The sequence below is a fragment of the Mixophyes fleayi genome, chromosome 5, assembly GCF_038048845.1.
Source record: "Mixophyes fleayi isolate aMixFle1 chromosome 5, aMixFle1.hap1, whole genome shotgun sequence".
Classification (NCBI taxonomy): Eukaryota; Metazoa; Chordata; class Amphibia; order Anura; family Limnodynastidae; genus Mixophyes; species Mixophyes fleayi.
In genome coordinates, this window is record NC_134406.1 from 171,982,836 (window position 1) to 172,127,014 (window position 144,179).

Here is a 144,179-nt window from a genome sequence, read left to right on the forward strand (position 1 = left end):
TTTATCTTCGTTTCTTTGGATTTAGCAGAATTATCAATGCAGTCTGCATTAAATGGACTGTTGGGATTTATTTTCTTTAAACAAACCAACTTATTGAACTGCACATGCCCTCCTATAACGTTGAGTAAATGTTTTATCAGTTGTTTACTGTTGCTCCACTGACATGCAACACAAAGCTCCTCTCTGGATTTACATTACACTATAGCTGTGGCAAGGTAACACAGTATGAACCCATAAAAGAGAAGTCAATGTAATAAAATATTGTAGCAGGGCTTGTACAATAAATTAAAGTCATCTGAAGGTGGTATACAATAGTTTTATGAAGAAGTTTTCATAGTCCCCCATTGCTGCTACAAATGTTATACCTGTGCCACTGCCAGCCAAACTCATCCACAGTTTCCACCATTTGTCTGCTCAAAAGTGCCACTGTGATTAACAACAGACCTGGGGCTATAGGAGTCTTAAACATTGCCTGCCTTTGATTCACTTATTATAGTGTCAACATTAGAAAACCCCTGCGCTTTGAAATCACAACGACACAGTGGATGGCAGACTCGCCTAGCTGTGGTGGATTCCTTTAAATAATGACTAAATACAAAAAAAAATTGATCATATTAAGGAATTAAAACACATTTTCCATCTTACCTTGCATTCCTTTCCATATTTCTCTTTGGTCTGTAAGGAAATACACCACATTAGTCAACTCACTTTACAGAAACAACCCAAAATTAAAACCTAACTAGACACACAAAAACCAACAGCACTAAAGTACAAAGCAGTATGTTCTGATCAAATTAAAGGCCTAGGAGTATATTTACTAAACTGCAAGTTTGAAAAAATGTAAATGTTGCATATAGCAACCAGATTCTAGCTTTCATTTATTTAGTCCATTCTACAAAATGATAGAATCTGGTTGGTTGCTATGGGCAACATCCCCATATTTATTTATTTTTCAAACCCACAGTTTAGTAAACATACCCCCTAGAATCACAAATGGCTTAATACAGTGTTGGCTAACCTGTGACACTCCAGGTGTTGTGAAACTACAAGTCCCAGCATAGCCTTCCAACAATAAGCTGGTATTTATTGGCAAAGCATACTGGGACTTGTAGTTTCACAACACCTGGAGTGTCACAAGTTAGCCAACACTGTATTAAGCCATTTGTGATTCTAGGGGGTATGTTTTGGCTTAATACTTTGCGATCTTTTACTCGAACTAGCACTAGTACCTCTGGGAAGTATTAGTACATAGCAATTTCACAGGTGAGGGATCCAGAGAGGCTTCAGCTGGATTCCATTGCAAAAAGCAAGTAATGCCATATTGAGATGGCGTTCCTTTGTTGTGAAGAGCTCAGTCCCAGTAGAAAACCAATAGAAGCTCGGTCTCTAACTGTCCCATTTGGGAAAACAATTTAAATCCTGAAGAGGAAGTGTAACCATTAAGTGCTGCTTTCTCCCAGGCATAAGCAATAAACAAACATTGTAGAAGTAGACTAAATCATGATTTCTTTCAGCATCACATATGCAGCAATATACAGTGCATTTAGAAATACATTTTAAGACACAGCAGTTTGTCTTCCTGTACATATACTGAATTATTGTAGACTTAAACATTTTGTACGCAATCAAATCTATCCTGCAACCTGTAACAGTTATTGACCCAAATGCAGCATGCATCAAACAATTAGCATATGTTTACACACACACATACACATATATCACATATATGATATTAGCAGTGTTACTAGTACACGTTACTGATTTGTCAAAATACAATATTTCATGAGCTTGGGATATGATGACCTCACACTAACAAATACCACACCAGTTATTAAAACACAATTTAAATAACTTCCCCAATAGCCAAGAGATTTGAGCATGTCCGAGCAACATTATATGATTCTCTCCACCCAATCAAAAAATCTCTGGCTTAGAATAATCAATAGGTCTACGGTGGGCACAAATATGCAATATATTAAATATACAAACAAATGACTGAAACCACATTCTTAAAAATCAACATTACAAACAAGTGAAAGCAAATATTTACAGTTAACTTACCATCCTGATATATGGATTTTCTCCCAAACATGTCTGACAAAGAATTGGAAAGTCCTGAAAAACATATTTCCACATTAGACTGCATCATCAGTATACTAATATAAATGACCACATATTTTTTTTTTTTTATTAGGGGTACACTCACTGGTGGGTATGCAGTGTTTGTCCCAGAAAATATGGCCAGCTAGGTGGCATTAAGAAGCAGCCGGTGGGGGTAGTTGTAGTATTTTGCAAATATAATGAAAAATGTTGAAGCTTATTGCCCACACCTGCCAGAACTGGTGGTCAGTGGTCTAACATACACTGCTGGTTGTAGTGCTCACATAGGGGCATATTTAATTCTTCCGTTCCCGCGCCGCGTAAAAACTATTACCGATATTACGGTAATAGTTAGCTGGATTTCAGCTCGCGGCTCAGGGAGCTGCGAGCTGAAATCCAGCGAGAAAATGACCGTATTAACATTACCACAGGATTTTCTGCGTTTCCGCCGAGAATTGAATATGCCCCATAGTGTCTGTTCTAATAGGAGAAAGAATGGTTGATTCTATTATAATAGGACTCTGTTGAGTTCCAAGAGCCGGGTGGTAAGTAAAAACAGCTGGGTGGAGCACCCAGGAAATAGGTGCTGAGGAGAACACTGGGTATGGCTATTGTTGGGGCACACAGGTGCATGTTGGTGTAATAGGCTAGTTTATAATTGATTTATGGCAGTGTTTCCCAAACTCAGTCCTCAGGGACCCCTAACAGTGCATGTTTTCCATATCTCCTTGCTTAAGTACAGGTGTAATCATTACTGACTGACACATTGTAATTATACCACCTGTGTTTCTGTTACAATGTGTCAGTCAGTAATGGATACACCTGTGCTTAAGCAAGGAGATATGGAAAACATGCACTGTTAGGGGTCCCTGAGGACTGAGTTTGGGAAACACTGATATGGGATAACAGACTGATGTGTAATCACTGCCAATATCTATTGGATATACCCTCCAAAAACCTGTTGCTCTTGACTCATCAGTTTATCTACAATATTGCTGGCTACTAAACTTTGGATAAATGTGTCCTGGCCTGTGAGGAGTGCCATTATACAAGAAGGTCAATGATCGGATCAGTTTAGGCAAAGACAAAGTTAATTATAAAATTACAATAGAACATTTAAAAAAAAAAAAATGCTCCAAATTAACAAAAAAATCTCTTATCCACAAAACCTCATGTCCCAACCATTCTGGGTATCAGATTACATTCTTGTATACTGAGCATTGTATAGTTGTCTACATTACCAAATAACAGATAAAGATAAAATGTTTTGTTACTATAAATTAAATTTTAGGGCTCTATTTAACAAATGGTTATCAGAGAATTCAGATATTTCTATGGCTTTTACCCCATTAACGGAGCTTGCCGCTGTCCCTGTAGACAGCAACACTAATCAATTTATTAAGCTAAGTTTTTCATAGAAAAGTAACTTCACCTCTGGATGGCATTACTTGTCTTTTGCAATGGGATCCATCTGAGGCCTCTCCGCATTCCATACCTGTGAAAGTCCTATACGCTAGCACTACCTCCATTAGCATTCAGCCAGTGAATGACAGAAAGGCTTTGTGAAAGAAGGCGGTTTTTCGCCAGGTCAAACATTCCAGTCCCAGCATGTTAAATTGTAGTGTTATTTCATGTCTGCAATACGTATTGATGGTTACTGTTCTGGGGTCTTAAATAGGCACCTATGATTCCAATATTGACAATATCAAATATTATTTTCAGTGTGTGGCGATGTCTACGTTTGGATAATTTAATACAACTTCGGAGGTAAAGATGATGGACACCAAGACAAACTTATTATAATTATTAAATATCAGATATACAGCTTCACAAGCACATAATCCATTACATATTGTGTCTCAATTTTCCCTTTTTTTGAATTTATCATTATATATTAGGGTTTAAAAGCTCTAGTTAATATCTGGATCTACTTTTTCCTGCTTGATAAATTAGACATAGAAACTCAGTGTATGTTACTTTACAAGCATTTAGAAGTGGATGTGATAAAAACAAGAGAACCCCCGGGAAACGTACAGTATGCTACTAGCAATGTTTTTACAATAACTATGGAAGATCATTATTTCTTGTTAATTGTCAGATTATCTAAAAACCAAGATGTTCGTTAAAAGATTAAATATAATAGAGTAAAAGGCAGGTTACGCACATGTCCGAACCTCCTAACAAAGAAAATGAACATGTGAATGATATAAGCACAGCTAGCTATACGGGTGAAATCACAGCTTAACCATCCATGTGCACACAGTACTCGGAGAGCAGCTGTGGCCTAGTCAGGCTTCTCATCACAGACCACCGGGCTATGCCCGTAGCCAATGGCGGGAGACGGACACTAGAGTCACCGGTCACCGACAACACTACACCCCCACAAACCAGCTACTCACCGCGTCCTCCCAGTTCTGCCGGTTGTACGTATTTGATCCCAGCGACGTTGCCATCCTGCTTCAGCCAAGTCTCCGATACTTCCCAGGCCTGTTTCCTGTACTGAGCATCTACGGGAGAATACCAACCGTACGCATGCGCGACCCCAGGAACTAGCGCATGCGCGGCACAAAGCAGTTGCTAGGTTTCGTGTTCTAGTACGGTGACGTATGAGTGACGCGTTGCTTCCTTGTCCAACGGTCTGTGAGTGCGCATACATCTAACACTGACTGTAAGCACAGTGTATGAGCTGGAGGTTTCTAAACTGGTCTCTTGTGGAGAGTTAGCTTTGACTTAGTTACCCCTGCAACTTTTTTTTTTTTCTCATACCAAAGTGTAACTAAACCCAAAAATGCAAATGTACAAAATTAATAATCATAAATTATCTTCTGCAAAATGTTTATGTTTTATTTTATTTTCCCTGCTCTAAAAAGATGTCACAGACCATTTCAAATCGCCTCGCTCATAAGTTGCGATGTTCTTTAGGGGCATATTCAAATGTCTGTTTTACTCGCAAAAGTAACGAGGCGTTAAGAGTATTATAGGTAATACGGTAATTCTAAGCTAGATTTTAGCTAGCAGCTCCCTGAAAGCCGGCGTTAAAGGTACTGTAATAACGGTAATTACACACACTTACCGTAATAATGGTAATTATACACACTATTATCGTAATAAGCCGCGTTACTTTTGTGGGGATGTACTAAACAGGTGCTATATAAATAAATGATGATAATCAGAGAAAAGGATGATCATCATCAACATTTATATAGCGCCAACATATTCTGTAGCGCTTTACAATCGGGGACAAATACAGTAATAAACAAACTGGGTAGAACAGCCAACTTGTGCAGAACGGAATTGTCGAGTTGGGAGATATTTTGAGGAAAGTGAGGATATATATGTTGGTGCAGCTTTGTTGAAGGCCTTGCAGATTAGTAAAAGTATTTTATATTGGATTCGGTAAAAAACGGAACCAGTGTAGAGACAGAGTGATTCAGCAGACGAATAGCAATTTGCAAGGAAAATTAATTTAGCCGTGCAGAGATTTGAGTCTGTTATGGGGAAGACCAGTAAGGAGGGAATTGCGGGAGATGATAAGTGCACTAACGTTTTTGCAGTGTCTTGTATAGGATATGTGTGTATTCTGGAAATGTTTTTTAGATGTATGTAACATGATTTAGATATTTAGGCCGATTCAATTCTGCCACGAATAGCGTGGCGTTAGCAGTATTACCGTTAATACGGTAAAACTGCATATAATTACCCTTAATACGGTAATTTCAACGCTGGATTTTTACTCAAGATGAAATCCAGGTTAGAATTACTGTATTAACGGTAATACTGTAAACGCCGCATTATTCGTGGCGGAATTGAATCGGCCCCATAGACTCGATGTGGGGAATAAAGGATAGTTCTGAGTCAAGGATCACACCTAAGCAAAGAACTTGAGGGGTGGGGTTTAACGTCATATTGTCAACAGAAATAGAAATGTCAGGTATGCTTTTGTTGGTGGGTGGGAATATTATTGATTCTGTTTTAGAAAGATTGAGTTTGAGTTGGCGAGAGGACATCCAGGAAAAAATAGCAAAAAGACATTCTGTAACACAGGACAAAACAGATGCAGAGAGTCTGAAAACCAGTCACGGATGCCCAGCCTATCTCAGATACAGTAATCTGAACAGCTGGCCGTGACTTGAGTTACCTTGGGGTCATTCAACATCAAATCAACAAAGGGTTTCAAACTGACCGTTTCAGATTGTAATGAAATTTAGTATAATAAATGCTGTCATAGGTGTAAGGAAAACCCCCAAATCATAAGCTGATATGTGCACTGGTTTTGAAGTTATATGCCTTTAAAGCAGCACTTTTTTAACAAAAAACTTGCTTTTAACGTTTTTTTACAATTGCATTTGTAGCTCTCCTGATTGAGCTAGAGTTGGGCAATGTCTCATTTTAAACCTCTTTTTATAGGCTTTCATATGATATATAACACAGCATCATGTTTCAATCAGAAAATGAAAAATGTAAAATTTTCAAAATCAAAAGTTTGATTTTCTCAAAACGCCATATTTTACATTTTTGAAAAACATCTCAAAAATTGTTCACACTGTTGTTAATAAATCCCCACAGTTTTATTTTGGTATCATAATGGGATCATCTCCTACAGGAGCTTTCATTTTGGACTGTTTGTTAAAATAATGAAAATGAGAACTGTCTAGGCCTGTTTATTACTTTTAATTTATCTTCTTAAACAATCCCTTTGATGTATATTATGTACAATGACACATTATGTTAAATAGTGAAATATTTAAAACATTTGCGATAATTTTATGTCTTTCACATAGTTTAAGAAAGCTTACTACAGATCATTACCATTTGGTGCTGCTGCTCTGGATGGATGGTGCTACTTGATGGGTTGGAACTGCCTGAAGGCTTCATCTGTTTTTAGTATTTCCATTTTAGAAAGGGTGTACATTTGACCTGTTGGAGTTAAGGGATTCACCTTACACATAACATTTACCATAGTGATCCATAAAACATCCGGATTCCTTGGGTATGATAAAGATGGTGATGGACCAGCTGGATTGAGAAATGTCACTCACTTCATTGATGGTTTCAGCTTTCTCCAGAATAAATGCGAGCCACCATTTCTTACCATAGACAGCAGTTACATAACCTCTGATGTCAGCAAGTGGGAGCTGATACTACATTATCTTGAGGAACTGAACAATAACCCTCTTGCTCTTTTCGAAGTGTCCCAAGTTGTTTTCTGCATCTCGCACAAACTTTTGCAACTTTTGGTATTTCAGAAAATAATTTACACATCCATTCTGAAACAGCTCTCAACCCCTTCTTATTAGAAGTATGATTAGCCTTTTTAAATGAGTTGAAACAATAAGGTACCTGTCACTTTCCTTCATCTTTCTTTTTCTTTTTTTCTCTAAACCAATTTAAACACCAACCATTGCAAACACTGCTCTAAACCAATTTAAACACCACAGCAGGCTTGGACTGGGTTGTCGGGGAGTTGGGGAAGTAATTCCCATGATACTCTGCTGAGGGGTGAGGGGCAGGGTTTCCAACTCTGAAATGAAAAAGAAGCAACCACTAAGTGAAAAACAAGCCCAAAACAATCCTAAAAAAAGCCAAAAATTAATTATTTTTTATTTATGATACAAATATCAAGATAATATTAATAGTAATGGAATCTGCAGCAGTTTCTGCAGTTACAGTAACAAAAGATGAAGATTCAGGAGTTATAGCTGCACTTTATGGGTTTGTTTTATCTGTATACTACAATAAATCCCTAGCTTTACACTATAATTACACACATCATGTTCTATCTGGTCGCATATATACTCTCCATATCTACTGCATACAACACAGACAGGCTCCCCCAAGAGGAGCCAACGCTGAAGTTTACCTGCCAATACCTGAGGTCACGCCCACGTAAGAGACCAGCAGCGTCCTTACACTGACTAAAGCGTTATTATACACAAGGCAATAAAGTTTTTTGAAAAAAAAAATAAAATGTTGTGAAGCCCAAAAACCCGCGACCACCAGAAAAACCCCGCAACTCTAAAAAAAAAACAAGCCCAATTCCGCTTGTTATAAGCGGAATTGGCAACTATGGTGAGGGGAGCATGTGCTGAGTTCTGATTGGAGGAGCCCATCACATGCTCCTCTGACCCGTGGAGATCAGCAGCAGCCTCATGGACTGTGCCTTCTCTTCTCTGCATGGCCGGGTGACTGAGTCTTCTTCTTGGTTATAGAATGTTGCTCCCAGTCTGCTGTCTCCCTCCCTCCCTCCCAGCACCCATTCTCCAAGTTGCTGTTCCTCCCAGTGAAGAGGAGCCGATAGGAGTCAAAGAAGAGAGAAGACAGAAGAAAGAAGCGGAGAAGCAGAGAAAAGAAGAAGTACAGTAATGCAGAAAAATAGGGGTAGTGGAGGAGAGGATGCCACAGAAATTGGGGGGAAGGGTGGTTGCCACAGAAATTGGGGGGAAGGGTGGTTGCCACAGAAATTAGGGGGAAAATGGGATGCAACTGAAATAGGGGGGAGAGGGGATGCCACAAAAATCGAGGGGAAGTGGGGATGCAACAGAAATGGGGGGGTGGAGAGGGGATGCCACAGAAATCAGGTGGAAGAGGAGATTCAACAGAAATAGGGGGGAGGAGAGAAATCGGGAGGAAGAGTGGATGCCCCAGAAAACGGGGCGAAGAGGGGTTGCAACAGAAATTGGGGGTGGGGGGGTGGGATGCCACAGAAACTGGATGGGGGGAGGAGATAATTCTACATAACAGCAGGGGGGAGGGAAGCATGCTACTGAAAACGATCCACAAATAATCCTCAATAACGTTTGCAAAGTTTAGCTAAAAGGTTAAAATTACTTGTACTTTTTCTGTATTTTAAGTATTTGTTGATGTTTGCCTTTGCAGTTGTTTCTCTGCTTAGTAATGTCCCAAATCAATGAATGAGGGAAATAGAAATCAAATTCGTTAGTAGTAAACTATTTAAAACCAGATACATCAAAATAATCATTTCCTGGGGAATTCATAAATTTAATATAAAAAACATTTTAACATCATTCTGGCTCTTGTAATGCCATGTTGGTTTTAATTCTAATCAGTGACTTATTAAGAAAAAAAACTAGTATATTTATGGCCAGGAAACCTAAAATACAAATAGTTTTCACAAATTTGTCTGTAAACTTTTTGGGAAAAATAACTAAATATTGTTGAGATACATTTGTGATCACAGGGAAGATTTCTTTCTCCCTATGGGTGGCAGACATGACTAGAGCTTCCTTGCGTCCTATCTAGAACAGTCCCCTCTTTCTCCCAGAACAATCCCAACTGTATTCCATACACTGTTCACCTTTGTGGCTTTGTGGACAAAGGGGTTGAGGAGTGCATGCCACAGATGTAAAGTTAATTATATTAATAGACAGCAACAGAGGAGAGCCAAGTAGTGGGCAAATACTAAAAAAATAAATGGTTGCTCAATCATTGTTTATTTCTTAAAATCTTGTAGCAGAAAGGTATGTGGGAAAAAAGCTGGTTGGCAAGGGGGCTTTTGAGATGAAAGCAGTTTGGCAGGGAAGCATCTTTTGTAAAAGCAAGTGGGCTGGGGAGGATGTGAGAAAATCTGACTTGGGGCACCTACAGCAGTGGAGAGAGATAAGCTAGTGGGCAGGGGGACATGTACAGTGTTATTATGCGGTTAGCATGTTTGACAACAGCTGATGGGCATGGGGTGGCATATGTGAGAATAGGTGGTGAGCAGATGGACATGTGTGAGAAAAGTTGGTGGGCAGCGGGGGACATGTGTAATGTGTGTGATGTCAACTTTATTTTATGTTCTGCAATCTAGTATATGGAGCCTACCCTCTAGACATCCTGTGTTTGCTCCTGGGCGCAAGGTGAAGTCTGGACAGCATTCTGCGTAAGACATCAGTACATCTGGACATCCGTGCATTTGAGCTCCAGTCTTACCAGCCAGCCAGGAGGAGATACGAGTTATTATTTTTATTTAACAAATGTCAATGTCACTCACCGGACGGTTAGTGCCTCTGGTTTGGGACATGGGTCTCTCTCTCTCTTGCCGGCGCCTGTTCTGTGCCGCGGCCGTCCGCCATCTTGACCAAGGATTGCGGATGTGCAGAAACCACGGACTGTTAAAACCTTGCTCATAGTCTCATTGGTCAATCAATCACCTCTCACTACTTAAGGCACCTGTTACTCTATTACCGTTGCCTGTTCTTGGTTCTCATTCCCTTGTGACTCAGAGGTGTTTCCGGCTTCTACTCGTGCTCTCTGTTTGCTGTGGAACATACCTGCGCCTGGACAAGGCTTCTCTCCATATCATGGTACAACTTGCCAGCCGCAGACCACTCCACTCTACCTTGTTACATACCTGCGCCTGGACAAGCCTCTCCATATCGTGGTACAACTTGCCAGCCGCAGACCACTCCACGCTACCAGGTAACATACCTGCACCTGGACAAGTCGTCTCTCCATATCGTGGTACAACTTGCCAGCCGCAGACCACTCCACGCTACCTTGTTACATACCTGCACCTGGACAAGCCTTCTCTCCATATCGTGGTACAACTTGCTAGTCGCAGACCACTCTACGCTACCTGGTAACATACCTGCACCTGGACAAGTCGTCTCTCCAAATCAGTGGTACAACTTGCTAGTCGCAGACCACTCTACGCTACCTGGTAACATACCTGCACCTGGACAAGTCATCTCTCCATATCAGTGGTACAACTTGCTAGTCGCAGACCACTCTACGCTACCTGGACAAGTCGTCTCTCCATATCAGTGGTACAACTTGCCAGCCGCAGACCACTCTACGCTACCTGGTAACATACCTGCACCTGGACAAGTCGTCTCTCCACATCAGTGGTGAGTCTTACCGGTCACAGACCGCTCCACGCTATCTAGTATCATACCAGCATCTGCACAAGTCTTTACATTTACCAGCTGGAACATTTGTCAGGAGCAGCTTACCCTACTATTTTGCATGGTACCTGTTATTAGGTCTAAAGCCTATAGTGCCTTTGAAGTATAGCTGCGAGTCGCTGACTCTCCTGCTGCATTATTGATTGGTCCTTCCATAGACTTTATCCAGTTGTCATATATTGGTCTGCTGTATGCTACCTGTGTGCTAATGCACTTTGGAACTTTCTCCTCCTATTACTGCTCATCAGTCTACCGTGTTACCATTGTTTCCATTGTTCAGAGACTCTGCATTTATATCATTGGCATTCCCTTTCCTATTCAGTTGTACAGTTCCGTATATTCACCACACTTCCCAGAGGGCCGCGACCTGCACAGTGGCAGCCGCTAAAACCATACTCCCTTGCGGGAGTTCCTGGAGAAGACCAGCCACTGTGTTAAGACTCCGCGCCTCTGGTAAAGTGAAATTCCACCTGGTGAATTCTGGGTAAAACTCCTAGTGCCCGTGACAGTCAAGTGTGTGAGCGGCTGGGAAGTGAGATTTTTTCGGGGAGGGGGGCGGCAGGCTGAAGCTTTGCCTAGTACGCCGTGCAATCTTGCACCGGCCCTGGTAATAGCTGGTCAGTGCTGAAAGGCTGGTTGACAAGTCTGATTCTGAGGCTGGAGAAGCAGGATAAACCATGGTTGTGAGGATACCGGGATAACTCAGGAGGCCTGAGGCATCGGAAGAGTTACAGGTGTCAGGACTCAGGATACTCAGGAGACACAAGGCACGGGATGAGTCACGGATGTCAGGACTCAGGAGACACGAGGAGCCGGATGAGTCAAGGATGTCGGGACTCAGGTTACTCAGGAGACATGAGGCATCGGAAGAATCACAGATGTCAGAATTCAGGTTGTTCAGGAGACACGAGGCACCAGATGAGTCACAGATGTCAGAACTCAGGTTACTCAGGTGACACGAGGTGTAACAACTGCAGACACTAGAGCCAGATAGTTGGATACTACTGGCTGCTATCGACTGTAGATGCTGGACTGCTTGGGGAGCAATACACTGTAGAAACAGTGACAGAGAAGAGTCAAACAAGCCAGGGATCCACCATGATACCAGGGAGAAGCAGGTGCGAAGTCACAACAATGCCGAATCAGGGCTCACAGGAAGCAGTGCCAAAACGGAGGGACAAGCAGAGGTCAGTACCAGGAGATCAATCAAGGATAACACACAGGAAAACCAGCAGAGGTAATGACAACAGATGAACTAGCAAAGACTGCTGGGACAGACAGTCTTTTACAGGCTAGAGACAGGTGTTAAGCATCCCATAGTAACAAGCTTAGCTCTAGCAGGTAGCAGAACAAACCAAGTATCACAGTGGCCCCTTTGGTGTAACAGTGGTACTGCAGTATGGGTACATATAGTGGTAAAGTCCAACATAGTTCTTGGCAGACAGGAGCTTCAGGAGGCAAATCGTAACAAATAGGAGTCTCCTTGCCCCCTATGCTGAAGCTAGGGGGCCCTTGACATCTTCTACCTTCAGAGCTTTACGACCCCTTAAGGGGCAAGGGTCGCAGGCCCACATCCACCGCAAAGCTCAGTGAGTCTCTTTCTCCTTGAGTTCGGCCGAAGCTTCCCATGGGGAACTAAATCTTCAGCTCCCCCCAGAACAAGTGAGTTTCATATGACTTGGGGAGAAGGCTGCCTATAAGGGTCTTGCCCAAACCACACAAAAACAAACTTGTGACACACAAAAAAACGTAAAAATATAAAAAGTGTAGGTGAAAAAATAACTTAAATTGTGCCATATAGGCCCTAGCCTTTTGAGTATAAAAAAACTGTCCTTGACCAGGCCAAAAGGCTACAGCAAAGACAAAATAGTGTTGCCTGATAAATAGAAGTGCAAATTGCATTACTCTACGCACAGGTGTCGCCCTACCACCATGTGTATTTTTGGGCACCCCTGGCTCAGGCAGCACTGGGGCCATATAGCACCGCGGGCTTCAGGCAGCTAGCCTTTTATATAAAATCTAAATTATCGATAAAATGAATCTTATATTTATTGTTACCTGCAACAATATAAAAAACATGCTGTGTTTGCTCCCCTTCTGTCTCCCCTATTTCACACTGTGCCCTCCATTATGCTGCTTTTGCTCCCCTTGTCTCCCCTATTTAACACTGTGCCCTCCTTGTTGCTTTTGGTCCCCTCTCTGTCTCCCCTATTTCACACTGTGCCCTCCATTATGCTGCTTTTGCTCCCCTTCTTCACACTGTGCCCTCCATTATGCTGCTTTTGCTCCCCTTTTGTCTCCCCTATTTCACACTGTGCCCTCCATGCTGCTTTTGCTCGTCTTCTGTCTCCCCTATTTCACACTGTGCCCTCCATTATGCTGCCTTTGCTCTACTCTACTTGCTGCCTTCTATCTCCCCTATTTAACATTGTGCCTTCCTTCATGCTACTTTTGCTCCCCTTCTGTCTCCCCTATTTCACACTGTGCCCTCCATTATGCTGCTTTTGCTCCCCTACTGTCTCCCCTATTTCACACTGTGCCCTCCATTATGCTGCTTTTGCTCCCCTTCTGTCTCCCCTATTTCACACTGTGCCCTCCATTATGCTGCTTTTGCTCCCCTTTTGTCTCCCCTATTTCACACTGTGCCCTCCATTATGCTGCTTTTGCTCCCCTTTTGTCTCCCCTATTTCAGACTGTGCCCTCCATTATGCTGCTTTTGCTCCCCTTCGGGTCTCCCCTATTTCACACTGTGCTCTCCATTATGCTGCTTTTGCTCCCCTTATGTCTCCCCCATTTTAACACTGTGCCCTCCTTGCTGCTTTTGCTCCCCTTCTGTCTCCCCTATTTCACACTGTGCCCTCCATTATGCTGCTTTTCCTCCCCTTCTGTCTCCCCTATTTCACACTGTGCCCTCCATTATGCTGCTTTTGCTCCCCTTCTGTCTCCCCTATTTCACACTGTACCCTCCATGCTGCTTTTGCTCCTCTTCTGTCTCCCCTATTTCACACTGTGCCCTCCATTATGCTGCCTTTGCTCTACTCTATTTGCTGCCTTCTATCTCCCCTATTTCACATTGTGCCTTCCTTCATGCTGCTTTTGCTCCCCTTCTGTCACCCCCATTTCACACTGTGCCCTCCATGCTACTTTTGCTCAACTTGTCTCCCCTATATCACTTTCCCCCTTCACTTACCTTTCTCTTGCCTGCTTTCTTCTGAATTCTTCTCTTCAGTATTGCTCTTCGCGGCTCCTCTCTTTGCACTCTTCAAAGAAAATGTCAGGTGTGATTTCGACATTCAGTGCGAGCACAGCAGCAAGGAGGAAGGGAGCCAGATTGTCGCCGCAAAGAGATAAGAATTTTTTTTTCTTCCGGGACTCCAGGCCCTGCCTATGGGGACCCCTATGCCCGTGGGGCCCCTGGGCAATTGCCCAGCGTGCCCATGCGGAAAGATGACCCAGGTTTTCAGACCTCCCTTCGCCACAAGGCTACGGAAGGTCCATTTTGCCCTAGGTTCCATCACTCCATTGGCACTTCATAATGAGCTTTCTTGCTGCGGGCCTAATGGATAGAGGAACAGGAGATGGCCCATTGCCAACAAGGGGGTGCCTTTAAGCCTCACTGCGTACGTGGGCATCCACACCTGATCATAGCCAGAATGCAGAGATGTTATAAAATAAGGCTAATGGCATATCTGCTTTACCTCAAAGTGAAACATAAAAAGAGAGGGTGAATTGTACTATTTTATTTTTTATCGAAGGTGGTTCTTAAACAATCATTTAGAAATCACTAAAAAAAAAAGTCAGTTCCCTAATCATTGACTTTAATAGACTGCCATTAGCAAAATAGTATTCCTGCCTGTTTTACCAGTTTTTATGTTACGACTTAAAAATGGTCAATAAAAAAGAGCAACTCTAGTTTTTTAATTTGTATATATTTAAGGGCAAGTCATGGCAAGTTATTACTTATAATACATGAACCTGTATGAAAGCATAATTTGGTGAATGGGATGCTCCCAGTACAGGAAGCACACGTGGGGAGTACTGTGCGAGACACATGCTCACAGCTGAGAGCACCAAGATGGCCGCTGATCCGGAGCAGCTGGAGAGGTGATGTAAATTATCCTAATAATCTCTATTAACCAGTTTTTACACGGGCTCTGTGTCATGTACTAGTGTGCAGCGGCACGGACTAATGCGGGATTCTATAATATGTACTGTATGTAATCTGTCTGTAATGAGACTGCTGAAAGGAATAGGCCTCAGCAGCGCTCTATAGTTATTCTGTTACCCGGAATTGTGCGTGAAAAAAGAGTAGCCCTGATTATTTCCAGCTCCACTCTGATGGATAAGCATGGATTTCCAGTACCTGCTAAATGTAAAACTTTATTTCGTTATGTGAAGGTGGCACTTTTATTAGGAGTAGTAGTCTGAGCATTATACTGTAATATGCATATATTCAAATCCATATGGACTAGTTTATTGAACAGAACCTATAGGAGGTACAATACGTGTTAATTACTCATAATACAGATACATTTTAATACCTATATATTATTGCAATCAATGTTGCAGCAAATTTATTTATGGTTTCTGAATACCATAACTAATATGCAGAGCTACTACATATAACTGTAAGATGTTTTTAGAATTAAGAAACCTGATAAAACTCCCTCAGACCATACTTTAAAAATGCTATTTATGTTCTATAGTTTGTTGTCACTACCTGTTTAACTATGATATCTGCAATTTTAAGAGTGTATTGTATAGATTGTAAGCTTGCAGTCAGGGTCCTCCTACCTCTCTGTCTGTATGTATTGTTTTATTACTGTTTACTGTTTTTGTTTCCAATTGTAAAGTGCTACTGAATTTGCTGACATATATAAATAAATGACAATGATGAGTGTAGGACTCCATGTATACTTAACTAAATTAATTTTTTTTTTTTTTTTGTGGAGTTTAAATAGGACCACATATTGGATCGTTTGATGTAATTTTACATTATTGTATAGTACCATGGAGTTGCCAACAACCAAAACAAAACAAAATGGGGTTCGCCTGGGAGAACTCACGAAATCAAGTGTCCTCCAGACATTTAACTCTAATGAAAATGCATATTAAATGTTGTTTTCATCATCATCGCCATTTATTTATATATTTACGAATGTTTTAGAGATCACTGTAGGACTCTTGATGCGAGTAGTTTTATTAAAAATGCTGATGAAACGCAAGAAAAATGCCAATAGGTATGCTAAAACTTTTTATATGTGGTAATTTAGTACAGTGAGCATCGCTCCTGGAACAGCTTCCTCTATAAGTGTTCCTACCCACCAGTGCTTTTGTCTGAGTCGGGTTGTTAAATTACAGTATGCTTGCTTGTGGGTCAGATTTCTTTATATCTTGCCAGATGGAAGCCAGCTCCAGAAATTGCATAGCCTATAAAAAGTGTGCTGGATTTAATGTTCTCCTGTGTGGAACAGGAACAGGGTGATGGGAAAGTCAATGTCTTTAGTAACTACATACTGAAATAAAGCAGTAATAATGCTATAAAGTGGTGACGTCCTCTTTAATCAAGTCATCTGTTCATGCAGTTAATTATTTCTATTTTTATAGTGAAGAACTGGAAAGTTATGAAAAGTTTATCCAGAGAAAAAAAGAGCTTACCACTCAGGAATATTGTGGAGAGGACAGTGATGAAGAGGAAGATGATGATGAAGAGGATGACTGGTACTGGGAAAATAGCAGCACAAATCTCACAAAGCATTACTCATCTACAAGAGGGAGTAACCCTCAGGTATTTAAATTGCTTGTCTTAGAATATCTATAAAGGAATATTTAATTTGGCTGCAAATCATCATATCTGTCTTTATAGGTAAGATTTGACTTCACTTAACAATTTAATGTAACGCTTTACAAACAAGATCCCTAAGGGCTTGTTTCCACAGATGGTTGTACAGCTGCCTATGGTATGTTGCCCTCATCTGTGTTCACAGAGAAGTGATTGCAGCTTAGCCGGTCCTCAACATTGTGATCTATGTATTTAATAGGTGGACCACAATGTCAGGAATCACTGTAATAATACGAGACAGACCAAAAATACTGTGTCAGGTGTCTGTTGGGTGTTTCAAAATTGGCACATTGAGTACTGACATTTCTTTTCTCGAGATAATCAATAAATCATTATATTGTGGACCAGCTACTCTGCATTCACCTACTGGAAAACCCAATACAAGTCAAAGGATGTACCTGTATCTACAAGCCCTAACAGTAAAAAATGTTAAGGTAGTTGTGAGGGTACCACCCTTAGCTGGGATGGCAGTTACTTTCTGTGGGATTCAACTCACTCAGGTAGACTACAATATATCCAAAATAAGGCTTTATTACGACCGCACAACACCACAAGACGTTCACAAGTTACAGGGTAAATGGTAGCATTTATGCTCCAGCAGCCTCTTGCAGTCAGCACTACAAAGTAATAATAGTCTCCTTGTCTTTCAGACTCATATCCTACCGATTATTGCCACTACTGATTAGCTAGACAATTACGGTGTTGCTCAGCCTGGGTTACTGGCTCACACAGACTCTGTCCTGGTAGGGTTTCCTCCAGTGACAACACGATGCCTGGCCCAGAGTCCTTTTTGCTGATGTCTTGTACACCAGGATCCTCCAAGCTAGAATAGCTTTCTTGGCATTCTCCTCCCTATATTCTTGGCTGATTACACATGGAGTAGGGTCAAATGTCTCAATCCTCCCCCTTACAGCAGGGGTCTCTCAGTGGACACATTAGATGTTAGACATACAGTCTCTGTTACCTTGATTATACAATGGAATGGCTTGACTCAATAAGCTATTTGGCTGAATACACTACTAAACAAAGGATTACAATATAACATCAAGGAATGACACTTCACGCTTGTGTGAAACAGCAAGACATTTGACACATGGTATCTGCAATTTTGCATAATCTGAGTCTGTGATATATTTTGATACAATAACATTTATATTGATACATTTTAACACATTTCCCAATGCTATTTCAGCCAGTATATTACTGTGGAGGCACAATGCATATAATCTAGAAGTTCTAACCTAATTACCTCTCAGATTACCTGTTGACCTAGCTAATTAACAAGGGCTGCCAGCTAGTTATGTCAAGATGCTTAGACATTGTTCTGATTACAAACCAGGACTACTGCACACCTCATTACAATGGGCATTTGAGACAAATGGTAATTACCTTAGCTAACACAAGCAAAATGACTTCTGCTGTCCTATTTTTTTCACACAATATGGCAATATTCTTTCTATTTCTAATACATACAATATTGCAGGTAATAGCAAGGGCAAAATGTACCTAATAACATGAAATAATACACTGATGCTGTGGTGTATATACTTAGACTGGGCCAAGGATTAAAAACGAGTGATGAATAAAAAGTTCTCAGTCCAGTAGCACCCCGTTTCCTGACAGTAGTCATGAATTATAACATCATGCACACCAGTCCACTATGTTGGAGTAAATTATGTCTATATATTTTATGGTGGTAGAATATACTAATGTAATACAAAAAGCCTTCCAGTCTCATGCCTAAACTCCCACCGGTCGGCTACCTCTCTTTCTCATCCCTTCTTCCCTTCTCCCCCTTCCTCGACTCCGTCTCCGTTTCTCCCATCTCTCCGTCTCATCCATGTGTCTGTCTGTCTTCCCCTCCCTTTAGATTGTTCGCTCCTTTGAGCAGGGCTCTCCTACCTTCTGTTTCCATCACTTTTACTGCGCTCTCCAGCTACTCAGCTCACCTCCTCTCGCTTCTCTCAGCTCCCCTCAGTGACTCTCAACCTGTCATCCGTGCCCACCCTCTTGGGCCATAGTTACCTGCCTATACTCACTTTTCCCCTCCCTCCCTCTCTTTCATGCTGTGCCTGAGCCCCCAGAGTTATAGTGCTTACTGTTACTTGTACTGTGCTGTTTCACCTTGTACTGTGCCATTGTTTGTCCTTGTACGGCGCTACGGATACTTTGTGGCGCCCTATAAATAAAAATTAATAATAATAGATACAACATTTTATACAGCTTGACTCTAATATTGCTTCACTTTCATATGTGACCTTCCTTATTTTTGTTTTTGCTCCTCTGAGAATTTTCCCATCCATCCTACTCTTCTCCAACAATTAATTAAGTTAATTAACAGTTAATATAAGCTAAAACAACTACTTTTGTAACTTTAAAAATATGTTCAAAGGCTTCAACAGAAACAAAACCTATGTCTCTTAATAGTAGAATTTTTGTGTTTCAGTCCAACAGACAGTACATGCATAACAACTCATCAAAGGCATATACTGTAACGGACAAAGTTCTACAGAAGTATGAAAATAAAATTCATTTAGGTAAGCATAAGCAGTTTTACATCAAGTTGTAGTGTTCCTTTTGTGATACTTGGGGATGACACCTCCTCATGCAATCTTTTCTGAATATACAAAAGCTCTAACCAGTAGAGCTAAGCTACTCGTGTGATAGTTACCAAAGTCAAGAAAACACTTTCTTCCGATTTGGCACTTATGATATAGGCAAAACCCGTTTGTTCACATGGCTCATTTTTAATTTATTCTGTGATATGTAAATGTTAATGAAGTAAAAATAGCTGCATATAATAGTCATGTACATATCAATATTTAACTTAACTATTTTAACTTTTATGTTGTTGGGCAGCTGCAGTTTATATGTCAAGTGTGACTTTGCCTACAATGTGTAGCGCTAACTTGGTGCACCTATACCCATCACATTATGTTTACTGGAATTGTCAACATTCACTTTAATGAATATTAGTTTGTAAAATGCAGAAAATAAGAATGGATAATGAGAATATAAATAATACAATGTTTTGTACACTTTTTAAATTTTGCTCCTTCCTCTCTATACCCCTGCCTGCTGGGATAATCAGTATTTTCTTTTTTCTTTTTTTTGAACACTTTATAAAGGAAATAGATACAAACATGAACAATAGGCTATACAATACAGATATAGGGGTATATTTACTAAATTGCAGCTTTAAAAAAGTGGAGATGTTGCCTATAGCATATAGTTATCATTTATTTAGTACATTCTACAAAATGACAGCTAGAATCTGATTGGTTGCTATTGGCAACATCTCTACTTTTTCAAACCTGCAGTTTAGTAAATATACCTTTTGTGGTTTTACACTAGAATAAAAACTGCATCTGAATTGCTACTGGTAGGCCTAAATAAAGTATTGTAAATGTTCACTTTTTAAATTTGTAACTATTAAATTATATTGTGCACACTTGAGACTGAAGGCATGTGGATGGCGGTTAGAGATGTCTGTGCTTCAGATTCGCTTTGTGCCCTACCTCTCCCACATAATGATATATATCAATTTAAAACTTTGTGAATGAAGTGGGAAATTACAATATAGTGCTGAGGAGTATTGTCACACAAAGGTGAAGGAAATTTTGAAGATTAACGGGAATACCATATTTGTTCAGCAGCTGGACCCAGAGAGCTCAGCTGTCACTGATGTTGTCATCTCTGTTCCTCCTTTGGTGGTCATTGCGGCCTAAGTGGTGCCAGCAGCTAAATTTTTCCGTGGGGGGCAAGTTTCCCGGCTCTATATGTCCAGTAGCATGCATGATAGCAAAGATTAAATACTGAACATATTGCAGCACAAGAGCCAAAGCCTTCTCTAGAAACCAGTAGAGGAAGGAGGTTCACCAGCCACTACAATGACTAGTTCACCTTTCATGTCTCCACCTTCCACTGTCTCTGCTCATTCCAGCTGTACCACACCACAGGTAGCTGCATAGGAATGATGGCTTCAATAGCTGTGGCTGATGACTTCTGCCTTACAGCAGAACCAGCAGCGACAGTTGTTACTCTGCTGCCAAGTGTATCATTTGTTCTCCACACCACACATTTCATTGATTATTCATGGCAAGTTACATACAATCATGATTCCTTTAATGTACAGTGCTCCTTAATATGTTTGTGCTTTATGAATAAAGTATAATAATTGTAACAATATAAAATATTATTTGCTCTCTAGGTAAACTTAATCTTTCGGACTCCGTTATGAATAAAGTCACTGAAAAATCAAGACAAAAGGAGGCAGACACGTCCGTATTCCAATACTTTAGTTCTATTGCTATTCTTTCTTTCTTTTTTTGCATTTGTAAATTCCATTGTTGCTTATTTTGTCATTTGCAACCATGAACATTTCATCTCTGATGTTTTATGATAGAAACCCTTAAATCGGACTTTTAGAGAAAGAGTGATAACCAAGTTTCCCTTAATATATTTTTTTTAATTACCTCCTTGCTAACAAAACACAAAAACTGTTACTGTAGTGTGTTGTCAACACATATAACGTTTTCCGTTTCCTTCTTAATGACAGGTATCGGGTTAAGGATAAATCTGACAGAGCTACTGTTGAACAGGTGAGTTTATTAACTTTTTGTGATCTTTCGAAAGCTTTCATAGAGAGGGGTGTGTTTATAATGAAGATGCAACTATGGGGACGGGGGCAAGAAAATGAAGACAAGGCAATTAAAAATATCAAATTCTAAATTGGGGTGATTTACCATTTTGGTAGATTTAATAATGCTTAGAAATTACAGTATTTGTTTCTTAACATGTATGACATGTTTATGGTAGCTGGTATAAGGGATGAGAAGGGAGCCCTTCAGTTGTTGCCTCAGACACTAGAATGTCTAGTACTCCATTTCATAACTCACAAATGTGTTGTGCCAAGATGTATAATATTGGTTTTGTTCTGCTTGTAAGGTGCTGGATCCTAGAACACGGATGATTCTCTTTAAGATGCTTACACGAGGGGTAATATCAGAAATCAACGGCTGTATCAGCACAGGCAAAGAAGTGAGTACATTATTAAATAAATTACAATATGCTGGTTCTCAATTTTAATTTCTGTTTGAAAAGGCAACTTGCTTGGAAACTTTTAGTACTTGTTGTTTAATCCCATGACTGTTTAGGGCGAGAGAGACTCTCCATCCAATTGTAAAGGACAAGTCCCACTCATCCGGCAGTTGAAGGGTTACAAGAGAACCCTACCTCATCACTGCCCGCTGTAACCAATGGGTTTTATTGAAGTGCTGCAGCTGGTCACATGCGTTACATCACTATGTGCAGCATCAATTTTTGTACGTTAAATTTCTAATAAAGAACATACCTTTAATATATACTTTCTTACTGTGATACATGTGGATGAGTTATATACATTATAGAACGAGTTAAGAGTAATTGGCTTTGCATTAACACAATAATAAATATATTTTGCTTGGTTTGGCCACATCATATCACTGTCTGTGATGAAGATGCATACAGATTTGATAAACTTTGTTGCTTTGTTTCTTAAGTATATTTGTATTCTGATGGCTTGGCTTCCTCTTTTAGGCTAATGTTTACCATGCCAGCACTTCAAATGGAGAGAGCCGAGCAATTAAAATATTCAAAACCTCAATCTTGATGTTTAAAGATCGTGATAAATACGTCAGTGGGGAATTCAGGTGAGAGAAGTGTAGAATCCATACCTGAAGCATAGAAAGTATACAGGTCCAAAAAATCATTTGCATTGCAAAATATGTTCTATGATTAACCAAGTTACCCGTATAATATTAGTATTGTCAATGACGCAGGCTGTTTTTTTAATTATTTTTTTTTATTATTTTGTTTCTGTATAATATATTGGCATACTATATTGTCAATTGAAATAAATTATAACAAAATGTGAGGATAGTGGTTTACAGCAGCTTCCTATGCCCAGTGTATATCAGACACAGGAACAGCGCATTTATCAGCTCCTATACTCTGTGATCATCTAATTGTCATTTAGGCATTGCAAGATTTGTATCTCCCCCGACCCCCCCCCCCCCCCCCTGCCCCCCCTTTTTTTTTTTTTTTTTTTTTTTTTTTTTTAATTTTATTTGTTTATCTTGTATTGTTTTGCACAAGTGTCAGTCACACAATGCAAAATACTGTTAACACCATTCCTGTCCACACTAAGGTCAGTGTTACATTGGTATACAGTGTATCTGCCACAGAAACCTGGAGTTAATCTACTCTTTACCCCCTGCACATAGAAGACACTGTTACTGTTTTATAGTGCTTTTATTCTCTGTAATCAAGTAAATGAAATATCTGCTCATAGCCCAGAGGTGCTTTAACTTCTTATTGTTTTATTAGTGTACTCCAATCGCCTCGCCTCGCAGTTTAATCAGCTGGTAACTGATTGTTCTATACCACAACCGGTGACTTTATATCAAGGCTGAGTGACATCACAAAGGCTGTTTACAATGTAAATCAGTCATGGGGTCAGCCACCTCTTCTGTTTCATCATGCTTGCATTTTACCACTGAATGTAAGGATTTACATGCAGGGAAACAAATGAATGCTTTGTAGACTTGAACCTGGGCTATTATCAGGGTGTTTCAGATTTTTCATGTCAATTGTTACCTAAAAACTACAGATTTCAACTTTACAGGTCTTCATAAAGTGGACAAAACATTTTCAGACTTCATATAGTTTACATAATATTTATTTTCTTTCTTTCTTTTTCTATTAATATTTTTTGTTTCTGTGCTTACCATTTGCTTTGAAGGTTTCGACATGGCTATTGCAAGGGGAACCCTCGAAAAATGGTGAAGACCTGGGCGGAAAAGGAAATGAGGAATTTAATTAGGTGAATTAAAAGTGCATTTTGATATGCTTATTTTGGTGATTGGTGGAAACCGCCAACAATTGAATATGCCCCTATGGGGGGGAATTCATTTCTCCCCGAAGTCCCGCCGCTCTAAAACTATTACTGTTATTACGATAGTGTGCGTAATTACCGTTATTACGGTAGTTCTAACGCAGGCTTTTTGCTCGCAGCTCCCTGAGCCGTGTTAATATTACCGTAATAACTATAATGCGGCAGTAATTTGGGGGAATTGAATTCCCCCCTATTAGTGTTCCTAGCTCTTTGGATATTACCATGTGGTATGCTCCTGTTCTATTCTCTGTGCGCTGTGCATGCAGCCAGCTTTGTTTGAGCCCGGTCAATCTGCACTGCATCCACAGAACACTAGAGCACTAAATTCTTAAAAAGCCTTGTGTGAAGCTGTATATACCAGCAACATTTCTTGAGACTTTCCCCCTTTTCTGCTGTGTTGCATTTCATTGCACCTATAGCAATGCAGCAGAGTAATTGCAATGAGAATATGTTAACTTTAATATCTACCTAATTTACCTTGTGTTTGACTCTGTCAAGGCTGAACACTGCAGCAATACCCTGCCCTGAGCCGATTATGCTGAGAAGCCATGTCCTTGTTATGGGGTTTATTGGTAAAAATGAGACGTGAGTACTTGTTTCTATATACTACATTTTTTGCAGATCCAAGGGGTAAATAGGTTTGAGTACTAAAGAGTAAAAACAAAAAAAGTTATTCAGTCCTTTTGATAATCAAGTTGCAATGCTACGTTTTCCTCTGTTCCTGCACAAAATAACTTAATTCCTTAAGTATTCTATGGGTTAAAGTTAAAAAAAAATCCAAAAACCAATGATGAGAAGTTGTAAAAAGCACTTGACCTAGGAAAAAGTCTTGTAAAATATTGCATATTAGAATTTGCAGTATGGCTTAAGTGTTTGTCGCAGAAGTTTTCTACTTTCCTACTTTGACAGAGCTTGAAATGTTTATCATTGTGTTCACGTTTATCATGCAGCTGAAAGCAAGCTATTGTATATTGGCCATTTCCAACTATATGACTACACTGCTTTACAGTAGAATTAAATATGGAAGTATAAATAAAGATTTCCTTGCTACCACATTTGCATCTAAAATATCTTCAGTTCAAGTCCTGGAAGCTTAGGTATGCTTTTGTGAATGTTATGTCGGAGCAACTTGATTTTCTCTTTTCTACCATTAGGCGACACTGCGAGACATAGGTGGTATAGTAGTGGGTGTAGGAGTCTAGGCACTAATCAACTTCTTTGATCTTCACTCTCCTTCCCTACTATGCCCCTCCTCTCCTGTGGATACCTCATTTTATTTTAAGTGCATAGGAGATAGGTCACTTCTGTATAGGCTCCTGCCTATACTTGTATTAGTTGTAGGTTTTTCATATTTTTATTTTACCTTCCTATACAGGTGCAGCGCAGGGATCAAACTCGAGACCCAGAGGAGTGACTAAGACTACAGCTCTGTTCACTCTGGGTCCAAGTGCAGGTAAGCAGCAGCCTGGTCTCCGTTACCTGGCACTTGTACTGGCAGCCTGTCCATCCCCTAGCTTAACAAGCAACAGGGGGACATAACGTAAGTCTACCATAGAGGCAGTAGTTATTGTCAGGCACCAGAGTGCACAGACACACGTTCTAAGTTGCTAGTCAGGCAGGAGTGAAGCTGTAGCAACCTCTCCTCCCCTCCCGACGGACTTGCCGGCATTCCCTTCCCCCTTAGAGAACGAGCAGCTGGGGGCACAGCTCAGCGATCACGCTCATTAAGAGAGCGTTCCGCTCGCTAACTGCACATGCAGCCTGGGCACATTTTGTTTCTGCGGTGGTGCATACAAAGCCGACATCCATACAATTGATGCGCTGATCGGCGGTTCATGAAGGCGGCCATATTAGTAGAGGCACTGGAGGCGGAACTTCCTCTCTCCCCCTTCTCAGCTTCCTGGCGCGGATGGTGCCATTCTGAATACTGCAATTGCACACTGCTTGCCAGACAAAGGAACCAGTGATTCAGGAGAGCAGCCATTTTTAGGGAGGGCTCTAGAAAGAACGTCCTCCCTTTTTCCTGGTGCGGAAGGGGCCATCTTTCATTGTGATACACGGGGATCATCGTGCTGCATGCTGCTCCTCTACTCTTCCTCTCCTCTACTGGTATCGTTGCACCTTTTTATTGTAATTGCTGACAATCGATTGCATTACTTTACTAGCTTGTTTACACTATCAGGACTATTGTTCTGTGTCTTGGGATTGGTGTATTTGCTTGGCATTGTAACCTGTCAAGATCTTTGTCTTCTTGGTAGTCAGACTTTAGCTCTCAGACTTTACAAAATGTTAATATACAGTTTTCTACAGGTATATTGTTTATATCTGTGAACATTTTAAATATGTCTGAGAAGGGGACATCCAACAACAAGGGTTCATCTGCTATGTCTGCACTGCATTATACCTGTGACAAATGTAATACTAAATTATCTGTTGGACAGATAAGGTGCTTGTTGCACAGCATGCGAGGCTGAAATCCAAGAGCGATGTGCCCCAGCGCAGGGGTCGGCAGTCATGGAAGAACCGGTCTGTGCTAAATTACTGACAACCGCTATGGCAGAGCTCACCCGGGCGTTGATGCGATCCGCAGAGGTACATGATTTTTCTGTTTCGCACAGTCCCTCACATTCACTAGTGGACGCAGGCACATCTTCACAATCCCAATCAGTGCATGAAGAAGAATGACTGCTCACAGCTTCACACAAGGCCAAGAGAATCATTACTGATGCATCTAAGGGCCTCTGTCAGGATTCTGACCATTCCTCAGAGGAGGAGGGCGAGGTAGACTTTGGTCTGCAGGAGGATGATTTACTCAGTTCAGCAGATTCCTTCCCCGCCCAAAATGTAGATAACCTTATTCTGGGTATCGGACACTTCTTAGGTTTTGTTGAACCCAAGCCCACGGCCCCTTCAGGGTTCCCCCTGTTTAAGAAGACTAAAGCGAAGGTAGCTGCTTTTCCACCATCCCCTCAGAAGATGGCGATGGTATCGGACGCATGGCAAAGGCCAAATAGGCAGTTTATGATGGCAGGTAGATTTAGATCGTTTTACCCGTTTCCGCCAGAAGATTCCATTAAATGGGAAGCTTCCCCTAGGGTGTACACCCCCGTGGCATGGTTTTCTTCCTCTTCGGCTACTCCTACTCGGGAGCAGGTTTTAGTAAGGGATCCCACTGATAAGTGTGATCAGGCCCTCCGTCCAGCTTACATTGGGGTAGGCATTATGTTTAGACCCACTATGGCGGTTGCCTGGGCTAACAAGGCTATACAGCATTGGCCCGGACTGCTGGTTAAGGGCATTTAAGATGACTTCCCACGCGCAGAAATTCTTTCCTTAGCCGAGCATGTCCTTGACACCGTTGATTATGTAAGCCAGGCAGCCATGGATGCGGTGTCTGTCAATGCCAGATTCTCTGAACTCATTGCAGCTCGTCGTACCATGGTTACGCTCTTGGACAGCGGATGCTGATTCAAAGCGAGTTTTAAAGGGTTTGCCTTTTGATGGGGTTACTCTCTTCGGTTCAGAGCTAGAGAACGTCATACAAGTGGCCACAGGAGGAAAGAGCAGCGCTCTGCCCATGGGGTCCAGTAGACCACGAAGACAGGGATGTTTTCGGTCCTTTCGTTCCTTTAACCGGGGCTGGGGCACCCCAGTGAGGGGCCAGTCTTCTGCTCCCCGTGGTGGTTACAGCAGAGGCAGGGGTGCTATTAGGCGAGGGGCCTCGAGATCGGGTAATAAGCCCGCAGCGTGACAGTCTTTCCCCACAGGAATCTGGGGCACGCCGCCTTCATTTCCAGCACCAGTGGCGGACATCCACCACAGACGTTTGGACATGAGGAATTGTGTCCCGGGGCTATGTCATAGATCTAGTTCAGTTTCCACCACGAATATTCTTTGCCACAGCTACCCCCCCCTCAGGCGCAAGGCACTTCAGGAATCAATTCTGAATTTGCTAACAGCCGGTGTCATTGTTCCTGTTCCAACACAGGAAAGAGGTCGGGGGTTTTACTCCAGTCTCTTCCTAGTACCAAAACAAGCAGGTAAGGGCTCAAAAGTTCAGAATGGAGTCCCTTCGAACTGTCACAGCGGGAATGAATCAGGGATAGTTTATAGCCTCCATAGACATCAAGGATGTCTACCTGCACGTTCCTATATAGAGGGGACACCATTGCCTCCTCCGCTTTGCGGTAGAAAAATACCATTTTCAGTTCAATGCCCTACTTTTCGGCCAACCGACAGCTCCATGAGTGTTCACCAAGATCATGGTGATCATGGCGGGACTCCTGCGGCAGAAGGGAGTTACAATAGTTCCCTATCTAGACGATCTCCTTCTGAAAAAAACGTCGGCGTCGCTCTTAACTCGACAAATCCAGATCACTATGCAAGCACTTTCCACTGATACCATGACAGTTCCATGGCACTTCTGCCTAGTGTACCTATTTCCCCCGATACCCATGCTCTCGCGGGTACTAAAAAAAGTTAAAAAAAGAGCGGGTCCCCGCCATTCTGGTAGCTTCCCATTGGCCACCAAGAACATGGTTCTCAGACGTTCTGAAACTGCCAGTGAATCCTCCCTTCCATCTGCCAATGCATCCGGACCTTCTCGTTCAAGGTCCTCTTCTCTGCAATGATTTAGATCGGCTAACTTTAACGGCGTTGCTATTGAGCCCTTAATTCTCAAGGCCAAGGGTTTTTCAGCAGAGGTTATTGGTACTATTATCAAGGCCAAGAAATTGTTCTCCTTGGCCATATATTATCGAGTCTGGAATACATACATTCTTTGGTGTGAGGCCCAGGGTTTCCACACATCCAAGTTTAATCTCCCTAGACTGCTGGCCTTCCTGCAGGCCGGCCTAGGGGCTCCGTCTGGGGTCCCTTTATGGTTCAGGTCTCGGCGTTCTCCATTTATTTTCAGCGGAAGCTGGCAGTCATCAGGGATGTTCAGACCTTCTTGCTGGGGATCCTTCATGTGCGGCCCCCCTTCGTTCATCCAGTAGAACCTTGGAACCTCAACCTGGTGCTCAATGCACTAATATATACGTCATTCAAACCTCTAGACTCGGTGGATTTACGCCATCTCACCTGGAAGATGGTATTCCTGTTAGCGATTTCGTCAGCTCGTAAAGTGTCGGAATTAGCAGCGTTCTGCTGCACCTCTTCCTTCCTGATTTTCCACAAAGATAGAACGGTCCTTTGCGCTAAAATTTCATTTGTTCCAAAGGTTGTGTCCAGGTTCCATTTAAAAAGAGATTGTGGTATTGGCTTTCTGTCCTCCACCTTCCCCTTCCTTTGCTCCCTTTTCTTCAGGGGGCGATTTAATGTCACTGGATGTGGTTCGAGCTCTTCGGAGTCATGTAGACCGCACCGCCTCGGTCCATAGAAACCAAAAAACCAAAGATCTTTTTGTTCTTTATGATGCTCAGAAGCGGGGTTGGCCAGCTTCAAAACAGTTGCTTCCCCCCCCCCCCTTCACACACACACAATACACGCACGCAGTGGTCCCTCACACACACATAATACACGCACACAGTGGCCCCACACACACACACACATAATACATGCACGCAGTGGCCCCTCACACACAATACACGCACACAGTGCCCCCACACACACACACACAGTGGCCACACACACACACACACACACACACACACACACACACACACACACACACAGGGCCCGATTAAGGGTTCTGGCAGCCCTAGGCTAATACGGCCGCAGCGCCCCCCCGAATATATATGTGTATAGGAACACTCCTGAATATGAATGTTCAGGTGTATTCTCCAGCATTCAAATTTAGACAGATTGTGCCATTGTCTCTTACCTGTTCTTGCTCTTCTCTCTTGCAATTTTGTTATCCTCTCGCTGGCTTCTGGAAAGTTGGCGTCCTGTTTTAAAAAAGCAAAAATTTATTATAATGCAAACCCTGAATGATTAGGCCCTTTAGTTAAAACAAAACACCCCATTATGGCCAGCTAAAAGTACCCCATTGCACAGGCATATATAAGCAATATCTAAATATTTGTGTTCAATCAAATACAAACCTCTACCAGCCCCATCTCACTAATATTTAGTATTCTAGTGATTGCTGAGACCACAGAGAGCATCCATGTGACCACCACACAATCATGAGATTATGCCCTCCAAAGCTGCTCTATTTTTTAAATAACCCCTGCAGCCATTTTCCTTAACCACCGTCTCCCCCCTCCCCGCAGCCATTTTCTTTAACCCCCCCCCACAGCCATTTTTCTTACCTCCCACCCTGCATCCATCCCCCCTGCAGCTATTTTCCTTACCTCCACTCGGTAGCTATCCCCCCATCACATCAAAACTCCCCCAGTCACATATATCAGCCCCCTCCTTCACACATATCAACCTCTCTCCCTCCCTATAGATTTTCATGGCAGCCCCCCCCCCCCCCTCCCTCCCTATAGATATGCAGGGCAGGTCCCCCCCCCTCCCTATAGATATGCAGGGCAGGTTCCACCCCCCCCCCCCTCCCTATAGATATGCAGGGCAGGTTCCACCCCCCTCCCTCCCTATAGATATGCAGGGCAGGTTTCCCCCCCCCCCCCCCTCCCTATAGATATGCAAGGCAGGTTCCCCCCCCCTCCCTATAGATATGCAGGGCAGGTTCCCCCCCCTCCCTATAGATATGCAGGGCAGGTTCCCCCCCCTCCCTATAGATATGCAGGGCAGGTTCCCCCCCCCCTATAGATATGCAGGGCAGGTTCCCCCCCCCCCTCCCTATAGATATGCAGGGCAGGTTCCCCCCCCCTCCCTATAGATATGCAGGGCAGGTTCCCCCCCCCTCCCTATAGATATGCAGGGCAGGTTCCCCCCCCCCCCCCTCCCTATAGATATGCAGGGCAGGTTTCCCCCCCCCCCCCTCCCTATAGATATGCAGGGCAGGTTCCCCCCCCCCTCCCTATAGATATGCAGGGCAGGTTCCCCCCCCCTCCCTATAGATATGCAGGGCAGGTTCCCCCCCCCCTCCCTATAGATATGCAGGGCAGGTTCCCCCCCCTCCCTATAGATATGCAGGGCAGGTTCCCCCCCCTCCCTATAGATATGCAGGGCAGGTTCCCCCCCTCCCTATAGATATGCAGGGCAGGTTCCCCCCCTCCCTATAGATATGCAGGGCAGGTTCCCCCCCTCCCTATAGATATGCAGGGCAGGTTCCCCCCCTCCCTATAGATATGCAGGGCAGGTTCCCCCCCTCCCTATAGATATGCAGGGCAGGTTCCCCCCCTCCCTATAGATATGCAGGGCAGGTTCCCCCCCTCCCTATAGATATGCAGGGCAGGTTCCCCCCCTCCCTATAGATATGCAGGGCAGGTTCCCCCCCTCCCTATAGATATGCAGGGCAGGTTCCCCCCCTCCCTATAGATATGCAGGGCAGGTTCCCCCCCTCCCTATAGATATGCAGGGCAGGTTCCCCCCCTCCCTATAGATATGCAGGGCAGGTTCCCCCCCTCCCTATAGATATGCAGGGCAGGTTCCCCCCCTCCCTATAGATATGCAGGGCAGGTTCCCCCCCTCCCTATAGATATGCAGGGCAGGTTCCCCCCCTCCCTATAGATATGCAGGGCAGGTTCCCCCCCTCCCTATAGATATGCAGGGCAGGTTCCCCCCCTCCCTATAGATATGCAGGGCAGGTTCCCCCCCCCTCCCTCCCTATAGATATGCAGGGCAGGTTCCCCCCCCCCTCCCTCCCTATAGATATGCAGGGCAGGTTCCCCCCCTCCCTATAGATATGCAGGGCAGGTTCCCCCCCTCCCTATAGATATGCAGGGCAGGTTCCCCCCCCCTCCCTCCCTATAGATATGCAGGGCAGGTTCCCCCCCTCCCTATAGATATGCAGGGCAGGTTCCCCCCCTCCCTATAGATATGCAGGGCAGGTTCCCCCCCTCCCTATAGATATGCAGGGCAGGTTCCCCCCCTCCCTATAGATATGCAGGGCAGGTTCCCCCCCCCTCCCTCCCTATAGATATGCAGGGCAGGTTCCCCCCCTCCCTATAGATATGCAGGGCAGGTTCCCCCCCTCCCTATAGATATGCAGGGCAGGTTCCCCCCCCCCTCCCTCCCTATAGATATGCAGGGCAGGTTCCCCCCCTCCCTATAGATATGCAGGGCAGGTTCCCCCCCTCCCTATAGATATGCAGGGCAGGTTCCCCCCCTCCCTATAGATATGCAGGGCAGGTTCCCCCCCCCCCCTCCCTCCCTATAGATATGCAGGGCAGGTTCCCCCCCCCCTCCCTCCCTATAGATATGCAGGGCAGGTTCCCCCCCTCCCTATAGATATGCAGGGCAGGTTTCCCCCCTCCCTATAGATATGCAGGGCAGGTTCCCCCCCTCCCTATAGATATGCAGGGCAGGTTCCCCCCCCCTCCCTCCCTATAGATATGCAGGGCAGGTTCCCCCCCCCTCCCTCCCTATAGATATGCAGGGCAGGTTCCCCCCCTCCCTATAGATATGCAGGGCAGGTTCCCCCCCTCCCTATAGATATGCAGGGCAGGTTCCCCCCCCCCTCCCTCCCTATAGATATGCAGGGCAGGTCCCCCCCCCCTCCCTCCCTATAGATATGCAGGGCAGGTCCCCCCCCCCTCCCTCCCTATAGATATGCAGGGCAGGTTCCCCCCCCTCCTCCCTATAGATATGCAGGGCAGGTTCCCCCCCCCTCCTCCCTATAGATATGCAGGGCAGGTTCCCCCCCCTCCTCCCTATAGATATGCAGGGCAGGTTCCCCCCCCTCCTCCCTATAGATATGCAGGGCAGGTTCCCCCCCCTCCTCCCTATAGATATGCAGGGCAGGTTCCCCCCCCTCCTCCCTATAGATATGCAGGGCAGGTTCCCCCCCCTCCTCCCTATAGATATGCAGGGCAGGTTCCCCCCCCTCCTCCCTATAGATATGCAGGGCAGGTTCCCCCCCCTCCTCCCTATAGATATGCAGGGCAGGTTCCCCCCCCTCCTCCCTATAGATATGCAGGGCAGGTTCCCCCCCCCTCCTCCCTATAGATATGCAGGGCAGGTTCCCCCCCCTCCTCCCTATAGATATGCAGGGCAGGTTCCCCCCCCTCCTCCCTATAGATATGCAGGGCAGGTTCCCCCCCCTCCTCCCTATAGATATGCAGGGCAGGTTCCCCCCCCTCCTCCCTATAGATATGCAGGGCAGGTTCCCCCCCCTCCTCCCTATAGATATGCAGGGCAGGTTCCCCCCCCTCCTCCCTATAGATATGCAGGGCAGGTTCCCCCCCTCCCTATAGATATGCAGGGCAGGTTCCCCCCCTCCCTATAGATATGCAGGGCAGGTCCCCCCCCCTCCCCATAGATATGCAGGGCAGGTCCCCCCCCCCCCCCCATAGATATGCAGGGCAGGTTCTCCCCCCCCCCCCTCCCTATAGATATGCAGGGCAGGTTCCCCCCCCCTCCCTATAGATATGCAGGGCAGGTTCCCCCCTCACTTACCTGTAGTTGAGTAGTGCTGGCCAGCGTCGCTCCTCAGATCAGCAGGCAGGAAGTGAAGACGTCCTGCTTCCTGTCTGCTGCACAGCAACAGGCAGCCTAGCGATTGGCTGCCTGTTGCTAACTACTGACCACCAATGCTTTTGATCGTGGAGCACCAGACCCCCCGACTCGCGCTTCCCCCCCCCTCCCCCAGCCGCGGGGGGGGGGGGGGCCGATATTTTTTTTTTTATTATTATTTATTTATTTTTTTAATTGCTCCTGTCCCCTCTGCTGGGCCTCCCGAGACCCGCTAGGCCCTAGGCGGGTGCCTAGGTTGCCTAGCGGTAAATCCGCCCCTGCTCTGATGTTCCATGTAATTAAAGCTGTCTAGCATGCTATTAATTGCAGCCACTTGCTGATAGCTAACAATAGCTTTCTGCATTTCTCTGAAATGAGAAAAAATTAACACTGATAAAAAGCTTCATAGTGCTCACTGATTGGCTTCAGGTAATATATATTTTCTATAAACTGCCTTATTCCCACACAGTTACAAGTTTGAAAAGTTATTTATGAAAATATGCTCTAGTGCTATTCTTCCTGGTGGGCGCACACTTTTTTAACAAAGCTGTAGTAGGCAATCATGGTAAGATTGTGCATGGCGTTTTATGTTTCATATTTGAAAATTTCATTTGTTAGTTGTAGTTCCATCAACTTCCTCTTGTTAGAGGAGGTTGCTAATTTTAGGAAAGAAATATGTTTTCGTTGTGAAATTATTTTATGTTGCTCTGAATGATATGTATACATTCCTGAATATGTATTTGTTGTACTTCATTAAAGTTCTATTCACATGAAACCTACGCTTCCTTTTCTAAGGCCGGCTCCTTTGTTGAAGAATGTACAATTATCAGATTCTAAGGCCCGAGAGATTTACTTGGACATTATTCACTATATGAGAAGAATGTACCAGGATGCCAGACTTGTGCACGCAGATCTCAGTGAATTTAACATGCTGTAAGTGGACTGGTTTATCAATAATTGGTATGTAATGCTTAGTGGACCTATTATTAATAGCAGGATGGTAAGATTTATTAGATTATATTATACCAAGGTTTTGAGACTGTGTAGTCAGATAACTTGCAGAGATGTGCATATTTTGCTGGAAATTGGAGCTGAATGGAAAAATTGTGAATTCTAGACTTTGAAGCTTACATGATTATAAAAAACCAAATCTAAAGACTTTCCGATTTTATTTTCAGTTTTTTGTGACTAGTTTTGTTTTCTAAAGCCATTTGTAAGTAATCATGTTTGTCAATAGCCTCTCGGTTGTAATGCTGGCCACATATGAGCTCTTTCCAAAACTGATCATGTGCAACAGGATTCGTTTTCAATTTGGCACCACACGTGCGTGGCCAAATTGAATTAGATTCATCTGCATCCAGCTCATTTCTGGGCCACATGAGGTAGTTGGTAGCGGGAAAACATGACTCCCTTTTGGACCATGTCGTGATTTTGGGCCAACATAAGAGCATCGGTATTATTCTCAGTATGCCTTCTATATCAAAGTGATATATCTTTTTATGGTATTATTTACACATCATTTTTGTTTGTGCAATATGCTTTTACTAATCCTATCTAGTTTCAATTAAGACTCTTTGGTATTTGGGCTTTACCACCATCATCATCATCATCAGCCACAGGCCCTATAAATCTGATCATCTGGTGGTAAATGTTGGAGATAGCTGGAAGTAGCGTTTGAATGTTCTCTGTGCATCTTTTTTTGGATTAACTAAATGTGATTTTATTTTTTTCTGTTCAGGTTTAGCAATGGACAGGTATATATAATTGATGTATCTCAGTCAGTGGAACATGATCACCCGCATGCTTTGGAATTCCTACGGAAAGACTGTGGCAATGTAAATGGTGAGTTTTAAGCTTATCCAATTCTCACCAATATTTCTCCATCTGCAGTAAGAGGACACAAACAATTGGTTAAATTCCACCCTCTTTGAGGCAAGCCACTGAATAGTTACTGACTCCTCGATTCCCTTTATAGCCCTTTGTTTCTTTCCACTTTTTTTGTTCCTGTGCCCTTCATTTTTTGTTTTGCAGCAGGGTATCGCAGATTCCACGCCATTGCCTAGTTTTGTCTGTGTGGGTATGTCTGGCCTTTGTAAGTCCAAGACTAAGATAAAGGATCTAAAACCCCACTTTGGTGGGCCACAGTTACATCTGTGCAAATTGCCACACCAGCATTCTCCATGTCTAAGATCGCCCCATCATTTGCTCAGTCAGTGGACCGCTTGTGTAAAGTTCTACTAATTACGCTTGGCTGGCTGGTGTGAGTATAGGTGTAGGTGCGCTACAGACACGGGTTCCTCCACCTAGTAATACTAGAAAAAAGTAATACTTATCTGTTCTCTGAACCTGCATGGGCATGATCCCTGATTCAATCCAATGATGAGGATGGACCCAAATAATAATCTTTAGAAGGTCATATTTGAAGGTGTTCAGATGTTAATCATCACCTCATATTGTCCTGTCCTAGTACACCGATCTGGGCGATCTTTCCATTAGCCAGCCACAGCTTCAACCAGACTTTTTTTTCATCAGAAATTAAAGGAACTGCCTCAGTGTGGCTTCAGACAATGCTTAGGGAGCAGAAACCATCCTTTTTTTCAAAGTTTTCCACAGTGCATGGTAGATGGACATATATATTGTTTGGTGTGAAGAATGAGTGTTCCCGCCTGAGGTTTTTTGACTGTTGCAAAAAATGGGGCCCCTTAACATTGTAACTCCCCCCAAATGCTCTCTTAACCTTAACTCCACAATGTCTAGGTCAGCTCAAATCAATGCTGACAGTGGCTCAACTGCCAGTGCAAACACTGTCGGAGGTAAGTGGCAGCCTTGACGGGTGCATCTGCCCAGTTTACCTCATGGGGATATGAAAATTACAGTTTGGACTCTTTTGTGTGAGGTTTAAAATACAGTAATTGTACTCTGCAAATAAAAAAAAAAAAGATCCATTGACTGGTCTGAATGGATCACCTTGGCAAGACTAGGTGACTTCTGTTAGACAGAATTTAGGCACCAGCATTTAAAAGTGATGCTGCTATAGGATCACAAAGGCCTGAGTCCTTTTTTATCTTTTTTTTTTTTTTTTTTTTTTTTTTTTTTGCATTACAAGTAACAGCCTCTTTTGGAGATTCAGGGAGAGATCCACATTTCAAACCTTTCTCGAAACATTTTCATAATAGCAGCATTACTTAAATAACATATTTTTTATGCTTTTTATATAATTCTATGGGTAGCTCATCCAAATCAGTGGAATCAAAAATGTTCTCTGCTATCTCATGTTCCTTAATATATATTTTTTTCCGATAGTAATCTATAAGTCTGTTAATCTTATGAACTGTATAATATCCAGAGATGTGATGCTCTGTTGAATTAGCACATACATTAGATTTCTTCATAATATTGTCCAAACTTAGCGTTTGAAATCTCTTGAACCAGTCAGCCTTTTCACCATGTTCAAAGAACAGGCTCTCTTTGCGTCATCTTTTACGTTAAGGATCAATTCTATGTCTTGTTGTAACCATTCTATGTATGCTTTTCTGCTTTCCCTATTCCCGCTCAACTACTCAGCCCCTTCTCCTCCACTGCATGCCCACCTCTAACTCACCTCTTCAGCCTGTCTCTCTCCACTGGCATATTTCCATCCTCCTTTAAACATGTGCTCATCTCACCTATTCTAAAGAAACCATCTCTCGATCCAGTCTCTCTCTCCCTCTCCACCTCCCCCTCTCCCTCTCCCTCTCCCCCTCCCTCTCCCCCTCCCTCTCCCCCTCCCTCTCCCCCTCCCTCTCCCCCTCCCTCTCCCCCTCCCTCTCCCTCTCCCTCTCCCCCTCTCCCCTCCCCCTCTCCCCTCCCCCTCCCCCTCTCCCCCTCCCCCTCCCTCTCCCCCTCTCCCCCTCCCCCTCCCCCCCTCCCCCTCCCCCTCCCTCTCTCCCCCTCCCCCTCCCTCTCTCCCCCTCCCCCTCCCCCTCCCCCTCCCCCTCCCCCTCCCCCTCCCCCTCCCCCTCCCCCTCCCCCTCCCCCTCCCTCTCCCTCTCCCCCTCCCTCTCCCTCTCCATTTCTCTCCTTTACCTCCAAACTACTTGAGCGATTAGTGTACAAATGCCTGTCTCACTTTCTCTCCCCCAACATTCCACTGAAACTGCTCTCACAAAAGTGACCAATGACCTACTTACTGCAAAATCTAATTTATCCATACTCATTCTCCTACGACTCCTCTGCTGCTTTTGATACTGTTGATCACCCTCTTCACCTACACACCCTTCACTCCATTGGCCTTTGTGTAGCAGCTTTTTCCTGGTTCACTTCCTATCTATTGAACCACTCCTTTAGTGTTTCTACCTCTGGCACATCCTCCCCTCCACTCACACTATCTGTTGGAGTCCCACAAGGCTCCGTTCTTGGCCCTTTCCTTTTTTTCATTGTACACCTCTTCTCTTGGTTTACGAATTTGCTCATTCAGCCTCTAATACCACCTCTGCGCTGATGACACCCAAATCTATATCTCTTCTCCTGACCTCTCTCCTTTGGTACTATCTCGTGTAACCAACTGTCTTTCTGCTATCTCCACATGTATCTCCCAATGCTATCTATAGCTCAACATGTCCAAAACAGAACTTATAATCTTCCCTCCTGCCAGAGTCACCACCTGCCCTCAAATCTCCCTGTCAATAACGCCACAATTTCCTCATTCTCCCAAGCCCGCTGCCTTGATGTCATTCTTGACTCCGTCCTCTGCTGTATTCTTCACATCCAGACTCTCTCCCAGTCCTGTCGACTCCACCTTAAAAACATTGCCAGAATACGCCCTTTTCTTACTCCACATGCTACCAAAACTCAAATCCATTCTCTCATCATTTCCCGTCTTCACTATTGCAACCTCCTGCTATCTGGCGTTCCTGACGCCCATATATCCACACTTCAATCCATCCTAAATGATGCTGTAAGACTGATCTTCCTCTCTCACCGATCCACGTTTGCTGCACCACTTTGCAAATCCCTACACTGTGTCCTCCAGAATCAAATTCAAATTACTCACCCCTACCTACAAATCCCTCAACAATAACACCCCTGCATACATATCAAATCTCATATCAAAATTTGAAAACCCATCTCTTTTTTTTATTTATTTTTTATTATAGAGGTGACCTTATGCTCAATAACACTATTAACACTAATGCACCCTCACAACTATCCCAATCTCCACTCTGAGCCACACTTGCTCCTCTTTTTTCAGCTGTGCCCTCTTCCCTTTAGAATGTAAGCTCTCTAATGAGCAGGGTCCTCCATGCCCTTTGTTTTCATGTCTCCATTCATATTGTCTGCCTTGTCTGTTCTAGTTTTATGTATGTCTTTGTTTTCCCTACTGTACAGCTCTGCGGAGCACTGTGGTGCCTTACAGATCTACAATAATAATAATTTGAGGGTGTTTCACTTTCTGCCCTGACTAGCTTATTTTCTATTTCTAGACTTTTTTTTTTTTTGCTCTGCAGATGTATAAGTAGATTAAATAAATGTCTCTTATTTTAAAAATATCCAATTGTAGGGCAAACTTCACAAGGAATACATCTTTTGCAAAAACTTTTTCCACCATATTGCTCACTTTTTCTTTAATTTTAGTGTCTTTGAGCCAACATGGATTACATTTCCAGACATTACTAAGGTGCTAAGTAGTAATATTAAAAGATAACAACACTGGAGAGTATTCTGAAATACCTTTTGGCAAATATTTTGCTGGCACCAGGGTTGGTAGAATGGTTTGGGGCACAATACCTTTAAATGACTTTTCATTAATTGGCTTAAAGATGTACTAAATACTGTAATATATAGTTAAGTATTTATATAATTAAGAAAAGTTGTTTATTGTTTGGCCTGGTTTATAGCACTAACCTGTTGTACTCTTTGCACTCAAAACTATTCTATCCAGAGAGCTGCTTTGTGTCATGTGTCAGATTTCTATATAACCCCTCCTTTTCGAACATCTTCTGTTACTTATAAATTGATTGAGCAACTTATTGTGTGCATCAATTCGTAAATCTACCCATGTAGATTGACTCCATGAGTTTTCCTGATTTGGATGACTGCAAAAGGTCTGAATGGTTTTACTTTAAGGATATGTTGAGTGTCTTAGGGTCAACTAGGAGCTGAAAGATTGACATAGAATCCTAAACTCCGCTGGTACTTGCCAATAATGTAGAGGGTAGCATGGACAAGATGCAAGGGATTTGAATGCTTTAAACTCGTGGTCCATGTTCTGGCATTATCGTAAGGGGAAAAAAACCTTTGCACATTAGTTTCCTTGTTTCTGTTTTAAAGAAAATAAATTATTCTGCCCTAGTGACCTGGCTTTTCATGTCCAAGACCTGATCAGCGCTTTACCAGGAAAACAAGGAACAAAAAGGTTCTTCTTTTAGATGTGGACTAATCCTTAAGTCACAGTGCACATTGGCAGCTACTGTGCTGGCCAAGGCCCTTACGCATAGTTTATTTACAGGGAAATTTCACTCTAAATTGATAAACACTGATTCTACTAAATTAAAATAATGTGGGGTACCACAACTTATAATTCCTCATATTTGAATTAGGATTTCTTTATAAAATTGGCAGTTGGAAGACTTCAACATGCAATTTGTTGGTCGTATTTAATACGCAACGCATCCATAACCGTGGAAACATAACGCTGACAGATGTTGATGAGAAAGGCTATGGGAATCGGAATGAGAAGACTCAGAAACCATATTTAGTTGAAGCAGACATTAGGAGGGTTCTTCAGCTTTGGCAAATTATACTCCAATATGACAGATGTGGCAGATAAAGTAATACAGAACACACGAAGTGCCGGTTTGGGTAATCTTCTATAAAAAACAAAAAAAAACAACACATTTTTCACCGGTCTCAATAAATCTTTTGTTTACTGTAGCTCCTACTGGAACCTCAAGTTAACAGTTAGCATGCAGCTGTGATCAGCAGCTCTTGTTCCCCTGCACAAATAATCTCTGATGAACCTGGTCAAATGTTATATAAAGCAGCCATGTAAGTGCTCCCCTTCGGAAAAGCATACTTACGTGACCCAAATAATCTTTCTGCTCAGACCTGATTTTCATTGGACAATAATTTTAATCGGATCAACCAGCTATGTCATTGTTGGATCATAAATAATAATTTTGACAAAGATGCTGGAACTGGTTGCAATGTGGTAGAAATAAATTATTTGTACCAAATTAGTAGAGAAGAAATTATAGATACAGAAAGTCATATTACACTAGGGTCTGTTATATAAGAAATGAACCCCCTCTATGAATACGTCATTGGTGATTTTTAGCAAAACAGCAGTTATGACTTAAGACCATAGATGGCAGAGGTGCTCCATCTAACAAGATTTAAACGTTAACAAATTTCAATTTCTCATTCGTTCCTTTCGGGGACACTGCTGACCATGGCGCGCTGTGCTTGGGTGTAAGGTATTAAAAACGAACAACTTGTCCAGCCTGCTTCCTTGTATGTATGCCTTCTTATGGAGGTCCTTTAATTTTAATTAATGCCCACGGAGTGAGGCACTTTTTATTTTATTTTGTTATTTTAATAGCGGTGTTCTCCTGGAAAACACTGCGAATGAGAATGGGTATGGTGCCAACAACGCTTACATGCCTTTCACCAACAATATTCTCCTGGCGAAGGGTCACTTAGTCAGCTGCTTTAGAGCAACCAGGGACCCAGGACTTGCGCCAGAGCAGTTTCGGACCATGCCGGCAGCTCCAGTATCCCCCAGCATGGGCTGGCTGCAGTCTCTTACAGCTACCGCTCGAACACTGGACACTGCAAGCATGTTAAAGGAGTAGTAGACAGCAGTGTAATCCAGGTGGCCGGGGAGAGGGCAATAATCTGGTTGGGGGGCTGTAGTTGTAATAGCTTTAACCAGGGTCTATTAGCAGGCTAAGGAGCCTCCATTGTTGGGGCTGGAAATAGGGGAGGAGGTGCTTTCTTCCCCTGAAGGAAGCACTTCTCTCTTGGCAGGTTTCTGTACAGAGAAGCCCGCCATACTTTCACATTTTCTTTTCCTACATGCAGAGGCACCACAGAGGCAAAATTTTTCACTGAGGGTGTATTGTGACTGTGCTTTTATGCTATTTTGTCACTATTGCTGTCACTGTAATTTCTATTATTTTATCTCTTCTTTCACACCTGTGTCATTGTACTTTCTGTTTTACACATTGAGTGCTGACCTCTTTTACCACTATTGTGTCTTGGTATTCTCTCTGAATTATATGTGGTATTTAGCGTTTATATTAACAGTTTTATTGCAAGTAAACCATTGTTGGGTGACTTTACCCAGTGAACGGTCTGACCCCGATGTGCGACTTGTGAGTCTGAGGATCCAGTTTTGCTTATGTCTGGGGCGTGACGCACCTGAACTGGCAGAGCCAACCTGGGCCAAGACATTAGCTTGGTTCATTGTGAAGCTTAAAAAGGATTTATCGCGTCCTGTGACGTTGGGTGAAAATGTTCCTCTTACTCTACTCCTAGGGGCTCTGTCTGTCGATGACCCTTCTCAAGAAGAGGTGTCTCATCAAGTCTCAGACCCATTGTGGCAGTGCAGGAACCTCTCTAGATGCTTAACCTGGAAAGGTCGGTTCAAGGACTGGTTAAGGTTTCTTCCTTCCTGGAGAAGCTGTTGGAGACTTAATCATTCAACAAGCCGTGTAAGCGTCTGGCTCACTCCCAGGTTCATATTATTAGGAGATTCTAAAACAAAACACTCCTCTCTGGTCGAAGGTGAGATCCAAGGGGACTCAGATTATGAGGACCTGGCTATTTGGGAGGAAGTTTCCTCCAGTTGACAGGGGTTTGAGGATCTAGTTTTAGCTGTACGACAGACCATGGATATTCAGGATGAAGAACTAATGGTTTCGGAATTTTCCCTATGCAAATGGAAAAATAAGCCAACTTTTGTTTTCCTTTATCCGAAATCTTGGGTGAGGCATCGCAGAAACCAGACAGCAGATTTCAGGTTCCGAGACCTTTCCAATTCCAGTTCACCAACCTCTTCTCAGAAGCAGACATAGTTAAATGGGAGATTCCGCCTAGAGTGCAGGCCCCTATTGCCCATCTGGCTAAATTCACTACTATTTGTAGTGCTGCTTCCTTAAAAGACAACGCGGACATGAAATGCAAATGGCTTTTAAAATCCATTTATGTTGCATCTGGTTCCTCGCTCAGGCCCATTGTGGCAGCCACCTGGGTGATGAAAGTGGTGAAAAAATGGGCTTGCACACTCAGTGAAGGCATACATTCTGAGATACCTAGATCAGAGGTAACACCATTGGCAGAGCATTTAAAGGAAGCATCCGAGTACTTTGATGACGCTATCTTTGATACAGGTCTGGGTTTGTCCAGAACCTCTGCTTTAGCAGTAGTGGCCAGATGTACTCTCTGGCTCAGATCCTGGGAGGCAGATGAAGAGTCTAAGAAGACTTTTTTAATTTTTAAGGGGTTGGTCTTTTTTGGCCCAGAACTGGACAAGATCATTTCTCAAGCCACAGGGGGAAGGGCTCCTTTCTTCTAGTTAATACCCAGACCAGGGTTCCAGAGATTTCAAACAAGGGGAACTTCCACTAGTGGCCAGTACTTTGCCCCATGGGGGGCTTCTCAAAGGGGTAGGCAGAATTGGATATGCAGACATCCTGGACCCAAGCCGACTGCCCCCGCCCCTTGCAAGAGATAGAGTTTCTCGGTTCCTGTTGTCATCAGGAGAGATTGTCCCAGTCCTGAAGGAGCAAAAAGTTTTGGCTTATTACTCAAACCTCTTCTTGAGCAAAAGCCAAATTTATTCTACCGGCCCACCCTAGCCTGAAGTCCCTAAACGTTCACATGAGTAACCAAATTCCGTCCATCCGTTCTGTGATCAATGCCATGGAACAAAATGAAATTGCTTGCTTCTTTGGATATCAAGAATGCATATCTTAACATTCCAATACGGGAAGGCTACCACAGCCCAGATTTGTGGTGGACGCGTCCCATTACCCAATTCAGAGCACTACTCTTTGGTCTGGCAACAGCACCAATGGTATTTACTTTCATGGCAGCGCTCTTACGTATAATACCGTACCTAGACTACCTTCTGAAAAGCGAACTCTGCCCCTCTTCTTCTGTCCCACTTGTGCTTAACAGTGGAAACATATGGATGGGTCATAAATCAGAAAATTCCAACCTTGTCCCTGCCAAGCGCAAAGTTAGCAATAAACATTCTCTAGCTACGAGTAGTTTTCAAAGCTCTGGTACAAGCTCCGTTCCTCTTGACGAACAGGCCCATCCAAATCCAGTCCGCCTCCTGGGATTTTCGGAATGGAGCCTTGGTTGAACAATTGTTCAACCAAGGCAGTGCTTTTTTTTTTTCATACAGTTTTGTATGCAGCCTCACATGGTAAGCCAGCCCCCTGAGGTCTGAGTTATGTTTAGCATCAGGATGCAATATGTTTACCCAAACATGGATTTACATGCAATGCAAAGCTTATAATATTTACACTTATCTGTGATATCCTAAACCATGAGATTAACATGGGTCCTTTCTTCAGACAGTTGCAGAATACACATTTCCTCCACTTGAGAATTGCCAAAGAAAAGTTACAAAACCCCAAACAAATCATTTCCCAAAATACACAAAAGACCTCCTCAACAAATGCTTATTGCATCAGATATATACCTCAGAAATAATGCATTTCCTCTAATAGTTAAAACAAAAACGAATTTTCTCCCCTGGTCTTAGAAATAAAGGTTTCCTTTACCAAACTACACACAATATCAAAAATAAGTACATTTGCAATTATATGAAAAGGCGCCCTGTGCTAATTCCTTTAAATAAATTTATACCATAAGTTATTTATAAGTGATAGTCACACTCCTCCCCCCCTTGTCCATGCGGGCAACCAGTGTTCCTAGTCTCCAAAATTTCTGGTTCCGCACTCTCTCTTAGGGTTACCGGGGGTCTGGCTCTTCTTGCCGAGACAATCCATCCGCATTGCTGTGAGCCTTTCCTTGCTTGTGAATTATGTGAAAGTCATAAATTTGAAGGGCAAGGCTCCAGCGCAACAATCTTCCATTTTCCCCTGAGGTGTTGTGTAGCCACTTTAAAGGATTATGATCAGTCGCCACAGTAAAATGTCATCCATACAAATAAGGTTGTAGTTTTTTCACTGCCCACACAATGGCCAAACACTCCTTCTCAATTGTGACATACCCCACCTCCCGGTTTAGCAGTTTTCTGCTCAAATAGGCAACAGGGTGCTCCTGCCCATCTGGCACCACCTGGCTAAGTACTGCTCCCAGTCCATACTGTGACTTGTCAGTTTGCACAATAAAGTCCTTGTCATAATTGACAAGATTAGATTGTACGCTCCTCTGAGCAGTGCCATCTCTCCTCCTGTTTCCACCACTTCTAACTCTGCTCTCCAGCTACTTAGCCCTCCTCCTCGAGGGTCCTCCACCCCACGTCCACTCTCGCTCCCTCCTCCCCCCTGGGGGTCTCCCTGTCTTCCGCGCCCGCCTTCTTGGGCCCCGTCGTTTGCGGATCCTCCCTCCCCCTTCCCCGCCCTCTTTAGCTGTGCATTGAGTTTACTGAGTTGCTGTGCTTACTGTTTACTGTACTGTCTCCCATTGTATTGTAATTTGTTTGTCTGTACGGCGCTGCGGACGCCTTGTGGCGCCTTATAAATAAAAATTAATAATAATAATAATAATAATTGGGCGCCAACAGTACTGGAGCACGAACCAGGGCTTCCTTTAACGACTGTTGCCAGCTCACAAGCGGGTGTCCAGTCAACTACTTTGGGGAGTTTCTTCTTAGTGCGATCTGTCAGGAGCTTCACTACAGTACTAAAGTCTGGGATGGAACGTCTGTAGTAGCCTGAGGTCCCAAAGAAGGCCAGTACTTGTCTTTGGGTTGTGGGCCGGGGCCAGTCTCGGATTGCCTCTACCTTAGCTGGTTCTGGCTTAACCCTACCTCCCCCTACACAATGACCCAGGTACTGCACCTCTGACATCCCCATTTGACATTTGTTTCCTATACCTCCTTGTATATTTGTAAACGGGTTGCCTAACTGGCCTATGCTCACCAGTGTCCACATGGTGCATCACCAAGGAAGTTCGACCGGGCTTCCTACTGAACGTAGTCGCAAAGGACCACAGCACTGCCTCAAGCTGCTTCCTCTTGTGGGCAGTCAACTGCTTATCCCAGCCCACTTCCTCTACACCACCTTCACCTCTGGCATCCGCGAGGAGGTCAGGTAGTGGGTCACTTCCTAAATCCTCAGTTGGTAAGTGCAAAACCGCTGCTACCGACTCCACGCGCTCGTGGTATGCCTTCATCATATTTACGTGGTAGGTTTGCTGCCGCCTACCGTCGCTATCAAATAACACCACTTAAGTGATGTCACTCAGACGTTTTGAGACCGTGTACGGTCCAGCCCAGGCAACCTAGAGCTTGTTCTGACGTGTGGACATCTGAACAAGAACCTTCTGCCCTACCTCAAACATTCTGGCACGCGTGCCCTGATCATACCAAGTCTTCTGTTTTGCCTGCGCTTCTGCTTGGATAGCCTGCGCGAACCCCATGAGATTCTCTAACCTATCTGAGTTTCAACATATACTCCACCATAGAGACATCCTGGGTGGGTAGCTCCCCTTCCCAAGACTCCCGGAACAGGTCAAGAGGTCCACGGACTCTGTGGCCATATAGTAGTTGGAAGGGGGAGAAATCGGTAGACTCCTGCGGCACCTCCCGATAAGCAAACAGGAGGTGCGACGGGTAGCATTCTCGGCCCCCCCTTTCCCTCCGAAATTACAAATGCTCTTAGCATGTGCTTCAGAGTGCCATTGAATCGCTCGCACAGTCCATTAGTCTAGGAATGGTAGGGGGCAGTATGGAGTTGCTGCACTCCGCACTTTGCCTAGAGACACTGGACCCTCACTATCGTCTAAGTCAGCATATGCTGCAGGGAGGTCTAGGTTAGGGTTACTAGGGTCAGTAACAGTGGGGTCAGTCAAAGGGGGGGTCACTGTGGTCAGCCATACTCATAGCTGGAGCTGGCATACTGTAAGGGACAGGAGCATCACCGGGCGCCCCCACAAGATCAGGTTGGCAAGAGACAACATCCTCTGCGTTGCTAGAGGATGTATTCTTTCCAGAGGCAAAGGGCTTGCTGTTTCCTCTGGGCTGGGTTGTGCAGGTGTAGATTCTAAAGACTATTACCCGGAGCCAAGCTGTGAAAATACAGAGTTGAGAAATGCGGTCACAATTCCACTCCCAACATGGTTGCCCAAAATCACATCAGTTGGAAGGCAAACCAACATCTTGCGACTTCTGGCCATCTCCCCAGTCCAGATACACCCTTGCTACAGGCACTTCCTTCTCCAGTCCATCTGCCACGGTAACTTTGGCAGTGCGACCTGGCAATACTGCAGCAGGATCAATAAGATGGGGGTTCACTAGTGTTATGGATGCCACCGATTCAGTCCTTCTCCCTGCAGGGGTCCCACTTGGAACGGTTGCAGGTTCCTCCAGGGTCTTTTACACACACAGGTGACTATTCCGTCCAAGTCACCTTCAGATACGCCACACTCCATTGGGCTGGCAGGGGTGGAAACAGTCTCTAATGGCTCACCTTCGTCAGTTAAGCAAGTCAGCCGGACCCCAGGACTCAGATTAGGGGCACGAGTCTGGGGTGCTGGGGCTGTGGGACAGTCCATCCTTAAATGACCGGTTTTCCCGCAGTTGTAGCGCTTCTTCTCCAGCCTTGGCTCAGGTGGTCTCTGATAGCTCCCAGGTATAGGATGGGGCGGTGGCTGATGAATGGTACCCTAAGGGTTAGTGTGACAGGATGGACTGCCTATGCCACCCTGTCTGTTGTTGCTGGGAACCAGCTGGACTTACTTTGCCACCATCCCCTTTCGTTATTCCGAATATGCCCCTCCTGCCGTATTGGGATGGGCCTGCTGCCACCACTTAACTCATTTTATGGCACTCAGAACCACGTTCCATCTGGGTAACTGACGTTGCTAGTGTACCGTGTTACTGGTGTACCTGGGCTGGTACCCCTGACCTCTTCCTATGGATCAGGGTTGTTGTGGATGGAGCCCCCCTGGCCTATCACACTGGCCAGCTGCTGGGTATCGGGCAGAGCGGTGGTACCAGAAAACTGGGTCCAAACCTCAGAACAATCGGGAATGGATTAGTTGGGTCTAATCTGTAGGTCACAGGGATAGAGAAGTTTTCAAGCAGGTATTTGAAGCAAGTGAGGTTTATTTGCTCACACTGGTTGAAGGTACCACTGAGTAGGTCAGATGAAACATGAAGAACAATTTTCAATACAAAACAGTGCTTTTTTTATACAGTTTTGGACACGGCCTCACAGGGTAAGCCAGCACCCTGAGATCTGAGTTATTTTTAGCATCAAGGTGCAATATGTTTATCCAAACATGGATTTATATGCAATGCAAAGCTAACAATATTTACACTTATCTGTGATATCCTAAAACTTGCTGTGATTTCCTGCATCTTGTTTTAGACACAGAGGAAATCTAACAGCAAATCTAATTAAACTTTCCTGTGCCTCTAGGTGTTTTTGGACATCACACATCAAAAGGTCTAATTAACATGAGATTAACATGGGTCCTTTCTTCAGACAGTTGCAGAATACACATTTCCTCCACTTGAGAATTCCCAAAGAAAAGCTACAAAACCCCAAACATATAATTTCCCTACACCAAAATACACAAAATGCTTCCTCAACAAATGCTTATTGCAAGGGATATATACCTCAGAAATAATGCATTTCCTCTAGCAAAGTTAAAACAAAAATGAATTTCCTCCCCTGGTCTCAGAAATAAAGATATTTCCTTTATCAAACTACACACTATATCAATTTTTTTTTACAATAAGTTACTTATAAGTGATCCAGTCACAGCTGTGTTACCCTTGATTGTTTCTCATTACTGAAATTGTAGTGTTGTTTATGTACAATTCAGAGGTTTTCAATTGGCCTGTTTTACCAGCAGTTTCTTCTTTAACTAAATTAACTATCCTTAATTCTTTTGTGAATTACAGATTTCTTTGTGAAGTATGGAGTTGCTGTAATGACTGTGCGAGAGCTGTTCGAGTTCGTTACAGATCCATCAATTACTCAGGATAACATGGATGCTTATTTAGAGAAGGTAATCATTCATGTTTAATTGACACGTGAAACATTTTTATTTAAAGGCAAGATTAATATATATATTTTAAAGACTCATAGGTAAAGTAATTAATGTTTGTGTGTGTGCATGTGTTTGTGCGTGTATATATATTATGTATACTCAAAAAATGAGGGGTCATCAGTAGGTTTTTAGATTCTGTGACTACTTTTTCTTGCGACAATAGCTTTTAATGATATATGAATATATATACAATGGGCATCATCTAGACCAGTGGTTCCCAAACTTTTGCAGTTCGCGGCACCCTTAGAGTCTCCATAATTTTTTCAAGGTACCCCTCCAAAATAATTACTGAGCAGTCTCATTTTATAATATTTTTATATATTTTTTTCAATTATATTTCTGTCAAAGAATAATTTACAGCTAACTCACTCTGTGCCCCCCTGCATCATCTCCATACTCTCTGTGCCCCCCTGCATCATCTCCATACTCTCTGTGCCCCCCTGCATCATCTCCACACTCTCTGTGGCCCCCTGCATCATCTCCACACTCTCTGTGGCCCCCTGCATCATCTCCATACTCTCTGTGGCCCCCTGCATCATCTCCATACTCTCTGTGGCCCCCTGCATCATCTCCCCACTCTCTGTGGCCCCTCTGCATCCACGCTCTCTGTGGCCCCTCTGCATCCACGCTCTCTGTGCCCCCTCTGCATCCACGCTCTCTGTGCCCCCTCTGCATCCCACCATGGCCAGGAGAGAGAAAAAAACCCCATAAAACTTACCAATCAGGCGGCGCCCAGGACCCAGCATCCTCTCTCCTGCCTATTGTCACTGAATGTCGGGCGTGATGACGTCACGCCCGACGTTCAGTGAGGAGGGACGAGGATGCTGGCTCCTGGGCGCCGCTGGATTGGTAAGGTGTTTTTTTTTGTTTTTTTTTTTGTTTTTTTTTTTGTTTTTACCCTTCTTCCTGTCCACCGCACCCCTGGGAGCCGCGGCGCACAGTTTGGAAACCTAGGATCTAGACCATTTTCCCTCCAGCCTATTTTTTTGAACGGTGGATAGCTGGGTCTTCACATAGAAAGCATTTGGCTCTATAGAGAGACACAGGACCAGTGCATAGGGTTGATTTCCCAAAATGGATGATGATAAAGCAGAGATGGGTAAAATAGAACATGTTCTACTCTACCTCCTGTCCCTGTTCTGTCATCCAAATTGGCAAGTTGGCCTTGGACACTGCATTTCTCCATAGAAATCACTGCTTTCTGTTAGATGTGCCTCCTCAATCACTGGCCTGAAAAAAAAAAAACAGACTGCAAGATTTAATCCAGTCACCCCTTCCTCAGTTGTCAGTGTAGACTAATTTCTGCAATTAAGGACGTAACTCATCTGAGCTTGGCCCATAATATGACGTTTTCAATAAGGTCTAACCAAATTGATGCTGGGAAAGTGCAGTGTATTTATAAGTGACATATCTTGTAATGACCACTAGATGTCATATTTTACATTGGCAAAGTATGTTTTGGTTTTTCTTAGTTACGACTCTGCTTCTTTTATTGTCTTCAATTAAAATTACATTTTTTAGGCAATGGAGGTAGCAACTCAGAGAACAGAAGAAGAAAGGTCAAGTCAAGATAAGGTTGATGAAGAGGTAAGTATCCAATATTGTGACCTTTGCTTCACTTGCTGTTCTTTTTAATATATGGACAACACTAGAAAACCACAGTGGAATGCAGACATTTAGTTGCAGATTTCAAGCAACTTGCTTCAATCTTTTATTAATAAGATTATAGTGGTCTGGATTCTGCATCTGCATTGTACAGTTTTAGAGACTACAACACTGAATGTGCTTTATATATTAATTTTGTTTTTGTTTTACAAAGTGTTATAACTTGACTGAGCTAAACTTATTTTCCCTATCTTTACCTTCCCTTTTTATAATGAGAGTGCAAAATATATATTATACCATTTTGAATTGTTGAAAAGGGGCAAGTACAACCTATAATTTTCAAATATTGCCCATGGCTTAGAGACATGAAAGGCTGTATTTGATTGTCAGCATCACCCCTCCATGCAGCCTTTCATACTACACAGTCTGATCTATGGAATGACTTACTACCAAAATGTTAATTAAAATGCAGTCTGCAATAACACCAATTTTCTTAATGAAGGCATTTTTTAATCACGAAATCCCAAAGAAAGCTTGTTTTGTGTTTGTTGCAAGCAGTGTTAACTCCACCATTTAGGAGATCAGTTCCCAGTTGTCCCTTATATTTCTGCGTCCTCGCTCTTTACATTTATATTTTGTTTCCTCCCCAATTTCTTGGGTATTTTGTTTAACTGTATGCACCCTTTAATCCAATTGAGAGACAGCCACATCTTGCTAGGGTGCACATTAACATGTCCAAAAAAAATCTTAAACCACACTGGCCTTTTTTTTTTTGTGACACTTCTTTTTTTTTTTTTCTTTTTCTTTTTTTTCATACCCAATCTGGGTAAAATCATATATAAAAATTCCTCAGTGACAAACAAGCAGGTTCAGCGCAGCCCAATATGGGATACCTTTTGAACATGTAAGCAGTTCCATTCCATGTCTACAGATAACCTCAAATCTTTCAGGCTACCAGGCGACGTCCAAGGGACAGATATGAGTGCATCTACTGCTCTTCTGTGACACCTGGTCCTTTTTCTGTATCTGATCCTTAGGATTTCAGAATAATTAACCCAGGGATTCTGGGTATCTTTATTAAAGTTACTCCTACATCGATTTCTATTCTATCTAGGGTTCACAGTGACCCATAGCTCAGGCAGGCTTTCTGGTAAACTTTTTAAGGCTTTCATAGATTTGGCGGTCATCTGTCAAGCACTAGAGAGGTCAGGGTTTTAATGTACTTTTTCCAGGTCCCCTAAAGTGATGGTCCCTTTTCCTCCGGTATTGGACCTCCGGTAAGAGCAATTTAAAATGGAATTACTGAATGTTGTGATCCAATTGATGGTGAAGTTTGGGATCACATGAGTGGAAATGTACTCTGAGACAGTGGTGCAGTACTTGAACCTTTCTGGGGGTCCCTCACAGCCCTTGGCGTCTACCACTCAACTAGGATATTCTTTTCAAATGGAAACATTTCCATCAGGGTTTAGTTAATCTGACTTGGTCAGTGAAGCCATGATTCTTAGATGGAAGGTTACTCTGTTACCAAGACTATGCTAAGGGCTAAGAAGACCTATTCTGTACAGATTTATTACATACTTTGGGAATCCTGTTTTCATGGATTACAGCTTGATCACGTTCAGGTGCGTGTCTACTCCATATTTTTGCATTTTGACATGAATAAGGGCTTGTTATTGAGCTCCCAAGGTACAAGTTTCTGCTTTTGCATATTTTCAGCATTTTTGCAGTGTGCGTGTCGTGTTGGTCACCCGTTTTATGATCCATATCCACTGTACCTTAATCTTGTGGCACAAGCCTTAAAGATGAATTCATTTCAACCTCTTACTCTGCCTCCCTCACACCTTTTTGACCTGAAAGGTGGCTTTTTTCCCCTGGAATTTTCGCAAGAATGGTGTATCTCTCATTGACTCATTCTGCCTTGTGTTTGGTGAGGTTTGGGCAATCTTTAATATACTTTCTAAGTAGTTGTCTGTAATTTTGTAGGTGTTTAAGAAAGCATACATTCCCAGAACTCTGAATGAGGTGAAGAACTTCGAGAGGGATGTAGACTTAATGCAGAAGTTGAAAGAGGAAGATATGTCGCTTAATACACAACAGGATAATGTGAGTAACTTGCCTTTTCTGCTATTTCTTCATTGCACTGTGCTTACAATAGTAAAAATAGAATGCATTACTCTTTACCTTTTACGTTTGTATTATTATAAGGTCACAAAATGACGAGGTATTTTCTTTCTTTCTTGTGATAGTTTTGTGTAAAGATTTAGGCATCTAATGTCACATTGTAGTTGTAATGAATAATTGAAAAGAAGTTGACATGACCTCTACAATGGGACTTAATTAAACACGACCTCTGCAAATCTGTATGCATAAGTAGTACTTATTTGCAGGGCTTTTTTTAATTGCAGATTCAAAATAGTAAACCAGTGTATATTTCATATGCAAAAGTTGGTGCACCCTGTCCGTCTTTACCTTTTTAAGTCTTCTTTTGGCTTCCAAACATTTCCAAAAAACAGTTAAGAGCAATTTCTAATGTTGATTTTTCCCTTGGGTCGCATTGCATGTACTGCATGTTTTAGTCTGGGCACTGGGAAAGTATTTCATGGTTGAATTTGATGCATTATTTGGACCTTTACTGACTGTAGGGTGTTAGCTTCTGGCTTCCACACAACTTTAACACCTAGTCAATTTTGACAGCTGGCAATTTATAAAATGTTTGATTTTTGATGTGGTCCAACAGTTGAATTATCATTTAATAAATCCAAAACTCTTTTAAGCAAAGCTTAAATCTTGTTTTGTATAGTGTCAACAATGACATTTGTGATGAGCTCATACAAACTAACCACTGTTATGTTTAACACTGCTGTGTTGTGTAAGTGTACCTGCAACTGCTACAACTTGCACGTAAGCTTTTCAGCAGGTAGTTTGCATTGATCTTTGTGTATTTCTGTTTTGAACTGGTTTTTGGGCAGTTCTCTCAGATGTTTTTAGGTTATCCACGTATTGCCTTGACTTTGTAACAGTGACTGAAAATCATTAACAGCCAGATAGATTGAAAAGCTCTGATTATTTTATACAACACTAGAATGGTCTTCCCTCGAATAATTAAATCCTTAGATTTTGATTGTGGAGCACCCTCCTTAGCTTTCACTTCCTGTGTTGTGCTGCAGATTGTAGATGGTTAATAGGTTTTGGGCAAGGTGAATGGAGCTGGTATCCTGTGAATAGTAAGTAAATTGCAGTTTTCTAGTGGAATTTAAAAATAATTTTGATGGAATTGTCTGAAGCAAACAGAATTTCTAAAATTCTATTTAATCATTAAATATATTTTAGTTGAAGTGAGCTGGTATACGGTGGTATGCCATACCGCCACTTCTACTACTGCCTTCATTGTAAAACTTTCAAATTCCATTCACTTACATTTTCCTTTCTGCCACTTCTAAATTTCCATTGTGTGTGTGTATATAGATCTATTGAAGCAATAATGGTACATATACTTCTACAGAAAAAAAAAAATATATACAGATTGCTCATAGCGTTTTAAAAGTCTAGTGCCCCCATCTATCTAAATAATGAGAGGGTATACGTTTCCCTACACTAGTGAACATTAGGTGCAGCTAGCATGGATTCAGCATTCTGCTAGATAATATTCCGTATATGTTGATAAAACTCCTTTTTAAAGAAATATTTCTTTATACTAATGTTTTTGTTTTGTTTTTTTTCATTTTTTGTTGTCATTTTAGATTCTTTATCAGACTGTGACTGGCCTGAAGAAAGACTTGTCAGGTGCTGAGATGGTAAGAGATCTACTTTTTATTTTTATTATTTCTGTGAAATGACGCTCTTGCAGAACTCCAGTTTAAAACTAAAGACAAGATTGTTGTAACTAGTCATTATGTCCGTTAAGGTGATTTGTTACGTGATAGCTCCTACACTCGCCCAATTATGCAAATTATATTTGTTGATTGTATTTATCAATTGATGATTGTGCTGTCCCTCTGCTCTACATAATACACCACAAATGGCTTGCAGCTTCATAGAGACTATTCCATGAGTTTACGATCTGCCTCCCTGGTGTGCTATCACGTCTAACATGACACAAAGCAGGGAAGCCAGAGGAACACCACATAGTGCTTATTCCACTATAATCTGCTATTTCTGCACATTACAAGGAAGCCAGAAAACCACCATTCACTACCCCCTCCAATTTTTTTAATGTGTGAGTGAAATATTTTAGTTGCGCAAAAAGCTTGCATTCATTCCATTCTCCAGTGTGTCCATTGTACCATAGTAGCCAGTAGTTGTATCCATTTTCCTTGCTGCGACTTCCTCAGTAACATAGCATTTGGCCAGACAATTGTATTAATAATATCGGACTCCTAAAACTAGTTAAAGATCGAGTTGTGTTAAAATTAATACTTTAGTTTGTCGGCTCAGTTAGCTTTAGAGATTTGGAAGCAAATTGAGAAGTGCTGGAGTAAGTTTGTTGAATATAAAGACAGAGCTAAGTAAAGTGTTTAAATCTGGTGCATTATACTTAGGCTAATGTCAGTGTAACATGCACAGTGCTGACTCATTAATGTTTATTCTCCACCAGAGTGAGACTGTGAATCAGTGCACGATCAATAATAACCATATATTGGTTGCTGTAGCTATATTTAACTAAAATATAGGACACCTGCGCTTCCTAAAGAAAAATATTTTGCAGCCAAAAGGAAAAAGATTTTGGAGATAAAGGTCCCAATCTCCTAAGATATTTGATAACAATAGTATCCCTGGTGCAATAAGGAGACCAACGTCCTCCTTGATCTCTCAGCAGCCTTCGACACCGTTGACCACCCCCTCCTCCTCCACACCCTCCATTCCTTTGGCCTCTCCGGCCCAGTCCTGTCCTGGTTCACGTCTTACCTCGCTGACCGATCCTTCTCTGTCTCTGCCTCTGGGTCTCTCTCCCCCCGTCCACCCTTCCAGTCGGGGTCCCTCAGGGCTCTGTTTTGGGACCCTTACTCTTCTCTCTATACACCTCTTCCCTGGGTGAACTCATCAGCTCCTATGGCCTCAACTACCACCTCTACACTGACGACACTCAACTTTACATCTCCTCTCCTGATCTCTCTCCCTCCCTCCTCTCTAGGGTGTCCGCCTGCCTCTTTGCCATCACCTCCTAGATGTCCACTCGATTCCTCAAACTTAACCTTGCCAAAACTGAACTCCTAGTCTTTCCTCCCCCTCATGCCTCGCCCCCTTCTGACCTCTCTATCACTGTCAACAACACCTCTATCTCCCCTGTCCCCCAACTTCGCTGCCTCGGTGTCATCCTCGACTACTCTCTCTCCTTTGGCCCCCACATTCTCTCTCTTGCTAAATCCTGCCGCTTCCAGCTGCGGAACATCGCTCACATCCGGCCTTTCCTCTCCCAAGATGCCACCAAATGTCTTATTCACTCTCTGATCATCTCCTGCTTGGACTACTGCAACCTCCTCCTTACTGATCTCCCCCTCTCTCATCTCGCTCCCCTTCGATCTTTACTTAACGCAGTCGCTAGGCTTATCTTCCTTTCTCGCCGCTCCTCTTCCGTCTCCCCCCTCTACCTATCCCTTCACTGGCTCCCATTCCCCTACAGAATCCTGTTCAAGCTCCTCACTCTTACATACAAGGCCCTCGCCAACGCCACTGCACCCTACATTTCCACCCTCCTCTCTATTCATGCTCCATCCCGCCCTCTCCGTTCTGCCAATGACCGTCACCTCTCTTCCCCCCCTGATCACCTCCTCCCATGCGCGTATCCAAGACTTCGCCCGCGCTGCCCCCCTCCACTGGAACAAGCTCCCTCCTTCCATCAGAACTTCCCCTAATCTGTCCAGTTTCAAACGGGCTTTAAAAATCCACCTTTTTCTTAAAGCCTTCCAGTCTCCCACTTAACTTCCTACCTTTTCTTCTGCCTCTTTCCCCTTCCCTTATCCTCCATTCCTCCTTCTCTCCCTCTCTCCCTCTCTCCCTCGTGTCTCTCTGTCTGTCTACCTCACCCCTTAGATTGTACGCTCCTTTGAGCAGGGTCTTCTCTCCTCCTGTCTTCACCACTTTTAACTCTGCTCTCCAGCTACCTCGCCCTCCTCCTCGAGGACCCTCTTCCCCTTGTCCCCTCTCGCTCCCTCCTCCTCCCTCTGGGGGTCTCCCTGTCACCCGTGCCATCCCTCTTGGACTCTGTCTTAGGAGGACCTTCCCCTCTCCCTTCCCCCGCCCCCCTAGCTGTGCTTTGAGCTCACTGAGTTACTGTGCTTATTGTTTACTGTACTGTACTGTGCTGTCTCGCCTCGTATTGTAACTTCGTTTGTCCCTGTGCGGCGCTACGGACACGTAGTGGCGCCCTATAAATAAAAATTAATAATAATAATAATAACGTACCCTTAGATAATATAAAATAACAGTTTTAATGTATTGTATATGAAACAAAGGTACCTTTAACGTCTGATTTTGATAAGTGATTGATTTTATAGCTGATCAAACATTACTTTTTATTATTTTGCATTTCATCCTTCAGCTAGACAATGCAAGACTAATTAAAATCATGGGGATACAAGGAAACATGTATATCCCCTGTGCTGTTTTGCATTTAGCTGATGCTATAGAAATATCACCGAGCATATGATAGATTAACACGGTAGTACAGACGGATACTGTCTTAAATATCGATTTTTAGATTTTATATTAGGTTCTTGGTGTTAATTTTACTGATACGATTTTAGTAAATGTTTTAGATTTTTTGTGAACACACTATTTTCAATATGTGCTATTTACCTGTCACTTTCTACCAATGTTTCAACCAATAAATGTGCATCTAATTGCTACGAATTGCTATTGAGCCAATATGAAAGCCTAGGACCAGGCAGAACTGGACTTGCTGTGGAAAATAGCAGATCTGATTATCTATAGATTTAGTGCAGTTGCTTTGGACAGAGAGCAATCATTACTCCATGGCCCCTTGGCTACCGGAGCACTGGTTGTTGAATGCTGATGGCAGTTGGGACTAGGTATATATGAATCCTTGCACTGCTCTTAATTTTTTTTGGGCCTAATATCATCAAATGGTCTCTATGCTGCTGTAGGCTGAGTGGTAGAGCTGCAATGAAAACACACAGTTCAATAAAAAAAAATTGTGAAAAAGACTTTGTGACAGCTCTCACAAATATTCTCTTTCTATAGGCTTTTAGGAAAGTGCTTGAAACTCAATTGTATAGCATAGCATGCAACAACTGACCTATTACCAGCATATCTTCTATGAAGGTCTTGGGTAGTTTGCATATTAAAAAGTTGACTATTTGGTATATTTCATATTCCCTCGGAATTGATGACTGTGTGTGTATATGTATATATATATATATAGAATTAGGACAGGATGCATTTAACATATTTCTTGTATGTATTGTGTGTTCAGGTACCAGCTTTACTGCAGAACAGTGACCATGGGCAGCAGGGGGGATCAGACTCTGATGCTGACAGTGGAGATGAGTCTGCTACGGACTCTGAAGATGAAATACACCCAAAAGATCAAAGTCCTAACCCAGAAATGGATAAAAAGGTTAGGAGATCGTTTTGTATTATTGTTTCCGTTAGTTCAGATGATCAGATAACTTATGTTAAATTGTACATGTTTTAGCAAATACATGATATTCATAACCTGTATAATCTGCCCTGTGGTTCTCAAATCTGCAACAGTGTTTTGTGAATCTTCTCCATAGAGCTCACCTGGATTGTTAGTACATGTTCCATTGGCTGAGCTAATAAACAATGCACCTGAGCCTTTGTAAACAGAAGTGACGAGACCCAGCCATAAGTTTGAGAATCAACACTTTATTGTAACCACAATCACTGCATCCATAACTTTTTCATGTGTTACAGCTAGCAAGACCGATGCCATTCTGGGACCCCCCCCCCCCTCTTTTTTTTTTACAAAATCACAAATGCTGATTTCTCCCCACTATTTTCCAAACTTTTAATCAATCATCTGTCCAGATGTTAATTATGTGAATTTCTCAGCAGGAATTACTTTCGCAAAATCTTTACTTGGCACATTGCCTGTTACTGCTTAAGTAGGTCTTTTGTCTGAATATTTTTTTTTTTTTCATCAGATGTAAAGTGCTCTCTCATTGTTCAATGAATGATTGTATCTTATACTGCGCCCCCTTCAGTCTAGCTGTTAAAAACTTCGGACCCCTTATTGATTGAGTTTATATGTTAACATATGGTTTTAAAATGTCCTTTGTTTAATAGCTCATTAAAATAAAGATGCCCATCTACTGTTCAATGAAATATGAATAGCAGTCAGCTTGTTGAGTGTAATCTTTTGTGGCAAAAGGTCATGTGTTCTACACAATCAGGCCTCATGTGCCTCCTGTGTGCATAAGAGCTATGGCCACACAAACAGGATAAAAAGGCTAGTTTTCCGACTGCATTTGGCAACCTGCCCAATTATGACATCTATTTAGATTGGATAGTTATCAGGCATCTTGTTCATTTTTGGGCTACACACTGTCATGGCAGACTGCAGTTAGCTTAAGGAAAGACTTATGACCGTGTTTATGACACCAGGAATTATGTGATGTGGGAAGGGTGAAGAAGAGCCAGAGTGGGATGTACGTCAGTGTGCATAGTGTATCTTGTGTGAAATTGCTCTGCACATGTCCAGAAAGTGGGTGCACGCATATGCTCCTTGAATGATTCTGGCACTTTGAGGTATGCAAACGCAGGCTGAGTACAGTAAAGGTGTGTGCACGCAAATGTGTCTAATGCAGACCTGCAGAAACATGCATATACGACTGTTAGGAGGCGTGTGCTTTGCACCTGCTGCAGGGGCAAGTGTGAATGGATTTTGAAGGCTTATTGTAAACCAGGCGCATACACTGCTGATGCAGAGGCGGATGCACCTTGAGTTGCGTATGGCTCTGCAAATGGACGGAAATGCGCTTTTAAGAGTAAGTTATTCCCATTTTGCGTCCAACTCTAGCCCCATTATGTATAACCTGCTGAAGTGATAATGCAAAAAGTGAGATTCTCATTCCGTGTTAAATTAATTACTTTACCACATAGGGGGACAAAACAGTGAATTAATCTTTGCACTTAATTCCTTGAATATAATTTACATATCTTTTCTTGCACAATGAATTTTTGAATGGAATTACAATTTCGGTAAATTCATTCATAGACTCAGCCCGCTCTTAGCTAGGATAGCCCCTATCTGACCATGTCCTTTCAACCGATGATTCAAAATTTTGCACACCAAACACCTTCATTTTGTTAACTTAACTTTATATTTTATTCAGCAATTGTAAGTAACAAACAGGAATGAGAATTGGGAAAGGGTAAAGCATTTGCAATCACAGTGGTAAACCATATGTGTAAAGTAATTAAACAGATATACAAACTGAAGCATGAAACAATACAAATGTAATATGTTAGGGGGGGAAAAGGATGGGTGAGGTGGAGGGTTGTTGATGTCGTCACATGTAGGGAGTAGTGGGCATTGTAAGTGCGATAGGAGTGTATGGGTTAACAGTGAAGCAGGTGGTCAGGATATTCAGGAGTTAGTTCAGGAGATGAAGTGAAGAAGGGTACATGTGTAACCAGTGGGCCCAGATCTGATGGAATTAATCTTCCCTATCATGCAGGTGGTAAGTAACTTTCTCTTTCATCCAGTCTGGGGGACACTGCTTACCATGGGGTTGTGGAGGGAGCTTGGGGAGTTGGCACCTAACTAGTTAACTTTTAGTACTGCCGACAGACCCCTCCCCTCTACAATCCCCCTGCCTCTTCCTCTTCCTGTCAGTTTTTTTTAGGTGCCCATGGAGTTGGGCAGTGTTTTAGTACTGTAGGTAATTTTTAACTTTTATTTTATTCTTTTAACTTTTTTTTACAGGTGGCAGAGCTGGAGTGTGTTCTAATCTAGAGAACACACTCACAGCAGAGCAGCGCAGGCACTACCCTGTCAGATGAGAGCCAGCGGCTCTCACTGACAGGGACAGGAGGAGATTGAAGAAATTGGTGCCTGAATTAGGAGTGACAAGCGGTCTCACGGACCACTGTCACTCCTGGAGCCTCCCCGATAACCGGCGCTGCCACTGCAGGCATACAGCGCCGGTTATCGGATAATGCATTGACGGCGGCCATCTTGGATTTGGAGGAGAGGAGAAGGGGGCTATACCAGGATCCCCCCTCATACATAGGAGGGGGCATCTGGTATTATCTGCTGCGGAGACCTCCCCTGGAGGTCTCCACTACTCTGCCACATAATACTTTTAATTTTTTATTCAGACACAGAATCGCTGCAGAGGCAGCATTACTGAAGGGGGGGAGCTAACACATAGAGCTCCCCCTCCTTCTAGAGAGAGAGATGGTTTATTCCAGTCTTCTGGCGCCAAGGAGAAGCCCGGGAAGAGAGAACAGATCTGAGGGAGCAGGCACCAGGAACTGCTGTTGGACTTCTCCCCTGTTTGGCCTATGGGCTAAGTATCTGATTTATTTAAACACATATTCTGTATTGCTGTGTACAAGTGGGCTAGTAGGAGTTATATTATAGTTCTCCTACTTGCTTAAGTATTATTTTGTGTTTAAAATTTTACAAGTACAACTTTTATATCTAGATTAGTTGATTACTTGTAGTTTACACTTTTCTCTCCACACATTTATATCTCTCTCTACTCAGCTAAATTTAACAATTTAAGTCTGTGTGTTTGGTGTGCCTTTCTTTATTAAGAAATGTCAGAAAAGGGAAAGGGCCCTATTGCAAAATATTTTACATGTTCTAAATGTAATGTAAAATTACCCTGTGGGCAGGAGGACCCGTTGGCGCTCTGTCTGCGAGGCAGGGGTCCCCCCTGCGCAAACCCAGCATATTTCAGCCCCACTGACGGAGGAACCGGCCTGGATGACCTCCCTGTCACAGTCGGTTTCCTCTTAAGCACAGATGGTTTTTCAATCTAATCAATTGCTATCTACTGTGGCTACTTCGGTGGCTAATAATACTAGTACTAAGTTGGGCCTCCCTGTTACCACAGGTTCTATTGGAACGTCTATACCAGGACCTTCCTCTGCTCATACAGACCAAGCCCCTGTTCCCACAGAACCGGCATGGTCTGCAGCATTTATAAAGGGTTTGGATAAACTAAACCAGTTACTTGAATCCCCAAACATTCCACCTGCTAAAAGAAGGAGGCCTAGATCTGATAATACCCTTATGGTCCTTTCAGACTCTAAGGAGTTTTCAGAGGAAGAGGGGGAAATTAATTCTGATCCTGACAAGGTTCAACCTTTGGAACAGGAAGAAAGCTCTAAAAGCCAATTTATTAATGATTTGGTTTTAGCAGTGAGACAAGCGTTGGACCTCCCAGAACCGGAGGATACTACTCCTAGAGACAGAAGTCTATTTAAGAAGGCCAAAAGAAAGACTATCCGTTTTCCCCCTTCTGAAGAGCTTAGGGATATTGCAGAAGGAGCCTGGAAACAGCCTGATAAGAGGTTTTCTGTTCCCAAAAGGTTCTCTTCCCTGTATCCATTGCAGGAGGAAGATGTGGTTCGCTGGGAGAGTATTCCAAAAGTGTATATTCCAATAGCCCGATTGGCCAAGCACACTTTACTTCCAGCTTCAGGTTCTGCATCTCTGCAGGATGTCAATGACCGCAGAGTGGAATCCCAGCTAAAATCTATATTTGCGGCTGCGGGTTCTGCCTTTAGGCCCACATTTGCTTCAGCTTGGGTGGCTAGAGCCATGGAAGCATGAGCAGACCAGCTGGCAGAGGCCTTGCAGGACTCTGATTTACTTCCCCTGGCTTTGCATTTGAAGGAGGTATCGGGGTACCTTTATGAGGCGGCCCAGAGCTCAGCGGCTGTATCCTCTTCTATTCAGGCTGCATCTATTTCAGCAAGAAGAACGTTATGGCTGAAATACTGGGAAGGAGATGCGGAATCAAAGAAGTCCGTGGAAACCATTCCTTTTTCAGCAGCAGGTTTGTTCGGCCCGGAATTGGATACCCTGATCTCACACGCAACGGGGGGCAAAAGCACTTCCTTGTCGGTATTTCCTAGCAGGAGCCGAAACCCTCGGGTCAGCTCCTTTCGTCAGCCCTTTCGGGGGACCTCCTTACCTAGAGGACAGTCCTTTAGAGGCAGACAGCCAAATTCTCGAGGCTCCTCTGCCAGGGGGAGATCCTCGTTTGCAGCTAGGCGCCAGGCCTCCAAGACTCAGGAGAAGCCTGCGTCCTGACGACCACTCTGTCCCGGAGGGGGGACGTCTGTCTTTGTTTCAGGAACAGTGGGCAGCGTCCTCCCAAGATCCTTGGATTCGGGGTATTATATCAGAGGGGTACAGGATAGACCTGCTGGGCCCGGTCCCACGTCGTTTCTTCCTAACTCCGCTACCACGAGATCCATCAAGAAGGCAGGCATTACAGGATTGTGTCGCCTCTCTTCTTTCTCAAAGAGTTATCTGCAGGGTCCCAGATTACCAAAAAGGACAGCGGTTTTATTCAAACCTGTTTCTGGTCAAGAAGCCGGACGGCTCCTTTCGTCCCATCCTAAACTTAAAGGGTCTCAATGTGCACTTAAGGGTGGACGAATTTCGGATGGAATCCCTAAGGTCGGTGATAAACGGCTTAGAGAAGGATCAGTTTATGGCGTCTATAGACATAAAAGACGCATACCTCCAAATTCCCATTTGGATCCACCATCAGTCTCTCCTAAGATTCTCGGTGGGATCCTTCCACTATCAGTTCGGGCTCTCCCCTTCGGCCTCTCAACAGCACCGAGGGTTTTCACAAAGATCATGTCAGTTATGGCATCATGTCTTCACCTTCAGGGAGTTCAGGTCGTGCCTTATTTGGACGACCTGCTCATCAAATCCTCCACAGAGAATTGCTTACATCATCACTTATCCCTCACCTTGGCGGTTCTCGAGGGCCATGAGTGGCTAATAAATTTAAAGAAATCCCAGATGGTTCCATGTCAATGCATGGTTTTCCTAGGGCTTATTATGGACACCAGCCAGCAAAGTGTGTTCCTACCTATCGAGAAGATCAGTTCAATTCAGAGTATAACTCAGGTCTTGTCTTCTCCCAACCCCTCAATGCACTTGTGCATGCGGCTGCTGGGAAAGATGGTGGCCTCCTTCGAGACCACCCCCTTCGGTCGAGCCCATTCTCGTTGTTTTCAGTGGGATCTATTGACGAAATGGTCAGGATCCCACCTACGTTTGGATCTCCAGAGGATCTCTCTATCTCCAAGGGCGAGAGAATCGCTTCAGTGGTGGCTGATTCAGGATCACATGACAGTGGGCAGGTCCTTTGCTCCATGGCCATGGAACATAGCCACGACGAACGCCAGCCTGAAAGGTTGGGGGGCGGTAATTCTGCACCTCTGGCTCCAGGAACTTTGGTCGGTTCAGGAATCAGCCCTATCTATAAACGTGCTGGAGTTGAAGGCTATTCTTTTGGCCCTCCGGGGGGCCCAGTCCCTCTTTCAGGGCCACCCTGTCAGAGTTCAGTCCAACAATGCCACGGCCGTGGCATATATCAACAGGCAAGGAGGAACCAGGAGTGCAACGGCAATGAATATTGCAGCTCAAATTTTGGTTTGGGCAGAACAATTTGTTACAGCAATATCGGCAGTTTTCATTCCAGGAATAAAGAACCAGATGATGCCGGGGGAGTGGTCACTCTATCCGGAAGTTTTCCAGTCTCTGGTTCAGAGGTGGGGTCTTCCGGACATAGATCTCATGGCCTCCAGACACAACAGAAAGGTTCACAGGTTTTGCGCAAGGACAAGAGACCCCTTAGCGGTGTCAGTGGACGTTATGACAATGTCATGGGTGTTCAGGTTGGGATCCCTGTTTCCTCCGATTTCCATGCTTCCTCACGTACTCAGACGAGTAAGGCAAGGCGGTCTGCCAGTAATTCTAATAGCTCCCTCATGGCTGTGCCGAATCTGGTACGCGGACATAATCTCTATGGCGGAAGGACAAGGTTTTCGTCTTCCGTCTCGAGACGACCTTTATCTGCAAGTTCTCTTCCGTCACCAGAATTTACCTCGGCTCAGTTTAACGGCATGGCTGTGTGAAGCCAGCCTCTGGAGGGCTAGAGGTTTTTCCTCCAGCGTAGTGAATACTATGATGCGAGCCAGAAAGCCAGTTTCAGCTCGCATCTATCACCGGATTTGGAGAGCCTACATCAGATGGTGCGAAAATAAGACATGTCACTCGTCCTCTTTTCACCTCCCTCGCTTGTTGGCTTTCCTTCAGGATGGCCTGGAAGCAGGGCTTCGGTTAGGTTCTTTAAAAGTTCAGGTTTCGGCTCTGTCAGTATTTTTTCACCTGAAATTAGCGGATTTACCAGATATTAGGACTTTCCTCCAGGGAGTCTTGCATATTCAGCCTCCCTATGTTCCGCCCACAGCACCATGGGATCTCAACCTGGTACTGGATATGCTTAAGGGGCCTCCTTTTGAGCCATTACTTGTGGCAGATTTGAAGTGGTTGACCTGGAAGGTTCTCTTCCTTTTGGCTATCGCATCTGCACGTAGGGTTTCGGAATTAGGAGCTCTGTCTTGTCGGGAACCATATCTGGTTTTCCACGAGGACAGAGCGGTGTTAAGAACCCTCCCTTCCTTCGTTCCAAAAGTAGTTTCGGCTTTCCATCTGAACCAGGAAATTGTAGTTTCGGTCTTCTCATCTACTTCCCATTCGGATCAACAGTCTATGGAAAAGTTAGATGTGGTTAGGGCTCTCCGCATTTATGTCAAGAGAACTTCTCAGATTAGACGTACTGATTCTCTGTTTGTTCTTTATGATGCTAGTCTCAAGACAGTCCATTGCAAGATGGATTACGGAAACCATTAAGCAAGCTTACATAAAGGCTAACCGTCCTGTGCCGGAGAGACTTACGGCCCATTCCACCAGATCGGTAGGGGCGTCGTGGGCAGCGAGAAATGGGGCTTCTGCAGACCAGCTGTGCAAGGCAGCCACCTGGTCCTCTGTCCACACCTTTACAAAATTTTACCAGTTTAATGTATTTGCATTTGCGGATGCAAATTTCGCTCGTAATGGTTTACGAGCGGGATTTTCAGAGTAGTCCCACCCTTAGGGGGCTGCTTTAGAGCGTCCCCATGGTAAGCAGTGTCCCCCAGACGGAATCAGAGAAACGGATTTAACGTAAGTACATAAATCCTCTTTTTTTTTTTTTTTTCTTTTCTTTCCATGCTAGCAATAAATCAGTTGTAAGATTACAGTGAAGGGACGTGGGGAGATTTATCACATTTCCACAATTTGGCAATCAGACAGCGCACCATGGCATGAGAGGCCAGTTTTGCAGAGTGAGTGTCTTTCTAATAGGACACTGGAGGAGGGAGGACAGAAGGTTAATGACTTTATCTGAGAAGGACATTTTCGGCCAAACCCACCAGGTGTGTTCCCCTTTTTCCACAGTCTCGCCTGCAATCACGGGAGGTAGTCTGATATGTTTTAGAGAGTTTATTGGGAGTTAGATACCATCTGAAATAAACTTTGGAAGCATTTTCTTTGATGATGGTAGAAATCGAACTAGAGGCCACACTCAATCTGATGGCCTCCCAGTAGTCCTCCGGTGGTGGGCTAAGGACCCCCTCCTATTCCCTCTCGTGCCTATTTCCAGAGTTCAGCTTCGGAAAGATTCCGTGCAGAGAGTTGGTGGTTTTGGTGCCGTAAGAAGAGGTGGGAGGGAAAGCCCCAGCGGTAGCGAATATTATTATTCCGGGGTATCTGGTCACAGGTGCAAGTTCTCTGCGTCTGGCAAGGATGACTGAAGATAGATCCTGAAATATCTGTAAATGGTGACCCTCATACGTCAGAGACTGCAGTTTCCTAGCCCCACAGACGATCAATTGCTTATCTGTGTAAAAGTGATTTCATAGAATGATGTCTCTAGACTGATTTTGGTCCGCTGGTCTGGGCTTCAGGGGCCGATTATCCATATCTTCTTGGTGGTCTTGTATAGAGACCAGTTCGACTTTTGATATGTAGAATATCCTCCTCCATTCCATTCTGGGAGGTCACAATGGCTTCCAGTCACTTCTCTTCTTGGTCGGTACGGTAAATAGAGGTAACCTCAGGGTGCAGGGAATGAAGAGCAGTTTGGACATCAGCATGGATCAAAGACTTGAGTTCATTCATTTCCTTTATGAGACTCAAAGTTCTGTCTGGTGATGGGAGCAGTATCATCATCCTCCAAGTCAGATTCAGTGGAGGTTTGTGAGAAACTACCCTGTCCGACCTGGGAGCAGGAGTTGTCTGCTTGGAAAAGTACTGAGGGGAAGGCCTTTGGTATGGGATTTTTTATTACCTTTAGGCATGGTGATTGCAGAAAAGACGCTTTGCCTAGAGGTATGCGGAAGGGTAAGTATAGTAGACCTGTACTGGGTGGATGAGTAGATTGCAGAAAGTATGCCCACTTGTAAGGGAGATATCACATGAGGCTTATTCAGCACAGTGGTTCAGTTCATTCCCCTCCCACTGACAAAATCTTGTGGTTGGTTAAAACATGCAGGGCTGTGTGGTAGTAGGAGAAGCGATCACTAGTGCAAGGCAGTAGGACAAACCACAGGTCTGAGAGAAGGCACCTAATAGCAGCAGTAAAGCCACTCTGGCCAGGCTTATTTATAGTAGTGGAGAGAGGAAAGTGGGTGGCTGGGGGGGGGTAACAGGAAGAAAGACTTACTCTCTTGAGTGGCTGAAGAGATGTCTCCCTGGGAGAACAGTACATGCAGCAGGCAAGGGGAGAAGCCTGAGGGAGGAGATCCAGTCCAGAGAAATGTAGTAGTGTAGAATCCCTGCTCTAGAGATACTGGAACGGATAGTGGTGACTTGACCAGGTCAGCACTGCAGATGAGCACAGTTACAGTCTCCCTTTGCAATGAGGCAGCAGTGGTAAAACATGTGGAGTGCAGCGTGAATGTTTCAATCCCCAGGATGGGTGTTCTACTGTCGGCAGTGGGGAGTCCAGCTGCTGGCACCTACACCACAGCAGTCCACTGGGGTCCAATCGGCAGTAGTAACCACTGGGAATATACCAGGAAGGGGAGCCGCCAGGTTCACTGTAAGATGGTGGGTGGGGAGGTGGCATTAGTGCTGAGCACCCTCGGCAGTTGAGGACCCCCTCACGATGGGGACCAGGGTCTGGAGAGGGCCTATGGCTGTAAGAACAGCCACTCATGATGGTGCTGCTCCCAGATGAAGGCTGATTATGGCAGACAGGGAACAGAGCACGGGCTGGATGTGGCATTTTGTAATGGCTGCTAAGCCATGCCCCCCAGACACCTTATATTTAATGTGCAGGTTCATGGACTTTTCATAAAAATGGGAGCATTTGCATAAAAATAAGCCCATGATGGCACAAAATAGTGTATGCTCCTTAAGGGCCATGAACAATCGTCTTCACACATGCAGCCTCTTTTAGAAGCTGAACTACAGGTTAAAAGAAACAAATTTAAACCCCAATATAAAGTAATTTAATAGGGAGTTTGTCACTTAACTGATGCCTGGTTGATGCTGGTCTTGGGCGTCGTTCCAGAATATCCCATGAATGCTTGATTGGGTTCAGATCTGGTGACTGAGAGAGCCTTGACATGTGTATTACATCAGTGTTACGCTTGTCAAACCATTTGGTGGCCATATGTGCACTGTGGTAATCATCCTGGAAGACACCACTCCTGTCATAAATGAAATACTGCAGCATAGAGTGAAAATAACCACTTGGGACCATTAAGTGGCAATTAGCATTGATCTAGTCTTCTAACAGACACTCAGGTTGACGGCACGTGTGCATTGCTCTGTTTATCAAGAACATGGTGAAGGATGATTCATTTGATCATACCACTTTCCTCTACTGGTCAGTAGTCCAATGGTCGTGCTCTTTGCACTTCTGAACTCACAAACATGCATTGCCAGATGTGATGGGCGGTTTATGTACTGCAACTAAACTATCATGCTATGTGGAGTTCTCGTCAGACTGTTTTTGGCGAAACTGGCTGCCCATGCCACAGGTTGAATTTTACAGTCTGTTGGTCTGAAATTGATCACCTGTTTTGCCTTGCACTTCAAATGAAGATACAGATTTCATAATCCTGGAGAGTGCAATTCTGCTCACTGTTGCCCTTTGCAGCTGATGTACTTCCCTCTTGTGTTCTATGTGGATATCACCTTAGACACGTCTGCTTCTGGGACAATAGCAAGCTGAGTGGTCTAAAAAAGCTGGACCACAAACAAAATATCCAGTTATAGAATGAATTTAAAATCGTGTGCAGTATAATGTGGTTTGCAAATAATCATCTAGTGCATAAAGTGATAACATAATAAGGCACAATGAAGTTTAAATCTTCAACTTGATATGCATTAAAATATCTTGAGTTATCTCCAATGAAGGAAATTGTTCAGTTTAAATCACATTAAAATAATAACGTCATTTGACTCATGCATGAAATCTAATGAGGCATAATAAGAACTTCCCAGCTTGTCTGGCGGCTCTGCAATTACTTTTTTTAATTTATTCTTACAACTCTTCCTTTGTTCACAATCTTTTTATTTTTTAAAATATTTTGTTGCACTAGTGTGATAATAAAACGAACGAAGGAGGGGGGCTGATCTATTACTTTTGTTTTGTCTTTTAAGATTGACAAATAAAGTTTGGTATGCTAAAAGTTAATTTCTTGTGGATTGGATTGCCTCAAGATGACACATTCTAATCGTTTAGTTTAAAATTAGGCCTGAGCTAATGTAAGGTGAGCGCCCCCTCTAGAACACCCAAATGATCAGGAATATGATTTCAAACGACAATAAATATTTATAAAAAAAAATTGATCTTTGTTATATGGAGCAAAATCCACTTTCCAGTGTGGATATAAACTTTATGGTTGAACACAGTTGCTCATGGTAGCGCCTGCTAAATGTGTCCCAAAAACCTAGACATAATTACAGACGTGACCCTGACCATGTTTGTTTTGCTTAAGTAACGCAAAAGTCGTATCTCTGTGGAAGTTCATGCTTTCAATGTGCTAGGTATCCCCGGCTTTTTTGGTCCGCTACCTGCATAAACTATGTAAACAGTTGGGTGGTACTGATGTTTTCCTAGCATATTTTTTGCTATATAACTACTAGTGGGTTTCTGCTTTGCATTCTGTATAGTGGATTTCTATGAACATGACTGGAGGCACAAAAAGATCCACGTTTTTCTTGCCAACTTTTTAGTTTAATATTAAACTATTTTTCTCTTGTGTTTCATTTGGGGTCACAGGAGTGGCAGACATAGGCCATACCTATTTTTTCTATTGTTTTATTTAGTTTTACTGGCACCTAAGGAACCCTTTTTTTTTAATTGTACATACCCTGCCTCCAGAGGAAAAGGAGCAGATGTCTGATCTGTCCTTACAAATTTCCAGGTGTCACTAGATAACTGTTTATGCTTCCCATACATTAGAAGAGTCAGAAGCACAACCCATGCTATGAGGTATTTTATTCGGCACAATGGTTGTGGAATGGAGCAGAGATAACATGGCGATTCATGGGGCATGGGCTCTACTTTCTCTTTCCTATTGTCACCTGACCTTCAGGATCCAATCAGGTTGCACATCTTCGCTCTCTCTTTTGTCCACACCTTTGACTGTAGACGCTAAGGGTTCTCAGGTGCTTTAATTCCTCTGGGCACCACCAGCAACATCTCATTGCCTTCTATTCCTTGTTACCATTGCTACAGCTTCTGTGGGACACAAGGTCTGGGCTCCACTCCTTCCCTTGGTTCAAGTTTGCACTTTTTTTTTATTTTCCTTTGTTATTAACATCTATTTATAAAGCACCAACATATTACATAGTGCTGTATATTGAGGGGTTCATGATGAAAATTAATATACAATGACATGAAAAGAAAGGTAAAGATGATTAGCCATGTGTTTCAGAAATGAAACACCTTCTCTGTGAGAAACCAGTGGATAGCAGCCTGCTCTCCTCTCTTGGCCAAAAAATGTTATAACTGGTTCCCAATCACTGCATTCTAGAACACTGTGCTTCTTCTGCACCGAGAAAAACAATTTGAAACTCATGGAAACCCTGGTGACATAAGTAGGATTCTGTGTATGATAGGTGCTCTTGCAGCAGTAATAGCACTGATTGTGCATGTGAGAGGTGCCAGGTACTAGTTTCCTGTATCTACACTTCTGCTGTGGAGGCTGGTGTATGATATGGTGTGTGTGTAAGAAAGATAGATAGATAGATATATAAATATTATAGAGCTGTATCGATAGATGGTATGTATATGCTGGCCATATGATCTGCTATCATAGTATGTTGTACAATAGATCAATAGATATATTTTCCATAGCCACACATTACTGATGTGTTTGACCCCATCAATGAACATTTTTTACGGTGTTTAAACCTGCTTGACAGGTATTGATTTCATGTTTTAAAGATACTAAAATTGAAAAATGACTACTCCACTTTAAAGGACCAATAAAATTTTTTCTATGGAGTGATACTTCTGTAATTTGCACTCTGTCTTTCCTGTACTACTGAACTGTTGTTCCTCCTTTATAATCTGTCAGTGACTTCTAAGTCAATTGGTGGGCAGGGCCAGGGCCTCCCATAACAATTATTGGCCTCCTGACATATTTTGATCCTGGGCCCACCTCTCCATCATCATCATCATCATCATCAACATTTATTTATGTAGCGCCAGCAAATTCCGTAGCGCTTTACAATTGGGAACAAACATTAAGTGCTACGGAATATGTTGGCGCTATATAAATAAATGATGATGATGAAACATTAAGAAAACAATACTGGGTAATACATACAGACACCTCTATCATCATCATCATCAGGTAAGAGAACCCTGCTCGCAAGCTTACAATCTATGGGACAATGGGGGTTGCCTCCAAAACTTACAGCGTAGGTTTATTGGTATCAACTGCATGTAGGTTTGTGGTGGTTAATACCAAACAATCGGCATTCCCTTGGCTCTGTCCACCAGACTCTGATTATAGATGAAATGTGCGTATCTGCATTTTTTCCTCCCATTCACTTAAATTATTCCGGCAGAGAGAGAACTTTTTTTTAGTAAACCATTACACATGTATTAATGTGGTGGTATTCTATCAGGTGGGTGGTAAGTTGATCTGGGTATTCCCAGTTACTGGAAGTCAGAAGATCAGCTGTAGCCTATAGATGGTACTGTAACTCTTACTGTACTGTAAAAAACTGTTTGAGGTGGAGTGGTGCAGTGAGCTTCTTCCTTGAGAAATGACAATGCTACACGGCATGTAGGTAGCCAAACTGCATGAAGGGCATCATGTCAACGAGGTTGTGACACATGGGGCTTCAGCGTTCATGGGCAGCGTGATTGAATGTTGTCAACGTATTTGAATTTTTCCAGACCCCAAAAAATTACAGGTAATTGCAACAGGCCCTCCTGACATTTGGCCCTGGGCAGGAATACAGAAGCAATATGAACCTTTGTGGCATATAACCAGCAGGAGAAATGAAGTTTCTCTACTTGCTTCTAGTTTTCTTCTATCCAGGAATTTCACATATATAGCATTTATACTTCTGGTTACATAATATATAGAGATAGAGATATATATTTAATATGTGTGTGTGTGTGTGAGAACTATTTCAGATTATTTTTTTTCCTGCTGTTTGCTGTCTACTTTGATCATGTTAATATTATTTTATGAAGCACTGCCAAGTCATTCTTTTCTTTGGCCTTGCTTGTGTGAAATTCAGCAGGGCTTCCGGTAGGTTTATATGTTTTACAGCTAGCTCTTAAATTCATGCTTTTCACCTTTTTTTTTTATAAATGTTTTTTTGGTTTGTTTTTTTTTTCAATAGGAAAGGAAAAAAATTATCAAAGAAGCACAAAGGGAGAAGAGGAAGAACAAGATTCCAAAACATGTGAAAAAAAGAAAAGAGAGAACGGCAAAAACAAAGAAAGGCAAATAGAGAGTTTGCTGATGTGCAGCAAGGTCCCATATGGACTTGCTGTGTAATACATCCATCTTACAGATGAGTTGGTAAAATTACACTGTGTGTATAGGCACGCAAATGCTTATAGTCGCATACATGTCCACAGCAGGTGGTGAAACATCTGCGCAGTCATGATTTCCTCAAACAAAGTACTTCACTGATTTAAAGGAAATCATTTGGAGAAATAAAACATAAATATTTTTTAACTTTAATTTACATATATGCATGTACACATTTAAAAAAAAAAAATATGTGCAAGTATCAGAATACATTTTTTAATTCCTGTTTGGCATATGTTTAAGTGCAGTCATAGCGCCATTTGGGATCATGTCAGATGATTGTAAATAAAACGCAGTATCAGCGTTTAATTATATTTCCAGTGATTGCCAATATTTCAGATTGACCCTGTGGTAAGCAAACCAATGGAAAATTAATGAGTGACAAAGGAATGGATTGTGTAATATGGTGGCATAGTGGTTTGCATTATTGCCTTGCAACTGGGGTTGTGGGTTCGATTACAACCAGGGCCTTACCTGTGTAGAGTTTTTTGTTTTGTTTTTGTTTAAACTGTTTTTTTTGAAGGCTCATAGCAAAATAAAATCAACGTTGACATAAAGATATATTTCAAAGCTTTCCATTTTCATAGTTAAAAATAAAGGAATAGAAAGGAAAAGTAGAAGAATTATCGGAAGAAAAAATGGGAATGAGGGGAGAAGGGAAGACCTATTCACAGTTAATAGAGGCCTAATGGCCTTATGGGTTTGTATGTTCTACTAAAGTATTTTAATGAGCAAGGTAAGATGTGTACATGTGATAATATACATTTAATGATCTTTGTTTGCCACAAATATATAGGGGTATATTTACTAAACTGCAGGTTGGAAAAAGTGGAGATGTTGCCTATAGCAACCAATCCGATTCTAGCTGTCATTTTGTAGAATGTACTAAATAAATAAAAGCTAGAATCAGATTGGTTGCTATAGACAACAATTACCACTTTCAGTTTAGTAAATATACCCCATAGTCTTTATATCAGTCAGTTGTCTTGAACTCCAGTCAGGAGAGCCAGGTGACATGAAATTCTGAAGTTTTGTCAGCGTAGGAAAGTAAATCATCCATTAACATATAGTAGTCTATTCTCGAATACCAGTCTTTTTGAGTGTTGGAGAATTGAAATATTTCCAAAGGACATGTATCACCGCCTTAGCTGCGTTGTTTAGATGTCTTAGCAGTGAATTCTTAAATTTGCTTATAGGAATTTTAAATAAATTAATGAATCAGAAGGGAGGGTATAGAGAGGCTTCATAATTTAGAATGACTTTAGTGATGCAACATATACCCCAAATTTCTGAATATTGGGACAATCCCACCAGATGTGTAAATGAATTTCTACAGCATTAGAGCATTGTCAACAGACATCTGAGCAATTTGGGTACATCTCCTGAAGTAAACTCGGATGTCTGTACCAACAAGTTAAGATTTTGTATTGTGTCTCTACTATAGAGATGCTAATGGAGCACATATGAGTGGTTTGGGAAACTTTCTAGTGTGGGCTTCCTTCGGGTGCTCTACATTTCTCCCAGACCCAAAAATACATATTGGTAGGTTAATTAGCTTCTGACAAAAATAAACTTTTTGTATTTCTGTGTGGTAGGAAATATAGATTGTAAGCTAGGTCAGGGACAGATGTGAAATGATTAAATATGTATATGTTATATAAATAACTTAATAAATAAATACATTGCTAATAAATACCATTATGTATAGAAATATGCCTACCTTATAAGAGCTTGAGTACATTGGTGAATTTAGTCTGTTATAATTGTGTGTCACATGCGTTGTGAAGGGCTAAAATTTTGCAACGATAGTGCTCATTTTCTGCTCTGAGAAGAAGGCGATCTAGTGTACACAATTATACTGTAGATGGTTGAAAATGTAGTGAACTGCAATAAATGCTACAAGTCATTTTCTGTGTGGTACTATATCAAGTGTGTGTGTGTGTGTGTGCTTATATTATCCTTTTTTTTAACCATAGACAAACTAAATTTAGCCAGGACAATAATGTTCAGGGTCAAACCAGTACTCGGGACCATAAACGCTGAAAAAAAGCTTGTATTACCCTGTATTTTCATATTATACATTATAGGTATTAGATATCTATCTCAGTTTGATATAAATCTGATATAACAGAAGCCAGTATAGATTACAGTTTTTCTCTTTAGACTCCGTGGCAGCTCTCCCGCTTTTGTTAGGACTTAGCTGAAAGGGGTATATACCTTGACTCCTGATTTCTTTGTTGTCTCCTTTCATGTCCCCTCAAGCTTAGTAAGGCAGTGGGTAGTGTAGGGAGCAATTTTATTTCTATCCAATAGGAGTATAACTAGTTGCCCAGTGTAAATAAGGATGGGTCACGTTGTTCCTTTAGGGATGCCCACTGGGACATGTGGCTACCTGGGCTATTCTTTACCACATTTAAAACTGTACGGCGGCAGCTGGTAGCGTGACTTGAATGGCTGCTGCAATTTCCGGATCAACGCATGCATAGGAAGCAGGAGCTGGATGCCATTACAAACACTTGCCACCTGAATCATTGAGTCCTGCAGCATGGAGCCAGAACCTGCCTTGAAAAAGCCAAGATGCACCTGTCCTAGTTAAGCCCCTAGCTAGCTCTGTTTTCTTCAATGGGTATTAGATTAGTTAGTTGCTTATTTCAGAATAAGATTAGCAAGATTTAGTCTATTGTGACCAGATGGGTTTACTTAGCCACCTGGTCTCTGGGGGGGGAGAAGGTGAAGGAATGTTTTTCTTACACGGTTTATCTGGGTTTCTTTCTCACAGTCAGTAAAAGACTTACTGACCACTACTGCTGGTGTCACCTTGCCACCAGACACTTGCCGACTGCAAATTCCAACTGCGCAATAGTTGTAGGAGAATCTCGCTGCCACCACTAGGCTTTTTCACGGCACCTAGAACCGCTTACTTTTGGGTAGCTGGTATATCTGCTACAACGCTTCTTTGTTGTGGATTGGCTGGTACCTCCTGACCGGTAACTGTGGATCAGGACTGCTGATTAGCGGGCAGAGCGTTGACACAGATGCTGGGTTCAACACAGGACAGCAGGGGAACGGATTAGAGTGCAAGTTCTGCTGGTGATGGGATACAGCAGGCAAAAGGCACCAGGCAGAATGGTCAAGCAGTGATGTTTATTTGCTCAAGGGGTCCTTACAAGGACCATTATACACTTGTTTGAGGTACTAGTGATCATCCAGAAATAAAGAGCTCTTTATATAATGTTTTTGACACACATGTTTCAGGGGGTAAACCAGCCCCCTTTCTTACCTAGCACCACAAAGTCTGAGATATTATATTCAATGATTAGCATCAGGATGTAATATGTTCTCTTGCATGTAAAGGCAATTTAAACTTAATAAAATTTACTTCAATCTGTGATTTCTTAAATTACTTGCTGTTAGGTTTTCTATCTCTGACACAGGATGAAAGGCTAATGAACCCCTCCTGTGCAATCAAGCCGAAAAGATGTGTTAGTCTACTTAGTATGGGACTTCTTTTAGAAAAGTTAGAAAAACAAATTTCCTCCAACATAGCATACTGTCTCAGAAATCATTACATTTTCCAATACAAAAATCAGTACACTTGCAATGATATACAGCAGCGCACTGTGCCATGAAAAAAAATAATAAATAATTTTGGGATCTGGCCAGATCCCAAAGTTATCCACACCTTTATTTACTCAAAAGGTTCATTCCATGACCTAAAACAAACATAAGTTTTGCTTTAGTAATTTGGTCATCAATTAAAATTACTATGCTTAACTCCAAACATATGCAATATATAGTGTGTTGAACAGATTTCCTTTAAATCCACTTGCACCTTACACAATGCATAATAAGCGTCTTCTTTCACACACTGGAAATCACTACATCATAAATATACCAGAAGCAACCCTCTGAAACTTCCACACACTACTGAATGACCCTTGCTATACGTACCATATATTTGCTTCTGTGAACATCCTCATTTAACATGATTATGCATATATATTTTTTTCTGAATAAACGTTTTATTGAATTTTACAAAACTGATAACCGCTTAACTGAATAGTAATGTCACTGACAGTGATGTAATTGAGCCCAACAACCATGTCGTTCTACTGAAGAAATCATGAGATGATGGTTGCACATACACGTTGGGCTTCAGAAGGTACAAAAGGAGTTATGCTTAATCATACTTGCCTACTCTCCCGGAATTCCCAGGAGGCTCACGAATTTCGGGGAGTCCTCCCGGAAGAGTAAGCAAACCTCCCTGCTTCGCTGAAATTCACGGCATTGAATGGCAGGGGTGGGCTTAATCTTGGCATTAAGCCCCACCCCTGCTATGGGGCGGGGCTATGGTGACGAAATGACGTCTCTACGCCCACTCCTTACCCCCCGTCACATGACTTCTCCCCCGGGATCCAACGGGGGAGAAGTTCTGAAAGTTTCCATGTATGTGCTTAGTCAATATCTTAAGTAGGATGGGTGATAAAGAGTAAAAAGGAAAGGATAGAGAAGGGAAGTCACTGTTGAATGTGTCCGCAGAAGCAAGTGTTACATGTCGTGTACCAGGTGTGTAGAGGGGGCAAGATATCAGAACGCCAAAAGTGGGGGATAACCGTAATTTGTGCGGTTCAAGGAGTCCAGACCCGAGTAAAGGGACAGGGTTATGCCGTAGTATGCCCGTGAGGTGTTCCATATGGTATACCGGCTAGATACGGTTAATGATAGATGGGAGGGGGGGGAGGTTCAGGATTTTTCTATAATAGAGCAAGCTGGCATTTTACCGCACTGAGTATATGTCTAATAAGCTTTTGGGTGTGTTTAGGAACATCAGGCAGGGACCGAGGTAGTAATGACTAGGAGAGAGAGAAAGAGAGACTTCCAATAGCCATAGCTGAGCATACTGATCTTCTCTACTGGAAGTTTGGTCCACTCTTCTTGTGCAAACTCCTCCAGTTCTATCAGTTACAAGAGTGGGATTTATAAATCTGGGGGTAAATGTATCATACTGCGCTTTTTACAAGTCGCCGGAAATCGGCAAGATGACAGCTTAAATTTAAAGCGGCGCTGCCTTGTAAAGGGAAATTTAAGCTGTCATCTCGCCGATTTCCGGCGACTTGTAAAAAGCGCAGTATGATACATTTACCCCCTGGACTCATTGCTGTCCACTTCATTCCAGTGCCTTGACTTAAACCATTCCTGGGTATTTTTTTTTGTGTATTTGGTCAGCTTGAATCTGTTTGGCAGTTGATCAAGGTGCATTCTCCACCACTCATACATACCTGCCCTGCAATCTATGATCACATGTTCTCTTTCCTGGAAGGTTGGCATATGGTGCCATGAACCTTTAGCTTCCTAATAACATTATGTACAGTGGATTTATTTAAGCATTTCTGTGTTAAATGTTTCTGCTTTTTGTGTTTTATTCAACTGCAAACTAAACAAATACTTATGTGGATACCAAAACGTGTGTTAATTTCAACAGTTTTCTGGGAGAAATCGTGTATTATTCTAAAAAACTGCAAGGGTGCCAATATGTTTGGCCATGACTATTTACCACTACCCACTCTAGACAATGCATACATTTCATCTCTATATTTCATTGTATGCTTTCCCTAACCTAATATCCTCTCCATTTTTGTATATTAGTTGGAAATTAAGGTCCCTGACCTTTATCGTTAGACAACTTACCCGCTGTAATCAGAACCTGCGTGCAATCAACTAGGATACAACTATCCAAACACCAAAATGTGCTTCACCTGTGTAATCTGCAATATGTTAATGACAAGCAATCTTATATTGTGTATCTATCTTAGGAATACTGACTGCAGGCATAAGCACAGCAACATTTGCGTGTGCTTTGTGTGAAATGATTTCTGTATGCACAATCAGACCATGTATGCAAATGCATCTAAATATCAGCAGATATATAAATATCCTGAGCTCATTGTATACAATCAGCGCATATATGTAGGAAAGTTATGCAGGATGCAGCTAGGTGCACAACTGCCAGAAATAATACGAAACGTGCTCAATGAATGAACAGCTCAGTATATGTAATAAGTCTATGTATACTGATACATACAGGCCACATCCAATGGCACACCTGCAAAAAATCAGTAATCTAACCTACGTTTTGTATATGTATTCCATCAACTCTTACAGGTTGTGGATAAAAATGGAAATAAGAGTGTGAGGGGTGTCAAGCATACTTAAAGCAGAAGAAGAAAAACACGAATTACTTTGGCATTATAAAGGTCAAATGTCAATCAGCAGATAAGTAGCTGCTGCCCAAAAGCAGTGCATATGTTTCAAAGATACACTATTTAAAACACAAAATGCGCTGTTCTCCTTAATTAATCAAAATTGACAAAAAGAATAAAGAAATATAACAGTAATATTAAATAAATTATACAAATGACACTATAAATGCTCAAGGCTACAGGTCGACTGCTTTTATATAAGACAAATCTTGAATTAAACTTCTAATATCTAATAATTTACAGAAGGAAGTGCATTACTCCTCCATAATATACAAGTTTAATGCATCAGAACACCTTGTTTATGCAGATATTATTTGCAGGGGATTATACATTGACATTGTGTATTATAATAATAATAATACATATCAATTCACGAAAAAGCAAATTAGTGTAGTATTTGGAGATGCCAATATTCCTTCCTATGCTCTTTATGAACCATGTGTACGCTCATAATAGGATTCATTGATTCCTGTTCGTGATCACGCAGGAGTTTTCAACACAATGCAAAATAAATAAAATATTTTCTGACTTATTTTACTGCTTGAATATATTATAAGAATGTTAGTTTCACAACAGACTGATGGCAGAACACTGCAATAAATATAACCTAATGGGGAGGTCACGATAGGAAATAGAATAGGCAATTCATGACCATTGCTTACTAATATTGTGAGAAAGGGTCAGGAATCTTACCATCATGGCAACAATCATAATTAAGGGTTTGGAAATGTTGCCATGCCCTAGGGGTGACACAGAAAAAGAAAAGGAGGGGCATGTGAGAGATGTCCCCGGGACTACAGACTTGACGAAGGAAGAATGTGGTTCAACTGTTAAATGTCTTAAGTGGCAGGCAATGCATTAACAAAGAAAGGTATTTGCATTTACTTGTAAAGTCAGTGCATTTGTGTCTAAACCCAGATTAACACAGATTTACCCTTCCAGAATCTGCTATTGGGCATTGAAACATGAATAAGTTGTCCTGCATCACCCGGAGACTACAGTGAGTCATACACTTACATCTCTCATAAAATACAAGCAATCAAATTTCCCAGTATAGTCCCTGCTTTGTGCCATGAGAATAGTTACTTTTGAATGCTTTTTTATTTTAGAATTCTGAGTCTTGATAAAACTATGCCATCAGAATTAATGGAAATACCCTATTTACTGCATTAGGATATCAAAAAGAAAGAAGTGCTCATCTTTCATAGACTCCTGTAAACTTCAAATAACATGGAGACCTTAGACATGCTACAAAGGGTATGTTAAATCAACTCTTACTTGTGCAGCCATCCTCCTAGAGCCCAATCAGTCACATATAGGAATGTAGAGTAGGAGGGTAAAAATGACACTGTCTCTATGTCCCAATAAAACAGAATGGGCCTGATTCATCAAGGAAAGTAAAGCAAAGAAACAAGTAACTTTGCACCTTGGCAAAATCATGTTGCATTGGAGAGGGAGAGGGGGGGGAGGTGCAAATTTAAATTGTGATGACAGATTTATAGTTTGGGTAGGGCATGCCCTAGATCAACTTTACATTTCAATGTACAAATGAAGCTATCAAGTATTTGTGTTCACATGAAAAAACAGCCAGTTTTTATCTTATGTGCAAAATAATAAACTCATTTGCACCCCTTGCATTGTAACATGTTTTTTTTGTCCAGGAGAAAACTTACTCATTTTTTTTTCCTTAATGAATCAGGTCTATTGTGTATACATTGTACTTCACAACAATATAAGAATATAGATTATGTAGAGTTGAAGCTCATGAATATTTCCAATGGCTACCTGACAAATCTTGTTTATCAATTAGGACAAACAGGACAACAACATAAAACCAACTTAGACATGTTATGTAATATACTGCATATTCCCAACATGTTGTGCTAATCATCAAACCTAACTGGTGTCTACACCACAGAATTAAAAGAAAGCAGAAAAAACTCATTGATTAATTTATAAAAAAATTCACTCCATGTAAAGCAATTAATTGAGTGTAGCGCTTCTTGACCTTTTAGCTAAGATCAAGCATACAGTCATGGCCAAAAGTTTTAAAAATGACACAAGTATTGGTTTTCGCAGAGTTTGCTGCATCAGTGTTTTTAGACCTTTTTGTCAGATGTTGCTATGGTATACTGAAGTAAAATTACAAGCATTTCGTAAGTGTCAAAGGCTTTTATTGACAATTGCATTAAGTTTATGCAAAGAGTCAATATTTGCAGTGTTGACCCTTCTTTTTGAAGACCTCTGCAATTCGCCCTGGCATGCTGTTAATCAACTTCTGGGCTACATACTGATTGATGGCTGCCCATTCTTGCCTAATCAATGCTTGGAGCTTGTCAGAATTTGTGGGTTTTTGTTTTGTTCTCAATGGGATTAAGGTCTGGGGAGTTTCCTGACCATGGACCCAAAATTTTTATGTTTTGATCCCCGAGCCACTTAGTTATCACTTTTGCCTTATGGCAAGGTGCTCCATCATGCTGGAAAAGGCATTGTTCGTCCACAAACTGTTCTTGAATGGTTGGGAGAAGTTGCTCTAGGAGGATGTTTTGGTACCATTCTTTATTCATGGCTGTGTTCTTAGGCAAAATTGTGAGTGAGTCCTCTCTCTTGACTGAGAAGCAACCCCACACATGAATGGTCTCAGGATGCTTTACTGTTGGCATGACTTAGTACTGATGGTAGCGCTCACCTTTCCTTCTCTGGACAAGCATTTTTCCAGATGCCTCAAACAATCTGAAAGGGGATTCATCAGAGAAAATGACTTTACCCCAGTCATCACCAGGTCAATCCCTGTACCTTTCACAGAATATCAGTCTGTCCCTGATGGTTTTCCTAGAGAGAGGTGGCTTCTTTGCTGGTCTTCTTGACACCAGGCCATCCTGCATCCTCCAAAAGTCTTCGCCTTTCTGTGGATGCAGATGCACTCACACCTGCTTGCTCTCGTTCCTGAATCAACTTTAGGACTCGGTCCTGGCACTTTCTCAACGTTCTTGGGTGCCTTGAAGCCTTCTTCACAACTATTAAACCTCTCTCCTTGAAGTTCTTGATGATCCGATAAATGGTTGATTTAGGTGCAATCTTACTAGCTGCAATATCCTTGCCTGTGAAGCCCTTTTTGTACAAAGCAATGATGACTGCACATGTTTCCTTGCAGATAACCATGGTTAACGAGAAAGAACAATGATTTCATGCACAAACCCTTCTTTTAACGCTTCTAACTCAATCAGCATAGCAGAGTGATCTCCAGTCATGTCCTTCTCAGCACTCTTACCTGTGTTAACGAGAGAATCACTGACATGATGTCAGCTGGTCCTTTTCTGACAGGGCTAAAATGCAGTGGAAATGTCGTTTTTGGGATAAAGTTCATTGTCATGGCAAAGAGGGACTTTGAAATGAATTGCAATTCATCTGATCAATCTTCATGGCATTCTGGAGTAAATGCAAATTGCCATCATAAAAACTGAGGCAGCAGACTTTGTAAAAAATATTTGTGTCATTCTCAAAACTTTTGGCCATGACTGTAGTTGTGGCAGAGCTACTTTGGTTCTCTGGCCAAGAAGCTGAAGTCAGGGGAGAAAGCTGAGGAAAATGTTTCCCTGGAGTGGCAACCCAGGAGTATCAGTGAATAATGTAGGTTACTTTTTTTTTTTTTTTTTGCAGTAACCTTTTCCCTGGCCTTCTGGGGGGAAAGAATTTTTATAACTGCCTAATTGCCTGGCAGCATCCAGACTGCACTTTTTATTTTATTTATATATGTCACTTCTGGGGGGAGAGGGGTTATGGGGCTGTAGCCATGAGGCTTCCATTCCTCTAAACCTCAAGGTCCCAGTTCCAGACCCTGGGTGAAGGGACACATTGCCATTTCCACACTGCACAATTCTAGACACACATCTATAATGAAGGTTCAAACACACAAAACTGCAATACATAATAACGACAGTCCCAGTGTTCCTGCAACTCTTATGATAAGTGAGGCTAAACCAAGCAGTTTTTGTAAAGAAAGAAAGTTTAATTAAGTGAAAGGGGTGATACAAGGTTTCTGGTGTTTATATGAAGGTTACACTTTTGCTCAATTCACATCGATTTTTCCTACTCCTGCAAACCTAGTTGCCCTAACCGTAGAGTAGGCCTGTACTCTGATTTGTACTATGAGAACCATCATCATCATCATCAACATTTATATAGCGCCACCAGATTCTGTAGCCCTTTACAATTGGGAACAAACAGTAATAAAACAATATTGGGTAATACATAGATACGTAGAGGTAAGAAGGCCCTCCCTTCCATCCCTCGCACTTAATATTAAGGACCCCCCTCCCTTCCATCCCTCGCACTTAATATTAAGGACCCCCCTCCCTTCCATCCCTCGCACTTAATATTAAGGACCCCCCTCCCTTCCATCCCTCGCACTTAATATTAAGGACCCCCCTCCCTTCCATCCCTCGCACTTAATATTAAGGATCCCCCTCCCTTCCATCCCTCGCACTTAATATTAAGGACCCCCCTCCCTTCCATCCCTCGCACTTAATATTAAGGACCCCCCTCCCTTCCATCCCTCGCACTTAATATTAAGGACCCCCCTCCCTTCCATCCCTCGCATTTAATATTAAGGACCCCCCTCCCTTCCATCCCTCGCACTTAATATTAAGGATCCCCCTCCCTTCCATCCCTTGCACTTAATATTAAGAACCCCCTCACACAAAATATATGTTATATATATATATTTTATATATATATTTTTTTTTAAATCCAGTATTTTTATTGAAATTTTTTAAGATATAAACATACCAAACAACAAAAAGAAAAGAAAAACAATCGCATACATATCAGAATAAAATGACGGAATTTACAAGATTACAATAAAGCATAATAATAATAAATGTGCTATATTCATTCAGGATCATACATCGTAATATATATATATATATATATATTATACAAGTTAACCCGTGCATGATACTCATGCATTCTACTCAAATCAAGCTACTTAAGGTGTTAAAAAGGTTCTTGTCATGCATTTGGGCCATAGCTCAGGCCTCAACCACCAACCACTCCCCACTGTCACCCCCGGCAACCACCAACCACTCCCAACTGTCACTTCTCCTTCAAGAAATATATATATATTTTTTTTAAATCTTTATAAACACTTTTAACAATTAACAAATTAAAAACATCTTAGTATACCAAATTTCAGCCCTTTCTGAATTTTTTTTTCCACACACACTAAGAATTTAGTAGGTCAGTGTATAACTCTGCAGAGCAGGTGGCGCTGCAGCTTTGTTTTTTTTTTCCACACACACACAGACAGACTAACACACGCTACTAGACATTTATATTATAGATATTATATATATATTATATTATCTTATATATAAATGTCTAGTGGCGTGTGTTAGTCTGTCTGTCTGTGTGTGTGTGTGTGTGGAAAAAATAAAACCAAGCTGCAGCGCCACCTACTGGGCGGAGTTATACACTGACCTACTAAATTCTTAGTGTGTGTGGAAAAAAAAAATCAGAAAGGGCTGAAATTTGGTATACTGAGATGTTTTTAATTTGTTAATTTAATTTGTTGATTGTTAAAAGTGTTTATAAAGATTTAAAAAAATATATATATATTTCTTGAAGGAGAAGTGACAGTTGGGAGTGGTTGGTGGTTGCCGGGGGTGACTGTGGGGAGTGGTTGGTGGTTGAGGCCTGGGCTATGGCCCAAATGCATGACAAGAACCTTTTTAAGACCTTAAGTAGCTTGATTTGACTAGAATGCATGAGTATCATGCACGGGTTAAATTGTATATTATATTATATTATATATGTTATATATATTTTAAAAGCCCCCCATCACACTCGCACACAATATATACATACCCCTCCTTCTCTCACACACTATATATAAAAGCCCCCGCAATCACACACTGTATTAACATACCTCCACCCTCCCCGCTCACACTTACACTTACCTTGTAACATCCGCTGTCTGAGAGATGCAGACAGCCTCTCCTGCCGCTCTGCATGTCTGGCTGCTTCCCCCTATCGGTGCTGTGGATAGGAGTCACATGGGAGTTTAAGAAGAAAGCAAAATGCTATTGTTAAGATGCTGTCTGAAATGTTTTATTTTGAATTATCTTCCTCCATCTTTAACTTTTACTATAACACCCAGTTTGCCATTGATATTTTAATCAAAGAAAGGGAGTACACTGCTACGACATGGCCTGAAGATGCTAACAGGACAATGTATACAATTAGCATGAGTGGGATGGAATTTGTTATACATATGTCATTATTTATTGAAGTAAAATGAATAAATGCTTTGTTCTTTATTCCATCCCTGGAGTATCTGAATGATACTCCATGGATGGAATATAATACAGTGGAGAACTGACAACTGTTAAGCATTGTTGCAAATATTAGTAAATGGGCCATGGTACTGATGCCAGCTTACATAATTATGATAACCAGCAAATAAAATATGAAAAAACAAATGGGAAGTTCTAAGACTAAAGTAAATACAGTAGACTGTGGCATAATAATAATAATTAATAATATTGTTTATTATTCTTATTATCATCATTTATTTGTAATGTGCTAACATATCACAGAGATTTCAGGAAATCATGTTACATTGAAAGTAAAGGTGGGCATGCCCAACAGAGCTTAAAATCTAAGAGGTAGGGAGAGGAAATAATAGCAGCTGCAGTATTCGGGAAGTTGGTGTAAAAATAGTGATTATGGAATAGATAGGGTTCTTTGAAGAGCAGATTTTTATGGAGCATTGAAAAGAGTTTAATAGTGGAGGAAAGTCTGATAGCAGTAGTGTGACTACCACTGACCAATATCAACTGCATTATAAAAGCATATGTGACCTGTATAAGAAAGGTTAGTATATAAAATAAGACAAACTCTCTCAGACCCCAGGGTTTTGGGGTCAGAAAAATCTAGTGATTTAATTTTAAAATACGTACTTTCTTGCTGTGACCGCCTAAATAAATGATTTCTACCTGCTCTATAAATCAAATAATGACAATACAGCAAAATTTGTCTTTTATAGTGTACAATACTCCTATAACAAAATAATTTTTATTAGCTTTTGTCTAGGCAAAGAAGGTGTTATTTCTGTTGCTGCTTCAGGATGCAGATTCACTAGGATAATAAATTACTTTATGATATAAAGTCAAAGTGAGGCACATTGTCCTCACATCAGCATCTATTTGATGGTGCAGTGGTCATGATGATATGAAATTAGGCCCTGGAATATGACGTATATTACTAAAAGTGGGAATAAATAAATATATAATTAGGGTATGACAAAGATAAAATAAGAGCGAGGGTATGAGGGAAGTCAATGGAAAAAAATGTACTAGTAGTAATGTAAAGATGCACTGCTGGTCTACTTCTAGAAATGCACTATGGTTGATTACTAAGGCTATTTAGTTTAGTACAGTATGATGTCACCAAGAAATTAATACTATGAAATATTGCGACAAGACGGGAAAAGGAAGAAGTGGGAGTCAATTATATGTTTAATAGTTTTAATACTGACCCAGAAAGAATAGTAAACTTCATAAGATGAAGACTCCTTTGTTAATTAATAAAGAACATGTTCAGACCTTCAACTGTGATACAAATCCTTACATTAGTCATCGGTACTATGAAAGTATTTTGTGCAGACAAGATTGCTTAAATTTTTCAGAGAGATGGACTTTTAGGTGTGGTAGCCACCTCGACTAGAGAGCTAGAAAAACCGGCTTTGTTTTTAAGATGTAAGATGGGTGTGTCTGGAAAGGATTCACAGTCCCTAAAATTATGCCATGCTTGAAGAATTCTCTATCAATAGTGACTAGTATAGAGAGCAAGCCTATGATGCTTAGGTTTGTTCTATAGAGGCTTTTATTCAGCCACACCTAAGTGTGGAGGAGACAGGACAGTAGACATAAAGTGGCCTCTTTAGGTCTGCAACCAAAAGTGCAAGGTCATATTGTTTTGACTTTAATGTAAATAATAACATATAAAAGTGCAAACTAATTGTATATGTGGTGTAAACCTTACTTGTATGTACACGCTTGGCCCCCATGTGACCCTTTCCACACATGTCCACTCATACTGATCCCTTCTGGTCTCATGTGCAATGTGGGACCTCACAGAACACTGGGAAACAAGCACATTCAGTCACTGGTTATTACCTGGAATCATATATATATTTATTACATTTTGTTGTTCATTTTCTGACAATTTATCTTTATAATATTGTTTTTCATTATTTTTTTTTTCCTATCTGGGTGAGCCACAGGCTAATCCTGAATTTATTATTTGGGCCACAGGTTAATCCTGAATCTATTATATGTGCCCCAAACAGGAACTAACAGAAACCTAACCTAAACACCCTGGAGCCTTATGTCCACTAATGCAGCATCGGCTTAGTGCCCGACATGACTGGCAGGAAGGAGTTCAGGGAGCAGAGTATGGGAACTGACCATCTTCTTCCGGCGTCTCTCTTCTGTCCTCTTCATGCTCTTGCATCTTTTCTTCAGTCTTTTCTTCTTATGACGTATTCTTTCTTGATCCCGAAGTTGTCCTTCTGGAGCTCTGTTCAAGTGAGTCTCTGCCCTCGAACTCCCTTCATGCCACATGTGATGACTAAATATTAGCCCTCATGTGCGGGCTGGGTGGTGATGTGGTGAGCACAGATTGGCTCTCCTCTGCACCAAAAATTCAAATGGCCGCATGTGAACCCTGATTGGCTCACTGCCTCAGCCACTGATTGGCTGGCACTGAATTGTTTCCGATTCACTGTCACCGCCGATGAATTCTGCAAGAAAGAAGTACTTACCTGCGTTGGATCGCTGGGCGGGTGGGTGTCCTTCTCTTATCTTCCCCCCCTTCACAGGCTCCGTACCGGGGGAGGAGGGGGCAACCATCTAACAGTAACAAAAAATATTGTCATACCCTACATTTCCAATCTCATCTCTACCTACACTCCTACCCGCCCCCTCCGCTCTGCCTCTGACCGCCGCCTCACTACTTCACTAATCACCTCGTCTTCAGGACTTTGCCCGGGCTGCTCCCCTGCTGTGGAACGATCTTCCACGTTCCATCAGGTTAGCATCTACTCTCAAAGGCTTCAAGCGTGCCCTTAAGACTCATTTCTTTATTCAAGTCTATCAGTCCTCCTAACTTTCTTGTCCTGGCTCTCTCCCCTAGTTAGTACCACCCTATTTGTGTCTCCCCCTTCCCTTTAGGTTGTTAGCTCTCATGAGCAGGGCCCTCTTTCCTTGTGTGCTCCTTCTACTGTTCCTTCACCCTCCGTACCTCTTGGCCTGCTTCCCTAGCCCTGTTTCCCTGTTTTATTAATCTTCGGCCTTCTTCTTGCTGATTTCTACTATCCCTTTCACTATCTGTCAGATATAATCTGATTTGTTTTACCCTGTCACCTGTGTTTGTATATATTTGTGTATCATGTTGTGTCTTGGTTCTGTTTTCTGTATATGTAATGTACGGCACTGCGGACCCTTTGTGGCGCCTTATGAGTCAAAGATAATAATAATAATAATACCCCACAGGGGTGTGCCTATCCACTTAGCTGTTTTAGGCAGCAAATATTTTCAAACTACCAAAAACATTTGTATGTGAGCTGTGTGCATTTAAACAAATACTGGATTTTGTAAGCATTACTACCAACAAGGTAAATGTCGTTAATTAAGACGTTAGCATCTTTAAAAATTGATTTCCTTTATTTTGCTGTCATTAAAAATGTGCACCCTGAGACAGCTGCCTCAGATTGCCTAATTATAGGCACACCTCTGCCCCATCCATGTAGAAGCCTTCACACCTCTGGGAATAGTCTGCATGAAAAATCACTGTCAGATCTGTAACATATTTCATATTTCTTAATCTATAAAGCAAAAATACATGATTTTTGTGATGATTTAACATATCGGAACAACACTCAGTTATGATGTTCGAGTGTCCACATATGTTTGGCCAAATAGTGTATTTGTATTTTAATTTTAATGCACTTTTCATGCACAAAAGAAAGAGTCGTTTCTAACAGCAAGATGTGTAACAGGTGTTACAAACTCTAACAACAAAGGAGGGAGAAGCTGAGGCCGCAGGTGAAGTTCATAGGGCAATTTCCTCCTAAGGAGCATTAACCCTAAGTTTGTGGACAATTATAACATGAACTAAGAAGATTATATAAGACCAGGGGCAAACGCAGGATTCGATGAGGGTGGTTTCCACCCCACGATACCAGTGGGCATGACCAGAATGTGTAGGGGCGTGGCTACAAACACACATCGGGTCAAACACACAGACATGTAAATTGTCCCATACACAGACAAGCACAGACTCACATATACACAAACACGTAGACATGTAAACTGCCACATACACAGTTAAGCACAGACACAAACACACACAGGATCAAACATACAGACATGTAAACTGTCATATAAACAGATAATCACAGACACACACATACACAAACAAACACAGGATCAAACACACAGACATGTAAACTGTCATATAAACAGATAATCACAGACACACACACACATACACAAACAAACACAGGATCAAACACACAGACATGTAAACTGCCATATACACAGATAAGCACAGATAAACACAGACAGGATCAAACACAGACATGTAAGCAGTCATATACACAGACAAACACAGACTGACACACATACACAAACACACACAGGATCAAACACAGATATGTAAACTGCCATATACACAGATAAACACAGACTCACACAAACACAGATATGTAAACTGCCATATACACAGACTCACACAAACACACATACATGTAAGCTGTCATATACACACACACATTCTTACCTTCTGCTGCTGCCTCCTGCATTACACCCATGCTGGCTGTGTGGGAGGAAGGGGCGGGGCCAAACTGCCGGCAGAGAGCTGTGCTCACACAGCAGGGGACTGACTGGGAGACGATCCTCCCAAGCTACAAGCAGTAGTGGCTGTTCCCAGGAGAGGGGCCAGCCACTGTAATCATACAGCATCCCAGGAAGGACAGGGGTTTCTGGGGACTAGGAAACCCCCCCTGGGTGCGCCCCTGAAGACCATTGACAGTTAGATTTCGAACACTTGCCACATTATGTACCACATTGTTTTAAGAATTTTTTATTGGTTTTAAATCTATATTGAGAATTTAAATAAAATGAGCATGTAATTTTCACTTTAACCAGCGCTCTTCTATATATTGTCTCTGTTAAGTTACCACTACTTGAGAGTACGCCCCGTGAATAGCCAAGTACAGGGAACATATCAAATGCTATGGGAACAGGAGTTGCTATAGGTGAAGCTCTCGTCAACACTGGTCTGCCAGCTTAATAAGTAAGATGATTTGTAACAATATTAAGGGAAGTGATCCTGATTCTTGTTGCTGATTTTCCAATACTAATTGCAGTATTACAGACTATATAAACTAATACCATACAAACTCCAGTTTGCCCCTTCCTGGAGATATTTCTAAATTGGTGCATTTTACTAATCAGTGATGTTTACCCTCATTAAGCCGCCAGTCATTGGGTTCCATTGCCTAGAGCACTAGCTGCTCATCTTATTTCTAGCATTCATTACACACACACACTTGCTGGCATCTAATTGTCTTCTGTGCAAGACAGCAAATGGAGCTCTTTCACCCAATAATGCTGTTAGCTTAAAAAAATTCCAGTACAGTGACTTGGATGGTGTTCAGTAAATTCTCAGCTTTGTATTTAGGCCTAGAGGGCAACATTAATGGGGTTATGATGAAGAATGACATAAAACCTGTTGATACTAACAGTTATATATTCTTTAAAAGTGGACGCTTAAACAAATGGAGAACAACTATTCCATTCTCACAGTTTTGCTGCATTAAAATAAACTGCAGTACAAAGGAATCTTGTAATGAACCATATTGATAAATGCACAAAGATTTCAAACAAGAGGATATGCAGATGAGTTTGACTAATTGGCCATGGGCTCTTGTATTGATAGTGTTCAAACCATGGCAGTAGTTGCTCCTGTGCATGTGTAGTGCCTATGAGAGAAAACAGACTCATACAAAGTTCTTGTTGTCTTCATTTTGGTTTACCAACCATTTATACCGGCTTCTCAGCATCATTCCTCACACACCACTTCGGGCTAGGGGAGAAAGCACACCAAATTACTGGAGTGCAATAATCTAGAGTGGAAGGAAGAGTGTGTCCAATGTAGAGATGGGCGGGCTCGGTTCCCAGAGAACCGAACCCACCCGAACTTTGGGTATCCGAGTACCGAGCCGAGTAGGCTCGGTACTTTCCTGTCCGTTCGGAATCCAAATCGAGGCCAAACGTCATTGTGACGTCGTCGGATCTCGGGGCTCGGTTCACGCGATACTTGAAGATTATAAATACACCACTCCACAGCAATCCATCGCCATTTGACAGAGGGAGAGAGCAGGGTGTAGACACAGGCTGATTAGAGCAGGGACAGAGAATACAATATTCTGATTCCAATTGTGCTAACAAAATCGCTAGAGAAGAGAGGAGGATAGGGTTTTTTTTCTTTTCAATATTTGGCACTCCCCAGTGATTTTGGGGTGTCCCCCATAATTGTGCATAAATATTTCTGGCTGTCAAAATTACTATCTGTCAGCAGTATCTACCAAATAATTTTTAGCACTCCCCAGTGCTTTTGGGGTGTCCCCCATAACTGTGCATAAATATTTCTGGCTGTCAAAATTACAATCTGTCAGCAGTATCTACCAAATATTTTTTAGCACTCCCCAGTGCTTTTGGGGTGTCCCCCATAATTGTGCATACATATTTCTGGCTGTCAAAATTACTATCTGTCAGCAGTATCTACCAAATAATTTTTAGCACTCCCCAGTGCTTTTGGGGTGTCCCCCATAATTGTGCATAAATATTTCTGGCTGTCAAAAGTCATATTTGTCAGCAGTATCTAAAACAATTTGTAGCACTACAAGTGCGTTGGGCTCATAATGGATTCTAAGCAGTCCACATATGAGCAAAATCAGCAACCAGGTTCTGTCACCAGTCCTGATGGTAGTGTTCCCAGTACTTCATCTGGGAAAGGCGATGTCAAACTACACAGTCTTTTGAAATCAGTCAAAAAAACACACACCAAATTTTTTTTAACCGCGTTGAAGCGAAAAAGAAGTGTAACTGAGGAAAAGTTAAGCGCCGATAAAAAAAAAATTCCCAACATGCCATTCTACACACGCAGTGACAAAGAGAGAATAAAGCCTTCACCTATGTCTATTAGTGGCAGATCAAAAAATGTTACCGAGCCTACAAGTGGTGCACAAGTACTGTTACGCGTGAAAGCCGAGCTGCAAGAAAACAGTAAGGCATTAGAGGATAATGTATGCTCTGAATCAGAAATTACACCAATCCCTGGGGAGAGTCCATCCAACAGTGGGATGTCTAATCATGAGCATTCTGTTAGTGACAGTGTACCCATAAAGAAGGTTCCTTTCAGCAGTTCTGCTGATGTGTGCCTTAACAGCCCAAGTGTAGTCAGTGATACACCAATTGAGGATGCCACTTTTGAATTAGAAGAGGATGAGGGGGAGATTTGTGTAGACGACGAGTGCACTAATGATGATGTTGATGATTATGATGCAGACAGATACCAAATTGCCTTTCTCAATTTCCATTTATTTTCTAGACTCTATAACGGCTGAATAGTTTTCTATTTTACTCCTAGTGGAGAGCGGGTCTGATGAAGACAGATACCAAACTACCTTGGTCCATTTATTTTTACTTTCTAATTCCACAGTCTATGCAGGCTGCTTTTTTTATATTCAACTACAAGTGGAGGGTGGGGGGGGGGGGCATAGATAGCCACCAAACTACCGTGGTCCATTTATTTTTACTTTCTAATTCCACAGTCTGCAGGCTGCTTTTTTTATATTCAACTACAAGTGGAGGATGTAATATACACCCAAAGACGATGGCTGCATTGCCAATAGGCAAAGATGAAGAGGAAGACAACCAGGTTTGTGTGGAGAATTAAGGACGGCCTACCAGGGATTAAACTGTTTTCTTCCTAATTTATTAGCTTTAGAATTACCTTACTTATCCAAGAAACAGGTGGAGCACTAAATTAGGTTATTTTATGCACAAAAACATTGATTTTTAAGCAAAATTGCAAAACAAAACCAAAACACGCAAGAGCGGTTTTGCAAAACCAAAACACGAAGGTAATCCAGATCCAAAACCAAAACCAAAACACGGGGGTCAGTGACCATCTCTAGTCCAATGTGACAGCCAGAACTTTAACTCCTAGCGATAGGTGTAGTGTGCTGCTCTAACTGAAATCCCCACAGTTCCAAGACATCAATACACAGAATACAGATAAAATAACACAAACCAAAAGCCTACCTTTAATGGGGGCCTGACAATTGACGACAAGGGCACTTTAAAAGCATATACACCGTGCTGTAGGGGACCACTACATAATGGTCACCTAAAATAATATGTGCAAATGAGATCAGACCCGGCACAGTCTCAGAATGACACCCCTGCTTCCAAACTGTGCCAGGCGTAGTGACAAGTTGGTCTCCAGAGACCTCGTGCCTGAATTACTTTGCTCACAGACTAATCCTGAAGTATAATTGCAAGCAATAATGGATGGAAACCTAATACCCAAACAACAGGGTCTAATGCCCACTAATGCATCATGGGCCTAGTGCCCAAAAGATACCACAGGCTTTGTGCCCCAAGAGTGCAGGTGTGCGCCTGGAAGAGGGCTGCCCAAGGGCCTTACCTTACTCTGGCAGCTTTTGTTGGCAGCATGGCAGAACCATGACAGCTCTTTGCCATTGCTCTGCTGCTTATTCTCTGGACGGCCCCAGCAGTCTTCTATCTTGAGCCTGTTGTTCTCCAGCTCTCCGCTTTCTGTCGTAGTCTTCAGTCTTCCATAGAGACTCTTCCTTTGCTCTGCCGGGACAGCTATATAATTACTGTCGCATGGGCGATGGTTATAATTTAGTTATACCATTAATAATCATTGGGGTTTATTAGAGATGGACCCAACAGGACATCATTTTTTTTGATGTCCTGTTGGGTCCATCTCTAATAAACCCCAATGAAAAACTCCAAAAACCTGAAAAGATATTTTATCTAGTATGCTAAAAGAAGTGCCAAGAATTTCAAAAACACATTGGGATAAAAGCAATTGGCTTTTTAAATGCAATCATGTAACGTGTTCAAATATATAAGATCAGTTTACATTTTATAATTTCAATGACTCCAGACAGTTTGAAGTGAAACAAACTATAATGTGTATAACATCAGTGATTATGTACTAGAATTTACATGTGGTTTAATGTATATAGGAAAATTGTCCTCTTGATGCAAGAACATGAGAGAATTAAAAAATAAAAGTACAAAGTCATATAGTATATAAGTATTTTAAGTGTAAACATAATTCAGATCCCAGATATTCATCTTTTAAAGCTATTGAATATGTAAAAATTGGAATAAAAATTAGGTGTAAAGATCTAAAAATTGCTATAAAAATGGAACTATGCTGGATGTATCAAATTAACACCTTGGTGTATATTCCCTAAACTGTGGGATTCAAAAAGTGGAGATGTTGCCTATAGCAGCCAATCAAATTCTAGTTATCATTTATTTAATGCATTCTACAAAATGACAGCTAGGGGTAAATGTATCATAGTGCGGGTTGTACAAGTCGCTGGAAATCGGCGAGATGACAGCTTAAATTTAAAGCGGCGCTGCCTTGTAAAGGGAGGTTTCCCTTTACAAGGCAGCGTCGCTTTAAATTTAAGCTGTCATCTCGCCGATTTCCGGCGACTTGTACAACCCGCACTATGATACATTTACCCCCTAGACTCTGAGTGGTTGCTATAGGCAACATCTCCACTTTTTCAAAACTGCAGTTTAGTAAATAGACCCCCCTTTACTCCCTGAACTGAATGAAAGCTATGCTCTTTTTTATTAATAAAATTTCTATATAAATTTCAGTTTCATATCAAAGAAATAATTACTAATCATGTTTATTATGTTTTTACTTGGTTCATAACTTTTTGACAGTGTTTGATTTTTTTATTATAAGGACATGGTACATATAAATAAAAGCAACAGAGACAATTATGTATTTATCCACCTCAGGGGAGGGCTGGCAGACTTTAGCCCCGGGGGCAAGCACACAGCACTGGCCCATAAGTAGCGACCCATTCTTAAAGGGTGGTTTTTGGTACAATATATATTTATCTATATAAAAAGAGGCTATTTTAGTGTTGCTTAATCCATATATATATTTGTATGCCCAGGCCCAGAGCTGGATTTAGGCTCTGGGGGACCTGGGCAGGGTAACCCCCTATGATGTAGCATGGTTATCATTTTAGACAAATACACAGGCAATACTGTGTGCACTACTGTTAGGTGCACACAGTTCTGTCCTTCATGAGCAGTACACAGTGAAGCGGGACATACCTCCCAACTGTCCTAAGCAAAACAGTCACCCAAATTCAGGACTGTCCCACCAGATTCAGGACAGTTATTAGAGTGTCCTGCTCTCTCCTACCTGTTCTTGTCACTTTCACCACTTGTAGCTGATGGTTACTTTAGCTCATTTGCTGGTTGTCTGGATCCTGGAATATTGGGTACCTGGATCCTGAAAAAAATGGGTACATAAAATTTAGAAAACTCCAACCAGTCCCAGTGTTAAATCAATAACACAGACGTTTTATAATTAGGTCCTCCTCCAGCTACAATATTAAAATAATAATATTCACATTTGCTAAATAGATCTCTTTCCCTCCAACCAACCCTGACATTAGATAGCAAACACATTTAATATATAAACCTATTTCCCCTTTCTCTAAACAGCCCCAGCAATAATTTAAATAGCATTTACATTTAACAAATATTATCATTGCCTACAACAATCCCAGGCATTAAATAATACATAACCACATTTAATAAATAGACCTAATTTTCCACAAACAGACCACAATCAATAAATAGCTCCCAAACCACCCCAGCATTAAATTATAGGTCCAATTACCCCATTATAAATTCATAGGCCCCACCTTTAAATTAAATTGCCCCACCATCACCCTACAAATAAAATAGCACCCAATAATTAGCCCCCACCTACACTCCACAATTAAATTAATAGCCTACCTCCCACACTACATTCATTTACTGGCCCCCTCACACACACTACATTCATTTACTGGCCCCTATTCACACACACACACACACTGCATTCATTTACTGCCCCCCCCCCCCCCCCCACACACACACACTACATTCATATGCAGACACACACACACTACATTCATATGCTGATCTCTCACACACACATACTACATACAAATGCTGACCTCTCCAACACACACTACATTCATATGCTGACACAAACACACACTACCGCACCCCCTTACTTATCTGGTTCCATCCGCGCACGCAGCGTTTCTTCCTCTCTTCAAACATGGAACGGCACCAGTCATGTGGTGCATGTCCCATGTGACTACAGTAGAGAAGCACACAGAGTAGGAGGGAGGGGGGTGGATCAAGGATCCGCGGCGAACGGAAGAAGGTGTCTGGTCTGACTGTAGAAACCGGCCCAAAGTAATCTCTTTTTTGTTCGGCCCGGGGGGCATATGCCCCCCTGCCCCGTGGCCCAGTCCACCCCTGATCCACCTGATAAAGTCTGCAAAGGAATGAAACATGTAGGTACGATTCACAAAGATATTACAGGTTCTGAAGATTCTCCCTGATGCTGGTTGGACTGCTTTCCACATCCAGTTATTCTGAGCGAACTTCAGGAAAGTATGTTCTTCTGAGATTAATCTACTGTACTGAAAGTGATAGAGTGATGTACAGTTGCTTTACTTTGCTTAATACATCAGGCCCCAGATGCACAAAAGCATGTCTGTCACTTGAATCCTCTGAATGGAAGTATAATTGAATTATTTGCACGTGATTTTGATATTTATACAACCGTTTTAACTGTGTTTTGACTGTTAGGGCTAAGTGCCATTATCACCACAGTGGTTACCATTTACAAAATTATATTTGAAAATAAGCACAGGATTTCCCCAAATTGCCCATAGTGTTTCCCTCCTCATTATATTGGTTTGTAGAGCTCTTCACAGTAACCGTGAGAGGAAACACTCAGTGATTATATCTATCTATGAGACATTACTGAGCAGCAGCAGTTTGAACTTTCAAATAATTGATTTCACATTAGTAAAGGGAGGTCATGTTTTCTTTAATTCACTTGCTTTAACTTTCCACTTATCTGCCATCATACTTATCTGTGTGGCAATGTGCATGGCTGTAAACATAAAAAAAAGATGGTATCTGCTGAGAAATTAAGCTATCTGAGCCACCAGTAGATAATATGACTCAATGGCAATGGGTCGCCACTATATTAGGAACAGTATTAACTTGTAAGTGAAATCTGTTATACAACTTTCTAATTACCTTTGTGCAGTATCACATGCCAATGTATAGACAAAGCAGGGCGTCTGATGCTCTTTTAGGGATCCACCCCTGGAATGCTAATACCTTTAATTATATTTTGTGCTTTGCAGGTACAAGCACGTTCAGCTTATGAAATATGTCCAATAATTCAGAGATTCTGAATGTGATAACCCAAACACTGACTTTTTTCATGTTACACAGAATCACCAAACAAGGATTTTATCTCTAGTAGATGGCTGGCGAGGTGACCAGCATATTAAAGCATATTCTGTCAGTGCTCTTAGTGCTGCACATAGCAGATGCCTAGCTCTGTATCTGTCCCTAGTAACTCCTTCAATTTTATCCACAACCCCAGATTCCACTGCCTCCTGAAAGGGATGTAGACTACTCTTCTGCACCATATCTGCTGCAGTACATAGGCATCATTTGGAAATCATGGATAGTACGGTTAGAGGGATATTTCTAGAGATGTCATGGTTTTTAAAAATGGAAGTGAGGAGAGATAAGACTGAGATAAAATTCCACATGTTTGCAATCCTTTTCATATTTCTAATGAACAGCGAATAACTGGCTGTGTATGCAGGGATGGAGATTTAAGCTCGTTACCTAGCTACAGGATGGCAAGTTACAATGGACAGTCTTTAAGCTGTATCTAAACTCATTAGGTTGCTATCATTTGGTTACTCCATTGTGCTATATGATTGTGGTGGGAAGCTGTGTAGTAAAATTTTATACAAGGAACACTCCCCTTCCTTCAATGGCTGCTCCTGAGATTTATGGGTGTTTGCCATGCCAGACAAATCTATTAACGCTACCTTTGAGCTTCATAAGAATTTCCTTATGTACCAGAACTGGTTGTGTGAAGAAGTAAAATAGCAGTCTTGGTAGAAATGTCATCTTGATACAATGTAGTGTACCTGTCAATAACATGGCATATTTATCCCACTCCTCTAGATCATTTTTTAGCGCCTTTGCAATATAAGACCTTGTAAAGTTAGGCACGCACATAGGAGGGGCTTCCAGTTGTCCAGACCCCCCCGCCCCCCCGTACCCAATTCCAGCCTGGGCATGGATGAATTGATGGACAGGCTGGTCCCTCCCCCAGTAACCAGTCATCTTATTACAAGCGGAGCTTAACAGCTCTGTTCCTTCAACCAACCTTCCCCAGCTGACATCAAGGCACTTGTGGGGCGAGCACCACTGACCTGACATAAGCTCCACAAGAAGAAGCTGCAATACAAACACCCCTATTATGCTTATCCTGTACCTAGACACTATATAGCATCAATTTGTTTTTGTAATTGATTCATTAAAGCCTATCTAATAGCATATTTATTATAATATTATAAGTGAGTACCTATTTAAGATTTATTTATGGTGTTTTGGAGGTTATTAATAGAATATGGGCAGAATTTGGGGAGAAGAGGCTATTTCATACTTGCCAACTCTCCCGGAATGTCCGGGAGACTCCCGCATTTTGTGAGAGTCTCCCGGACTCCCGGGCGAGTGTGGCAATCTCCCGAATTCTGCCCACTTCACTAGGAAGTGCCCCACTTCCTAGTGAAGTGGGCAGAATTAGATCCCAAACGCCGCGATTCCCGGTGAATCGCGGCGTTTGGCCCCGCCCCCGCTGTCAAATGACGCAATTTGCGTCATGACGTCACAGGGGGCGGGGCCGAAATGACGCGATTTCGGCCACCCCGCCCCTTCACGCCCCCCTCCACTGGCTGGCTCCCGGAAGGGAGCTGAAGAAAGTAGGTAAGTATGGGCTATTTATTAAATGTGAATACTGATTATTTTTATATTTATTAAATGTAAATTCTATTCATTTAATGTCCGGGCATGTTAGAAATGGGCCTATTTATTGAATCTGAATGCTACTGATTTATTGTTGGGGCTCAGTGAGGGCTGTAGGTCTTCCAATTAAATGTAAGTGTTATTATTATAATGTTCAGGCTGGTTGCAGGCCAGCTGGGAGACATGTTCCGCTTCACACTGCTCTGTTTGTGAAGAGAGAGCTTTGTGCACCCAACAGTAGTGTATGCAGCACTGCCCTGTATATGAATGGGATGAAAACAGACGGAGCACTGTCTAAAACTATAGTCACACCGCTTGCATTTTGGTCATGCCCACTCTGACAGCATAGCATGGAACCCCCCTTCTTGGCATTTGATCAGCCTCACTCTGTGCAGAGAAATATATATGTTTAAGGCATTTGTTTAGTTGGATTTACTTTGAAACCTGAGAGATTGCTGAAAGCATGCAACTCAAAGAAAAAACCAGGTTGGTCATATGACTAAAGACGGTTAGAGATACATCATCCACATATAATAATATTTTATATTCTTCAGTTCTTCTTGTGATGCCAGCAAACTTGTGATTCTGTCTAATGTGGGTGGCTAAAGGCTCAATAGGGCAAAGAGCAGTGATGACCTATGTCTCAACTAATATTCCACAGGTTTGACTCAACTTGTATTCCTCAGGTTGTTTTCCATTTCAGATTTCCCCTGTTGTATTCCATTTAATGTGTAAAGATCAAAGTTATTACCACAGTCTATGTGCTGAGTCATTAAGGAACGTATCTGTTGGTTTTGTACGTATCGTTAGCAAAAATGACTCTGTGCATGCTCAGAACTGGACGATATGCAACAGAACACAGCCACATCCAAGTCAGCTTCGAGAGCAAATGACACTTGCTACAAGCTATGATTTAGGGGACTGAACGGGGTGGGGGATGAGCGGATTTACGTAGGCAATGTACAGTAAGGGCATTCCCATGCAGCCACGTCCAAGTCAAAGTCAGGCGCACACAGAAGTACGCTGGTTTTCTGCCGTATCTCTTGCTCCAACTGGGAGGCTAGTCTCGAATACTAGTTATGACGGCTGAATATGCATGCTAAAATATGTGTTTGCAATCAGCAGCAACTGTAAAATGTACAGTAGACATTAAGAACACCCTAATAAATGTTTTTTCTAGGGAGAAAAAAAACAAAAAATGTTCATGTATAATTATAAAGGACTATAATACTGAATTGTAACATTAATTGAATTTTTTTTTTTCTGTGCATTCGTTTCAGATTTTATATTCCACATAGGTATTGTATGTATATTGCAGTGTCTGGTCTAGTAGAGCAGAGTAAATCTACACCTGTTGTCATCACCACACGTATCTTTAGATCCGTTCCTTGTTGACGTCGGAAATATGCAGAGCCGAGTTATGTGCAGTTTGAAACAACGCACGCTGCACTCAGCATGTGTGCCTTAATGACTCAGACCTTGTGTGATTATCCCAACATTAATATATATTACATTTCATCTATTACACTGCTCATTTTGTAATTTGATCTTATTCGACAATAATTTGGAAAACTTTGCTTATCGCCAAAAGATACCCTTCTAATCTTTAAGTTCTTTACCCTATTACATACTTATTCCCATAGCCCCAGTACTTGGGAAGAGCGTGCTGATAATTTTTCTACCCACATAAGGACTTGAATTTTACTTGTCCTCTGAAGTGCTGGAATATGGCATATCATTTCAAAAGGACACCTTGACCTTGAGTCATACCCACAATCTCACTTAGGTAGGCACAGATAATCATGATCATACTTAAAATAATTGTGTAAAGAAACAGGCTTTATGAGGCACACAGATGCTTGTTTGCCGACAAAGTTTATAGAAAAAAGATGAAAAGTATTTTTTTCTCTTCCATCTTCCAACACAGGAAATTAGAAATGCTCCCCACTTAGAGTATAGGGCAGCACCTCCTGTTTCCCTGTGTGCTCCCGTCTGTAGCTGAAGTTAGAGAAGACAAGTAGTACATTGTTGCTTTTAATGCATTGGGGATTATCCGTTGGAAGAGTTTCGGAGACGCATAGCTGGTGATGTAAGCCGAGGAGAAGGGCTGGCTACCCGGGGGCTGCTAGTTGCTACCTTTGGTAGCAATTGCTGTCAAAAGTAGTACAGGCAGCCTACTCACAGAACCAAAATATAGTTACTTGGGGGCGTTAAAACGATTACCACAATTCCGACAGCGAAGACATCTACAAATAAAAAACGAATTTAGTAATAACCGATTTAAATATAAGCAGACTTGCCTGAAAACCGACTGTGCAGATCACCGTTGGGAGCAGCATGCTGACCGCAACTTATTCTGATTCCACAGCTCTTCGGCAGTACACTCTGATGTCAATGCGACTTGTATGCATGTTAATTTAAAGCGGCAATGTCGGGTTAAGTGTTTAAACACTTAACCTGCGGTGTCAAATATTTAATACGATTTAATATTTTTAAAATATTTAATACGCTCAAACCTGTCAAGTGTGACTCAGTCATTCAGATTGGAGATAGACTCAAGCGTGTGTCTCTTAGCTACCAGGTGAACTGGAGGCAGAACTGTCCTGCTTAGAGTCCCTTAATAAAACCCATCCTTCTGGAGACCTTAAGTCCCGCATAATCCAAATTAGAAGTCAGCTACAAAAACTATTACTTATCCCTGCTCAGCAAGCGTTAAGTAGACTTCGTCAGAAATACTATGTATCCGGAAATAGAGCTGGTAGACTGCTTGCCAGAAAGTTGTGAGGTCAAAGGGCCCAAAATCATATTAAATATTTGATTGATAAATCAGGAGCCAGAATTTCTAACCCCAGAGATATAGCTAATAAATTTGCGGCTTTCTATTCCAAATTGTACAATCTCTGCAACTGTGATTCCACTCCCCATCCGACCCCTGCAATGATTGAGGATTTTTAAGTGAACTAAATCTACCATCTCTAGACTCTGATTCCAAAGTAGCTAGGAATGCCCCTTGGACACAGTCTGAGATTATGTCTGTTGTCCCTACCTAAAGACAAAGCCCCTGGACCCGATGGATTTATCAATAACTTCTATTCTACATTTCAGACTCCACTCTTAGAGCAACTATTTAACACTGTTACCCAACTAGGGAGTTTCCCTCCTGAAATGCTGAAGTCCCGAATTGTAACGATACCTGAGCCAGGTAAGGACCTGACTCACTGCCAGAATTATAGAGTAATTGCCCTTCTCAACTCTGACATAAAAATCTATGACACATTGATCGCAAATAGACTTGGTCCTTTTATTCCGTCCTTGACCCACCCGGATCAGGTTGACTTTATCGGACGCCAAGCAATCGATAATACAAGTAGAACGATCAATATCATTGAGCAAGCAAATAAATTTCATCATGATTTGTTAATTATGTCATTGGACACAGAAAAGGCCTTCAATAGGCTACATTGGGGCTATATAAGTGGGTTCCTTGTCCGGTTTGGATTCAGTGGTGAAATACTCAAATCTATATTAGCTCTATATATATATAGAGCTCCCTCTGTATATAGCAATGTGCATAGCAATGGTTTTACATCAGATAAATTCACACTCTCCAACTGCAACAGACAATGATGCCCTCTTTCGTCCCTCATTTTACTCTTAATTATAGAATCTCTGGGTGAGCGAATTAGGCAACATCCTCAGCTCCCGGGCATTACTTTGGCCTTGACTACCCACAAATTATGTCTTTTTGCAGATGACATTTTGTTATATGTCACTAACCCGGAGGCCTCGTTACCAGTTCTACACAATTTGTTACAGGAATATGGATGTCACTCACCGGACTGTGAGTGCTTCTTCCCGGACATTTAGGAACCGTGGCCGTCCTCCATCCTGAGGGACTGCGCATGCGCAGCCCTTTCTATACCTCCAGTGTATGTTCCTTTAACTTAATTGGCAGATCAGGCAACCTCCCTATATTAAGCACCTGTGGTCATCACCACATTGCCTGATCTTGGAGTCTCATTCCCCATGAGTCTCTGAAGGTGTTCCTGTGTTTCCTTGTTTATTCAGCCCTGCTGATTCCTGTGGTTTCCAAACCACTTCTACCTCTGTGGTTTCCAAACCACTTCTGCTACTGTGGTTCCCATACCACTTCTACCATCTACTGTATCATCGTGACTGTGAGCTGATTCCTATCCGCTGCCTCCGTGCACTACAGTCTTCTAATCACTTCAACTCTACCATGTATCATTGGGACTGTTAGCTGATGCCTATCCGCTGCCTCCGTGCATTACAGGCTTCAACCACATCCACTCACCTGTTCATGATTGTGACTGCCAGCTGATTCCTATCCGCTGCCTCCGTGCACTACAGGCTTCAACCTGCAACTCGTCTGTGTTTCATCATCGTGACTGTTTGGCTGATTCCTATCCGCTGCCTCCGTGCACTACAGTCTTCAACCTGCAACTCGTCTGTGTTTCATCATCGTGACTGCTAGCTGATTCCTATCCGCTGCCTCCGTGCACTACAGTCTTCAACCTGCAACCCGTCTGTGTTTCATCGTGACTGTTTAGCTGATTCCTATCCGCTGCCTCTGTGCGCTTCAGTCTTCAGTCCTTGTCTACTCTACCGTGTTTCCTTGAGTCTGCTGCCACTATTGCTACCCGCTACTCTCCGTGATCATCTGTTCCAGTTCAACTCTGCTCCGGTGTCCCATCGTTACTGCACCTGCTGGTTGCTATTGGTTACCTCCGTGTTCCCGCAGAGACCCGCTGCTGTTACTTCTCAGCGCTACTCATCCATCTACTGCTGATCCGCTCTCCACGCCTTCCTGTGTTCCCTGCTGGTCTACCTACCTGTGCGCTGCACCTGCTAGACCCCTGCTTCACCCATCCAGGGACTTGTATCCTGCTGGCCTCCTGCCCTTCAGGTATCTCTGCACTCCTGTCTGACTGCCTTCTCCTGAACCACGGTATGCATACTTCCCATTGACTGTGCTGTGTATTGCATACCTTGCTTGACTGTGTTGGTTCTCCTCTGGAGTGTACTATCTGCTGACTCTACTGCCATCATTGACTGTGTTATCTCATGCCGGATTACTTCAAGAGACTTTCTATATTGGCAGTGTTGTTCAGTCATTTATACATTTATATTGTGCATATTACTGTGGATCAAAGTCAAGGTGCCCGTGTATATATTGTGTTGCAGTCTCTCCCCGTGCACCTCCTCACATATATATTCAGTAGTACAACTTGCTAGTGGCAGACCACTGACTCCTGTTTACAGTTTCACCTGTTCCAGTATCCTCTCACATAGCAGTGGTACAACTTGCTAACGCAGACCACTGACTCCCCGGATACCTCCACTTGGATTCCATTCCTTCACTCAGACAGCGGTACAACTTGCTATCCGCAGACCGCTGACTCTCATCACCTCCTCGTTTCTGTTGGACATTCCTCCTCACTATAGCAGTGGTACAACTTGCTACCGCAGACCACTGACTACCTTCACGTGTCCTTTGTCCATACAGTTCCTCGTGTATTACTACCTCCATATTGCCAGTGCTGCTAGTCATAGACTTTCCTGAGCATCTCATCATCTGCTATTTCCTGTTCCGTGATCACCCTGCTACCAGAGTACCATATTACCACCTATACTGCTCTGGTAAGCCTATCACCTGGTGATCCCTGGGTAAAGACTCCTAGTGCCCGTGACAGTAAGATCAGGCCATGACAGACCCAGATACGGAACCTACTGCTAAAGAGATGCTGCAGCATCTGGTCAGTCGTGTGGAGCAACAGGATGCTCGCCAACAGCTGTTACTTCAATGTTACCAATCGTTAACCTCCCAAGGAACATCTGGACAGACTGTTACAGCTAGTATTGAAGCTCCTGTGCTTTCCTCCGTTTCCCCAGTGCCATCCCAGGTGTCTACAGCTCCTACGCTTCACCTGCCTACTCCGTCAAAATATGACGGGGACCCCAAAACTTGTAGAGGTTTCCTTAACCAATGTTCAGTCCATTTTGAACTCCAACCTCAAAATTTTTCTACCCATCGTTCCAGAGTGGCCTATCTTATCTCATTGTTTTCTGGACAAGCCCTGGCTTGGGCCTCCCCTCTGTGGGAAAGAAACGATCCAATTCTACAAGATAGTGCCAAATTCATTTCCACGTTCCGAAGTGTGTTCGATGAACCAGGTCGTGTGATCTCCGCTGCTTCCAGCATTCTTCGTTTGCGACAAGGCTCCCATACAGTAGGACAGTATGTCATTCAATTTAGGATCTTAGCCTCTGAACTTCAGTGGAACACTGAAGCATTAGTTGCCGCCTTCTGGCAGGGGCTCTCCGATAAAATTAAAGATGCACTGACTACCCAAGAGCTTCCTTCGTCACTAGAATATTTGATCTCTCTTTGCCATCGTGTAGACATGAGATTTCGTGAAAGAGAATCTGAGAAAACAACTTCTGCTAAAGCACCTCTTCGTTTAAACCCTCAATTTCGTCCAGTTTCACCTTCTGTGATTCCCATGGAGATAGGACGTTCCAAATTATCTTTAGAAGAGAGGAAACGAAGAGTAAAGAATAGACTCTGTATCTATTGTGCTGATTCCACACATATGCTCAGTTCTTGCCCTAAGAAATCGGGAAATGCCAGGCCCTAACTAGTTCTGGAGAGGTGAAGTTAGGGTCCCTGGAGTCCTCTCCATTGTCTATGAAATCTAAAGTCTGCGCTTTCGATGTTACGATTTCCTTTGCTACTAAATCCTTTGAGTCACAGGCATTGATTGATTCCGGAGCAGCAGGAAATTTCATTTCTAAATCACTAGTGAATCAATGGTCCCTACCAGTGATCACTTTAAAAACACCCATTACTGTGACGGCTATAGATGGATCACGTCTCATCAATGGTCTCATCACCCAGAGTACGTCTCCAGTAACCCTTCAGATTGGTGTACTACACCATGAAGAAATTTCGTTTTTAATTCTTCCTGTTACGACAAGTCCGATTGTCTTAGGCCTTCCATGGCTTCAATGTCACTCTCCCCAGATTGACTGGCGCACCCCTCAAGTTACGTCTTGGGGGCCTGAATGTCACCATCGTTGTCTCTCTCAAGTTATTCCTCTTAAAGTACAGCAATCTTCCATCTCATCTTCCTCCCCGGGACTCCCTCCTCAGTATGCTTCATTTGCCGATGTGTTTGATAAAGCTCAGTCTGAACGTCTTCCTCCTCATCGTTCTTGGGATTGTCCGATCGACCTTCTACCTGGCAAGACTCCTCCCAGGGGTCGGGTCTATCCTCTCTCGTTACCTGAAACTCAAGCCACATCTGAGTACATACAGGAGAATCTCCAGCGTGGGTTCATTCGACCTTCCACCTCTCCCGCTGGAGCTGGGTTCTTCTTCGTCAAAAAGAAGGATGGATCATTACGCCCTTGTATAGATTTTCGTGGACTCAACGCCATTACTATCAAGAATCGGTATCCCATTCCGCTGATCACTGAGCTATTTGATCGCATCAAGGGAGCTCGGATATTTACTAAGTTGGATCTTGGTGGTGCCTACAATTTAATTAGAATCCGTTCCGGTGACGAATGGAAGACCGCGTTTAACACCAGAGATGGGCATTACGAATATTTAGTAATGCCCTTCGGGCTGTGTAATGCCCCCGCGGTTTTCCAGGGTTTCATCAATGAGATCTTTCGGGACTTATTATATGTATGTGTCGTTGTCTACCTGGACGACATATTGATCTTCTCACAGGACCTGCCTTCTCATCACCAACATGTGGCAGAGGTCCTCTCCAGACTACGGAAAAACTCATTGTTCTGTAAATTGGAAAAATGTTCATTCGAGTTACCCCAGATTCCATTCTTGGGGTATATAGTTTCCGGAGTTGGCCTGAAGATGGATCCAGACAAAGTAAATGCTGTACTACATTGGCCTCAGCCAACTACTCTTCGTGCCATCCAGCGTTTTTTAGGTTTTGCCAATTACTATAGACGCTTCATTCAAGACTTCTCATCCATTGCATCTCCCATTGTGGCCTTAACTCGGAAAGGGGCTAATACTAAGCAATGGTCATCTGAGGCTCTCCAAGCCTTTCAAATCCTCAAAGAGTCCTTCTCGTCTGCTCCCATTCTGCGACAACCTGATGTGACACTCCCCTTCTTCCTAGAAGTAGATGCCTCTAATGTGGGCTTAGGAGCTATTCTCTCCCAACGCTCGGAGCAACAAAAATTACATCCTTGTGCCTTCTACTCTCGGGGTCTTCTGCCCGCAGAGAAAAACTATACTATCGGGGACAAGGAGTTGCTGGCCATCAAAGCTGCATTAGAGGAATGGAGATACTTGTTGGAAGGAGCTCGCCATCCGGTGACGATCTTCACGGATCATAAGAACTTGTCATATTTGCAATCTGCTCAATGCTTGAACCCTCGTCAAGCAAGATGGTCTCTTTTCTTTTCCCGTTTTGAATTAATTATAACCTTCAAACCAGCTGCTAAGAACAAGAAAGCTGACGCTCTATCTCGAGCTTTTGTGACGTCCTCTGATGTAGAAGAGGTTCCCAACCATGCTATTCTAGACCCCAAATGTATTTCTCTGGCTGCTTCATCCACCAAAATGCTACCATTTGGGAAGACCCTCGTGCCTCCTACTCTGAGGAGGAAAATCCTTTCGTGGTTCCATGCCTCTCGTTTTTCTGGACACGCCGGTGAACATAAGACCTTTGAGATTCTCTCTCGTAGTTACTGGTGGCCTTCAATGAGGAGAGACGTCAAAGAGTTTATTGCTTCCTGTGATTTATGTTCTCAGTTCAAATCCTCCCGCAGAACTCCAGCAGGGTTGCTGCGACCACTACCCATTCCGTCCAAGCCTTGGACCCATATTAGTATGGATTTCGTTACTGATTTGCCACCAAGTAAGAATCACAATACTATTTGGGTAGTGGTAGACAGATTTTCGAAGATGGCTCATTTCGTCCCTCTGTCCGGTTTACCTTCCTCGTCTACTCTGGCTGAACATTTCATTAAAGAAATCTTCCGCATCCATGGATGTCCGTCTGAGATTGTGTCAGATAGAGGAGTACAATTCGTTTCCAGATTCTGGCGGGCCCTTTGTAAAACCTTGGGCATACGATTAGCACTCTCATCGTCTTACCATCCGCAATCTAACGGACAAACGGAACGAGTCAATCAAGATCTTGAGACTTTTATTAGGATGTTCTCTTCAGCCAACCAAGACAACTGGGTAGAATTGCTCCCTTGGGCTGAATTCGCCCATAACAACATGTACCATGAGTCATCATCCAAAACTCCATTCTTTGTGGTCTACGGTCACCATCCGTCTTTTCCGGAATTTCCTGCCCTCCCGCCCACCCAAGTTCCTGCTGTGGAGACTGCTTGTCAGACCTTCAAAAATATCTGGTCTCAGGTCAAAACCTGTTTAAAGAAGACATCTAACAAATATAAGTCTTTCGCAGATAAGAAGAGGCGGGCTATTCCACCACTAAAAATTGGAGATCGTGTCTGGTTATCTACCAAAAATATTCGTTTGAAGGTTCCATCTATGAAATTCGCCCCTCGTTTTATTGGTCCATATAGGATCATTCAAGTTATCAATCCAGTATGTGTTAAACTTCTTCTTCCTAAGAATCTTCGGATCTCCAATGCCTTCCATGTGTCCTTGCTCAAACCTCTCATCATCAACCGTTTCTCGACTCCTTCCTCAGCACCGCAGCCAGTTCAAGTTCATCAGGAGGAGGATTTCGAGATTACTGAGGTATTGGATGCAAAAATTTCGCGAGGAGTCCTCCGTTTCCTCGTTCATTGGAAGGGCTTTGGTCCTGAGGAGCGTTCATGGATCAAAGCTGAAGATCTTAATGCTCCTGCCCTTCTGAAGAAGTTTTATTCCAAAAATCCGGACAAGCCCGGTTCCAGGCGTTCTGTGCCCACCTTTAAAAGGGGGGGTACTGTCACTCACCGGACTGTGAGTGCTTCTTCCCGGACATTTAGGAACCGTGGCCGTCCTCCATCCTGAGGGACTGCGCATGCGCAGCCCTTTCTATACCTCCAGTGTATGTTCCTTTAACTTAATTGGCAGATCAGGCAACCTCCCTATATTAAGCACCTGTGGTCATCACCACATTGCCTGATCTTGGAGTCTCATTCCCCATGAGTCTCTGAAGGTGTTCCTGTGTTTCCTTGTTTATTCAGCCCTGCTGATTCCTGTGGTTTCCAAACCACTTCTACCTCTGTGGTTTCCAAACCACTTCTGCTACTGTGGTTCCCATACCACTTCTACCATCTACTGTATCATCGTGACTGTGAGCTGATTCCTATCCGCTGCCTCCGTGCACTACAGTCTTCTAATCACTTCAACTCTACCATGTATCATTGGGACTGTTAGCTGATGCCTATCCGCTGCCTCCGTGCATTACAGGCTTCAACCACATCCACTCACCTGTTCATGATTGTGACTGCCAGCTGATTCCTATCCGCTGCCTCCGTGCACTACAGGCTTCAACCTGCAACTCGTCTGTGTTTCATCATCGTGACTGTTTGGCTGATTCCTATCCGCTGCCTCCGTGCACTACAGTCTTCAACCTGCAACTCGTCTGTGTTTCATCATCGTGACTGCTAGCTGATTCCTATCCGCTGCCTCCGTGCACTACAGTCTTCAACCTGCAACCCGTCTGTGTTTCATCGTGACTGTTTAGCTGATTCCTATCCGCTGCCTCTGTGCGCTTCAGTCTTCAGTCCTTGTCTACTCTACCGTGTTTCCTTGAGTCTGCTGCCACTATTGCTACCCGCTACTCTCCGTGATCATCTGTTCCAGTTCAACTCTGCTCCGGTGTCCCATCGTTACTGCACCTGCTGGTTGCTATTGGTTACCTCCGTGTTCCCGCAGAGACCCGCTGCTGTTACTTCTCAGCGCTACTCATCCATCTACTGCTGATCCGCTCTCCACGCCTTCCTGTGTTCCCTGCTGGTCTACCTACCTGTGCGCTGCACCTGCTAGACCCCTGCTTCACCCATCCAGGGACTTGTATCCTGCTGGCCTCCTGCCCTTCAGGTATCTCTGCACTCCTGTCTGACTGCCTTCTCCTGAACCACGGTATGCATACTTCCCATTGACTGTGCTGTGTATTGCATACCTTGCTTGACTGTGTTGGTTCTCCTCTGGAGTGTACTATCTGCTGACTCTACTGCCATCATTGACTGTGTTATCTCATGCCGGATTACTTCAAGAGACTTTCTATATTGGCAGTGTTGTTCAGTCATTTATACATTTATATTGTGCATATTACTGTGGATCAAAGTCAAGGTGCCCGTGTATATATTGTGTTGCAGTCTCTCCCCGTGCACCTCCTCACATATATATTCAGTAGTACAACTTGCTAGTGGCAGACCACTGACTCCTGTTTACAGTTTCACCTGTTCCAGTATCCTCTCACATAGCAGTGGTACAACTTGCTAACGCAGACCACTGACTCCCCGGATACCTCCACTTGGATTCCATTCCTTCACTCAGACAGCGGTACAACTTGCTATCCGCAGACCGCTGACTCTCATCACCTCCTCGTTTCTGTTGGACATTCCTCCTCACTATAGCAGTGGTACAACTTGCTACCGCAGACCACTGACTACCTTCACGTGTCCTTTGTCCATACAGTTCCTCGTGTATTACTACCTCCATATTGCCAGTGCTGCTAGTCATAGACTTTCCTGAGCATCTCATCATCTGCTATTTCCTGTTCCGTGATCACCCTGCTACCAGAGTACCATATTACCACCTATACTGCTCTGGTAAGCCTATCACCTGGTGATCCCTGGGTAAAGACTCCTAGTGCCCGTGACAATGGACGGGCCTCGTATTACAAATTAAACACATACAAAACAGATGTCCTCCCTATTGGACACTCACCTGGTGCGTCTGAAGGTGGCCTTCCCGTACTCCTTCTATGCCATACCTAGGGATTATGATTACTTCTCGTATAGACTCCTTGCTCGAGGATAATTCTACTCCTCTATTGATGCATTTGAACACTCTCGCAAAATCGTGGCAGTGTCATGAGGTCTCCTGGTTGAGCAGAATCGCTGCGTTTAAAACCTCTCTCTTACCCAAAATGATGAACCTATTCTGGAAGCTCACTTTTTCTCTGCCCAAGTTCTATACAGATAAGCTACGTCTCGTACTTGCCTTCTATGTGTGGAAGGACAAACCACCTAAGCTTGCCCACTCTACTATGTCCCGTCCAAAAAAGACAGGAGTTCTAGCCTTACCTGATATAATTAAATATCAGGAAGCGGCCATAATAAGCACAGTTACGAGATTGGTCTCTCCCAGAGCTCCATAAACCATGGGTTTATCTGGAGAAAGCCTTAACTATACATTCCCATTGGCTGACCTCCTTTGGATTCCTAAGTCTTGGCAGCCCCCACAGTCTGACCTACCCCGCCTCACGAGAGATGCTCTCTTAATCTGGGACAAGACTCTAAAGCCAATGGATGTTGTCACTCTCCTCACTTCCAAGCTCTCCTTCCTTGCTTTAGCCAAACTTATACTTACCCTAAATCTGTCCTTGTGATATTCTAGGGGTATTACCAATATCAAAATGCTTCATTCTGACCTGACTTTGTTATCCTTCTCACAATTACAAGAGCAATTCCAGATCCCAAACCAAGATTTTTACAAGTACCTTCAAGTCCGACATTGATTAACCTCCCTACGGACGCAACACCCTTCTTTACAGCACTTCTCAGCCCTTCTCTATGCTAGATTGACAACTGGGATTAACAAGTGTCGAAGTCGTATAATTGAATGAGCGAAAGTATATTGGTTAATATTGTTTTACCGTGCGATTGCGATCAGTATGCCACGTAACATGTGGCATGGTGCGATTACACGGTAAAATACGCACGCACACACTCACGCTCTTACATTTAGTTATTTATATATTTCATATTATAATGGTTCCATTCCCCAGTGATTTATGAGCAGATGGTATTTAAGTTTATATATATATATATATATATATATATATATATATATATAAATATATATCTATATATATATATATATATATATATATATATATATAAAGGTTATATGTACACTTTAGTGATACTTAAGGTTCGGGTTACAGGAAACATGTCATATTTAGTGTCATTTTAATCCCCTATTCATTCGCAGTTGTCTGGTTCATTCGCCGAAGGGATCGCACATTGCATACTCTAGTTAGCGATGTTAGGAAATAAATGTTTAAAATGTTACTGACTGTGTATTGTGAATAGACTAGCTTAAACTGGTTTCTGGGTGGGAGAATCTTCTGGAATGTTGACCCTCACCCTTGGAGGGGGTTGTTTGAACTGGCCTATGACCTGTTTACACTGGACCCTCCTAGAGTCTGGACCTATAGAAGCAAGCCACGTCATCTGTATTGTTTTCTCTGTAACACTGAGTGTATATATACAAGCTCCCTGGGACCAGCTAGGTCAGTCATCTCTGACCACAGTCTTCTGGGTTGAAGTACTGTAGCTGCTACCAGTGGAGCGCAGCGGTATGTATATATCTTTGGTATCGGCTGTACTGTATTATAATTATTTATTGAACTGCTAAAACTTTTGCATCTGCTAAATAAATTGTATGTGCTTTGGAAACACAAGAAATCGCTTAGACAATGGTTATTGGAAAACCATAAAATTACTTTAATACAAGGTGGCCGTCACCTTAATTTAAGAAGCCAACTGGTGACATCCTCTTCCCAACTACTTTGGGAGAAAGATATTGGCCAGGTTTTTGTTCTGACCCAATGGGACATGATTTTCCAAAATGTCAATCGAATGTTGAGGTGTTTGAACCATATGGAGATGCTATACGAACTACTCCATAGACTCTATCTGACTCCAGATAGACTTCATAAGATTTGGCCAGATCAGTCCAGGGCCTGTTGGCGAGAGTGGAGGGAGATAGGTGACATTTTTCATATTTTCTGGAGCTGTTCTGCTGCCCATACCCTCTGATCAGCGGTTTTTATCTTAACCCGGAGGTGGCACTTCCGGTGGTATTCAGCATAACGATGCTGGCTACCCCGACAACACTTACCCTGACATGATGACTCCGAAGGGCTCCTCCCTGACGATCAGCGGTGATGACTACTCTTCAAAGCGACTTCAACCAATCACGATAAAGTAAAAAGCCGGCTCCACTTCATGACGTCATTCATCATCTCGACAGTATTATCGCTGTTGGTAAGGGGGTAATGTAAGTATGTACAATGTAGTTTAGAAAGCCTTCTACATGTCGGGGTAAGTGTTGTTGGGGTACTCTGCATAGATATGGCGTACCCCACCCGGCACTTCTTTCCCCCACAAGTCTCATCAGAAGACAGTTACGTTTTTATAGCTACCTGAGCGATGATAGCCTGAGAACCCCCACTCTGCCACCCATTGCTAAGATAATTACTAAAATTCAGTTAAGTTGTGTCATGGAGACCATGGGAGTGCAGGATGCTTCCACCGCTTCTTCCCCCCACATGAAGTGGTTTGCTTGGAATCAATATGTCTCCAAAATCCTCCCGAATATCTCTCAAAATTCTTCTCAGTAGTCCTTAGAGATTGTTTTCCCAATGTATAGTCCTAATGATTCTTAATATATGAATATGCTGTGATTTACATTTTCTGTTTGTATTTATATGTACCGTCCTTTTCTCTCTCATATTACCCTCTCCCTTCCCCCCATTCCCCTACACTTTACGGTTTATTTTCTGTACCCTGTAACTAAAAACTTTAATAAAAACTATTATAGATAAGAAAATAATATATAATTAAACGTAAACATGCTGTAACTGCCAACAGTCTGGAATGCCATTCAGTTATTTCATCCTCTTTTACAGTGAAAGTGTCTTAAGGTATTCTCAGACAACAGGACTGTAGTCACCTTCATAAATTGCCAAGGAGGTACAAAGAGCAGGATCATGATGACAGAGGTGGCAAAAGTCATGTTATGGGCGGACATAAACCCGAAGTCCCTCTCAGCACTTCAAGTGTGGGTCAGACAGAATGTCATATCATAACCTGTTATCTCATAACAAAACAATTTAATCCAGAAAGTAGACTCTGCACCAAGAAATGTTCTAATTGTTAACAAGAAAGTTCTACCTTCAAGCAGACATACTGGCGAAGAAATTAGAACACCAAAGTGCCCAGGTTCTTCTCTCATCACAAAGTACTAGTAACAGAAAGGATTGGTTATCTGGCAATCCAATGGACTTTTCAACTAGGGTATGTTTGCCCTCCATTTCCTCTCATTGCTTGCAACCTGAAAAAGATCAAAAAATAAAAAGCAGATGTCTGTCACGGGCACTAGGAGTTTTACCCAGAATTCACCAGATGTAGCTACACTTACCAGAAGTACGGACCTCTGGGTAGTGTGGTGAATCGATGGAACCATACAGTGGAATAGAGGAAAGGAATGTCAATAGTATAAATGCTGAGTCTTGGCACCGTGGAACTATAATGGAAAAGTCAGCGACTTGCAGCTACAATACAGAGGCACTTGTAGACTTAGTCCAGCTAATAGATATCATACAGAGTAGTAGCTATATCACAAGGAAACATAATTTGTCAACAGCTGGTAAGTTTCACTACGGATATGTAGAGAAGACTTATCCAGCGCAGGTGTGTAACAGAATAGCGTAAGTGGTCTGCAATTGGCAAGTTGTACCACTTGATGTGATGGGAAGGCTTGTCCAGGTGCAGGCGTGGAACGGAGTAACGTAAGTGGTCTGCAATAGGCAAGTTGTACGACTTGATGTGCAGGAAAGACTTGTCCAGGTGCAGGCGTGGAATGGAGTAACGTGAGTGGTCTGCAATAGGCAAGTTGTACCACTCGATGTGCAGGGAAGAATTGTCCAGGTGCAGGCGTGGAATGGAGTAACGTGAGTGGTCTGCAATAGGCAAGTTCTACCACTCGATGTGCAGGGAAGACTTGTCCAGGAGCAGGCAGGTAACGGAGGTAGTGAGAGTAAACTGCAGCGGGTAAGTTCCACTAACGATGAGGAGAGGAGAACTGTCCAGGAGCAGGCAGGTAACGAAGGTAGTGAGAGTAGACTGCAGTGGGTAAGTTCCACTAACGATGAGGAGAGGAGACTTGTCCAGGAGCAGGCAGGTAACGGAGGTAGTGAGAGTAGACTGCAGCGGGTAAGTTCCACTAACGATGAGGAGAGGAGACTTGTCCAAGAGCTGGCAGGTAACACGAGCAGAAACAGGAAACACCTCAGAGTCTCAAGGAATGAGAACCAAGAACTGGCAATGGTAATAAGGCAACAGGTGCTTTAAATACTGAGAGGTGATTAGTTGACCAATGAGACTAGAGGCGAGGTATTAACAGTTCAGGGTTTCTGCACATGCGCAATCTTCGTCAAGATGGCGGACGGCCGCGGCTCAGGAGAGGCGCCGGCAGGAGCGAGAGAGATCCATGTCCCAACTTAGTGACACTGACAGTCCGGTGAGTGACAGTACCCCCCCTTTTAAAGGTGGGGACACAACACTTAGAACCAGGTTTGCCCGGATATTTGGAATAAAACTTTTTCAGAAGAGCTGGAGCATTAAGATCATCTGCACGGATCCAAGAGCACTCCTCTGGACCAAAACCTTTCCAATGCACTAGGAAGCGAAGGATTCCCCTAGAGATTTTTGCATCAAGTATATGAGTAATCTCAAACTCCTCCTCTTGTTGAGCTTAAACTGGGCGAGATACTGAAGAAGGAGCAGAAAATCGGTTGAGGACGAGAGGTTTGAGCAATGAAACATGGAAAGAATTGGAGATACGAAGGTTCTTTGGTAAAGACAGCTTAAAACAAACAGGATTTATCACTTGAACGATTTTATAAGGACCAATAAAATGTGGAGCAAACTTCATGGAAGGAACCTTCAGGCGAATATTCTTGGTAGAGAGCCATACACAATCTCCAATTTTAAGTGCTGGAATTGCTTGCCTCTTTTTATCCGCAAAAAATGTATATCTTGAAAATGCCTTTTTCAAAGAGCATTTAACCTGAGCCCAAATGGATTTAAAGTTTTGACATACAGCCTCCACAGCAGGAACTTGGGTGGGAGGGAGGGCAGGAAATTCTGGGAGAGACGGATGGTGACCGTATACAATGAAAAATGGTGTTTTAGAAGATGACTCATGATACATATTGTTATGGGCGAATTCGGCCCATGGAAGCAAGTCTACCCAATTGTCCTGGTTGGCTGAAGAAAAAATTCTTATGAAAGTCTCTAGAACTTGATTGACTCTCTCGGTCTGTCCATTTGATTGAGGATGGTAAGATGATGATAGTGACAGTTGGATACCCAAGGTTTTGCAAAGGGCACGCCAAAATCTGGAGACAAACTGCACTCCTCTGTCCGAAACGATTTCAGATGGACATCCATGAATTCGAAATACTTCCTTGATGAAATGATCAGCCAATGTAGCAGAAGAAGGTAATCCTATCAAAGGGACGAAATGAGCCATTTTAGAGAATCTATCTACCACTACCCAAATGGTATTGCATTTCTTGCTGAGAGGAAGATCAGTAACAAAATCCATACTTATATGGGTCCATGGTTTAGAAGGAATGGGTAATGGTTGAAGTAGTCCTGCCAGTGTTCTATGGGAAACTTTAAATTGGGAACAAACATCACAAGCCACCACAAACTCTTTGACATCTTTCCTAATAGAGGGCCACCAGTAACTTCGAGAGAGAATCTCTAATGTTTTTTGTTCTCCAGAATGCCCAGCAAAACGAGAGGAATGATACCATGACAAAATCTTTTTGCGAAGAAGTGGGGGAACAAAGGTTTTCCCAAATGGTAGAACATTGGTGGAAGAAGCAGCTAAACTGACACATTTAGGATCCAGTATGGGACGATGCAAACAATCTTCAATATCAGAGGAAGAGGCTACCGCCCGAGACAATGCATCCGCTTTTTTATTCTTAGCAGCCGGTTTGAAGGTTATAATTAAGTCAAAGCGAGAGAAAAAAAGTGACCATCTTGCTTGTCGGGGGTTCATACATTGAGCTGATTGTAGATAGAGAAGATTTTTATGGTCAGTAAAAATAGTCACGGGGTGACGAGCACCCTCTAGTAAGTATCTCCACTCCTCTAAAGCCACTTTTATGGCTAATAGCTCCTTATCTCCGATAGTATAATTCTTCTCAGCAGGTAATAAACTTCGTGAGTAGAAAGCACAAGGATGGAATTTCTTTTGTTCAGATTTCTGAGATAGAATGGCTCCTAGTCCAACATTAGAGGCATCTACCTCAAGGAAAAAAGGAAGAATAACATCAGGTTGTCGAAGAATAGGAGCAGTAGAAAACGCCTTCTTGAGGAACTGAAATGCTTGCAGAGCCTCAGGAGACCATTGCTTGGTATTAGCACCCTTACGGGTAAGTGCCACAATAGAAGAGACAATGGAGGAGAAAGCTTGAATAAAACGTCGATAATAGTTAGCAAATCCTAAAAAGCGTTGAATAGTTCTGAGAGTAGTTGGCTGGGGCCAATGTAACACTGCATTCACTTTCTCCGGATCCATCTTCAGACCTACTCCAGACACAATATATCCCAGGAAGGGAATCTGAGATAATTCAAAGGAACATTTCTCCAGTTTACAAAATAACGAATTTTTCCGGAGCCTAGAAAGGACCTCTGCCACATGTAATCGATGTGATGCAAGATCTTGAGAAAATATCAATATGTCATCTAGATAGACAACGACACAAACATACAAGTCCCAGAAAATCTCGTTCACAAACCCCTGGAAGACAGCTGGGGCGTTACACAACCCAAAGGGCATGACAAGATATTCATAATGTCCATCCCTGGTGTTAAAAGCTGTCTTCCATTCGTCTCCAGCCTTGATCCGAATTAAATTATAAGCACCACGAAGATCCAGTTTAGTGAATATCCGAGCTCCCTTAATGCGATCAAAAAGTTCAGTTATTAACGGAATGGGGTAACGATTTTTGATGGTTATGGCATTAAGACCTCGATAATCTATACATGGTCTCAAAGACCCGTCCTTCTTCTTAACAAAAAAGAAACCCGCTCCAGCGGGAGAAATAGACGGTTGAATGAATCCACGCTGGAGATTCTCCTTGACATAGTCAGACATCGCCTGGGTCTCTGGTAACGCAAGAGGGTAAACACGACCCCTAGGAGGATTTTTACCAGGTTGTAAATCTATTGGACAATCCCAAGCCCGATGAGGCGGAAGACGTTCTGACTGGGCTTTATCAAATACATCAGCAAAGGAGTTGTACTGTGGAGGAAGACCAGGTGGACAAGGTGTTATACATGATTTATTTATTTTCACTGGAACCACTTGAGTCAAACATCGGTGATGACAATCCGGACCCCAGGAAATAACTTGTGGAACATTCCAGTCAATCTGTGGAGAATGGAGTTGAAGCCACGGAAAGCCAAGTACAATAGGACTAGTAGTAACCGGAAGCACTAAAAACTAAATTTGCTCTTGATGTAAAGCCCCGATTTGAAGATTTACAGGAATGGTACGTTGAGTAATAGTTCCATTAATAATTCGTGAACCATCTATGGCCGTAACAGTAATAGCTGTTTTTAAAGGAGTCACAGGTAAAGACCACTGACACACTAAGGAACTTGAAATAAAACTCTCAGCAGCTCCAGAGTCCAGAAGTGCTTGCGATGTAAAAGACTTAGTAGAAGTGGAAACAGTAACAGCAAACAAGCAAACTTTAGAATTCAAAAGGTTTGGAGAGGATTCCAGGGACCCCAACCTTACCTCTCCAGAACAGGTTAGGGCCTTGCGTTTCCCGACTTCCTAGGGCATGAGTTCAGCAAGTGATTAGGATCATCACAATAAATACAGAGCTTATTATTCAACCGTCGTTCCCTCTCTTCTGAAGTCAATCTAGAATGTCCTACCTCCATGGGTTCCACTGAAGGTAAGGGATGACGAACTCGAGAAGGCAAACGACCCGTTACTTTAGGTGAAGACTCCTTTTCAGAATTTATTTCTCGGAATCTCATGTCCACTCTGTTGCACAAAGATATCAACGCATCCAAAGAAGATGGTAACTCTTGGGAAGCCAATACGTCTTTAATCTTGTCAGCAAGACCTTGCCAGAAGGCAGCTATCAACGCCTCACTATTCCATTGGAGTTAAGAGGCAAGTGTGCGAAATTGAATTACGTACTGTGCTACTGAACGGGATCCTTGGCGTAATCGAAGAATACTAGAGGCAGCAGAAATAACACGACCATGTTCATCAAAAATTCTTCGGAGAGTTGAAATGAACATGGCACTATCCTCCAGCAGGGGGTCATTTCTTTCCCACAAAGGAGAGGCCCATGCCAAAGCCTGTCCAGAAAACAGAGAGATTAAATAGGCCACTTTAGAGCGATGAGTAGGGAAATTTTGAGGTTGGAGCTCAAAATGAATAGAGCACTGGTTGAGAAAGCCCCTGCAAGCTTTTGGATCACCATCAAATTTTGAGGGAGTATGCAGGTGTAAAGTAGAAGCAACAGACACTTGGGATGGCACTGGGGAAGAAGAAGACTCCGGGGGATTATTAGTAGTGGATACATTTTGCACAGGATCTCACCGAGAGACTAGAGACTGCAAACATTGAAATAATTGTTGCTGACGAGCATCTTGTTGTTCAACCCGAGTAACCAGGTACTGCAGCATATCCTTAGCTGTTGGTTCCGATCCTGGGTCTGTCAGGGCCTGTTCTTACTGTCACGGGCACTAGGAGTTTTACCCAGAATTCACCAGATGTAGCTACACTTGGAACCATACAGTGGTATAGAGGAAAGGAATGTCAATAGTATAAATGCTGATTCTTGGCACCGTGAAACTATAATGGAAAAGTCAGCGACTTGCAGCTACAATACAGAGGCACTTGTAGACTTAGTCCAGCTAATAGATATCATACAGAGTAGTAGCTATATCACAAGGAAACATGAATGGTCAACAGCTGGTAAGTTTCACTACGGATGTGCATAGAAGACTTATCCAGCGCAGGTGTGTAACAGAATAGCGTGAGTGGTCTGCAATTGGCAAGTTGTACCACTTGATGTGATGGGAGGGCTTGTCCAGGTGCAAGCGTGGAATGGAGTAATGTGAGTGGTCTGCAATAGGCAAGTTGTACCACTCGATGTGCAGGGAAGACTTGTCCAGGTGCAGGCGTGGAATGGAGTAACGTGAGTGGTCTGCAATAGGCAAGTTGTACCACTCCATGTCAGGGAAGACTTGTCCAGGTGAAGGCGTGGAATGGAGTAATGTGAGTGGTCTGCAATAGGCAAGTTGTACCACTCGATGTGCAGGGAAGGCTTGTCCAGGTGCAGGCGTGGAATGGAGTAACGTGAGTGGTCTGCAATAGGCAAGTTGTACCACTCGATGTGCAGGGAAGACTTGTCCAGGTGCAGGCGTGGAATGGAGTAACGTGAGTGGTCTGCAATAGGCAAGTTGTACCACTCCATGTGCAGGGAAGACTTGTGCAGGAGCAGGCAGGTAACGGAGGTAGTGAGAGTAAACTGCAGCGGGTAAGTTCCACTAACGATGAGGAGAGGAGACTTGTCCAGGAGCAGGCAGGTAACGAAGGTAGTGAGAGTAGACTGCAGCTGGTATGTTCCACTAACGATGAGGAGAGGAGACTTGTCCAGGAGCAGGCAGGTAACGGAGGTAGTGAGAGTAGACTGCAGCGGGTAAGTTCCACTAACGATGAGGAGAGGAGACTTGTCCAAGATCCAAGAGCTGGCAGGTAACACGAGCAGAAACAGGAAACGCCTCAGAGTCTCAAGGAATGAGAACCAAGAACAGGCAACGGTAATAAGGCAACAGGTGCTTTAAATACTGAGAGGTGATTAGTTGACCAATGAGACTAGAGGCGAGGTATTAACAGTTCAGGGTTTCTGCACATGCGCAATCTTCGTCAAGATGGCGGATGGCCGCGGCTCAGGAGAGGCGCCGGCAGGAGCGAGAAAGATCCATGTCCCAACTTAGTGACACTAACAGTCCGGTGAGTGACAATGTCATAGCAATCCTTCCATTCTGACAATGATGCCTGTGGTTTGCAAGCGCTTGGGAGATGATTCAGTGGCCTTTACCTCTTCAGCCAGACCTTGTACATGAATGTCCAATTCTTTATCTAAATCCAAGAAGACTATGTTTGATGTCATGGAAATTGAGCGATCACTGCTCAGAAGTAAAGAAATTTCAGAGAAGTTAATATACGCATGTCTACAGACAAGGGAAAATTATTATTTGGTGATCTACTATAAAGTTTGGAAGAAATGCATCATGTGATGTGAGCCTAAATGAAATCCAGCTTCAGCTACTATTGTACATGTTCATGATTTTCTGCAGGATGATCTTTGCAAAAGTCAAGCAGTAAAGAGAATTTGTCCTCGCATTAAGTACTTCTTGGCAACATGGGACCTCAATTTAGTTGTCAACTGTCACAAACTTACCTGCTCCACACTCGTGTGTTGCTGATTTCCCCTCCACCTGTGTAGAACTCAGCACTTCCTTGTTCGGGCGGTCACATGATCGTGGCTGGGAAGCGGCATAGTTTATCTGCAGAGTATATAACATCACTCTGAGTTTGTAGTAGTGTTAGAGCAAATAGTGTGTCTGCTTGTCTGACTCCCGGTCCTTGTTCGGTTCCTGTGCGTTCACACCCCAAATTGCTATCCTGTTCATTGACCGCTTGTGTACCAGACCCTGGCTCTGTCCTGACACTCCATATGCATCCTGATTCTGCATTGCTCTCATGTGTAATAGACTGCGGCTTTGTTCTGACTATCCATCTCCTGACTCTGTACCCTATTGTCCGTCTGTGTACCAGACTCCAGCTTTTTCTGACACTTCACCTGCCACCATAAGCTATTACTTATTAACCATTTGTGTACCTAGTCAGACTCGGTTTCTCTGATTGCTGTCAGTTGCTTCTTCCCTATCCTGCTGTGTTCATTATTGTGCATTGCACCTATTAGCAGGTCAGGGGAACGCGACCTGCAGGTTCTCTGCAACTAAGCCCATCCCACCTTGCGGTGGTTCTTGGTGAAAACCCGGGAATCCGTTAGACTTCGCACCCTTGGTTGGCAGCGCCAATCTAGGTTACCACAAGGAATTCGATCTCTGAATTTGTTACATCAACACTCAGATGTCTGGTTCCTTTAAGTCTTTTGCAGTCACCCTATGGTGGCTTACACTGAATGTGACATTACTAGTGGCAATTACTTCTGTCCATAGAATCAGTGAACTACATGCTTTGTATTGCAAAGAGCTCTTCCTTAATATTTATACAGATAACGTAGAATAAAGGACTGATCCAGCTCTTCCACTCTTCAAATCAAGCAAACAATCATATGCCATCATTTTATTTGCAACCACTGATGATAGAGAAAGAAAGCTACAGACATTGGATTTAGTCAAAAGAATGTGTACTTATCTGGAACGGAGGGATTTAGGAGCACAGAATAATTATTTTTCATCCTGACTGGACCTAGGAAAGGATGTGCCCCATCCAAACAGACCATCTCAAGTTTGATTAGAGAAGTCATTATACATGCATACAAGAGAAATGGACATAAGGTGCCAGAAATCCTGACAATCAAGAGTAGGTCTCATCCCTCAGCAGTGGATCTCTGCAAAGCAGCCGGTCATCTATTCATACTTTCACTAGACATTATCTAATGGATGTGACAACATCTGCTGATGCAACATTTGGGAGATATATTCTCCACACTGCTACCTGCTACTTAATAAAATTGTCTTTAATTATGCAGCACATATGACTGATCTGGTGTTTGACTGCCTCCCGACTATTTTTGCTTGGGTACATCCCATTGTAATGTCTGCCATGGAAGATGGAAGAGGAAATATGCACATTTTAATTCCTTCTTCTCTATATACTTCATGGCAGCTTAAATTGACAACTCACGTTGTTCAATCTACTATGCTTATATATTTCAGCATCTTGGGAAGTCGCTCAAAGATACAAAAGAAAAGTAGGATCTGCAATATATAGTACTTGGGAAAGTTTCTAATTTCCTGCCTCTACTTCAAGATAGAAGGGGCTAACCCAATGCAATGGCTGCCATCATTCTCGAGAAAAAGGAATTATCACTAAGAATAATTTGCTCTGATGGTGGCATGCAAGTTGCTCACAGAGTGCATTGTTTTGTCAGAGGACTGCAGGTCCTATGTAGTTTGCAGTCAGTGTTGATGCAATTATTGCAGCAATGGCATTGCTAGTTTGGAATTCCTCCAAAAGGCGTTTCCATTGTTAGTTAATAGGCTAACACATTTTTACTGTTTCCATAGTGTCATGAGTGCCTTTAAACACTCCATTCAGGGACACTAACCTAACCTACTGTGCCCATTTTTGTTATAGCAGAATATCCATGTCACCAGGAGCAAGGAAAAGCTGGTAAGGAGAAAGTAAGCTTGCGATCAGGGCCACTTACCTCTCTGTCTGTATGTATTACCCAGTATTGTTTTATTAATGTTTGTTACCAATTGTAAAGTGCTACGGAATCTGCTGGCGCTATATAAATAAATGATGATGATGAGAAAGCAGGAGTATAGCGAAAAAACATGTAATCTCTGGGAATATGCTATCCAGGAGGGCAGTAATGTTGTAACTGAATATTCATTTAGGCTTGTTGTCTGCAGTGTCCCCATCCTGTCCTGTCTCGCTACAGGAAACAGAAGCATGTTTTTTCCATCTCGGATCGACTCTGTAAAAACCTCTGCCTGAGTCACCTACGACAAAGTAGCGACACATAATATTGGGGTAAAATCAGGACAATTTATTTAATAGGCCTGGATAACGGCAGTTAGTTAGTAAAAGGTAGTATAAGGACATTGTAATAACAGTATATTGGCAATAAAAGATAGTAACAGTGCTGTGTAAGATAATAAATGCTTACCTGCCTACTTCTGAGAGGAGGTCAAGTGCCAAATATTGCCATAACCTTTTTGGTGTCTGTAAAAGGTGTCACCAGTGTTGGATATGGATGTTAGGCCACACACGTTGAAACTAAATTGTTGGTTTATTGAACACTTGTAATAGTAATGCATGTACTCACAGGGTTAATGACTGTAGCAGCAATCAAGTAGTACAACAGTCTAATGCAGGTTATGTATACTGAGCAGTTGTCACACATCGCTCTCCGGGTATCTCCACCTAAGCATCGGCACACCTGCCATCATCTTAATTCCTTCATTGCGCATGCTGTCAGCAGCAGTCTGCACCTGTGGTATGCTTCACCTGTGTAATCTGGCCTATCTAGCCATTGGTCAGTATTCCTTTTTAAGGCTCCTCCTCTCACCTTTTCACTGCTGGTTCTTCGAGTCTTCACCTGGCCTGAAACAGCTTCCTTCTCTCTGTTGTATCTACCCCTGCTGCATAACCTGGATACCGCTTATTAAAGTAATTTTATCGTTTTCAAATAAGCATTGCATAGGCGATTTTTTTTGTGTTTCTAACGCACAAAGTGATTTATTTTAGCAGATGTAAATAGTCAACAATTCAATACATTATTATATTATGATACAGTACAGTACAGCCAATACCAAAAGATAAATACATACCACTGCTATCGCATGCGCTCGCTGCGCACCCACGGGACCCGGTGGACAGTATATCTGTTAGAATACTGTGATCAGTGAAGACTGAGATCTGGGTGCACAGCTATAATCATATATACACAGTCAGTGTTACAGAGAACAATGCAAATGACGTGGCTTGCTTCTATAGGTCCAGACATCAGATGGGTCCAGGCTAAACAGGTCATAGGCTGATTCAATCTAAGGAATCCAAAGGTGGGGGTCATTTCCCAGGGGATGAGCTCCTTTCTTCCCGCCAATGCTCCAGTTACAATTAGCATTTCATAGCCAGTATCATACAAAGGTTTATACCCTAACATCAATAACTAGAGTATGCAATATGCGATCCCTTCGGAGATGGAAACGGACAGCTGCTGCTGAATAGGGCTTTAATATGACACTAGGCATGATACCTTTCCTATAACCTGAACCTTGAATATCACTGAAGTGTACGTATAATCATTATATATATATATATATATATAGACTACTAATAAACCAAATACTATCTGTTCATAAATTACAGTGTAACGGAACCAATATGAATATGAATTATATAAATAACTAAATGTTGTAATGCGAGTGTGTGTGTGCGTATTTTACCGTGCGATCGCACCACGCCACGTGTTACGTGGCGTACGGATCGCAATCGCACGGCAAAACAATATTAAACCAATATACTTTCGTTCATCCAATTATACGACTTCGACACGCTGATCTCTACTCACCTGTTCCACTCGTTAGTGGTAATCGCTGTGATCAATGCCCGCTATCTACTCTGCATGCATCGCTGACCTCCGCTGATCCATTCCACCTCCATGTGGTAACAGCTGTGGCTCATCGTCTGCTGCATATCTTATACACCGCTTATCTCTGCCTACCTGTTCCACTCCTTAGTGGTAATTGCTGTGATCAATGCCTGCTATCTACTCTGCATGCACCGCTGTCCTCCACTGATCCATTCCACTTCCATGTGGTACCAGCTGTGGTTCATCGTCTGCTGCATATCTTATACACCGCTGATCTCTGCCTACCTGTTCCACTCCTTAGTGGTAATTGCTGTGATCAATGCCCGCTATCTACTCTGCATGCACCGCTGTCCTCCACTGATCCATTCCACCTCCATGGTGGTAATAGCTGTGGCTCATCGTCTGCTGCATACCTTATACACCGCTGATCTCTGCCTACCTGTTCCACTCCATAGTGGTAATTACTCTGATCATCATCTGCTGAATATACTGTATATCTCTGCCTAGCCACCTAATCGTGGATTATCCTGTTTGGGCTCAACATCTCCTCCTCTCTAGTGTTCTACAAAGGACTCATGTATCTGCCCTTCACTGGATTAAACCCTCAGTTGCCTTGGCAACGGTCGGGTGATGGCGGAAGTGACGTCCCGGTCGTCAAGGTGACGGCTGGGACGCCAGGGGGCATAGAAAGTGAGCCGCAGCGGCTGTGAGTACCGCCGCGCTCGTGACACCACTCTGTTAGACTCCGCGCCTCTGGGTGAGTCTAGCCAATACCAGCTGAGACAGCAGAATCTCGCTCATCTTTCATGAGCAACCCTGACAGCAGTATTCTTCATATACATATATGCAGGGTGTAAATGTTTGATATACTGCTTCTCCGTGCAGAATTGTTATGGACAGGCTCCATTTAGGCAACGGCCTCAGGTCACTCCGAACACACATACGCAGCTACTAACAACTATGTCTCCTCTCACACATACCCCGGCAAACACCCGATTTTCCAGTCTGCATATGCACAGTAGCGTCACGCAGACGGCCGTATCACTGCCTCACTTGTTTCACTAGACAGTCGGGAAACACAGGAGACGGAGTGTAGCGCTCCATTCTAACAGAACAGAAGGACATGGTGCAACAAATTGCATCATTTTGGCCCAGCACCCATGATGAGATGACGCTATTGCCTCATTTTGTTCACGGCTAATCGCATTATTGAAGCCCCCCTTCCACCAACTTTACTAGGAAGTGGACAGGATCTGGGAGAAAGACCTGCTCTCCTGGGGGTCAAGAAGGGCTACCCAAAATGTGTGAGTCTCCCGGACATTCCAGGAGAGTATGCTGGTATGAATAAATTTGCCAGTCTAGATAACAATATACATACTATACACTTATCACTATGAATTGCCCTGGGACGGTGTAGCTCCTATTACTATGTGTGTATTTGGTGAAGGGATACACTGGTTCTTATTTTGTGCTGTATATAGTTGGATTATGAATTTATCTTCTGTGTAATGTGTTTCCTGCAGTTCTACAGTAAAGAAACGTGCAATAACCAATGTGTCATGGTTACTAAAAACTTTTATTGAAATATAAGTCACAGACTTACAGGTGGTTCACTTGATTTTACTGCAATAGTCCTCCTTCAGGGCGCTGGTCTGGATGAACCCGTCATTGGCCACTTACAATTTTTGAACATCCTTAACAGATTTGTTTCATTTCAGTGCCGGGGGCAGGACAAATATTTGGTGATTTTTAGCACCACATCCCACAGTACTTTACACATAATCTCCCCTCTTAATCTCCAAGAGGGGAGGTTTATAAAGCAGGCTAGTATGGTAATAATATTGCACGTTCAATACATTGCTATAATGGCACCTGGCAGGACAAGATCTTGTAAGCAGGATATCACACAAGGGCCTCTCTTGCTGTTGTAGACTTCTGTAGTTGCTTGACACTAATGTCCCTTTAAAAACTGCTTGTGGGTCAGATGGAGGGTCCCTAAAAATCGAGACACTCAAACTAGCATTTACTGTATGGTATTAATTATGGCAGCTGCTGGTATCCTCTTCTGTTGCTTTGTCTAGAAATCTCATGCTTCCCTGCCATACTCTCACTTCTCAGGCTGGGTCAAAAGATGAAAATGTCTGCGCTGCATGGGCTTTATATTTTCTCTCCCAGCAGCCCTTGCATTTGATGTACATTGTTAAAGGACCTGTGGTAGCGCCTCACATGCGCACGCTATCCTTTAATTATATTCTTAGATACACTCGCTATAAAACTCGCACTTTTATGCACTTTTCCTTACACAGTGTTGCCTTACTCAGTCTTTTGACCACACTAAATAACACAAGTTTTACAGAACTATTTATCCAATATTCACTGTATCTCAGCAGTATTTCACAGTATATATTCGTTATAAATAATCAATACTCACAACATATGTATGTATTTAAATCAAAGTATTTTACTGTTAACATAGAAAAGCTTGTATTCACAATTCACACATATATCATAACGTTGTTCAACATAACATAGTATATAAATATAACATTAACCCTAGGTTCACCACCGTTATTCCTTACACTATCCTAGCTTTGCATATGTATCCTTAATAAGAATCAGTATTTATAATATTGATTTAACTATCACAGATATCAGACAATAGCTACTCAATTATATGTATATAAATAGTTAAATCCACATTACAAATACACATATAGCTCTATGGATATATATATATTAATGATACTTATCAAGTCCTGGTATCCTCGGCCCGATTCTTATCTGCAGTGTAGGGAACGTTCCTGTAGTATAGAATCCTTTCTTGTAGCTTAGTGTAATATATATATATATATATATATATATATATATATATATAGTATAGTAGATCCTATAGATCTTTTCTGCAGTGTAGTGTATCCCTATTTGTATAATGTTCCTAGTATATTTTCTGCTGTGTAGTGTATCCCTAGTGATAGAATCCTTTCTTGTAGCTTAGTGTAATATATATATAGTAGTGTGTTGTAATCCTATAGATGTTTTCTGCAGTGTAGTGTATCCCTAGTGTAATGTATCCCTAGTGTATGTCCTGCAGTGTAGTGTAGAGCTCTTTGTCAAGGGGCAGCAGGCATCCAGAGAGAGAGAGAGGGTCCCGGGTCTGGACTTTTATAGTCCAAACTTGGAAACTCCCAGCCTCCCAAGTAACAGCATGTGTGTGGTGATTCACCACACACACATGGAGATTCTTGGGTCCAGGGGTGATGATGTCATCACCCCTGTCGGTTCTCCCCACTATGTATGTGTCCAGCAGTAAAAAGCAAGTGACCCTCCTTTGTCTCAGGCTTCAAAGCTGTTATCAGAAACTGACCAGAGTTGTGTGGGGGGTTTTACAAACACATGCAAAATAGCTAATCTTGCCATGTGGCTGGGAGGATGGGAGATACTTTTGAACAATGCATGAAATGGCTTGAGAATCATATCATAGGAGAAGGTTCTTCAACATACATGTAGTCTTTTCTCAGTAACCAATCCAGGAATGTCTGTTCAGGGCTGCCAAAAGATCTGCCTGTCTATTAACCCCCAGGTTTGGCAGGCAATGACACTTGAAGCAACCTAGGGTAATACAAATAATGGTCAGGACAGGCTGCAGGAACCATAGTCAGAGGTTGGTACACAAGAAAATCCAAAAGAGGAAAATCATCCCCAGGCAGGACAGGTGGAAGTGTACTAGGCACCCAGGGGTGGCTTGGGGAACTTAAAATGGCCATGTTTTTCCATGGCCATTCTGTATGTGGCCTTCTCTGGACGGGACCAAATCAACTGTAGGTGGGACCAATACTAAAGTAGGCGGGATAAGCAGAGTTATCCATAGCCACATTGGTGGTAGGCAAGGCTAATGCAACATACAATGGTAAACAAAGTCATATGTACAAGTATTTTACGCAAAAAAGAGATCATTTACTGCTAAATCAGATGTACTTTCCATTGCACAATTAATTTAACAAGTTGTATAGTTTGTTACAATTTTGCACAAGCAATCCAATCTGTAGTGGTTTTTTTTGGACCAATTGCAGAAGGAAGGTTGAAGGCACATATCAGCTTATCAGCTATTGCTATGACACATCAATCTCCGTTATGTTGATGTAAGGAATCCAAATACCCATTATTGATAATGAAAGCCATTACATGAAAAAGAAAACAAGAAATAAAATGAAGCTGCCCTAAAACAAGACTTCAACAGTATAATTTATGTATTTTATGTGTACTCTTTAAATTATCATGTTAGTCTGTTGCCTGTTGTTCCTACCTGTCTAGGCACGTGTGCTGATGATCCTGATTCTGTGGCGCCACTGACATCCATCGGGGTGGAACAGAAAAGCACTGCATGAAGTCTCATGAGAACGAGGCTGGAATAAGGCTTTGGGAGGGGGGAAGGGCGGCACTAAAGACAGGGGGCACCTATGATCTAAAATTAAGGGCATAGGGCCTGAGTCATTAAGGAGAGCAAAGCATAAAAAGTGGGTACATTTGCACCTTGGCAAAACCATGTTGCATTGGAGAGAAAAGCAAATTTAAAATATGGGGACAGATTTATAGGGATAGGGCATGTCCTAGATCAACTATAAATTTCAGTGTAAAAATAAAGCTATCAAGTATTTGTGTGCTACATGAAAAAGCAGCCTGTATTTAACTGATGTGCAAAATAATAAACTAATTTGCACTAATTGTAACATGGTTTGTCCAGGAGCATACTTACTTCTTTTTTTGCTTTGCTCTCCTTAATGGCTCAGGTCCATTGTGCAATCATTCACAAAAAAGAAAGAAGAAAAACTGTTATTCTTACCCTCATATCTCTTTCATTGACCCCTCCATCTCTCACCCATTGCTCCCTCCATCTCTTTCTCATTGCCTCCATATATCTCCCTTTCCCCTTTCCAGGTTTCTCTCTTTGCCCTCTTCATGAGTTTCCCTTTGCCCCACTCCATGACTCTCTATAGTCCCTTCACTATTGTTCTATTTGCAGCCACCTTACTTACCTTTATACTGCTTTCATACTGCCGCCCCGGCAATATCCCGGGTTTTTCAAGCCGGGTTTTTGCCGGGGCTCGGAGCGTCCCAGCTCAGAAACACCATTCATACTGCATCTCGGACCCGGGAATTTCCAGGGTTGACCCCATTCATACTGCACAAGTCTGTGCCCTGGCAATTTGTGGGAGTCATCACCGGAGCAGTTTTCATTGGCTGAAAAATGGTGATGTCATTGAAAGGTGACTGTTTTTTTTTTCTTCCATGGGCTCCCACCAATGACATCCTCCTCCAGAGACAGGCAGACAGCCAATCAGCTTGTTTTCTGTGCAACCCGGGTTGAAAAACCCGGGTTGCACCATTCATAGTGCAGGCAACCCGGGTCCGACCCGGGAATTACCCCTCGATAAATCCCAGGTTGAAGACCCGGGATTTTTGACTTGTACCAATCATACTGCACCAAGACCCGGGTCGTTCGAGCTCGCCCCGGCAAAAACCCGGGATTTTGGTGCAATATGAATGGGGTGTTAGTTACGATCTCCGGCTCAGTTCTTCTACATTGCTCCTTGCTCCATGCTACTCAGATCAGACAGGAAGTGAATACAGGAAGTAAATACTTCCTGTATGAGCACACTTTGGTGTGGGATCCCATTCGCAATTCGCTGCTTGTTGCTCTCCACTGACGGGGCTGCTCCCCCTGGCAAGGAAGTTGACAGCGGATCCCAAACAGTATGCCACCAACTTCTATGACCCCTTTCCCCCTCATGATCGCTCCAACACCCTCCCGCCTCCGCTCCGGGTGTCAACAAAAAAAGGAAAGAGAAATAAAAAATAAATAAATATTGATGCATAAAGCAGCCTGGTTAGGCCACCGGCCTACCTGGAAACTTTCCAGTAAGGCCTATGACCAATATGCCCCTGTAGGCACCCTAGGTGCTATTCTCCCCTAGCAGCCCATCCCAATAAATGCCCCCTTGGTTACTGCCCCCCCTCCCTTTTACCTGTATGTGGAAAGAGAGGGGCTGCAGTCAGCAGGAGGGGGATATCAATGCTCCTACACCGTCCTGTCAGGCTGGGAGTGTACCTCACTGACACCGTTCAGTATAGAAATGGAAGAGCCTTGAAATGCTGTTTCAGTATGCAGTTCCCGCGGCTCTACTAAGGGGAAGAGCAGTTGAGTGAAAATTTTATGAGTAACCGAGAATGCTGCTTGAAGAATGAATGAGGCAGTATTTTTGTAACAAAAAACAAATCAATAATGGGAGTGGTCGTAAAGTTAAAGGATACTGCACTTCTTGCCACATGCCTTCCCCTCTGGGCCTGAAATCTCCTAAATGGCAAAGCCTATTTAAGAAGCATTAAAAAATTGTTATGTTATCACCATCTCAGTATGGATAATGGATTAAAATAATTAAAACAACGTATACAGGTTTTTAAACATTTTTTTTCATTTTTTTAGGAAATGTTACATATTTTTTAGTTTCATTCTAAAAAAAATTCACATTATTGGAACTGAAAGTCCAAATCAATTAAGTCTCAGTCAGATACTGCAGCATTAGTTTTTCTCGCTGCAGTAACATCCTTATAGCCGTGATTGGGTCTCTCTTGATAAGTAGGCCCCTTAATGCTGTTCTTTGGCAAGCAGCTTCCTGCACTGTTTTTCAAAAGTTGGAGAAGCAGGATTTTACTGAGAACATTCAATAATTTCCAAGTCTACCTGTCTAAAAACTAAAAAAAAAAAAATACTTACACTGCTCACTGGCAGGACTAATTTTCTCAAGACAAGAAAACCATGCCGCAGGCTGTAGGTGTAACCAAGCTGAAGTAATGGTGTACACACAACAGCTGTCACTTCTCTGTTGGACTATTTAGAATATATATTTGTATATCTAGAAGCAGACAGAAAGATATGAAAAGACAGATAAAGACATATATGGTTAAGGAAGAAATTGTAATGTAATCTCTGTGTTTGCTGTTAATTGTTTCATGTTGCTATGTAACTGCAGTCTCCACTCCAATGTGTGCATATTAAATTGTTCATCATAGCTTTCAAACAACACAATACATATCTGTTATGTATTATTACAAGTACCTCATACTTACCAACTCTCCCGGAATGTCCGGGAGACTCCCGTATTTTGCGAGAGTCTCACAGACTTCCGGGAGAGTGTGGCAATCTCCCGGATCTGCCCACTTCACTAGGAAGTGGGCAGAATTAGGTCCCAAACACCGCGATTCCCGGTGAATCGCGGCATTTGGCCCCGCTCCCTGCTGTCAAATGACGCATTTGTGTCATTACGTCATGGGGGCGGGTCAAAAATGACACAAATTTTGGAGCCCTGCCCCCCATCATGCCCACCTCCCCCGGCAGGCTCCCGGAAACCAACTTTCTAAAGTTGGTAAGTATGAGGTACCTTGTGTGGAAAATGACTGCATATAATGTGATGTTTACAGTAAAATAATGCTACTAAATATTGTGTAGCACAACTACAAGATATTAGTATTAATTTAATATATTTTTCCAAATGGCTCCTTTTGTCACTATGCTTAGGATCGATGAGGCATACAATGACCACTAGGGTCCAGCAGACAGCTTTTTACACCTGCTGTTACTAGGTACAGTATCTGTGTGACTTAGCAGCAGGGCTGAATTTCTCATAAAAAGGTAGGGAGTCAACTCAAAACTAAATACTAAAATAACATTTGCTTGATGCAAAACAAATAAACAGGTCAGTGGGATAACATTTTCTCAGTTTAAAATGACCATATCGATCACTGGGCATAATAATAAATATGTATCGTATTTCTAAACACTTATCTGTACAGCAGCTTTGTCTATAGATCTGGGTTTATATTATAATATGTTCTTGTGAGCCAAAAAGTGTAAAAACAAATAAAATGTAATGTAATAGTCTACTGAGGTCAGGGAAGGTGGGGAACACCAAAAGACATTATAGGGATGCATCCTGACTGTGGACATCGAGTTGGACAGTCTATTAACTATTACAGAACTATCACTGAGACCATCCTCCAGTATCTAAAACATAACAATAATAGTAACATTTTTAGGGTAACTTTCTTACCTGCCAACATATTGAAAAATAAGGATAAATCGGGCCGCACCCTTGACTGGCCCAAACTACAAAAAAATGAACCCTTTTGGTGCCAAAAATTAGGACTTTTAAAAGAATCATGACGGCAAGAAGTTTTACATTTCCAATCAAATCTTTAAAATCCTGGAATTCACTCTCCGTGACAGTTGCAAACTGAAGTATTGGATTATCAAGCTTGTACAAACTTCTCAAAAATAGCCAGAGGCAGGGTGGCATCTGCCCCCCGGGCCAGTCCCATAGTGGGCTACTTTGGGCTGGGTCATTGGGCCACCTGCATTTTTTTTTTCTTTAAAATGTTCCTAATAGGCTGCTGAGCCGAGTCTTGCCCCTGGGCTAAAATATGCCAGCCTACCCCCCCCCCCCCTTCCTGAAAATATTCCCATGTTTATCAGGAAGTATTCAGTTCAGTCAAGAGGGTCATATAAATGAATACAAAACTATGACATTTGTCTTCCTACACTCATGTAAAATTAAACACTACATAAAACACTTGCATCTGTACCTTTTCACTAAAACAGACCTGTGACCAATAACCTTCAGAGTGTGTGTCATGTAGTTTCTGTAAATGGGTCTGCAGTGTCTAGGATTACTAACAAAGGATTTTCGGGTACAACTTTAGGAAACAGGGCATTGGATATACTTTTAATTATAAACATATCTGATACAAATTCACTAGTAAGTTACTGAAGGCAGCTTAGTATTGGGCAAGTTGTCAGGGTGTGGCATGATGGCACAAGCTGCTACCTGTACATGTGTTTATATGGCAAAGGAGGTGGTTAGTGTGAGTTTGGAGTTTGAAGGTGTTCCCCTCCACGCCCATAGCTAAACTGCTTGAATAGAAGAATGAAGCTAGGAGACTTTGATGGTTCACAGCTTTCTCCCTCCCCTCAGGTAAAGGTGTGTTCTTCAACACATTCAGCAAGACCCGTGTAATGTGATCGCTAAGGGCTTATATGATCTGTCTCATAAGCAGTCAGCACCAATATTGACTTCAGTATAGTATACTTTCAAACTTCAAGTAAAACAGCCACAATTTTTTTTTACTTTCTTAACAGACCATTATTTCCCAAATAATAAATTACATATCATGTGATTCCTTTCTCTAGACTCAAATTTGATATGAGCACTGAATATGACTATAGTGCAATTTTACTATATTTTAATTGACCTATTTAAATAAATCTTAACTTCTAGATGAAGTAGAAAATGGACATATGCTAAAACCTGCATCTATCATACAGAACAATTTTAATTTAAAAGCAAAACAGAGTGAAATGATCAGTCTGTATTTTTAACAGTTTGCACACATTAGAAATATTATATCAATCTTCAAAGCAAAGTAAATACTCTGTGATGCTATCCACACACAGTGCAATGCTGCCGCTCTGTACAAACTTGGCCAAATTAAGCCAGATCTGGTTGTTTGACACTTGAGCCTAAAAATCAGATTTCTTCCAGCATCATGATGGCCTGTTAGTGTGGTCAGAAGATGAACTGCACACATAAGTCAACAGTGGTCATCTGCAATCATCTTCCAAATGCATTTACCAGCATGTCCAATATTGATGCAATTGATTTTGATTGGATTGTTACTGGGCATGGAGTCATTTTAGGAGTACACACACTGAGATATCAGACCAGTTGCCTGGCACCACCGCAGATCTTGCAGCATGTGTAGCCAAGATTATGATCTTTTAGGAAGCTGAGAAATACAGCTTTATTTGCTCAAATGCCATTTTGTGATATCATGCGCCTATATTTCAGATTGCTCCCATCTGAACAGGATCATTAAAGACTTTGGACCTGATTCATTAAGGATCTTAACTTAAGAAACTTCTTATTTAAGTCTCCTGGACAAAACCATGTTACAATGCAAGGGGTGCGAATTAGTTTTCTGTTTTGCACATAAGTTAAATACTGACTATTTTTTCATGTAGCACACAAATACTTGATAGCTTATTTGTACACTGAAATTTAAAGTTGATATTTGTTGGGAATATTGGACTGTCATGGAGAACTTCAAGGAAAATAAATTAACGGTAAGTTTAATTCTCTTATTTTCTTTCCTTACTCCATGACAACCCTTACAATGGGATGTATTGAAGCAGTATAATCAAAGAGGGTGGGATTAAAAACAATGCTGATACTACATAACTTAACTTTTTATTGAATGGCTTTTTGAAGGATTTTCCTCCCAAATTGTGGGCAAATCATATGACTTCTAGAAGATAATACATGGTGAAAGTGTGAAGATATGGCCATCTCACTGCTTTGCAGATGTAGCCAGTTGAGGCCTGAGCTTCGCATGCCCAGGAAGTAGCAACCATCCTTGTAGAATTTCAGGTAGTTTGCGCTCATTCCACTTGTAGGCCTGTGCTATGACATCTCTAATCCATCTTGCAAGAGTAGGTTTGGCTTGAGCATATCTTTTAAAGAAACCTCCATGAAGAACAAAAATCTTCCATGTCGTCCTGAAACTGTTTGCTGTGGAAAAGTAAATAGATATTGCTCTAAAAAGATTCTTATTTATTATGAGTTGGTTGTGGACAGAGAGATGGTTGATATAAAAAGTGGAAACTACTTGAGGTAAATAAGCAGGATTAGTTCTTAATATTGCTCTGCATAGTTGTTTAGAAAAGACATGTAGTTCTTTCACTAGATAAGCAGATATAATTACTACTAGAAACAATACTTTAAGGAGGGAATTCAGTTGTCCATGTTACTACTGAAAGTACCGTGGCATGCACACTATTATCGTTACTACGGTAATAGTGCGCATTATTACCTTTAGTACGGTAATCTGTAACAAGACCAATTGAATACCCGCTTAAGAATAAACTCTTTATGGGGAATACCAAACAAGGATTCAAAGTAATCTGAAATTAAGGCATCTAAGCTAATATTGAAATCCCAAATTGCCACAAAAGGTTTAATCCTAGGCTGTAATATTTTAACTGCTCAATTCAATAACAAGGTCTTTGGCTTGATGTCAAGAAAAATACAGAGAGCAGACACCTGAACTTTCAGGTTAAATAGAGCCAGAACTATACTAAAACCATCTTTAAGAAAATTCAAAAACCACAATTGTTTTTCTAGATTGCATAATAAACATTAGAATACAGATTTATTTTTTTTGCTCAAATCAATATATCAATAACTTTATCAGAAATATTTTTGTATCTCCATATTGTCCATTCAGTCTCCATGCCATCAAAGAGAGGAAGTTTGAGATCTGATGGCATGGTAAGCCACTGCAAATCACAGATGATGAGGCCAAAATGGAAGGACTGCTACTACCTCCACAGCTTCTTTCTTGCTTTTCCTCAGAGTGTGGACAAAGATAGGAAAACTCAGGAAACACATATCCTAGATAGAAGTTCTACAGGATTAACAGAGCATGTACTGCAATTACTCTGCTCTCCGTGTAACAGGATAAATCTGGATTACCTTGGTATTCTGAGCTGATGCCATCACATCCATGTCATGACTGAATCTCTGAACCAGAATCTTAAAAAGTTCTTGATGTAAATTCCATTCTCCTGGATGGATCTAACACCTGCTGAGGTAATCATCAATGGTATCGTCCAGTGGTTCCCAAACTTTTGCAGTTCGCGGCACCCTTAGAGTCTCCAAATTTTTTCAAGGCACCCCTCCAAAATAATTATTGAGCAGTCCTGTTTTAGAATTAGTTGAGTCAAAAAATTGTAATAAGTATGCAAAAATGCCCCCTCTGCATCCAGACACACTGCCCTCTCTCACACTGCCCCCTCCTCTGCTCTCTGTCACGCTGTCCCCCCTCCTCTGCCCTCTCTCACACTGCCCCCCCCTCCTCTGCCCTCTCTCACGCTGTCCCCTCCTCTGCCCTCTGTCACGCTGTCCCCCTCCACTGCCCCTCTCATGCTGTGTCCCCCTCCACTGCCCTCTCTCACTCTGTGTCCCCCTCCACTGCCCCTCTCACGCTGTGTCCCTCCTCTGCCCCGCTGTCACCCTCCTCTGCCCTCTGTCACGCTGTCCCCTCCTCTGCCCCTCTCATGCTGTCCCCTCCTCTGCCCTGTCACGCTGTCCCCCTCCTCTGCTCTCTGTTCCCTTCCTCTGCTCCGCTGTCCCCATCCTCTGCTTTCTGTCCCCATCCTCTGCTCTCTGTCCCCTCTTCTCTGCCCTCTGTCCCCATCCTCTGCTCTCTGTCCCCCCTTCTCTGCCCCGCTGTCCCCATCCTCTGCTCTCTGTCCCCCCTTCTCTGCCCACTGTCACCATCCTCTGCTCTCTGTCCGCCTCCTCTGCCCCGCTGTCCCCATCCTCTGCTCTCTGTCCCCCCTTCTCTGCCCCGCTGTCCCCATCCTCTGCTCTCTGTCCCCCCTTCTCTGCCCCGCTGTCACCATCCTCTGCTCTCTGTCCCCCTTCTCTGCCCCGCCGTCCCCATCCTCTGCTCTCTGTCCCCACTTCTCTGCCCCGCCATCCCCATCCTCTGCTCTCTGTCCCCCATTCTCTGCCCCGCTGTCCCCATCCTCTGCTCTCTGTCCCCCCTTCTCTGCCCACGCGCCAGCCATAAAAAACAGAAAGAACACAGAAACGTACCAATCGGCCGGGCGCCAGGACCCAGCAGCCTCCTCTCTCCTCAGTGACAGCTGCAGGAGAGAGGAGGCTGCTGGGTCCCGGCGCCCGGCGGATTGGTAAGTTCCTGTGTTCTTTCTTTTTTTTATGTCTGGCCCGCGACACCCCAGTGACAGCGCCGCGGCACCCCTGGGAGCCGCGGCGCACAGTTTGGGAACCGCCGGTATAGTCATTGCCTGCTACATGTTGTACAGAAAGGGACTTCACATTGATTTCTCCCTATGATATCAATGTTGTAATTTGACTGTGACATCACTGTGTTGCTATTGGTGCCTCCTTGCTTGTTTATAAAATTGACTACTATTCTGCTGCAAGAAGAGATCTTGAGATGTTTGTGTTGTAAAAAAGAAAGTTTGAAAATGCTGAATTGTACACCAAACTGCTCTTATTTTCAGAATATGTGCATGCAGATACTTTTGCTCTTTGGCCATGTGCCTTGTATTACTTCTGTAAACAAATGAGCTTCTTAACCTGTGGAGCTTGAATCCGTAGTGTGTACCATCCTCTCTGGTTTCAAAAGAATCATACCTTAATTTCTTAACTTTTGGACTCTTGCAACTCCTTTGTGATCTTTAAAAGTCTGATCACATCATCTAGAGAATCTGAGGTGTGATCCCACTGGATGGGTAGATCCAGGTGAAGGTCTTGTATATGCCACCTTGCCCAGGGAAGAATGTCAATGGCAGAAAAGAACATCCCTAAGAGACGTAGACAAGTCCTTACTGAAATTAGCCTCTGAGATTTAATCTGGTATGCTAAAGACTGAATATTGACAAGTTTTTCCTATGATCAACATACTTTTAGTACATATCTGAAATCCCAAGAACTGCCGTTTTTGAAAGAACACTAGAAAACTGACTTTCTTAAATATGATCAAAGGGGTACCTTATTTTCTGAGAGAAGCCACAAGGATCACCAAAATTTGAGATGTGAAAGAGGGCAAAGGGAAGGCAGGTGAACTGGAAGTGATATCCCTGAATAAAGGATCTGAGGAATCGATGATGGCGAATTACAATAGGAGATTTATCAAACTTAGCCTAGAATATTGTTTCCTACACCTAAAACTATGAGCTTCCTTGAAGTGTTGCCTAGAGGAAGAATAAGAATCCTAAGGCAAGCGATTAGACCTATCCTGAAAGGGATAAATATAAATGATATAAATACAGAACTAAATTGGCATACATATTATATTATGGGACAGTGCTATAAAAAACCTATTAATGTAAAAGTTAAATATACTCTATCAAATAAGTTTATTGGAAGGGAGGAAGAATTCATATTTCCTGAAATTGGATAAAAATAAAATATATTTATGTTGCAATTTTCAAATAGTAAAAATGGTATCTATTTCACAGTCAACACAGAATAAAAATGTGAGGCTTAGCCATCCAACCAATTGCGATTCTTTGAACACAAGGGGTCTGATTCATTAACAAATACAAATGCAAAAAGAATGTAATGTGTGTTTTTAAAAAAACGCATGTATATTGGGTATATGCATATTCGTATTCAACAAGGAGCAGATCTAAAAAATACGTCTGTTGATGAATACAGGTCTACGTGTGCTCTGCTCTGACAGACACTGCACCATACATCCAAAACATATGTGAAATATGAAGTCACAAAAGAACGCATAGAAAAAAATTATTTAATGTCACATGTTAATAATGTAGTAATTTATGACAAAACATTAAAAAAAAGTTTTCCCATAAAATACATTTATTAGGATGTTCTTAATGTCTACTGTACATAAAATGAATTTTTACAATTGCTTCTGACTGCAAACACATGTTCTAGCATATATACTCAGCCTTCATCACTAATAATCAGCACTTACACCAGATCTGACCACAGGACATTCTCCCAGCTTTTTCTAGTTTGTTTTGGCAAACTGCTGTCGCCTTTCTTATGTCTCTCTCTCAGCAGTGTGGCCCTGCTGGGCCTTCTATTATATAACCCCCTATCATTTAAATGGAGATAGAGTGAGTTGAAAAATTGTTGTAGTTTGCATTTGACGATCATCTGTTTGGCAGTTGATTGCAGTGGCGGATCCGGGGGCGATTGGGGCAATGGCAGCCAAGCATACCTTTAAATTGCGACCAAAACGGCAATCAAAATGGATGAGGGGCGGGACCAACCGGACAAGCCAGTCAGAATGAAGGAGGGGCGTGACTATGAAAATTTCCCCCCTAGAAATAAAGTCTAGGTCCGCCCCTAGTTGATTGAGGTGCAGCATGATGGCTTAGTGGTTAGCACTTCTGCCTCACACCTCTACGGTCATGAGTTTTCCCCTTGTTAGAATGGATTTCCTCTGGCTACTCCGGATTCCTCCCACACTCCAAAAACATTAAGGTTAATTGGCTGCAATCAAAATTGATCCTAGTCTGTGTATGTGTGATAGGGAATTTAGACTGCTAACTCCAATGAGGCAGGGACTAATGTGAATGAAAAATATTATCTGTACAGCGCTGCTGTCAGGCGCCATCTCCGCACTGACACTTGGTGCTGGAAACGGACGCCTGCACCTTCCAAGCAACCACGTCCTGCTAGCAGCGGGACGCTATCTCTGCTCACCTGTCTGCAGCCAGCATGTCTTACCGCCAAAATCTCCCTTGGATTCTGACCCCGGCTTGTTCCTGACTTCTCCTTTGGTTCCTGATTCTGGCTTAGAGTGATATTTGGTATTGACCTGGCTTCCTGACCATTCTCCTGCTTCTGATTTGGCTATATCCGTTCCTCTGGTTTTGACCCGGTTTGCTGACTACTCTTCCATCCTGCATCCTGGCGGGCTATCACCGCTGCCTCAATTGTTACCTCGCCAGCTGACTGATACTGAGGGCCGCGACCTGCACGTCCCTTGCAGCGAAGTCCATACCTCCTTGGGGGGTTCCTGGTGAAAACCAGGGGCGTGTTAAACTCCGCGCCTCAGTACTCAGTAGCGCCAACTGCTGGCAGGTATCATCAATTCCACCTAGTGATTCTGACAGCTGCGAAATTAGTGGCACTTTATAAATAAATTATGATGATGCTTTCTCCACTATTCAAACAATTCTGTGCCGCAATCATCAATCAAGTTTTCTCTTGCATCCATGTCCAGGGTTGTTGGCTACAGTGACGTGTCTTAAATTTCTTGATAATATGACGTACGGTGGAAACTGGAACATCAAGGTCTCCAGAGATTAGGTTGTATCCCTGAGATTGTCCAAACTTTGCTACAATCTTAAGTTTGACAACGGAAATTTTTTTGGCTTTTTTCTTTTCTTCATGCTCATTGCATCACACACAGTCACACAAAACAGGGGATTGAGTCCATTTCTCTATTCAAACTTATTTAATGAGTGTTTTTTGATATTACCGGCACCTCACAGAAGAGATCAACTCTAAAGTGAAGGAGAATCACCTGCTTGAAATTAAATAATTTTTAACTACTTGCAAGAAGCATTAATAATTTTGACCAGGCCATTTTAGGATTTACGTGAGAAATAAGCTAATACTTAATAAATTGTTCTACTTTTTGTTTTTTATTCCACAAACCAAAGGAATTCATAAGTGGATACAAAAATATTTTTAAATTTCAAAATTTTCTAAAAGGAATGATTCATTATTAGAAAAAACTGCAAGGGTGCCAATATGTTTGGCACAATCTATATATCATTTTAATGGAATCACTCTGCATCGTAAGTAATGGGGCATTTTTTTTATTATTTTGTGTTTGTTATATAAACGTTTCTTGTGCTTCTTGGCTTCCATAATAAATAATTACCGGTATCATTTAGGTTACCAGTTCAGCTAGTCGAAAAGGCAAAATACATTTTTTTTGTGTGCATCAATAAAGCACAACAAAACAGGTCTAATGAAACTGTCATTAAAAACAAATATAAAAACAGGTGTAACAAACCAGTATTAGTCTGTCAGTGTCCAATGTGAAAAATGCTAAATTATTTTTATATATGGAGAGGTAAAAGCAATTACACCCAGCTATAGAGCAAGCTCTGGGAAATGTAAAAGTGCAGAATCCTCTTCTCCCATGCCTCCACCCTGGTTAACACATGTCTATAAACGCGGCAACCTATCAGCATAATGTGTACATCGGAACAAACAAACACACCCAACGCTGCACTAATTCCCAGCGAAGGCTAACTCTTCACTGGCATTGTCACATCCTAGCTGTATGACTTCAGTATCAGTATCGGTATCAGTCATTGCTTTTTTCTTTTATGGATCACAGGTAAAATGTTCGAAAACCTCTATCTGCCCAGACTGTACTGATTTGTGAATGTATGAAGCAGTGAACACCAGAGGGGCTCTTTCATGTTTGTCTGAGAAAGGGGAAGTATGACACTTCTTGGGTGTGTCACCATACTATTTAGATAATGCATGAAGGTGGCTTGACTCATTTACAGACTTTATCCGTGAAACCACACCTCTTGGAAAGACGCCAAATGTAGATGGAAAACTGTTTGCTTGCACAAATTTCATTTTTGTCTTGTTGCAACAGGTTTGTCCGAAGACACATTCCCATGAAAAAAATTTGCTGTGTGTGTGTCTTCAAGTGCTACAACTTCATTCTGGATAGTTTTGAAAGAGTTTAATTGGAAAGAATTTTGGCAACAGGGAAGATCTTAATATGAAACAAAACAACAAACCTTAATACAGATTTTAATCACACTGTGAAATTCTTTTCATATTTGACATGTTGAAGTGAATAGTCCTTTCAGGGGATGTAATGTCTGATTCAAAGTTCTGTGTATATGTGAAAGATGACAGCAATAGGACATGACATTCAGAAGCAATGATGAAAAGAAGACTGACGTTGGAAACCATGTCATTAACCTGCCCCTATTGGGAGCGGAGCCTTTGGCTTAAAGGACCATCAAACCTAAAAAATATGTATATAAAAGAACTACTAATAACATTGACAAATACATATACAAAAGTTACAGGGGCTCACGTGAACTTAAAATATTTCACGCAATGATTATCTATTTATTGGAAAACACGTTTTTTGTACCTTAAAAAGCTTTCCACTGAGCAACAGCTGGTGGGGTAGTGCTGCAGCAGGGAGAGAAGTGAAAAGAAATGTTCACTTCCCTGCCACAAACAGAGTGGACTGAGAGCGCACACATGCCCATGAACATTGCAAAGTTCCTCGCTGGTGTCATTTTTCCGGTGCTCTTCATCTAGAGGGGGTCAGGGGTGCCACAAGATTCTATGCGCATCCCCTAACCACGCCTCTCCACTGGATGGTGCTGATATCCTCTCCACCTCCCCACTGCACATGGAGCTGTGACTGAAGGCAAGGACACATCTTCTTGTCACTTTTCTATGAGGTATTATTTTCTCCTTTCTGTGCCATTCTATTTGCCCTTCCCCTGTGTGTGTGTCAGTCTATATTTCTTACCCCAGACAGCGCCAGCCTCTATGCCCTTCCCGTGTGTGTGCCAGCTTCACTGCCCATTCCCTTTGTGTTCCAGCCTCTTTGCCCTTCTCCTATCTGCCCCAGCCTCTCTGCTTCCACTGCCTATGCCAGTGTTTCTCTGGCTCCCCATGTACCTCTCTTGGACCCCCCCTTTTGTGTGTCTCTGTCCTGCTTTGAGATGTCTGTCCTTATTGTTTCCACCTATGTGGCTGTCTGTCCCGCTTTACCCCTCTTACCATATCTATCATCCACCGTTTTCTACCATTTGCTCCCACCATCCACTTTTCTTCATATATGACACTATGACGCTAGCCATGTCCCATTTCTCCGGTAGTCTTCATGAAGTGGCAATGCACGCAATATTTTACCTGGGCCATTGTATTCCCCCGATGGGTCCTTTATGCCCCATTACAACACTGTTTACCACCTTCCAGCGCATATCCTTGTGCACAGTCCTGCTTTTAGATGGCATACTTATTGTTCCTGAATATGGCAGCAAAAGGGGTCACTACATCATGGGTCACTATGTTTTCCCTGAGGAGGAAGACCCATGAGGTTCTTTCACTGCAGACTGTGAGTCTGAAGAAATGACAAGAACCTCTGCCTTATCCAAAGGAGGGGAATTTAGTGAGATTCAAATAACTAGGGTAGTGTTAGTGGATAATACACCACCGGCAAAATCATATAGTTCACACTGGGCTCTGAATCACATCTCTGAGGTGCAGAAGTTTGTACAGCTGGCATTCCATGTCACTCATTGCATAAGAGAAGTTGATGCTCCATAGTAACACAGGGATTCCTAGCACTCTTCTCTTCTGATACTGGACCTTTGTCTCCATTGTCAGTGATA

The 144,179-nt window shown here is 42.6% G+C and overlaps 2 protein-coding genes across 2 annotated transcripts in view; one reads left to right on the top strand and one right to left on the bottom strand.

Annotated features, from left to right (window-relative positions):
- The window catches only part of RBM22 (RNA binding motif protein 22), an 11,289-nt gene extending 6,649 nt beyond the window's left edge, over positions 1-4,640 (bottom strand). The window contains exons 1-3 of the mRNA XM_075213030.1: positions 4,500-4,640; positions 2,062-2,115; positions 646-675 (exon numbers count right to left, since the gene is read on the bottom strand). Coding sequence (XP_075069131.1) covers positions 646-675; positions 2,062-2,115; positions 4,500-4,553 — 138 coding nt within the window. The 5' untranslated portion in view covers positions 4,554-4,640. The remainder of the gene's footprint in view (positions 1-645; positions 676-2,061; positions 2,116-4,499) is intronic.
- Positions 4,641-15,037: 10,397 nt separating this feature from the next.
- Positions 15,038-74,140, top strand: RIOK1 (RIO kinase 1). The gene is made up of 17 exons (XM_075213031.1): positions 15,038-15,110; positions 16,614-16,794; positions 19,295-19,385; positions 21,059-21,128; positions 21,407-21,449; positions 21,796-21,888; positions 22,426-22,538; positions 23,630-23,710; positions 24,281-24,367; positions 34,103-34,240; positions 35,046-35,149; positions 48,399-48,505; positions 50,069-50,134; positions 52,139-52,258; positions 53,896-53,949; positions 57,588-57,731; positions 72,045-74,140. The coding sequence occupies exons 1-17, from the start codon at positions 15,058-15,060 to the stop codon at positions 72,153-72,155; spliced, it is 1,656 nt and encodes a 551-aa protein (XP_075069132.1). The 5' UTR covers positions 15,038-15,057; the 3' UTR covers positions 72,156-74,140.
- The last annotated feature ends 70,039 nt before the right edge of the window (positions 74,141-144,179 follow it).

Coding starts and splice junctions, on each gene's coding strand:
- RIOK1 (XM_075213031.1), top strand. CDS start 15,058: ATGCTCACAGCTGAGAGCACCAAGATGGCCGCTGATCCGGAGCAGCTG. Junction 21,129..21,406: donor AGACAAAAGGAGGCAGACAC/GTCCGTATTCCA, acceptor TCTTAATGACAG/GTATCGGGTTAAGGATAAAT. Junction 22,539..23,629: donor TACGTCAGTGGGGAATTCAG/GTGAGAGAAGTG, acceptor TTTGCTTTGAAG/GTTTCGACATGGCTATTGCA.